Below are 144,179 nucleotides of genomic sequence, written 5' to 3'. Positions count from 1 at the left end.
ACGTCTAACTTTTTTTCTTCACACTATATCTCACTTAAATTTTAAAGACATTAGGGTTTTTTGAAAGGGGAAACAGGAAAATGGGGAATGCTCTCGCCGAGATTCGAACCTGGACCTCTCGAAAATGTGCCGAGTGTGCTACCATTCACCCCGAAGGAATACCTTATAAAAAAATCACGAGAAAATATTCTTATAACGTCTCTTGGCAGTTATGAAAAAGAAAAGACATATTTAAAGCCTGAAGATATTCATGGAGTCTTACGCTTTCAACATATGTCATTAAAGTTTTCTTAGCCACACGCTTTTTTTTTTTTTTTTTTTTTTTTTTTTTTTTTATCATTTCATAACTTGTTTATCTTTACTGTCATTCTAAATCAAAAGAATTATTCTTTTCCATGCGACCGATTGCATGTCTTGAGTTTGTCATTCATGCGTCTTTTCTAAGACGACAGCAAAATACTGTGTCGCATTTTCAATATAATGTTGCAGATGTTCTTTTCTTTTCGATCTTTTCTCCAAAGGAGTTTTAACACTTCTTTCTTTAGTTCTTTATTTCTTCTGTTTTGTGTATTCGGTTGATATAAATTTCGTTAAAGAGAAAAACACTTCCCGGATTTTGGCACCAAAAGTCTCAAATCATTTCGTATGTAAGTTTTCTTCATGCCTTAAAATCGAACCTCTAAGTAAACTCTGTTTGATAACAGTCAATAATCAATTTTCAGGAAATTTTCTTCATATTGTAAATATAATTAGTCTGTTGTAAATCATTTCTTCACGTTGTGAGGATAGCAATAACGTGTCATATTTTGCTATGCAAAGATAATGCAGGCTCAGATATAAACTTTAAATTAATCATGCAAATATAACACAAAATATGTTTAGAATTTCGTAAGGAATTAAATAACATAATTTATACTTTAAAATATCTCTTTTAGACTTTGAACACTAGACCTGCAGAATTTTTTCTTTATCTCTAATTGTGGGAGTAATCATTCTTAACTGCTTCAAGAAACTTTTATTTAGTTTTGTTGCTCAGAGAAGTATAAAAACTATTTATTGTGATTTATTGATTAGAAAATAAAATCTAAGTTAATGAAATTCATTAGATAATTTTATTTATATAGCGTTAATTTATAATGCTGAAAAGCTTTAAATTTATATTATTTGGTTATGTATGGTAAATCTTAAATTTTGAAATTTGTGCATAAAAAATTGAAATTTATGCATACATAAATAAAAAAACAATTATTGAACATCTTTAAATTTTTGGAAATTGCAAATTTTAACTTCTGAGGCTGCTTGAGAAACACGCAGTGTGGTTTAAGTATTAATTTAGCCTTTTTAAGAGGAAAAGGTATTTTTTTATTGTAATAAATTCTTGTTGCACAGAAGGTGTGGTTTTAATTACAAGTATAAAACTTTATCCCAGTGTTTTACGATGTGAACATTTAACGATAAACGAAATGAACTGTGGTTTCAATAACTGCAAACATCTACTACTTCTTTGTTGTAAAAGTTCATGAACAAAGGTAAAAAGGAATCAAAGGTTCAGAGTTTGAGTGACTAGGATGTTTGGTGTGCGTTTCTTTTTGGAAACATAGACCTTATACCTTCACAGACCGGAAGCGAATTGGAGAAGAGTTCTCAAACGCAGTGTGAGATGTTGAGAACGGTTCTGAAAACGTAAGTCGTAGACTATTTTTTGAGAGTGCTTGTAAAGTACTGCTAAAGGCAGCTTTTGCTTTCCTGTCTCAGCTAAACTTGTTTTTATTTTCTCTTTATTAAGTGTTGTAAATGTTCAAGCTGTTATATTTTATCTGTATGGAGAAACATTAGAGACTACCCACCAGATTTCTCTAAAAAATCCATACTCAGGCATGTCATATATGGCTTTTGTAAATTGCTCCTTACAAGACATTAGCATAGCTTATTTATCTCTATTTTAATTTAATTCTCTATTTTAGTTAGTTTAGTCTCTATTTTAGTTATCTCTATTAATAATTTATTTTTCTGAAACTCAGCACCCTACTATACACTGGCTATTATAAAAATTATAAAAAACAACAGCGTTAATATTATTAAAAATTATTATTAAAGAAAAACGATATATTTTCACTGTTACCCAAGGAATGCGAGGAGAGATTAAGAAAATAAAAGGTCAACAACGTCGGAAAATCTTGGGAAGCGTCATTTTGGGGGATTTCGTGATGCTTCTTTCCTAAAGCAATACTTTCCATGATCTGAAAGAATTTTTTTGCAGATATTCAATGACTCCGTGTTTAACCAATTCACGTTTAAATAAAGTGCTCAGTAGCACATTTAAAAAAACTACAGTACTGGAAAGTTTTTAAATAATTTAATTTCGTAGCTTCCATCGCTTTATTATCCAACAACGGTTAAGTGTCTAAAAACATTCATTAGGTGCATTATTCTTGTCTATCGAAGAGCTTTCTACGTAATTTTTTTTTTGTTATTATCTTCTAATACAACGTAAATATACGCCAGTTTCTCTCGGGAAGCCATACATCGTAACATTCTTCTTCATGAGAACACAGCCATGTTGGGCTTTCTCTAAAACAAATCCAAGTTATTTCCTTTCACAATTTTATAATAATACTTTTAAGTGTATAACAGAATTTTGCTTTTAGTATAACAAGCAGCAAAAATAGTTACATGCGAATGAGAGAATTGAATACACACAGAATCGATAATAGCTTTGTAAAAACATTAAGTTATTTCAAAGCAGGAGACGTGAAAAAAGAGCAATGACCTCGCCAGGACAAAATGCCTCATATACTGCCCCTTTCAAAGATGACTGGGGATTACGAGACCCAATCGCCAAATTCTGGTGGTGAAGAATCATCATCCACCGCCTTTTAGTTCAGGCGTCAATGTAGAGTTATTAGGTTATTTTAAAGCATAAAACGTGAAAACTGAGCAGTGTCTTAGCCAGAACTCGAACTTGGACCTCTCAAATACGCTCCGAGTGTGCTATCGTTACACCACGAAGGCATACAGAAAGGAGGGAAAAAATAACTTATAGCTTGATAAAATTTATCTTACCAGAAGAAACACTTTAGAGTTCTGGAATTTTCCGCAGAAATACTGGTACAAATGTTCGCAGTATCACAGAGTACGATCAGTAGTTACACTTCAAACTACTAAGAAAGTTAAACACAATGCAATGGAAAGCGCATCTAAAAGGCGAAGCTAACACGGAGATGTTTCAGTACTTCGTAGTCGAACTATCAAAAGAGATCAGATGTTATCTTCGGTCTTATATAGTTTTCATCCAGCCGCCGAGTAATCTCTATGCATCTCGAACTCACTAGAAGGCATATGAGGGCCAGATGCGGTTACAGCTACATATGGAATCAATGGCAGTTATCCAATTATAATACACATTGCAGTGAGGCAAGGACCGGACCCAAATATCCCCAAATGGTCGCCAAGTTTGGCTACTTTTGGCAATTTCTCGTCAAATTTAACGACAAAAAATGGTCGCCAAAATCAACGTCAGCTTGGCGATATCTCGCCAATTTAGCGAGACAGCCATTTACTCAATGTTAAATAGACTTGTCTTTTACATTTTTACTTTTCCGGCAAAGCATCGCTTCCTTAGATTCTCTTGTTACATTACGCCTAAAAAAATTACTACAATTGCACATATAATTTCACTGAAATCATTTAGATATGTACAAAATTCGTAACAATATGAAAAAAAGGGTTCATATCTCAAAATTAATAATTTGCTTGTGTTCATACTGACAGATAAATTATGACATTTTGGAAAGAAGACAGCATATACAAAACATTTACAGATCAAGGTCTCCATATGAAAAATTCTTTAGTTATTTATGTATATTTTTCTTTAGATGAGAGAATCATATCCTGGAAAAGCTAAAAAACATGTTTTGGTATTTAAGGAACAATAACCAAACAATATTTTCAGTAAATCTGTGCCTACGGTGAATGACATATGACATACAGAAATTAGTTTAGGCGCTTTATGCCAAATGGTACCACAATAAAGCTTTCTTCTTTACGGAACTAGATCATCTGTGTAAGAGAAATAAACTAAGGCACTTTACTGACATCAGGTAAAATAATATATGAAGTACAGCTTGTAAAATAAACTAACTTCTTTGTACAGAATGAAGGTAAAAAAGAGTTGGGAGACATAATATTACGAAGTGAAGAGAATAAAATAAAATTGCTCCATAGAAAAATTGATATTTACTTGCATCTGCACTATGTATTAATAGTTAGCTAAGATGCTGTTTCAATATAAGAATTAATAGAAAGGGGGGAAAACTTGCTATTTTAATTTATACTTTATTTGTATTTATATCTTCTTATGTAAGTTGTATATTTGTTATTGCTAAATGTACTTTTAATAAAATTTAAAGCTTCTGGAGTCCTTTATTTTAAAAGCCTTCAGAAAATTAAAATTTTACTTTTGTAAATGTCTAAGAACTATGACAGATTTTGCGGAAGATTGTGAGAGATTTGACTATGAGAAATTAACAAGTAATAAATAATCAGACTTATCCTTGAATATACGTTTTTATAACCGCTAAGAATCAAAGATCTACAAATGTAGAACAATTCCAGCTATATACCTAGTTTTTCCCCCATATTGTTCATATGTTTTTGGAACTGTACTCTTTATGTCGGTAACATTTAGATCACCAGCATTATATTCACTCATTATTTTAGGTTCCAGCATTATGTTTCAGTGAAATTAAATTTGGAAGAAAAGTTATGTTTTTTAGGAAAATTGTGTAATATAAATAAAAGACAATCAAGAAACAAGTAATCAGTTGGTTTTCACATAATCAGTTATTCGAATGAAAATGGCTACGACAGGAAAGTGAAAACCGTAAGAAGGAGTAAAAGTGTATGATATGGAAGTGATCGAAGTAGAGCCGTTTGATGAGGTGACCTTTTTTCCACTTAAAAGCATTCTGGCACGCAGTACCACACAGAAAAATAAACATCTATTCTCTCTGGATTGTTCTAAAGTACACAAGATGCAGTGATGCAACCTTACTGATCAAAAATTTATTTCAAAATTTATCGGTATATCCAGATAGTATATATCAAGGAAATGTTATCAAAATACATCCTGTTCAGATGGCCAAACATATTTCAACAGAGACATTGTGGTAATCGTTATAGAAGCCCCGGGATTCTAGTTGCCCATATTACATTAAATGTTCTCACTGTATTCATCAAGAACTTTCAACAAACATATTACACAGTAAAAACTGATCTTTATTGTGAGACTTCAAATATGCATGCTTACTCCTCAAACAGCCAATCTCTTCTCTCTCTGCGCTTCTACCTAGGGTTGCGGTATTTATCGGCACATTCGCGGAGGAGAGGGGGCAAGGCGCACTCCCTTATCATTATCACCATAATACACAGAAGATGCTAGCACATTTTAGAGCGTTTCCAGAGCCGTTTAATTGATGTTTAAAATGTAAAGATTTACCATCCTAAATTTTCGATGTGATAATCACTTTTTTTTATCATAAGTCTTGATTTTAAGATATGAGTGTTTTCGTAAAATACTAATTTTCAAAAAGGATACTAATTTTCATTCTTCTTCGGTTACTTTCCAGATTCCATCAACCACAGTATCTAAGGAAGAACTCTTTTCCAGAGAACAAAGGCATAAGAGCCCATTGACGAAACGCTGTATTACAATATTGTATCTAAAGTATTAATAAAAATGTTTTTAATAAAACTACACTTGAAATCAATTAATGAATTCTTCCACATAAACATTCGACTATATTAAAGAAGAAATTAGAAAATTTAATTACATAACTTTTAACAATTTAATTAAAATCAGAGCGTCATCATAAAGCTGAACGTAATGTGCGCAAGAAACTAAATTTTATTAAAAAATTGAATATGAATATAAACGCAACTCAAAAGATGAGTATAAAATTTATAAACAGCTGTAGCTTTTCTTATATTACTAAGCTGGATTTTAACAAATCTGTTTTCTACGAAGTTTCTTGTTTTTCTGTCAAAACGTAAAATTATTTTTAAGTAATTTGATCACACAGTTAAAACTGCAGTTTCATTGACGAAAGCATCTCTCTTGCTATGAATAAAGCGTAATCCTACAATCGTAATCCTGCAAAATACTACGTGAATCGAGGCCAAGAAAACAAAGTTATTAAACTGTAAGCTCGTAGAGACATTAGGTATTTTGAAAGCAGAAGTGATGAAGAATGAGCAACGCCTTCGGGAATCGAACCACGTACCTCTGGAATACGCGCCCAGCGTGCAGACCACTACACCCCGAAGGCCTGCTAGGAAGGCGGGAGAAATACCTTTATATGTACTTCCCCTTTTAAAGGGCGACTGGGGTTTTTAGGGGACTCAATCCCAAATCCTGAGTGTGGAGAATCGTCATACGCCACCCTTTTAGTTCGGGCGCCACTGTAGAGACATTTGGTTTTTTTTTTTTTTTTTTTGGAAGCAGGAGTGATGGAAAAGGAGCAACGCCTTCGCCGGGAATCGAACCACGGACCTCTGGAATACGCGCCCAGCGTGCAGATCACTACACCACGAAGGCACGCTAAGAAGGCCGTAGAAATACCTTATAAGCTTGATAGCTGTTATCTTTTTTACATCTTATCTTTTAAAAACGTATGTTCTGAACAAATGTAGTTACAGAACATTTGCAAAGAATAACAGAAAACACACATATCTGTAAACCAAATTTTATTCATAGCTTGTTTTATATTTTTAGTGGTATTACGAAAATACGTTTCATTAATATAATCTCTTTTTCAACTAGAATTTAAATTTATTAAAATTTTTAGATGTTTTCTGGAGCAGAAAATACAGGAAAACAGTTATTCAAGCAAAATTTAACTATGCGCTTAATTGATACTAATATTACATTTTTTTCCATCTTTGTTAATACAGAAACAAATTTTACACCTATACTATATTTGTTTTTTTACTTTCTGTCGCCAAACGATGATCCATTGTTTCTGCATAAAGGCAGCAGCACTTAGCAGCCATCAATTTAAATGAATCAGCCTAAATAATAATGCTTTGTTTACCTTTTCGTCATCTTTTCACTTGTATCACTTTATCTCCTTTGAAACAAACGACTAGCTTTTCCGTCATCGCTCAGTGCGTCAAAAAATTGTTTTATACACTTACGATCCCAAGGACATTTCCTAGTACATCAGAGAAAAATGGATGAAAGCTCATCACTTTGTTGTATTCATAAAAATAATTCAAAAATCAAAATGATCGATAAAATCGATTTACGCAACTGATTATAAGTAAAATAGTAACAATAGTGGAGTTGAATATACCTCATTATGCGTTGTGCCAATCGAATCATACTTCTTCTGTGGAAGTAAAAAATAAGACTGTTTATTTATCACGACAGTTTTCTTCTTTCTAAAATGATGTGTTAATAAACTACACTGGCCTGCAGATATTTAGATGCGATATAGGCCATCAACTACAGCCGTCCGTTAAAGGGTAAATTTAGCATATTGTATAAGGTTTATTGAAAAAAACTCGTAAGTATAGTGAATATTTGTTAGGTTAAAGGTGCTTATTTACTGAAAGATTACCAGAAACTAATAGATCTCCTTTGCTATAATTCGATATCCAATGGATGATGGAAAGGCCATGAACTTGAAAGCACTTTCTTGACTTTCAGAAAAAAGTAAAAATTAATTAGATAATCATATAAGTGAAAATCGATATCTTTCTTGTATGAAGTAAAATTGCCTATCAAAAGAAAAATTTGAAATATATAACATAAGAAAACTCATATTATGAAGACATCTTCAAGTAATTTTAAATGTTTAAAAATGTGCTGTTGAAAAAGAAGGAAAACTTTTAAATTGGTATCTGTTTTTCGAGAAAGGCATTGTTATTGAAATATGATGAAAAATATGCAAAAACAACAGCAAAAAAATAAAACTCTAATTCTTTTCTTTTTTCTCTTACCTTTTTTATCGGAGATTGATCTACAGTGAAAAACAGCGAGGACGTTTCACGTATGATTACTTTCATGTGTATCGGAAATTAGAATGTGCCAGAGGATAAGTTCTTCCCAGCGTAAGAGGCGAAATGATTTTTTAAAGCTTGTTACTCTTATTCTCGAATGAAACATAAGGAGCATCATCTTTTGGTAAACCATACAGTAGGTAAAGAACAGTATTTCTCATCGATTTCAAAGAGGGGTTCAAAGAAGGGTGATATTGATTTGAGCTTATAAATTGTAATTTTCAAAATGGGAAAAGTAAGAATTTCCTAGAACTTCAGTTTCTGCTGATTAAATCTTAATGAAGCCATACATCTTCATATCATTTATCTAGAGAAGTAAATGCAAATTTTTGGCCAAAAAACGACTGGGAAAAATAAAAATAAGCATATTGTGCTTTTCGCACCAGATAAAGTAGACCTTCGTTCTGCAGAGAAAAAGGGTTATTTTTAACACTATTTACAGCAAGGTTTCCCAACGGAGTCTATATCGATCCTCTGAGAGTCGACGAAGCCAAATATACACCAACAACTGATCGGCATAATTAAGGTCCTCTTGATTATAAATAAATTATTAATATAAATTATAATTAATTGTTCATTGATATAAAGTTACATCCTGCAGTAAAGAAGAATGCATATAAAATAAATATAAGAAGGAAATACACTGAAACTACTTAATATATTTTTTAAATCAATAATGTTTCTTAAAAGCATTTATATTTTTTGTGAGTAAGTGTCATATAGGAAGTGAAACGCAGGTACACAAGAAAACACAATCAGTTTAAACCTTATGGTGACATAATTAATTAAATTCATGAAGAACAAAAATCTATTTTACTGGTATATATATTAATTATTATATTCACTGGTATATATATTACCTGACGACACAGAAAACAAATTGAAACCAAAAGACATCAGTGCCATTCGTTAGTACGATTATCCTCGGTTTTCGCTCTCAACCTGACTTAATTTATATCGATACTAAATTGAAAAGAATTTCATTACTTTCATAATTTTAAGCGATAATATGTTATTGAAATGGGCAGTATTTCCTCAGAAGATATATTGATGTATACAAGAAACTTAAATTTAAAAGAAGATTTTAATGCTCGCTTGCAAGATATTGAAAATTTGAATGTGCCATATGCTTTCACATTTAAATTTTCCATATCTTGAATAAAACCGTTGAACTGCGGAATATCTGTTATTGATATTATGAAGCAAGGAGTGTTGATTGCATTAAAAGAGGATATTCATGCACAAGTCTTATTCAAAACACGTATATATACTTAGTTTTTTTAATTTAAATGTCATCCGAGAAAAATATTCTCAAATAAAAATTGTTATTGAATCACCATTCTTTTCTCTTTTCTTACCTAATAGAAACAGGCTTTAGTCAAGTCAATAATTTACTGCGGAAAACAAGAAGCAGGTTCAATATTTTTAGCAAAGCGATTTAAATTACGCAACTTTATGATAAATATTTAAAACATTGCACTAATACGTCAAGCACAGTCAAGCAATAATTAAATTCGAACATTTGCGCTATTAGAATCTGATATCTTGTTTATGGAACCTTGTTTTTATTGATAAAATTAAAAGTGATAATAATACTGTTACGAAATATAAAGGCGCGGTAAGATAGCTTCCCCGCAAAGCAGTTTTAGGATTGCCATAAAATGGCAAGGGAAAGCAGGGTTGTCTCATTTGGCGAGAAATCGCTTATTTGGCGACAAAATTGCCGATGGACCATGGACGGTTGGAAAACCTTCTGGAACGAATTCTTACCGGTTTAGCCCAGAATGTTCTCGAACACCAGTCAAAAGCTATATAAACCTTGCTGGTTCGCGGAGAGTTAGTTACGAGTTAGTGTGTATCTCGCCTAGCGAATCAATCCCTGCGGAGTCGATCGAGTTGACAGCCGCGCAGCGAGTGCCGAGTGGGTCGTCGAGTTCACCGAAGGAGTCTCTTAGTGTATCGCGGTTAGTGCATCGTCAAGAGAGCGTATTGAGCTCCAGGAACGACTGAACCGAAGAGCCGGGAGACGTGCTCTGTGTGTCGTCGAGTGCATCGCGAGTTGTAGTGTGGAGAGTCTCGAGAGTACGTGGAGTTCCGAGAACGACCAAGCAGAGTCGAGAGCTGTCCTCAAGTGCTTTGTCGTGAAGCCGTCTCCACCGTGATAGCCTAATAACCTGGAGACAGCGTCGCTGATCGTGTCAGTGTGTTTATAGTAGATCTTCGACGATTCTAAAAACGCGTTTTGGAGCTGTCCTGACAATACTGGCTAAATAAAGTGTGTTTCGATACTTAATCCAGTATCGTCGTAATTCCCTCCATATCCACACGAACCCCGTACGAACGTGAAGGAAGGAAAAAAAACCGTAACAACTGGTGTCAGGAGTGGGGTAAAATGCAACAACTTGTGCCAGAAGTAAGAAATAACGTATCAATTGGTGTCAGAAGAAAAGAAAAACGCAACAATACAAAAAATAATAAAACATAAATCTAGTAAACAATTTTTTCCAAAATTTCTATTCGTATTTTTAGTATAATTGTTATCATCAAGTCTTTTTACATGCAATTATCTGTGTCATGATTATTTTGTACTTTGTGTGCTCTTTATGATACAAAAATGTAAGGGGTCAATGAAGAACGCCATTCTCTTAAAAAGCATCGATATAAAAAGAGTTGGGACTTACAGTTTAACGTTTCTGAAGAATCTTATTTATATCTAAATCTACTGAAAATTTCTCGCCCCCCTCCCTTTTGCCAAGACTGGAAAACATTTAATTGTAAAATTTCATAACATCAATTTGGCGTCCCTTGATGCTGCGCCCGGGAACAGATATCCCCCCTTTGGTCCCCTCTAGCTACACCACTGTAAACAGCATTTGTTTAGGGACAACATCTGGATCACCTGTTGATAAAAAATTTATCTGGTGCCTATCCTACTTTTACCTATACTTATAGCTAAGAGCAGTAAAAGGAAATGTCATAAACTTGAATAATGCATAATATGCATATTTTTTCAAGATAGTGAGATATCAGAGAACAAAATTAGAATCATTGGCAGAGCTTAAACAGGCTGATAAGCACCGTCTCCAAGTGGACCAGCTTTTTCTGTCGGTGGAGTAAAGTAAAGTAGTCTTCCCAAGCTACAGTTGAATTACTCCACAACATTTTTACTGGTAGTAACTAAATTCAGCTTGAGCGATATAAAGAGATTTATTCTGTAGTCAATTAACATTTGAAAGCTCGATCATTTAATAAATACTTCATTAATATGTTTTCTCTCGATAATAATCAATAATTACTATTTATATAAAATTTTCAACTTTTTTCTGTATTCAACAAAGTTTCCAGTTTTTATGATCCTTTTACGTATTTGATACTACACCGCCTGACAAACAAAATTCAGCTTTGAGAAAATACGAATAGAATGTAATGGAAGTTTGCAGACAGGTACAGAATACATTCACAACTAACTCCTCCATGAAACATCTTTTTTCATTTCAAAAAAGCAGTACTAACAGCGATCGAATATGCAGTCTAATCAGCAAAAGGTTGGACCATTTCTTGCATACGAAATCAGCTTATAGATACTATCCTCAGAGATGAATGACCGCATGCTTTCAACCATTCTTCACATCTTGTACTCCACTGAGCAAACAACACCTAATCATGTTCTAAAAACGCTTCGATCGGTGTACATCCGAAGACATGGATAGGCAAGAAAACATGGGTACCTTATAGGCTTATCTGCTGATAACAGTCATTTGGCGTATTATACTTCAAAAAGTGTTTTCCAACCATTTAAGTTAGAACAGTCCAACTGGCTGCAACACTTTTTCCACGAATCGTTGTGCTATCATTGAGCCTCTGATGCGAACCAGCGATGGCCGGCTATCCATGGTGATGACGCCCCATACGATGACTCAGCGTTGTCGAGGAATATGGTCTCTAACAGTCACAACATGATTAGGCTTCTCCCCACGTTGCCTTCAGGATTTTACATTAAGACTATCATTGGTGAAATAGAAGTAAGACTTATCATTGCATCCAATCCTGTGCAATGCAGTCGTTCAAGAGGCTTTGTTAAAGCACCATTGCAGTCGTTGGTGTCAGTTGCTTTGTGTCACTGACATGCTTCGTAAAGGACGGCATGACTTTAGCGACTTTCGACAATCGGCCAAAAATTGCTTTTACTGACATTAAACTATCCAAATCTCTCTACACATGCTGCATAGTGTCGACAGTCGGGCTTTGTAATGCGCAAACTTATGTCTTCGGATGTGTCGATCGAAATATACTGCTGCTTGTCTGAATGCACCATTACTCTTGGCCTGATTCATATTCCCTTCTTCAGTCCATTTCCAAATCCTTTGCAAGGTGTGATTTAACTATGATACGACGAAAGGACCAGACAATAGTTAGTAGACCTAAAATGAAGCTCCTCCAAGAAACGTCTGATTACTGAAACTGACTTCAACATCATCATCCAGGCATCATTCCAACTACAGTCTCTTCTGAGGCAATGGCTCATTTTTTATACTCCGAGGTTAAGCCCCAGTAAGATATTGATCAAACGTTATCGAAATTTTTTTAAATGCACAAATTTATAATTAGGCAAAATATTAACCGTATTTGGCATAGTTAAAAAAAACTTTTTTAAGAGATTTTAATAAGAAATCAGATACAGGTGTTTCAAAAGAAAACCAAAACCTCTAAAATTGGCTTAGAGATGTATAAATATTTCAGTCTAAGTATCAACACTAATTAATCATCCATGAGCCTCTCAACAAATTTCCTTGTAATAGTTTTCTCATACAAAATAGAGCATCAGAAGTGTGAATTAACTAAGATCACATACTTTTCAGACAAATGCTTTTTTGTTATTTGCACTTTACTTCAACGATGTTTATGAAGTATGAGTTTTATTTCCACAAAGCAAAATAAAAATCACTCTCTTCAGGAAGCTTAAACAAAAAAAATTATTATTTTTCTTAATATAAATTAAAAATTCCTTGAACGAAAATTAAATCTATATTTCCTCGTTAAATATAGTGTTTAAAAATAAAATATTTCCAATTGTGATTTTTCGAAAGGGATTTAACTCAAATTTTTAATGCTAACAGAATATTACTGTACATGCTTTTCCTTGAACATAAAAGAAAAACCGAAACATTTAACATTAATTTTTTTTGGCAACAAAAAGATAACACCTTTTTCTTTACACAATTCACTGGAATAAAGAATTTATTCAGCATGTTATTTAAAAAATCACGCTACTGTAACTTTTACCCCAATTTAAAAACATTAGAATTAATGTGTCAAAATATTATGGTTCCTTTTAATCATGCGACAGGATTAAAGAAACCATATGCTTATAAAATATGTTCAAACTCAAAAATTTTAGAAATCAATGTAAATGAAGAAAGCATTTGAATTTTTATTTTCTTACGAAATTGGAATTTGTAAATTGTTTTCATTTTTAAATTAATTACAAAAATAAAATTTAAAATTATATAATATATTTTTATCTGATTTCCCTCCTTTCTTTTAAGTAGCGATATAACTTTGTAATAATAGTTTCTGTTCCTCTCATGAGGGTTAAATTTCACTCCTATTTGGTGAGATTCCTACAAAAAATCTTGCATCATAAGAATAACAGCTTTCACTTCTTTCACTGTAAGCCCTAATTACCATTACAAAACCAGTAAGATTTCCATCTGCATCATCTTTGGTCTATGTTTCCAAAATCTTTCTCTGAAAATTGTTAATCAAGAAGCTTGTATATGTCGAGAACTGCATTTGCTTCTGTTTTCTCTATTGCCCATATCACGCTCTCGTACATTAAGAGTTAGTCCGAATCTAGTATGCAGTCAAATAACAAGATAGACTAAAATATACATAGAAAAACCGAGTAACTAGGGCGGAAGAAACACCTATTGAAGCGATTGGAGAGAAGAAGTGGTCTTTCTGTTAGAATAAGCACGCCAAGAAAATAGCATTTCTTTTTTCTATTAGTTTAGATACAACAGCATATTTTCACTTCCATTTTTGCGTTTTTAATAAACTTCCACTTTTATTCATTGGATTTTAATATTCCTGTTTTAAAATTATTCAACCTTTGAACCATCTAATTTTAATTTTAAAACGAAAGAAAGACTATTCAGACAAGCAGAATAATGATATTTAATGTCCTCTCTATCACAGTCATCAAAGTTGAATAGCAGGGTGATAACAGAGGGTGCCAAGTTTCAAGTACATAGCAGAATTCTAAAGTGAGTTTTTATTCGAAATTCTTACAAGTTATTTTAATCTTGATAAATAGACCTTTCTTTTTCAACTTCATTCATAAGTAAATCGTGTTTGAATCTAAGGTTAACATAACAATGCATAACAATGAAGAATCTGCAGGTTCTTCATTGTTATGCAGAATATATGCAACAGAAGCAAATGCAAAAGTTCTCGACGTATACAAGGTTCTTGATGAGTAGTTAAAAGCTTTTAGAAAAAGAATTTGAAAAACCTATCCCAAAAACTATGCAGAAGGACGAGAAATTAGTTCTGTAATGACAATTAGGGCTATTACCAGCGAAATAAATCGAAGTTGTTATCCTTATGATTCGAGATTTTCTGTAGGAATTGCATCAAATAGGAGTGAAGGAGGAAATGAAACTATTAGAGCAAAGTTGTGTCGTAATTTATAAGAAACAGGAGAAAATCAGACTGAACATTTCTTCCATTATTTTACATTTTCTTTTTCTTTCTTCCTTTCCTTATTTTATTTTATTTTATTTTTATTGAATGTAATTACTTTACAGAGGATCCAGATATAAATTTCATAATATAAAGCATTTCTGAAATGCTTTGTTTTCATATCTGAAGTTTTTTAAATTGAACATATTGTTACGAATTTTGTATGGATGTAAATAATTTTAGTGAAATTATACGTGAAGCTGTAATATTTTGTGTATAATGTAACATGAAATGCTTGAAAGAAAGGAAGGAAGCTTTTCCGGAAAAATAAGATTACAGGGGCACGTCTATTTAACATTGACGTAAACAAACGACTATCTCGCTAAACTGGTGACATGTTATCGTTTTTACTTCCTTGTACGAAGTAAAAAGGAAGTATTGTAATCGCGAAAAGTTTCAGGCAGCATATTTCAACGAAACTATCCATTTTGATCGCTATCGAATGCAATTTAACGATGTTTTTGCGTGATATCCGTACGTAAGGACAGAATAAAAGACTCGTTTCCTCCAAAAAAATTATAAAACTGCTTTAAAATAAAGTCTGAAGAGAATTTTTCGTGGCGTCAGTACGAACGTATGTACGTCGTGCGTACGTACGTATCTCGCATAACTCAAAAACAAATAGCCTCAGAACGTTCAAATTTTGTGTATAGGACTGCCATAACATGTAGATGTGCACCTCGTATTTTGGTTGCAATCGGCCGCACCAAACGTATATAAATATATTTATATATATATCCACTCTGTTACCCGGCTCAGTGATCTCAGTATCTTTAATCTTATATGTTTGTAAATTGTACATTTTTTGCTTTAAAAATGATTGAATTATGTTGTTCTTATCTTACGGTTTAGGTTTTTATGCCTATAGTAAATCTGCGAAGAATATTTATACAATTATCAACAATTTAAAAGCTGTTTAAGTGCGGTTAAGCCTAATTTTAAATAACATGGCGGACATATTTGTTTACATTTGAAACAGGAGAATAATAGATTGGTTGCCAATCTAGACAGACTAAGCTTCGCAACAACAAAGATAACGCCTTCATTTATTATTGCGAATTAAATCATCCCTAACTCTTTTTGGAATTTTTTCGAGGAAAGAAATGTTTAGGATTTACTTCGTGATTTTTAATATAGATACTTTGAGTTTTTATATATTTTTGCCTTCTCACGAAGCGAGAACTTAATTAATTGAATGAGAAATACTAAATCGTCTGTAAAAAACTGTTTCTTTTTGGGTTTGTTTGCTTAATTTCTTTTATACATCGTTCTAGATTTAATATAGTATTTGAATAGAACATGTGGCAACGATTAGATAATTCTTTAAATGATATAAATATTGTGCATTCTGAGTTATAATATGAATGAAATATAACGCTGTTAAATCAACCTAGCGCCAGAGTGTCGCTGTGGTAAATAAATATAGTTAATTTTAAAGAGTTCATTTATTCTCTTGTGATTTATGCGCTATCGACAAAATATATTTAATTCAATCCAATAAGTTTAAATGAAAAGCAAGAAAAAATGCGTATGATTTAATATTCCGTACAAGGAAGTCATGTGGTGTACACATCAGATTTTTATTTCCTTGTACGAAGTAAAAAGGAAGTATTGTAATCGCGAAAAGTTTCAGGCAGCATATTTCAACGAAAATATCCATTTTGACCGCTATCGAATGCAATTTAACGATGTTTTTGCGTGATATCTGTGCGTAAGGACAGAATAAAAGACACCTTTCCTCCAAAAAAATTATAAAACTGCTGTAAAATTAATTCTGAAGAGAATTTTTCGTGGCGTATCTCGCATAACTCAAAAAGGAGTAGCCTCAGAACGTTGAAATTTTGTATATAGGACTGCTATAACATGTAGATGTGCACCTCGTATTTTGGTTGCAATTGGCCGCACCAAACGTATATAAATATATTTATATATATATCCACTCTGTTACCCGGCTCAGTGATCTCAGTATCTTTACTCCTATATGTTTGTAAATTGTATATTTTTTGCTTTAAAATTGATTGAATTATGTTGTTTTTATCTTCCGGTTAAGGTTTTTATGCCTTTCGTAATTCTGGAAGCAATATTTGTACAATTATCAACAATTTAAAAGCTGTTTAAGTGCGGTTTATGTTTTAAATAACATGGCGGACATATTTGTTTACGTTTGAAACAGCAGAATTGTAGCTTTGTTGCCAATCTAGAGAGACTAAACTTCGGAACACAAAAATAACGCCCTCATTTATTATTGCGAATTAAATCATGCTTAATCCTTTCTGGAATTTTTTCGAGGAAATAAGTGTTTAAGATTTACTTGGTAATTTTTAATGTATTTTGAGTTTTTATGTATTTTTGCCTTGTCGCAAAGTGAGAGCTGAGTTAATTAAATGAGAAATACTCAATAGTCTGTGAAAAACTGTTTCTTTCCTGTTTTGTTTAATTTCTTTCATACATCGTTTTAGTTTTATTATAGTATTTGAATAGAACACGTTGCAACGATAATTCTTCAAATGATATAAATTTTGTGCATTCAGAGTGTCGCTATAGTAAAAAATTATAGTGAATTTTAAAGAGTGCATTTATTCTATTGTGGTTTATGCGCTGTCGATGAAGTAGATTTAATTCAATCCAATCAATTTAAATGAAATTCAAGAAAAAATGCGTATAATTTAATATTACGTATAATGAAGTCATGTGGTGTACACAGCAGATTTTTTGGTTACATTGTGCAGTGGAAATGCTTCGATTTGATAAATTGTAAATTAATTTAATTACCTGTTTTTCTCAAAAATCATTGACTTCCAAATCACGTTTTTTTCATGGAATTCTGCAGTGGTTTTTGTATGTCCCTAACTCGTCAAGTCTTGTTTTTTGGCAGTTCTGTACACTTTAAAAAAATTAGAAATTAAGTTTTTGGGCTTTCCTAAAGCGCATTTTTGCCTCAAACCTTTTTTTTTTGGGGGGGGGGGAAACGATTGAATGGACTATCCTTTTCTTTAAAGACGTGCTTCAGCTGTAGAATGGATTGCTTTAAGGTTTTCTGAAAATACCGAGGAGGTTTTGCAATTATTCGCACGGCTTTCATTTTCATTCTGATAGTGCCCTACAGGATAGTTTTCGAAGTGTCTTCTGCCTTTTCTAAATTTTTCATTCGGCTGTTAAACAACTCATTGTCAAGTTTAGCTGAATTTTTCAAAGAGAGATAGTTTCATCTGAAGAGGAGGAGGTCGCTGGAGATGATTTCTTAATAAAAAGATAAGGCTCATTGCCTTCACCATAAATTGATGGTGCATTCCTAAGTCGGCAAATTCTGCTTTTAGGTGAATTTTCGTCTTTTACTATGTCATATATTCAGTCATCGGCTTTAGTGTATTGTTCTTCTATGTCTGTTCTGTTCCTTCTGCGTCCATTCTTAAACCATGTTTACGCAAGCCAGCTATTTATGTTACTATTTAATACAACAAGATCCATCGATTAGTCTGTCCATTTTCTTAGCTTTCAGTCTACCTTAAACTTGCCTCTCTTCTGAGTGGGAAGATAAGATCATAGTATTTCATTTGATTTTACTTAATTTGCCGTCCTCTTTATTCAAATTTTCTAAAATCCAAAGAATTATGAAAAGAAAACAAAAGATAATGTCTTAATTTTTAAAGGATCTGAATTTCTGAGTGATTAAATAACATGGTACTTTTGCATAAAAAAGTAGTATCATGATTTCTAAAGGTTAAAAGCATCTTAGGAAGTTTGTTTTGTATTATTATTCAGTAATTCTTCCAGGAGCGCAAAACTAAAATAATGTTATTTGTATCCCTTAACTTCTTTTGATTTATGAGGGTTTTTTAGTGTATATGTGCATATATATGTATTTTTGCCATCTACAACATAACTTTTATGGATCAAGCAATAAAAAGGATCTTGAAAGACTAAAACTAGACTTCAATTCTGGGAATCTAAAATTGAATTTCAGTGGAATTTTCGGTAATATATTACAGTAATACATTAGTGCAAAATGTATTACAATACTGATAAAAGTTTTAAAAGATAATGTTGTATAGTTAATTTAACTCCAATCATTCCAAATTCCTGGGATTTTATTGGTTTTTAAATTAATTCACTTAAAACATCAATTTAAATAACAAGTTAAAAGCCTTTTGTTTAATTTAATATCAAATATAATTTTCAAAGCACCTGAACTTTGTTCCCTCCTTCAGGACCCATATTTTAAGGTTAAAGAGTTTTATGTAAAAACTCCCATCCAATCCATAAGCAAATTTAAAGACTGTTTGACCCAAGGAACCATTTCCAGTTATTTTGAGGAAGCGAATTTGTGACCCCACATTCCCGTAAGTGCTACTTTTGGCATCGGAGTATCGATGGATACACTTGTAATGTTGTCAGCGTAGAACCAGTGTGGAATACCACAGTCTGATTATGTTTGTGGTATTTAACTATGAGCATTACTTCTGAAAAGAAATAAATGATGAACATGTCCCGGTATGGAGACCCCTTAGTCAATGGTACAATCAAACCCCGTTGTGATTCGCTCGCTACTACCCTTACTGCAGACATTAAATTCCAGGTAGCCTTAATCTACGAAAATCAATCTGTTCTAGCAATGGTATGGGAAACTTGAACATGTGTAAGACAAATGGAGACATCAGCTGAAGTTTCTGTGCTTTCGAACATCCCGTCAGCCAAAATAGACCGTTTGCTCAAATATCATTGTATCTTTTCGATTCCGTGCTGGAAAAAGCAGTGTAACTTAGGAACACAAGATGAGTACCACCAGATAGTTCTATAATTGTTGTGTTGCTCTCTTTTTATGAACATAAGTATCACAAACACAGAATGGTATCATAACTGTACAAAGAACGAGCAATACAGCATTAGAAGGCTGTTTGCAAGCTACAGATTTCAAAATTTCAATCGATAATAGCATTCAGCACCAGTTTCTTTGATGTAATACAAGTGACACACAATTTGCTAAAAGCATTTATAGGTTATTATAGAGAACAGGATGCATATGCAAAGATGAGACAAAATAGTGTCATTAATGTTATAAGGTTGAAAAAAGATTAATGTGCTTCATAGCTAACCCTAATGCAACTTCGCCCAAACTTGGGCCACGTGATTTTGCCCCTTTCTTTTCGCGTAGTGGTGTAACTAGAGATATACAAAGAAGGTATATCACTGCCTACCTGTATTTACTACTTGAACACTTGAATTTTTCTTCTTTTTCCCTTTTTTACTCGGAATCATGATGATTGTAAATCAGAGGCATCAAGAAAATATTCAAATACGAGCCCAAGATTTCTTATTATGCTACTAGGTAGTTCTTATTTACTCCATTAAATTCGTTAAAAATCTCATTTTCTCACCGCCTTATGATAAAACTATACCAGCTGAAAAACTACAGTAGAATCCTTTTTACCCGGCAGCAACGGAACCTCGCCTATTCCGGATAAGAAATGTTTTCCGGATAATTGAATATATACATTTCTAAAAATTGCTTATTCATGTTTTTGATTCCATCCATAGATATTACAGCATTCGAAGTCCGTCTATATTATTTTAATCTGTCGATCGCAGTTAAATAAAAAGTACCGAAAATCACATTAATTGTTTAAGATTAAAAATGCATAAACATGATTTTTATATTCCAGAAAAACAAAAATTAAAAACATTTAAAAATTACATACTTATTATCACATGAAAGCAGTGTAGAATTTACGTATACGCTATACAAGCTACAGCTTAGGGCCCCCACTTTATTGGGGGAACCCCAATAATTAAAATAAAATATAAATACAGTATTAAAATATAGTACAGACTTATAAAGAGCCCCCATATCTCAGATAGTTTAAGGCGTTACCAAGTCTAAATCCGGCTCTGCATCAAAGTTAGGAATTCTTAGTGTGATGGCATACAACATCGAATGTCTACAGAGTTGTGGCCGTGTATTTAAAGATTGCTGTGTATGCAATGAAGCTTCATAGCATTACGTACTGATATAGATGAATATGCCTCGTCAAATCTTATGAAAGTCCGCAGTTCTTTTTCAGCTTCCTTCCACCTAAACTAACTTGTTTGCATACTGACTTCAGCTTCATCCCCCCTCCCATTTTTTAATACTTCTCCTTTCCCAGTACATGTTCAATTATTTCGCCTTCGACTTGGGAGAGTGCGACGGAAACGGAATTGTTTACTTTCACCCAAACATGCTTCTCCTCTTCATTAATACTAATTTTTTCGAATATGTAACTGAATCCAAAAGATGTCGACCACGGGTGCCCGATGTATTTTAAAACCAAGAGAACCTTCGTCACTCGAATCGCCACCTACGAAAATGATCATAGGCCACAACTTACACCAACAGCGACGTAAAGTAACGTTGGTTACATATTTCCAAGCAAGGTACAAAGAAAATCTGTCATCTTTCAATATGTATTGCTCTTGAAATTCATAGATTCTGCTTTCGAGTTTACACATCGATGCATAAAAAGGGTTCCGTAGTTCATCTTTATATTCGAAGGAACTCCTTCGTCCACTGGTTAAGGCTTGCTACATTAAATGTAAAAAACATAATATAAATGTTTTCCACTTTCAAATTTCCAAATCGTTTTTGAGTTATATACATATTTACCACATAGGCTAAATTTCGAATTTAAGTTTAGACTTATCAAAAATGCCTTTTTTTATATACTGGCGGTTAACGGAGTGCCGGTTACAAGTATTTTAATGTACATTGCTACTGCAATGGAGATAGTAACAGAAGATTAGCAGGAGCAACTATGAGATGAATTTTCTTATTTTCTTATTCATGTTAATAAAAGATGGCTTACAGTACTCTTATAAGTAAAACATTAATAGTTTTTCGTTCCGTTCATTACTTCTCTCTTTGCGTTTCTTTTCTCTCCCTCTTTTTTTTTTTTTTTTTTTTTTTTTTTTTTTTTTGAGTGGGAGAGAAAATTATATGAAATTGGTTTGATCACTTTGAATATGCTATTTTGTATAGTTCGTTGATTCAATACTGTAAAGTAAATTTTCAAAATATTAGGATTTTTTTAACGATATTAGAATTAATTTTCACCATCCATAGTAGTAGTAACGGAGGACGTGGGCACCATCCCTCTACCATTATGATTAATCGGTTCTGCCCACGTCTGTCCTTGTCTAGTATTTATTAATAATTCTTAAATTTTTAAATTGTCATATATTGTGGCTGATTTACAAATGAAGTCGCTACAATAATTGTATTCACATTATTAACATAACTTATTATTTAAATTTTGGTTGGAGAACTTTCTCTAATGAACTTCTTTCTTTCGCAATTTCTCTTTATTTTTAAGCAGTCTATACATTATTTCTTTACAGCGAAGCTTCTCTTTTATTATTTGCATCATTTCAACTAGAATGCTTTCTAAGCCCTCTTGCAAAATTCCTTTCATTTTGCTGCAGTTCTTTCATGAGTTTCTCAGTTTCACGGTTTCTTATTTTATTCCTCGTGTTATACCTTATATATTGTGCTAATGTCTTCCAGAATAGAACCTTTTCTTTCCAAAGTTTTTCGCCTTTTCCTTTCGCATGTCGCTGAATCCGATCTCTCTTTGATCACACCGAATCAACATTAGTATTTCTTGTAACTTGATTTTCAAGTTTATAATATCTTTATGACAAGTTAACTACTAATGTGTCATGTCTTCATACTCGCGAAAGGTCAGTATTTATTTTTTCGTAATTTGAATGTATGTACATTTCAAATGTAATATGTATGATACTTTTTGGCGGTAATTAATCACTTTTTCAAATTATGTAACGTGATGTCATTTGCTTTACTTTATTACGAGTATAGATTGCATTTATTTCAAATATAATTAAATACTTTAAACAGAATACGCATTTTCCTAAATATTCTACAAAAATGAATGTTATTTTATCGCAATAGGTGGCAGCACATACCGGCTTATGAAAAGTTGGTAGACGTACATCATGTGATCAAATTTTAATACCTATCAAATCTCCAGCAAGAGAAAAGATTTAGAACTCGCTTAAATAAACATTAAATTTAAATTTAAAAAATCGGATTTGAACACCAATGACTTTCTTGCACGCCTGTTAAAATTATACACATTTTTTGCTGCACTTCATACTTACTTCATCGAATTATTCTAACTTAAATACCCGATTCCTCACGAAAAATTGAAGATGACAACAAAAATTGCAAATTTTGAAATTAAATATCCCAATAATTTTTTTTTTGTACGGTATGTCAAACTTCTTCTTTTTTTTTTTTTTTTTTTTTTTTTTTTTTCCAAAACGAGTATAAAACTTCTCGAAATGTAAGTATAGGAGCTGAAAGACCGCATTAAAATTTAAATTTCATTATTTGTCAAATATTTTTTTTTTTAATTTGACATTTGCTAAAACATGAATACTTTTGTCGCTTAAGGGGACAGTGAACGATGGTTTTAGCAAAAGTCGACCAAAAATTGGTAAATAAAAATTTCATATGATAATATTCTACGGTTTTAACTCTATTGTCTACAAAAAACCGCTTGTGTGTAAAATTATTTTTAAAATGTTATAGGCATTTGAATACGCTTGCTTACCTTTTCTGGGACATTTAAATGTCAGTAAAAAGGTAAACAAACATTTGATAATTGTTATTTTAATTTCCACCCCTAATACTTTTTACTATTAGTAAGATATAAATGTGTAAGAAATCAAGACCGCAATTTATCCAAGTTTGTTTCACTGTTGTTCCACGGATGACTCACCCAGACATTATAAATGCCTAATAGGTATCATATCATGTTTTGATTTCCCCCAAGTAGCATTGCGAGAAATAAGAAACTTCTATCTCATTCAATGATTAAAAAAAAAAAAAAAAAAAAAAAAAATTAAAAGTAGATGTTTTATCCAAAATACTGCCAGTGTATCAAAGACTAGCCAGTAATGAACTTTTAGGGAGATGCATATCTGGAGAAACATTAAAGAGAGTTTACATAGTATCATTTGAAATAACTGCCCCAGAGAAACATTTGTATCGAAAACAGACTCGAAATAGCTCTTACAGCAATTAGTAACTTCAATTTTGAGTGTTTAAATACTTTAGATACGGAACAGGAATATATAAATTCATGTTCAATATCTATTGGGCAAATGCAAGATACATATCGTATGGATCATTGCAAAAAGAGGTGTTCGTCTGGATAAAAAGAAAAGAAGAATTACCAAAAAAAACTGTGCAAAGTAGCTAAACATAATGAAAATGTAAGTAAGGAAGAGGAAACATGGTGCAGGAAGTTTTTAAAGTGATTCTTAGTTTTTAAAAAAAAGTATTTAGTTAAATTTACTGAAAGTGTTCGAGAAAATTTCTAAAATAATATTAAGTATTTCTTACCGTTCTACGATTTTATTAGTATAAAAATTATTTACGCATACGTAAAAAAATGTTAAAATAATTTATATTAAATAAAATCATATATTAGGACATACTGGGAAGTAAATATTAAAAGTAAGCGTAAAATATTAATATTATAAATGCTTAATTTAATATCTGTTATTATTTTCATTAGAAAAGAATCATTCCTTGTAGTTTTGGCGGTTAATGTGTTTAATTTTTTGGAATAATATATTTTTTCATTGTTTTAGATACGTGCAATTAATTTACATATAATCTTAGGATTTAAATGATATTGTAAATTAGTTCGCAGCAATAATCATTATTTTTATTTCTTTGCAATTTAAATTTCTTAATTAAATCTTAATTTTATATTTGCCTTATACGAATAGAGAATATTTGTTAAATTCAAAAATAAAATCTGCATATTTTATATAATCTGAAATAAACTCTTGGTGAAACAAGGAAATCTAATTTACCGGTTTCATCATCATCTTCTTCAAAACCTTATGACATGATGCGTTGTGATTTATTTCAGAAAGCGACTGGCAGATATCTGCTTCTGTCACTGATGTCCTCACAATTTACGTTATTTCAAGTAAAGAACATTGCTCTTTCAGAAGCCTCTCCTATCGCGAATAGTTTGAAAAATTGCCTAAAAAGGTGTAAGTATACGTGGGGCAAGATACGCAAGCCTATTAGCCAGCGTGTTAAAGACAAGCTTAGTAACTTTGATCTAGATTTTCAATAAGTGTATTACTTTTAGCAATGGGCAAGATTTTTCTGAAGATGTAAAGTTTTGTTTTAAAATGAATGAGTACAAGTTTCATAACAAAAAAACAAAAAACAAAAAAAAAACTCTCAGAAGCGGAGACACAACAATATTCCCGTATCATGATTAATGATTACTTGAATCAATGATATACGATTTACGCTACAGACGCTTCCAAGTCTCATACAGGAGTTGGTATTGCGGCTGCAGACGGTACCGCGGTGATAGTCAGCCAGTGTACTGATAGCAGAAGCTCAGTTTTCTCTGCTGAGGCTTGGGCCCCCTGTAAACTTCTTGAGAAACTGAATCCTGATGAAAAACTTGCTATTCTAAAGGATAGCAAGTCAGTAATCAGCGCTATGAGCAGTTTTCACAGAAGATCCACCTGCCTTATTCTCAAGCTTTCCATCACTGTCATCTGGGTTCCTGGCCATAAGGGTATAGGGTTAAATGAAAGAGCGAGCAAAGTAGCCAGAAGAAGAAATATGAGTAACTCGGGTGATATTTCAGCAGAAGATGCGTGCAGTTCCATCGAAAAATCTATTAAGGATGAGCAGGTCGACTGTTGGCGTACTTCCTATACCAGCCGCAGTTTCAGCTATTGTATTGTATACAATGAGTGGAGTAAAGGTTTAAGCATTGATTAGAAAAATGGAAGTATAATTGTTCGAGATTTGAAGGAACTAACCGTTTTCCTTTCTCTTAATAAACTTAAAATAAAACAGCTCTACACCTAATATCCCAAAGCGTCATGTTTATTTTCAAAATCCGTAAAACAACAACATACAACAAAGATCAGATGGTTGCCACTATTAAAATGACAAACTATGAGAGAAAGATAACAACTGAGGCTTGGTGGTTCTAACAATACTCCCACCTTTTGATTGATTACATACACTTAATCAATCAAAAATAATCAATCAAAAATATAACAAATACCGTTCATACAAAGCTAAATAGTAAACAAAAAGGAAAGTTAAGTTCTTAAATTTCTACAGTAAAATCACTCAAATAGTGTTCTAGAAATTAGGTTAGAAATTTAGATGGAATTTTAATTTGTCCTACACTTCTAGTCACGACAGTCTTAATGTCCTTCGATAAATCTGGAGCGAAATTATTCTTTGTTAATTTATTTTGAAAATAAATTGGCTTCACACTGCACCTCTGTTTCATTTGCCTCATCTGACTCCAAAGATGAAGGTATTTCGAGAGGGAATATTCTCCGGATTGGTCGAACTAATTCTCCAGACATGGTTTTGACACGAACTACTCGAATGTTGCTGTCTTTTTCTGGATATATTGGTGAAATAGCTCAATCACTTTTATATAGGCCACAGCACCTTGCATTTGTCATCACACTCTACGAGAACTACAAGTATATCCCCGATTTTTATCTGTTGAGAAATCGGCACTGTAGAGGGGCGTTGCACTAGTAGGCCGAGATATTCACTTCTAAATCTCTTTCTCGAGAGCTCTCGTAAATTCTGTAGGTGTTTCAGTCTCTTGTTGAAATCAATTTTATCAAGTTGATCCAAGTCTGACTTGATTCAGTCTTTGGAACTCCAAAGGCTGTAATTTCACCTAAAAATAAGAACGGCGTCAAAGGAATGAGTTCTCTGACACATAAGTGAGTGGTCTGGCATTCACAGTTGCTTCGCAGTCTCACAGCGCATTCATCAATTCTTGATAATTCAGACACGACTGGCCTAGGACTTGACGCAAAAGCTTCCTAATCATTTGAACAAGTCGTTCCCAAAAGCCAGACCACTATGGTGCTGTGGGTGGACTGAACTTCCAGCCAATCTTGTTTGTAACGGCTTCTATCTCGATTGTATTCCAATTAATTGATCTCAAAAGGTTAATTGAAAACGACAAAATTACCTCCCTTGTCGCTATAAATTATCAATTGCCCTCTACGGGCAATAAATATCCTCCATATCTCCAAAAAGTGCATAAACTAAAGATTTATGCCCTGAAGAATAATGGCCTGGGAATAAATTATTCTCTTTCGTGACCCCCTATATCTACAGCAGTCTCCTTTAATATGTATGAACGCTGCGATCCTGTATCGCCCTTACTCTCTTCTACTTTCTGTTTGTGTCGATAGTAATTAATAGTGTTTGAAGGAACACTTCATCTAGGAAATCAATGCTTGCAAGTGATACATTTTGTGTTTGCTCCTCTTTATTCTTTTCAACATCATTGCTCTTGATTGGTGTGTAAATCCGGACACATGACAGCCCAATATCTTTTCGAGCATATCAATCATCGTACATTTGTCTTGCATTGCTTGGCCCTGTGTCCAATTTTGAGGTAGAAGAAGCAACCCTTCTTTTTCTTAATTTCATCATTCTTTTGACTCAGAGTCATCTTCTCAGCAACAAAGCAATCTCGACTTGATTTTTCTCACAAAATATGCAAGAATTCTTTTCACCATAATTGGTTCCTTTATTATAGCCTGAGAATAAATTATTCGCCTGGTACTTTTTACCTCTTCTACTTTCTTTCTTTGCACCCGAATCAAATAATTTAAATCCAGCTTTCGCCAAAGAAATTATTTGCTCTCCTTCAAATTCATTCTTTTAAAACAATAATTATTGTTTCAATTTCTCAGAGTGAGAATTTTCTGCTGTAATTATTGGTGCATGATTTCTAAGCCAAATTCGTAAAATTTCCTCGGAAATGCAAGATTCCACGACCGGAAGAAACACTGCAGCGTATTTCTCGCTTGTCATTCCTATTGACTCCAACGAATGTAAATACCACTCTAACTTGTCATACATTTCTGTTAAACAGCATTTTCCTTTTTGATTAGTAACATTTTTAATCATCAGATCTAATAATTCTCGAATATAGAATTCCACCAACAATTCTTCATTATCGAACCTGTTTCTTAAGCTTTCTATAACTTTTTCATAATTTTCGGCATTTGCAGGGAAGCTGTTTAATTCCAATAATTTCCAATAATTCTTGGGTAATTACCAATAACAACACTCATCTTTAAAACGGACATATCCATTCCATTTGAAATCTGAGGAATTCGAAGAGATGAATAATATAATTTTAAAATGGCGCGGTAATGCACAAATATTCAGTAACCAATCAGGGAGCTGATTACATCAGACATAGAATTAAAATTATTTAAATAATCATTCATAATAAAATCATATTTAAAAAATGCAAGATTAAATTGTATTTTAATATTTACCAGCCATAAATAATGTTTAAAACATTAGATTAAATTTATAGACATTAAAGCAATTACTTTTAAAATAATGTGACGTCATTCATTACATCATTCACAACATAAAATTCCATAAAATATCATAAACAATAAAATTTTTATTTAAAAAAATGCTAAATTTTTAAAAATCAATCTCAATTTCAAAAATAAAAATATATAGAAATTCTAATTTGTGAAATGAGGTGCTACAACCAGCTTTTTCTTATAAGGTCCATGCATGGACCTTATAAGAAATAGATTAACCCAAACGGGTTTTCTCCCTCGTCTGAGGCGTTCCAGGCTGTCACCTTGATCACATCCGGAGGAGTAGGGACGACTTGCAGAAATTTAACATTGGTTGCCTATTGCAGCGTGTATAATTGTCAAGAAAAAGCTGGTTGTAGCGCCTCATTTCACAAATTATAATTTCTACATATTTTTATTTTTGAAATTGAGATTGATTTTTAAAAATTTAGCATATTTATCAAGCATAATTAACGTTCTAAATAATTATAAAGCTGTTGCATGCTTTCAGGACTAGATATTTTTTTAGCTTTTCCTATGCTGTAAGGAAATTTGTAACTACTTCTTTTAGAAAATAATATTTTAAATCTGAACTAATAGAAAATTTCAAACAAGAAATTTTCTCTTGCAATTTTTATGCTTTTTATTGGCGTAAATATGTAAAAAATACTAAAATATTTAAAATCGAATTTTTGAAAGTTTTGTTTAAAATTCTAAATTGTGCTGCTTTTTTAAAATTATAGATGAGTATTATAGCACAATTTCTATAAAGGAATTTTATTTCAATTATATTTCATAATACATCATAGTGATAAACACTTTTGACTCCTTAAAAATTTTTATGCATTTAATTCTAATATTAAAATTATATTTAACTGTAATAATTAATTTTGCTTGTATTTTATACTGATTTTTTTAAATTTATTTTTTGTTCTGCATAATATTTTTTTAATTTACTGTTAATTTAATTTATTAGACAAAAAGGGCGGTATCTTAGAAAGGCTGTTAGTTTCGAAGCGGCATTTTGTGCTGTTTTACTATAAATGTCCGTGTCTTCTGCAAATTGTTGTTACCAAATATTATCGACCTGTATTATATGTAAAGAAATTAAATAATGAAGAATCTGCATGAATACATGTATGTTTCTCGCACTGTGACAAAAACGACAGTATCTAGAGCCATCAAATTTTGAATAATGTAATCCTCCACCCGAATATGGGCATCTGGACGGCCGAATTTCGAATTTGTTTTAATCTATTTCCTATTTTGTAAAACTTTAACGAATTTTTCATTAACAAACTCAACGTGTTCAGAGCGAGCACTGTACGGAAAATAACAGTTTTATCTCCAGTGCGGAAATTCTAAACATATACTGTTTTCAAATGTATGTGATTTACGGGCGAAGAACATGATATTCAATAAATATAACACACAAAACTTAAAAAAAAAGGTTCCTTTTCGGCGTAATATAAAATCTGAGTGCTTCTAGATTTTATTTTATCTTTTTTTTCCTTCATTACATACAGAAAATTTTATGCTCCGAATTTTATGAATTACTAAAATAACTAATCCACTTTAATGTTAATAATTTATTGATCATGTAATCAAATAAATATGATCGTTTTGTAATGTTATTTTAATTTGGAAAATCACTGCCTGAAAATGTTCATTAAATTAAAAACAAATTATCAGATCTCGTTTAATTTTACCTTATTTATTTCAAAGCATCGCGTACTATCAATTTTATTTAATTTTACTTTATTTTTACGCAAAATTAAGTTCATAAATTTTGTGCTTAGAGTTTTTACCGTTTTACCAAAGTAAAGATGTTTGTACAAGAATTATGCGTAAAAAATGCGCGAAATGCAGTAAAAAGTGCTTTAATGAGATATATTAAATCCTATTTGGAAAAAATTAGGGCTTTCATAATTTCATCACTATACAACTTATCACATTTAATAATTAAAAAGAGTTATGGGATACAAACGCCATAGGTTTCAAAGTTATAAAAGTAAACCAGATCTTCCCTACTCTTTCTTGCCGACATGTCGGTGACGCGCGCCTCGCCGACTGGGTTAATCTGTCTCTTATAAGGTCCATGGTATTCTCCATGCTACGCATAATTTCTACTTTCTATTAAAAAAGAACAATAATGAATTGTTTATTATTGTAAATTAACATCAAATTCTTTACTTTAAATTTACATTTCTGACATTTAAGCTTAGGCGTAACTGAAAATAAGTAATAAATTGTTTATATTTAAAATTACTATGATACAGTAAGCGAATTCTACCAATTATTAAAACGATAAAGAACGTTGCAGTCTCTCATACTTGTATTTCATACAGCTTCAGTATTTTCAAAGATTTTTAAGCTTCAGCGTTTATACAAATATTTTTTAATTTAAATTAATACTCTGGAACATATCAATTTTATCATATTTACAAATTAACGTCTTGCTACATAACGACATAATTCCTTACATACCAGTAACTAGACAATTTTCACTATTTTCTAAAAATTTTAAACTTCACATTAATGAAAAACAGATTCTTAAATTCCTAAATCACATCATATTCTCTGTAGGCAAGCATACTAGAATTCTACACATTAATAAATAAAAAAATCTAATTTCTCACAATGAAAGAAAATATTATAAGAAAATAAATACTACAAATTTGGAACACTAAGCAATGCTTCACATACATACACACATATTATCAAAGAACTCATATTATCAAGTGCAATTACGATAGCAAACACTACGTATTATAATAATGAGGTAAAAGTTACTTATAGGGTCAAAGTTTACAGCTTTGCTACTGTTGAGTAGATCGTTGGGCTATCGATATATATCGTAAGTCGGAAAGCATTATAAACATATCAAAACCAAAAAATTAAAAATACAATTTAAATGAAAAATGATGTCTTTAATATAATTCACAATTAAAACAACAATACAAATTTAAAATACACAAACAATATGTTAAACATTGCATATAAATTACGTTACATTACAGCTCGGCATCACACATTATCTCGTTTTCCCTTGTACACTACGATCCGTATTCGCTCGAAAAACATCAAAGGATTGCACAAACTCGGTTTCCATGTACACAACCATCTATTTTCACCTTTAAAATATCAGAGAATTGCCTAAACTCGGCATTGCGCACTACATTGGCTCTGCCCATGTTAAAAAAAATCCGAGAATTGCACAAACTAGGCACCACGTACAACCTCGGCATTGCGCACTACATTGGCTTGGACACCCCAATTGTCACAGGAACGGGGCAAACTCAGAAAACTGAGACGGCAAGCTCTATCCACACAGGAGCCAATGGTCCGCAGGACACTCTTCGACCGTTACAAAATACAGCAAGCGCAATATAAGCGACAAATCGCTATAGCCAAGCAAGACTCCTGGCGCGAATACTGCTCTCGCACCGTTGAGAAATACGACAAGGTTTTCAAGATTGCAACCAACAAGGTCTTTAGACCAACACAAATCCCCCTGTCAGTAGCTCCAACAGCCACTAGTGCAACCAAAGCAATCAGCTACATACTTAAGTCACTCTTCAAAGAAGACACACCGACAGATGACAACCTTGCGCAATCAGAGATAAGAACTTCATTCAATAACTTCATCAGAAGTCAGACTTCTCTGGAACCCCCTCCTACTAGGCTTGAGATAGAGGCTATCGTCAAACACCTAAACGCAAAGAAGGCACCAGGCCCGGACGGGCTAGACAATGCCATAATACGCATGATTTATGCTTTTACGCCTGACCTAGTCGAAGAGTACATCGGTGCCTGTTGGAAGAATAGACACTTCCCGAAGACGACCAAAAATGCAGAGGTAGCACTCTTCCATAAAACGGGCAAAGATCCACAACAACCCACATCCTACAGGCCAATATGTCTCATCCCCTCGTTTGGCAAGCTGCTGGAAAGGGTAGTACTTGGAAGACTAAATTCTTTCCTACAAAGAAACACTTCCATAGACCCCAGGCAATTTGGCTTCCGAGGAGGACTTTCTACAGAACACGCCATCTCCAAGTTAATGAACTTGAGAGAGTGCAACAGAAGCGAGGGACACCACTCCTTGATCATTAGTCTGGACATCCAGGGAGCATCTGACTCCCTGTGGTGGCCAGACGTTATACAGGCTTTATCTCAGATGAACTGCTCGGCAGAACTACAAGAGCTCATTGTAGTAAATACATAATTCAACGTATATATATGTACAGTGGACTCCCATTAGCATTAAGTAATGAACTGACACTCTCATAAGTATGTTTCATAAGCAAATTATCTTAAGAATGTGTTATATTATGTATATTTAAGCATTGCCATAAGTAATGTAAGTAAGATCCTGTATGCGTATCAATAGTTGCCAGTTGTACAAAATCTCATGCTTGTTTAATCATTGTACCATGGTATTCTGCGCTTTGCTTATTGTACTCAGAACTTCATTCTTAGTACTCATTCATCTCAGTATGTTGTCATTTTTATCTTTTATGTTTTTATTGGATATTACCAAGAAGTTTCATATAATTAAAATGCGCACCAAGTCATGTAAGCACTAAAGTCATGTATAGCCACTTCCCTATATTCTTTATTATTTTACTGCTATGTAATTATGCTTTATTGAAAATCGTATAACCTACTAAGCAAGCATATCTAATCTAGAACTTATCATGCGCTTATTTAGTATTAATAGTTATAAGATAGTTGCATCATTTCGATTTCCGCACCAAATTCCTCAAACACAGCTGCATGTTTTGCATTAAATTAAGAAATTTTGACACTTAGAGTACTATTTGCGAACTTTGTTATGCACTTATGAGTTTCAATATTAAATACTATTCTTTAGTATTAGTTACTCACTATTAATCGTTATTAATGTATCTCAGTATCATTCATTTACTTACCTATTCAAATTTGCAATGTTCTGCATTCGAGTATTTAATTATTTATCTTATAATCATTAACGTGTGGCTGTTAGGACCTATTTAATGTTTATAATATTCTGTGCGCACAGCTACTAATGAGTACAATATTTGTGCGGATAGTAAGTTATATAATTTGTTCATTGTACTAAGTTCATTGAGCAAAACAGTAAGCTATACATCTATTAAAAAGTCCATGGTTCAATAGTTTAAAGGCACTATGTAACGCCAAAGTAATTTTGTACTATATAATTGCACTGTGTAACTACACTAGTTATTAGCATTCTGTTGTGTGCACTAAAGTATCTTAATATGCTCTCTATTACACGTTAATTGTGCAACCATATAAACTACATCGTAGGATCTACTTAATGTACTAGTAGTAAAACAGTTTTCGGTATTACTTTATAATTTTAATGCTATGTATGTTAACTGTTTTGCACAGGCACTACACTATAATTCAATAAACTCAGGAACAATGGACTGTATTATATCTCACTTTAATTCTCATTAATTTACATCGTTCATGGCCACTCGAAGCCACGAATTCTCTCTCTTCGCTCACAATCTCATGTCACAAACTCCAAGAGCTCAAGGCGCAAGCGCCGACGCTAGTAATGAAATGCGCGCGCAGGCTCAACATACCGCCCGCCTTGACATGATGTAATCATTCAAAATTAGATCTTACAATAATAAATTACACAGAGTGACAACACGAAATACAGGTAAATAATTGTAAACATCAAATAATAACATCAACAAAATCAAACTACTATAATAAGAAAATACAATAATTAATTACAAACATACTTTTTGTTTAACTTGGCATAGGTAAAAGACAAATTTTATTAATTGATCTTTTAAAAATACCTCTTTTCGTTTTCACTGAAACTACTCTAACCTTATTGTCTTTACCTAAGAATATCTCTATGATTCTACCAAGAGGCCAGTTACATACAAGAACATTATCAGTCTTTAAAATTACCATAGTTCCAACCTTGACATTGTCTTTTTCAAAGAACCATTTAGTTCTTCCTTGCATTGCACTCAAATAGTTATTTCTCCAATACTTCCAAATTTTTTGTACTATTTTAGTCAATTTTTGCCAGCTCTTTAATTTATTATCGTTAACGTTTAAAATATTAGGTTCTGCAAGAGCCGTGATAGGTCTGCCTATCAGGAAGTGGCCTGGTGTTAAGATATCAAAATCCTCTGGTTCGGATGATAAAGGATGCAAGGGTCCAAAATTCAAAATGCCTTCAATTTGAGCAATTACTGTAAGAAACTCCTCATAAGTTAGTTTCAAATTGCCTACTACGCGTTTCAAATGAAACTTAACAGATTTGACACCTGCCTCCCAAAGACCTCCATGACTGGGAGCTCTAGGGGGAATGAACGACCAATCAATACTCTCACTCGATAAATAATTACCTAATTCATCATCTGGTTTGCTGACGAGCATATTCAATTTCTTTAATTCTGCGTTACTACCAACAAAATTGGTTGCGTTATCTGAAAATATGCGTGCACACTTGCCTCTCCTGCTGAAAAAACGCTTTAAGGTTGCAATAAATGCTTGACTAGACAGGTCTGTTACCAACTCAAGATGGCAAACTTTGGTAACAAAACAAATGAAAATGCACACATACACCTTGTTAAGGCGACCTTTTCTCTGATGTGGGTATTTTATAAAATAAGGACAAAAAAAAAAAAAAAATCAACTCCAACACAATTGAATGGAAAATTCGGGCTGACTCTTTCTTGAGGGAGTTGACCCATAAGTTGTTGACAGGGCACTGGTTTTGCTTTGAAACATACGACACACTCATGTACTATTTTTCTACAAATGTTGCGCCCGTTTAAGGGCCAAAACCCTTGTCTAACAAGACAGTAAGCCTTGTGGACCAATATGCATGTATTTCTTATGAAACATCACAATAATTAGATTAGTCAACTTATGATTCTTTGGTAAGATTATAGGAAATTTTCTATCAAAATTCAACTTACAATTAGCTAATCTTCCTCCAACTCGTAAAATTCCATGTTGATCTAAAAATGAAAAAACACTTCTTACCTTGCTATCTGGAGGTACCTTACCCTCCTTTTCAAGGCTTGAGATTTCTTTTTTAAATTCACTATCTTGAATTAGCTTAATCAGTTTAAGTTCAGCTAATTTTAATTCTGAGCTCTGAAGAGGACCTGAAACCTTATCCTTACCCTTGCAGTTGTTAACAAACCTAAAAATAAAACTTAAAACACGAATAATTTTAGTGTAATTGTTACTTAAATTTAAGAAATCCTCAATGAAAGGGTTAGCTTTCACATTAAGAAAAATATTAGAGTCACTAAGGATTTTAAGTTCGTCTGGAAAGTTCTTCACAATGACTTCCACCGGAATCTCTCTATTTGGGTAGTCGTCGTATCTCAGGAACAGAGGTTCTTTCCACCACATATCATTTTGTAGAAGTTTACTGGGATCCAAACCTCGGGATATAAGATCACTCGGATTCTCCTTTGATGACACATGACGCCATTGATGACCATTAGTCAACTCTTGAATTGTTGCCACTCGATTTGCAACAAATGTCTTCAACCGGTAAGGTTCCTTTTGTATCCATGAAAGCACGATCATGGAGTCACTCCACAGATAAACTTTGTTCACAGGAATCTCTAATGCAGATATTACTCTAACCATCAACCTTGCAAGTAGGACTGCCGCACAAAGCTCCAGTCTCGGAATAGTAACTCGTTTAATAGGCGAGACTCTGGATTTACTCGTCACTAGTCTTGTCTTCACTTCTCCATCTCTCGAATGGCACTTGCAGTATATGGTTGCTCCGTATGCTACCTCAGAGGCATCTGCAAATCTATGAAGTTCCACACAGTCTACTTCTGCAATAAGAATAAACCTTTCAATTTCTATTTTACTTAAAACTTCCAGTTCAGTAGAGAACTTCTTCCATTCATCAGCTTCCTTTTTTGGTAGTGATTCATCCCAATTCAGCTTTAACAACCACAACCGTTGCAGGAATATTTTGGCTTTACTTATGATTGGCCCTAGTAAACCAATCGGGTCAAACAATCTTGCAATTGTGGACAATATCTGTCGTTTGGTAACTACAATGTCATTATCGAGTTTCACTCTAAAACAGAAACAGTCTCTCCTAGACCTCCAAGACACTCCAAGTGTTGTAGATTTTGCTTCATTAGGAAAGGAATAGGAGTGATCTTCTTCCGCAAGTTCAGCATGATTACTGCACCACTTGTGCAGTGTCATTGCTGCACTCTTCAGTATTGCAGTTAACTGAGATTTAAGCTCCTTAGCTGTACTCAAAGATTCCGCTCCACTAAGCACATCATCCATATAAAAGTTTTTAAGTAAGACTGGCGCAGCTAATGGAAATTTTGGACCTTCATCAATCGACAATTGTTTAAGAGTTCTCATAGCTAAGTATGGCGCACTAACTGTACCGTAAGTCACAGTATTAAGCTCGTAGATTTTCACAGGTGCATCATTTTCTTTTTTCCACAGGATTCGCTGCAAGCATCTCTGTTCAGGGTTAATTTTAATCATTCTATACATTTTTCTAATATCTGCCGTAAATGGGTACTTTCTAAATCTAAGCATGATTGAAAAGAGATCATCTTGAATAACCCCTCCATTACGTTGTAAACAATTTAGCGAAATTCCATTTGATGTTAAACATGATGCGTTAAACACTGTTCTCAATTTAGTTGTTGTTTTTTGAGGTCGGTATATCCCATGATGTGGCATATAGTACACTACCCTAGGCTCATTTTTCTCTTTAACCTCAGTCATATACCCTAGCTCTTCATACTCCTTTAAAAAATCCTGATACAGACTCAAATATTCAGGGTCTTTAACTAATCTTTTCCATAGGGAATTTAATCTCTCAAGGGCAACATCCTTTAAATTTCCTAAGCAAATAGGATCTTCCTTTAGTGGCATTGTTACAATGTAACTCCCTTCCTCATTCCGCTTATGAATTTGCACATAATGTTCTTCACATATTGCTGTTTCTTTATTTTTTGGAATGGCTATTTCAACATTGTCTATTTCCCAAAATTTTCTCATTGTTTGTTCTAAGTCATTAGATGTTTTCATTAACCCACAATGTACGCGGCTCTGTTCTTCTGATGTAACGCTTCCCGACACTATAAAACCGAACACACTGTTTTGTAAAATAAGACTCGAGTTTTCATATCGAATTTGTTCAGATTTTAATATCTCAAAGAAAACCTCAGCTCCTAAAAGCATCTCTATACGTTCTGGAACATTAAAATTCTCATCAGCTAATTTTATGTTACAAAAATCGTTAACATTACATGTTAATGCCACGTATAATTTTGCTATGTATAATTCTTAATGCTACGCATAATTTTTAATACTATGTATAACTTTCATTGATATGTATAATGTTTGATGCTATGTATAATTTTTAGTACTATGTATAATCTTCATGCTATGTATGTACAGTATGTCCTTATTATGTGACACGGTATGCAGCATAGATTAAGCCAAGTTCACCAATAATGATTTGTGGTGAAGTCCGGACTAACTCAATGTACTAAATTTCATGCAGTGCTCTTAACCCATTACTGCCGATGGAACATTACACAATCAGAGCAATTGTAATTACATGCGGGTATGAATAATACTCAGCTCAGTACAACACTTACATCTTTTCATGTAGCAGACAACGTCTGCAAAGATGCCATTGTAACAACCATTACTGTGCATCGGTAACTTCTGACTTAGACTCAATAAATGCCGCTGGTTTGCGGGGCTTGCCCTGGCAGTAGCGAAAGTAGATAGTAGATAATTTCTACTATTCCAATTGGTTATACCTCAGGCCGGTAGCCTGGTCTGTAGTTCTCTGCCCATGTACACATCGATCTATTTTCACTTAAAAAACGTCCGAAAATTGCACAAACTAGGCACCGCGCACAACCTCAGCATTGCGCACTACATTGGCTTTGCCCATGTTATACATCGATCTATTTTCACTTAAAAATTCCGACAATTGCACAAACTAGGCACCGCGCACAACCTCGGCATTGCGCACTACATTGGTTCTTCCCATGTACACATCGATCTATTTTCACTTAAAAAAAATCCGAGAATTGCGCAAACTAGGCGCCGCGCAACCTCTGCATTGCTATTATACTAAGTAATCTGCTTTCACTTAAAAGAAATCGGAGAATTGCAGAAACTCGCGCATAGACAACTCCATTCATTCGCGTTGTAAAAAAAAAAAAAAAAAAAAAAAAAAAAAAAAAATGTTTCTAGAAAAACTGAGCTTTTTACAGGCGAATCAAGATCCTAGTCTAATTGATTTCTAAGCCCTACACTTCATCTCCAAATACTACCATTCGATGACTTTTTCTGACTAACTAACCAGCATGGTATCATACATTTTTCACAACAAACTTTATCCTTCAATAATCGACAATCCATCAAAAATTCTCTAAAAACGTTCATACTCTCTTGTTAATTCATACATAAAATATCTGTTTCCAAAATTTTTCGCTTGTTTGAAAACTCCCACCTTAAATTTTCCTTTATAATCTCCGGATACTTAATTACATCACTAACAGCAGTTTCAGACCAAGCAATAACTAAACGCAAAAATATCACCTCCAAAGTAACAAAAAAATATATATAAAATAGTATTCACGGTATCTGAGCGTTAAACAATTGCCAATAACATTGTTACGAATTGTGCATTTAGATATTAATTTTAGTAGAATTCTAATTTAAAATTGTATCCTGAGACAAATTTTAAGAGAAATCTATACGGGAAAAGTAAGAATACAGGGCACGTGCATTAAACTTTGAGTAAACTGATATCTCGGTAATTTGTATTGAAATTGAATAAATGTAACTGACTACTATATTAGCTGTAACCGTAATTCCATCCTCTTGTTTACATTGCGCTTGGCGAATAGTATGGGTTACCAGATCATATCATTTATCGCCGCTCTTGGCGATATTTTTTTGTTTAAAATTCCGGGTGGGCTATGCTGAAGCTGTGCCAACAACGTTTTCAACAAAAAATTAATCCATTATTTTTAACGATATTTATTTTTTAAAGTTTCGAATACTTTACTATGCGCAAAATAACGTAAAAACGGCGTTTTTCAAGATGGCTGACGATTAAAAAACCGTGCCACAACTGCGCCAAGGTAAATCGCCAAAAATCCGTGCAACTGTCTACCAAAGTAGCACCTTCACTGCAATTTCATTTCAGTAAATGTAAATTCAATAAAATCAAATTCAATTCAATTCAGTAAAACCAATAAAATTACCTTGAATTGTTTACCGATCACGTCTGTCATCAGCAATTGTTCGAGATTTGCAAGAACTAACCGTTCTCCTAATAAACTTAAAATAAAACAATTTTACATCTAATATTGCAAAGCGTCATGTTTAATTTCAAAATCCGTAGAACAACAAACTACAACAAATATCAGATGGTTACCACTCTAACAATAACAAATTATGAAAGAAAGATACTAACTGAGGCTTGGTTCTAACAGTAATTAGCAGAATAAGATTGTAAAAAATGTTGGATAGGAACCAATTACTGTACAGGTTAAACTGCATAGAGAATTCGCCATTCTGTATATTGCCGACTTATGTTGGTACAGATCATACAATCTTATGAGATGGTACAGATCATACAATTATTCATTGCAGAACATACGATAGCGCTAGAAACATTATGCTCAAGAAGATGAAACTTGGCAATATTCATCTCTTAGCTGATCTTTTGAATCACCGTAATGGAAAATCCTGGAGATACAATTTCCTGAGTAACTTTGTCATTAAATAAAGGATCTACAGTTTTATTAGTGTAAGGAATTTTGGGACTGACGTTCCCCTGAAATGGAGCGAGTGCATCCTGGCGATTTAATATATAAATAATTTTGTATTTCAGTCGGAGCGTAGGGCATCAAAGGGAAGCCAAAGCTTCAAGAAGTAGTGGAAGAAGGAACTTGGGCACGAAATATTTTGTGCACAGATTCTTCAGATAGAAGGCATACTAAATTCTAGACCCATTAGTCTCCTACCAGCAGATTATTGTGATGAAGCCCTAACTCTTGGTCCCTGCTAGTCAATAGCAAAGAATTATCAAAATTGTTCTGGATTTTTGGAAAAATGGAGTAATGATTACTTAAATAACTTGCAACAGAAAAGCACGTGCAATTTTTAAAAGAAAAATGTTAAAATTAATCCTGTCGTTTTAATAAAAGATCATTTGCTCATAAGTCCCTTGGTCATATCGTAGAGGATTTCCCTGGAGCAAACAGCAAGAAAAACATAGTCCTTTTGAACTTGAAATCATTTGTTGAAACAACCAGTAATAAAATTATGTATCTTGTTCTAAATCACTTAACTCTTTCGTATGCTTAAAATTATTCTAACATCTTAATATTGTGTTATTTAACTTGTGTTCAGTGTATTTAGAAAGTTTAAATCTATCGTCATTACAATGAATGTTTGAATAAAATTGTTACTTTTATAATATTTTTAATCAATATGGAATTTTATATACTTTTTTAATATTGTCGTATTTCTCGGCCTATAAGACGCGCTGTTATTTATCAGGTTAAAATTCACAAAAAATACCTGGATCAGACAGAAAAGGTAAAAATTCCTATTTTAACAACACTATACAATGAAAACCGAACTGTTGCCTTAAAAAATTAACAAATACACTACTCAGAACAATTAGGGAATATTATTTATGTATTATTTATGATTTTGGAGATAAACTAAAGATGAGGAATGTTTTGCTGATAGCAATTATGTACTAAATGGTATCAAAATTTACAAAAAAAAAAGCTTAATATTTATTTCTTTACTTTATTAAACATTTCTTTCAATGCAAGTTGTTTAAGCTGCTTTGTTTTTTGTGCTAATACTTTCTCTTTAATTCTATAAACAGACATATTTTCTTGTTCATTTACAAAGTTCCACTGTTCAAATCCAGTAATTGCTGTGTTGAGAATACTGACTAACTTGTCAATCGGAATTTTTTCGTTTTCAGCTATCTCTCTGTCACTTTCTTCACTGTCGGAAGCGGTATTTTCTGGATCTAGAACCATACTACAGATTTCGCCGCCCGTTAATTGATTGATGATTGGGGCATTGTCATCACAATGAAAACTCCTGCTATATCATCTTCATTTATTACTGCTTCTCTACATTTCTTTGCAAAATCCAATAACTGGAAAATTTCACCTTTAGTTTGTGATGTCCGAAAACCTTCAAATTCGCAGCTATCATCTTCATCGTCCTCACCATGAAATATGGTAGCTGGCCATAAAATATGCCAAGCATTTTTTAACGTATCTGGAGACACATCCTCCCACGACCTTGCAATGTTCCACACAGCAGATTTTATGCTAAAAAATTTCAAAAAGTCTTGAATAGTCTTGCCATTGCTCAAGAAATTTAACATGGACATAATCAAGAAATTTAACAAACAATATAGGGCACGTGCATTAAACTTTGAGTAAACTGATATCTCGGTAATTTGTATTGAAATTGAATAAATGTAACTGACTACTATATTAGCTGTGTGCAATGGATTACGTGCATGCGTAAAGCATACAAAAAAAAATGTTTGACGCTTTTGAAGTCTGGATTATAGATTATTCCGGAGAATGGACGCCCGGATTACGGACTTTGTACTGTATAGGTACTGTTAAGATATGAGAAGAGAAAAAGAAGCAATGAATGAGAAACACAGTATAAATTTTATTAACGATATTTGTCGGTAAACAAAAAATGTACAATTTGTGCATATTATACAAATAAACAAAAAATGTAATTTCTCGGATTAGTTTCAATATAGTGTATGGCCGGAAGCAATGGACCCTGACCGAAAGCAATGTCGCACACCTAAGAGGCATAAAATCAATTAGGTTATCAATAAGGACTTGAGAACTTTCACACTACTGAATTGTTTCTGAGGAGCCATAAGGGACTAGCAACCCTTCTCCCAGAATGTTCCAAACATATTCTATCGAGTTCATATCTGGGAACATGCTGGCAATCCATTCAGAGGATTCCTTTGTTGAAAAAAAAAATGTCCACTAGCTGATCACAATGTGGCCTGGCGTTACCATGCATGAGAACGAATTGGTCATCGATTAATGCAGCATAAAGGACCAGAACAGGTTTGAGGATCTCATCTATATACCGTTACATCGTTTGTGCTCCATTCCTGATAATATGCAGGCCATTGATAAAAATAATGGCCCAAACCAGTCATCATTCGGCCTACACCAAGATTTTCATTCATGCTCCGTTCCTGATAATATGCAGGGCACTGATAGAAATACCTGCCCCCAGACCATCAATCATTCCATCTATGCCAAAATTTTCATTTATGCTCTGTTCCTAATAATATGCAGGCCATTGATAGAAATATCAGCCCAGACCATCTATCATTCTGCTTACACCAACTTTTTCATGCACAAATGCAAGCTTATTCAGTGTACCAGATTCTCTTCAGATGAAAATTCTGCCTGTTACGAGTATCAGGTTGTACCCTAATGCGGGATTTGTCTGTGAACAGCACGTTGCTCCACTCATTTCATCCCCATCTGAGATCCTCCTGCGGGCAACATGGTGGTCTTCTATCAATAAAACACAAACCATAGGTGTGCGAGCATACAGACCCACATGGTGGCATCGGTTTCGAACAGTTTGAGTCGAAACTCTAATACCAGTAGCCCTCTGAAGATGGTGTTGCAAGAAAATTGCATTCGTATAATGGTTTCTTCTGGCCGTTAGTGTTAAATTCCATTCCTCATTTTGTGTTCTTGAAAACTTACGACCTTGTCCCAATCTTCGGCGAACATTTCCAGCTTCCGAAAACCAATTCCATAGTCTGAAATGACATTTTCAGAAACTTCTAACTCTTCCGCTACAATGGATTACGTTTGACACTACGCAACCAATGGCGCTCTATGCTACAGATGCATGTTCTTCAAGCTTTGGCCATTTAGGTGTACATGAACATAAATTTCTTTTACTCCTATCTGCATTCACTAAATCCCTTCTGCTTCCTCCATTCTCTTATCTTTTCAGTCAGAGGCAGGCCAAAGTACCTTTCAGCTGCTCTATTTCCATGATGACTTCCAAGTTTAAATGAAATACTGCATGACAATCTTCTCTCTCTAGATCCCATACAGGTTCTCTATTTAACTTTTCATGAAATACCGTTTCTCCATATAAAAGCAGATAGGAACACTACAGAAAAAAGAACGCTGCACATTAAACTACTTAGTCTAATGACTAAGTTTGACTGCCTGTAGATTAGGAGTTTATTGCAAGAGATATTATGATGTCAGTTAGCCCATCGCTAAGACACTTTTTTCTGAGATAGTAGAAATTGGCTTACCAGAAGAAGGCCTTTTATTTTGAAGTGCCAAACACGTTACTTGCATTGTAAAACACAATAATAAAGAATGGATTTTATAGTTTTCTAATGTAAGTTGGGTTAAAGTGAATAATAGTGCAGAAAACTGGAAAAAGTTAGATGGCTTTGAAAGTGAAATTGCTTCCCTCATGATTGGTTGTTGTGGTTTGTAATACATTTTATTATTGGTGCAGCATGATTTCGAGTGAGAAGTAGTGCTATTTATTTTTATTTATGTACATTTAAGGTGAAAATTACTAAACCAGAATTTTATATAATTTTACTCATTTTATAAAAATGATGCATCTGAAATCAGTTCTGCATTGCCTATATATATGTATTATGAGTTATTTTCTAAACTACTTTCAGCATCCTAGCCCATGGTCCAACATGCAAGATGAAATTAAACCACTTTACTCACATACATGCATGCTACACTGCGCATATATAAATATAGGAATATTTTCAGGAAGCTCTGTCAAGGAAATATTAAAACTCTATTGCTTCCTACTGGTCCCAAATAATGTTATTTGTCAGCATTTGTAATAAAGGAAACCATTTTCTATACCTGATATAGAAAAAAAAATTAACAGCATTTTTCCAAGCAAATCTGCTTGCTTCTTAGATGATGAAGTTACACCCTTGGCCCATAAGACACAGGCTGGTTTTAGGACACATTCTGGAGTAAAAAAAATGCATCTTATGGACTGGAAAATATGATAAATATATTATGGTATGATAAAATACTTTGTGATTACTAAAATTGATAATTCCTTCTACAGTATTTTATCGAATGAAATCATTCAGTGAAAGGGGGACATAATATCACTGCCTTTAATAGTATTTGTTTGAAACCTAGCAAACTTATAATCAGAAAAAGATGCCTGGTAGCAGAGTCCCTCTTGGAAAAATCAAGATAGGTTGTTTTCTTGCATCTGGTTGGATTGATCTAAAACATAACCGTCAACAACATTGCTTCCGATAATATATTATTTATTGTTTACTGCTGTGTTAAAAAAAAATTTTTTTTTCATTTCCATGATTAAAAGAATCATTCCATTTAAAAGATTCAAATGAGTTATTTTGATTCAGCGAATACATACATTTATGTACGTATGAAAGAAAAAAACTGACTAAAGTAAACTTTAGTTTCAGTTGTAATATATATTTTATTGTACCTGAAGTGTATACATACACACACTGATTGTAAATTCTATTTGGATGGGACATTACATATTTTATTACAAATTATATACAAAATATTTCAAATGCTGTAATGCAGTAAACTTTCTCATTCCATAAAATATTTATCCAAGTGCAATACCTATTAAAAATTGAAAATTTACTTGCATTCTGATGACAAACTTTCAACAAACACCAATTATAAGACAAATCTGTGAAAAACTACTATACATTCAAACCTCAAAAAAGGCATATGGCAAAGCTCACCAAACCTTTGGCACCATGATTATCAAGTATTTCTCCACTGCAGCATTTGTAAACAAAATCTGTTACCAGCAAATCAAAGTAATGACCTTCAGGTGAATTGTGACAAATAATACTAGTTGCATAAATTTACTTTAGAAGCGAATTCTTTAAAACAAGAATTACTTTGCTAGATATTTTTAAATAATGGCTAATGCAGATCAAGAAAAGCTGCAGCTATGAACTTCATAATACAGGTAGTAAACATTTTAATTTTTATTCACTTAAAACTTAGGTAGGAAGGAGAAGAAAAAAAAAAAAAAAAAAGAGAGAGAGAGAGAGAGAGAAATGCATTACTTGCATTGAATATGTTTTTTTTTTTTTTTTTTTTTTTTTTTTTTTGTATGAATTAAAGCAGCCTTATTGCAATATTGTTTTATCAACAATACTATAAACCTACACAATGGAATATTCTATAAATAGTACTAATACCTATTCTATAGATAATTAAAAAAGATAAATATTATTTAACAGACTAGAAATTTTATCATACAAAGTGTTATGGACAGGTTTCACAAAATATTCTAAATAAAATGGACTGCATTATAAATGTCTGCTTATTGGCCCTACATTCAACAACAAAATTTCTAAAAATAGGAATATGGGATATGGAATTTGTTTTTGTACCCATACTGAAGTTAATATATAGTCATCAATTTATACTTTACACCATAAAGGACTCAAAAGTTACCAAACTCAGAAAAATTGCAAAAACCGTTATGATCAAGTGAAGCTTTTGAATTTAAAAACATATGACCTTCATCATACAAAATAATAAGGAATTATCTTAAGGAGCAACAATTAAATATACTGAAAAATAATCCAGTGTTCTAGATGCTTCACCATGTGTTGAATACATTCAAATACTAAAAAAGAGCTCCCATACAAAATTTTCTTAAACACAAAAAAAATTTCAAAAAATAAATCATATATTACATGCCCCATATCAGGTGCAAATCTCAAAAAAAAAATTAAACTCAAAACTTATTTACATGTTTTTTATATTATACTTTTTAAATAATTACATTAAACAACATAATTATTGAACATAATTCAAGGCTTCATTATAAACATTTTACTTTAATTACTACTCTACTATAGCACCAATAAGCATCCAATAATTTCAGACTTCAGATATGCAATAACTATAAAAGCTATTAATTTTTTTTAAAAAATCAGCTACATAACATTAAAAAAATATCATAGTTTGCTAATGTAATAAATTTCAGAAAATTAATGGAAATTCCATATGCATAATCTAGAGAAGGCATAATAATAAAAATAAATAAATAAATTATTACACTAATAAATGGCTGTTTCCATATGTATTCAATAATGAATAAAAACTGTCCTCGAAGTAATATTAATTTTAGACAACCTCAATGAATCTGAACAGATGGATCTCGTTCAAAGACCAAAATTATTCTGCTGCAGGTAATAAACTCATTTTAAATGTACACAACATTTCTCTAAAATTAATTCCAATAAAATATTGAGTGCTTCGATAGATTTTAAAATTCTAATTAGTATTTTCTCTTACATTTATTATTAAGTATCATTATACATCGCATAGATAAAACAAGCTAATATTTACACACAAGTAATTTACTAATCAAACAGAATCAAAATATTAAGTTCTTTCTTAAATGCAAAATAACTAAGAGTAAACTCCAGAGAGAAATCAATACTTTTCTTTGCCAATATCAGAACATTAGTAAAACATTTTAGACTCTGTGACACTATATATATATATGTGTATGCATGAATGCATTATTCTGAAAAATGATGTGATAAAGACAAGGAATGTTAGAAGGATGAATGTTGAGCTCAAAGGACATTATGCAATGAATAATAATTTAAGTACTGTTGAAACACAGAAAATTACTAAACAATTTTCAACATCAAGGGTACTTTTTTTTTTTTTTTTTTTTTATGAAAAGTACAAAGGAATAAGATGTTATCCTAAAAAAATATATACAGAAACTCATCTTTTTTATTTTTAAGAACTTTTGCATATACTCTTTCAAGAACAGTACTGTAACTAGATTACATTTAATAGACATAATTCTCCACAAAATTATTTCTAATAGCCAGTTTCATCAATAAGAAACATGAAATGTTTTAGCACAAGAATTAGCAAATAATCAGATTCATTCTGAAATCATACAAGTAGAAATATAAAAATTGAAATTTATCAAATCTAGAAAACATATAGAATCTTGATATTATTATTATTAAGTCTAGTATGCAATCACAAAGTCATCTGCATAATACTGCGAAGTTTCAACACCTTCAATCAAGAAATTTAAACTTATCTTTGTGTGACAAGGTTGATGTATTCTGATACAATTGCTATGATGATTTTAAAAAACTGAAAATTATATGTAAATAGTATTTTTGAAAGAAAAAAAAAAGGACAGCCTAAAAAAAATTTCCAGTGAATACTGATATATGTTGAATTTGTACTAAGAAATTAAGTAAAGAGAGTAAGGCTGCAGTATATTTCCACTTTAATTCTTCAATAAGTGCTTAATTTCTGATGAAAGACAAGAAATTTAATTTTATGAGAATCATCAAAGTACTATCTTAAAAGTAATGGTTTATCACCAATGATGATATGACAGAAGAATTATACATACATACTAAATCTGGATTGTATTCCTGAATTATACAGTAAGAAGCATATTGTATTGTAAATCATGAAAATATTTTGATAATAGTTTACTATTCTATGTGATAAGATTTTGAACTGTTGTCTGCAAAACGATTTTGTATTTTCTACACCTTCTTGTAACTGCAGTATGAGCCCTTTTAATTTCAACATTTTAAGACAAAATGGAAGTACATTTTTACAGTAGTTATGTGATCAGTGCACAGACTGGCTATAAAACGAATTATTAATTACAGAAATAACTTCAAATTCTGTTTGTAGTCAATACTGAATTTTATACCATTGTTTGAATTTATGAAATTTTGTCTAAATTACTACAACAGATCTTTTTAACTTCTGAAAAAAACATTTGATTTACAATAGCTATTTTAAGCCTGAAAGTATAGCTTAATGAAATTGTTGTCTCTTTAAAAGAACACTGATTGTCATTATCGAAAATTTTTTCAACTTTAATATTAAAAAAGGTGCTTTCCTCCTATTTATGGCTGTATTTCATTAAATATGCATCAAAGAATAAACATGAATTTAAGCAATAAAAAGCAAACACACATAACCCCAAATCCAAAAATGTCATTTGACTGCTAAAATACAACCTTATACGTCTTCACAAAATTTTACATTGCATCTTGGAATGTAACAATCAAAAGCAGATCTTTAATATGCCAGAAGTTCTTAAGATTTAACAATTTTTTTTTCATAACTTTAGTACAAGATAGATTCATTTTAATATTCTATAAAAAGATCTTATGAAAATGCTCACAGAAGAAGATTTAATATAAACAAATAAAATAACTTTGAAAAGGAGCTTGACTCATAAACACTCTTTAAATAATTAATATTCTGCTATATTTGTTCCCTGGAATTGCAAATATAACAAACCACAAAAAAGTGCTATGTTATCTAGATTTTTCTCAAATGTAATAACTTAATAAAAACGGAATTTATTTCATATTTTTAGGATTCTTAATATCATTGATTTTTAGAGAAAGAATTTCAATTACGCATGCAAAGAAGGTAGAAAGGTATTCATGCAGAAATTAATACATATTATGAGATCAAGGTGCACAATAAAAAGCTATATAACAAGCAAGAACAAAATATATTAATCAAACTATTGAAAACACTTTGTATTATTACATAGTATATGCAATTCATAAACATCACATAAATTATTTTCAGCAACAAAATTTAAAATCTTCTGTAACAAAAACATGTATAAATATAAATTATATAACAAGAATAAATATCTGTTCGATGTATTAAATCTATAGCTATGAGTTTATATAATATATTAATATAAGTTATTAATTACATTACAGCACTTGTAATGAAATGAATACTGGAATTAAATTTTGTGCATTATGATTTTGAGAGTTAATTTATACCTATTACATATGTGAAATGTAAATTGCACAATACTGAACTCTTATTGAGCAAAACCTTGCTGTCACTTTAAAGAGAAATACTGCATGCATTATTATAATGCATGTAATTTTACTGTTACTTTAATGAGAAATATTGCATTTATTATTATAATGCATATAATTTTTCTCATTAAAGTAACAGCCAAAATGAACAATTAACATGAATCACAGATACCAAATAAAAGGGAAAAGAATTTGCTAAAAATATCCCACCACAGAACAATAACAGATCAAGAAGTGTTCATTCTAGATCTTTAGAAGATGTTAGAGTTTTATGATACTATGCTAAAGCTATACTTCAAGACACAAATGCGCAGCAATTTAAAATTTCCAATACCAATTTTTGAATGTCATGCTTCAGATCACTTTTCCAGATAATAAGTATCTCGTAAAAACTGAAAATTCTACTAAATTTTAGGAAAATGATAATAGCATATAAAATTATCGGTATTCCATTGATATTTGCAATAATTTTTAAATACAAGTTTTATGTCAAATACCTCTTCTGAGATATACCCTATGTAAAAATGTGTTACAAGTTATTATAATTAAGTTTATAAAAAAAACTATGAATAAGTTATGTGTTGTTTTGTATACAGATGTAGTTCCTTTTTAAATCATCATCATAATTTTAAAAATCTAGAAATGAACACCAAAACCAAATACACCAAAAATATTAAATCTGAAGAAACTTGTAACATAATGCAATAATAGAGAATTTTATAGTAATCAGCTTCAGAAAAAATTATAAAACTTTAGACAATATTGTATTTTAAAAAGGTCTTTCTACATTGCTTAATATAACATTCAAGCATCACAAAACATACAAAATTATGCTATACTTATTTATAAAAATTCATAATCCAAGTCACTGAAAAATATCTTTGACAATTTCAACTCAGTTTTTTGAATACAACTTGTATACAAACTTTAATCACACCAAATTTTCTCAGATGCATTTCAGTAAAGATTGACTTAACATTCAGTTACAGAAAGTCTCAAATAATTTAAATTTTAAATTTTCATAAATTGAAATTGGATGCCATAAATTTTCAGCAATAAGAAAATTTTGCACCTTAACATGTATATCACAGAAAAACAAATTCATTATGGTTTTAAGTAAATGAAAAACCATTAGTTAAATAAAAGAAATACAAAACTGATGTGATAAATCCTGTGCAAAAATACCTGATATAGAACAAAGATGAGGTTAAGCGCTCAACAGGTGGAACACTTTCTTCAAACTTCTAAAAATTGTATATGCAAAATGGCATCTCTCTGTTTTCGAATAATTGACTACTGAGACTTAGCTTTTTCTTCTACTTTTGCCTTAGGAATGAAAAGTTTGATAATTGGACCAACCAAAGGCCAGCCCAAATAAATCACATGACCAATATAATAAACAGAACCATAAACCTGAAAATTAAAAACAGAGATCAGATTTATCAGTCTTTTCTGCTTCATAAATGATACAAAATTAAAGCATGTAAGAAAAATATATTTATACCTAAATGTTAGTAGATAAGCATTTTTTATATAATTAAAGTACTTAAATTCTAAAAACTTCAACAAAAACAAGAGGCATGAATAAGAATCCAGTTAATCCAGTCCAGTTAACAGAGTTATTTTTTCTCCATTTACAGAGAGTAATTTTCAAAAAAAAAAAAAAAAAAAAAAAAAAAAATTCTATTTTTCAAATTTCTTTTAATTTATGCATTTCATTTTATACAACTGATTTAAATTAACCACATCAAAATTGAACAGCAACAAAAACTGCATTTTCATGCATCACAATTTGCTTCCGATCTAATCTAAAATGTATACAGAGGCCATCATAGCCAGCTGGCTGATCTTTTAAATGTATACAGAGTACATCATAGCCAACTGCTATTGCAAACACTTTGTTTCAGTTTCTACAGCTATTATTTTGTTATATTTTGATTGACATCTGTTAGGAAAAGGATCTGATTAATGAATATGAGTATTAAAAAAAATCGGTCAAAAGAAGGATTAATTTCTCTACAATCTGATTTTACATTTCATTTTTTTAAAATTGATTTGTTTACATTTGTTTCCATGTGTTGTTCTGGCCATCTGCTTCTTTCAAATTAATTATTATTTATTTTTGAAACTATTTTGAATATATTTTTCAAAATCCATACATCAATCTAACCTTTATCATATGAAGAAAGGTTAAATTTTCTAATAATTCTATGCACTATTTTTGTTCAACACCATCTAACATACTCACTCCTATTTAAACAGAAAACTTCAGTTACTGATAATTCCAAACATACCAACATCTCTTTACCTATGAAAATGCTAGAAAATACATATTTGCCGAACTAGCATCTTGTGCTTTACTTAAAAACTGCTTTGAGGTCAAACTCACATGCTAACAAATACTTCAATTTCCCTTTTTAAAGTACTTCCCCAAGGTTTTTTAGATGTTCCAAAAGTACTGTATATACTGCAAGTGTTGTGATCAAAGATGATTAATTATGATAATGTACAGCTATTAAACAAAAACTTATTAAATAAAATAGTTACTATCATAAGAATTCAGATTTCAAAATAAAATCTGCACACTTAAAATTAGTCAAAATTGAAACAATATTCCATATTACATGCTTACTGGACATACAGAAAGACAGGGAAAAAGTTGTAACATTTTGGCAAGAAGAAAGTTCACTTTGTGAAGCTGGTTCATTTTAACTGCCATGTGTATTGATTTATAATGCTCAAACATAATTTTACTCCCCCCCCCCCAATTTTCAAATTTTATGTATGTAAACTAATAGATGCAGAAGCACTAAATTTGAGATTTATAAATTCTCTAAACTTAAACAATCACAATTTATCAGTTTTAAAAATGTTTCTAAAAATATTAGTAGATCCCCTTCACTAGTGCAGAATTAAATAACTTTAATTTAGCAAGAAAAAAAGGTTTTTGATAAATGTTTGTTAAAATAATCTTGCAAACGATAAACTCAACTATTTATTTTTTTTATTTTGAGTCATGAATTTAAACTCAACTACTTATTTTTAGTTATGAATTACCGCCCACCAGCGGCCGAGTGGTAAAGTCGCTGAACACTGGTAGTTCGGTCCGAGGTTCGAATCCCGTGAATGGGCTGGCTGCATGGGTGTTTTCGTGGTTTTCCCCATGTGTAACGTGTATACGAGCCAGTTTCCCTTAGAAAGTCCTCCACGAAAGGCATCCCTCCCCTTAGGCAGATAGCCCTCGTGTGCTTTGCCATAATTAAATACATACATACATAGTTATGAAATACCTTCAAATTTATATTCTTAAAAAATATTCCAATACAAAAAAGTAAAAAAAAATTCCTCCTTTACAAACTATTATTTGTCTTTAAGTACAATAAATTATATGATAAACAATGCCAATTGAAGGATTAAATTAATTTTTTTTGTTAAATCCTAGTATATAAGATTAGAATAAAAATGTTGATGAACAAATCTGCATAAAATTGAATTTTAAATACATTTAAATTGCAGATAAAAACTGAAATCATAAAAAATTAACAAACCTTCATATAACGATCCCATGACAGCAATACGAAGGACACAAGGCAGTATCCCATAAATATATCAACATATAACTTCAGGATTATCAAGACAGGAATTCTCAAGGCACTTTGGGTGAAGAATTCTTTAACTTTAGGCAAACGATTATTCAAAATTGCCTCCACCTGTATCATGAATTAATGATTACTTTTCTTCATAAGGGAATATTTAAAATGGAATAAAACTCTTCAGAAACATATATATATATATTCACAAACAAGATTAATTTCTCATTTTTTGGCATTTGTCAGTTCAGAAAATCTTTTTTCTTTTACTTTTCTCAATGAACCAACCCTCGAATGATGAAGAAAAAATCTTTTTGCCTTCATTTATTACTTTTTTTTACTTCCTTGTATGAAGTAAAAGAAGCATTGTAATCACAAAAAATTCCAGGTATCGTATTTCAAAGATAATACCCATTTTGACCACTACCGAATGCAATTTAACAATGTTTTCAGATGACATCTGTAAATAAGAATAAAAGACAGAATAAAAGATTCTATTTCCCCTAACGAATTATAAAACTGATTTAATATGGATTTAGAAGACATTTTTTCATGACATCTGTGCATCTTGCATATAACTCAAAAACAAGTAGCCTCAGAACATTGAAATTTTGTATGTATGACTGCTATAATGTGCAGATGTGCACCTCCCTTTTTTATTGCAATCAGCCGCACCAAAAGTATGGAAAGTTTTATTATGAATTATTATTTTATTACTTTGCAGCAAAAAAAAAAGTTTTTTCAGGAACAGGTATCATTTAGCACAAGTTATAGGTTTTTAATTTATTTTTATTATTTTATTTTGAATTTATATATATTTATTCGTATACATTGGCAAACTGGACATTTTTTGCTTTAAAAAATGATTGAATTATTTTTTTTTTATCTCCCAGTTGAGGTTTTTATGCCTTAGTTAATCTGCATTCGTGGAATTATCAACAATTTAAAAATTGTTTAAGTAAGGCTAAGCCTTTTTTTTTTTTTTTTTTTTTTTTTTTTTTTTTTTTACCACAGCAGCCATATTTGTTTACATTTGAAACTTTGCAGAATAGCAAATTAATTCTTTCTACATCTTTACTGTCTTTCTACCGAGTGGAACCAGAAGGAAACAATTTTATGCACCGAAAAATCTGCTTTCTTTCCTGCTGGCCCAATTGCTTGTTTTTGCATAGAAACTGTAATTTTAAAGATTTTTTTAAAAATTTTTTTAACTGTATTTGGTGTTTTTCTATATTTTTAAGTTTTTAATGAGAATATTTTGAGTTTTTATGCATTTTTGCCTTGCTACAAAATAAGAACTGAATTAATTGAATAAGAAATACTATACCCCCATTTTTTCTCGGATATAGGAGAATGTTTACGAGTAGTGCAAGCACATTAGGTCACCTGAAGAAATTGTTTCTTTTCTATTCCTTTAATTTCTTTTATACATCATATTAAATTTATTATAGTATTTTAGTAGAACATGTGGCAACAATTAGATAATTATTCAGATGGTATATAATTTTTGTGCACCTTGAGTTATAAAATGAATGAGATGTAACGCTCTTAAGTGAACCTAGCACTAGAGTGTCTTTCTTTAACATCTGGGGATTTTGAAACAGGTATCATTTACTAACAAAACAACTTAAACAAATCACTTTAAAAGAAACCTTTAAAGAAAAAATAATTAAATCAGAAAGGATTCAGATCTTAAGGATAACCCCAAAATATTTCTACCAGTCTGCTGTTACACTCACTCCTACCAACCAATTTCATTTTGTCATTTAGTTTTACTAGTAAAAATCATTTTCTTTGCACATATGCCACACACAATTCAACAGCAAAATTACAAATATTTTAAAAGTAGCATATGTTTAGTGCAGTGTTAAGTGTTGGCATACATTTTTCTAATTTTTTTTTTTTTTTTTTTTTTTTTTTTTCAGTCTTTTCTCAGTCCGTTGTATCAATGTTTAGTTTTCTTACTTAAAACTTTATAATTTTTTTTTCTTTTTATTAACATTTTGTGCTTTTATTTTATTTATTAAATATCATGTTCTCTGCACTTAAGCCACATAAAATTCAATTCAAGAGCAAAATCACAAAATAATTAAAAACAGCATACCTTTAAAATTTCTGACACACAGTCTCACATGCAGGAGATGAAAATGTTTTATTCTATACAGTGTCAGCACTGCTCGTTTTCAAATCTTTGAATTTGTTACAGAAAAATTCATTAAAGTTTTACAAAATACGAAATTTAGGCACCCAAGTACACATGTTCGAGTGAGGACTATATTATTCAAAATTTTATCGCTCTTGGTACTGTCGTTATTTCATGATGCAAGGAGCATGCATACACAGATGCACATTCTTCATCATTTCATTTCTTTGAGACCAATACAGGGCGATATTTGGCGGCAACAATTTTAAAAGTGATACAGCCGTCTATAATGGACAACACAAAATCCTGTTTCAAGACTAATAGCCCTTTCAGACTGACACCCTTTTGGGCGAATTAAATGAAAGAATTTTTTTTTAAATTTATTTTCTTAAGATTGTGAATGTTTCATTATTTTATAAATAACTGTTTCAAGTTTTTAATTTTATATATTCTCTACATGTCATCTTACTAGATTTAAACTGAAAATCTGGAACTGATAACCCTGCACTGCTCGCGCGGCATCCAGTAGACGCCAGGGATGCTTCTTTTTCAATTGCTTTATAAACGGATGCACGAGCAAACTTATGCTGCTGTCAACTATACACAAACATGTAGAAATCATCGAAACAACGCTTTTTTTCATTTTAGTGCTGAGAGGAAGAGGTTATAAGCCTATGAGCACTGCTGGAGTCTAGGAGACGCCACGCGACAGTTTTTGATTCTAAAGGTAAAAATTTTAAAATTTATATATTCTAGTATTTTTAATTTATATTATCAACAGCTGTCTCTAGTAGTGTTTTTTTCCCATTTTATTGATAAATGAAAGAAACTGTATATTTAATTTTAAATATAAAATATTTCTTTTGGTATTTATAATTTTTATGGATAACATTTGTTTTTATTATTTATTTCTTACCTTTAGAGGACTTCTCAGAAAAATTGAATATGGCATATGAACGTGACAGAGAAATAGTACTACGTATGCTGATGGAAGAATATGAATCAGGTGATGAGTTTGATGATTATAGTGATGCACAAGAAGATAGAGTCGAAACAAGAGAAGAAAAACAAAGACACCGAGCAAGAAAGACTCCAATGATAGCAATAGGGATGATTATATTGCCGATAATTATTTCCTATGCCGGAATAAATCATCAGAGTGATCAAAAGTTTGCCCACCTAAAAATAAAAAATATACGCACTCGGCGACATAATATTATCATTCATTTGCCAGAGGTGAAAGGTGTCGCAAAAAATGCTCGAAAGCTGGAGCAATGCTGGGCATGATTTTTTGACAGTGGCATGCTATCTAATATAGTTAAGTTCACAAATGAAAAGATGTCCACAGTACAGGAAAATTATTCTCGGGAAAGGGCTGCCCATTTGACTGACATAATTGAAATAAAAGCGCTTCTAGGCGTATTACTCATTTGTGCTTCCAGAAAGGACAATCATGGAAATAACAAGGACATATGGTCCTCTGGTAAAATGGGTATTAAGTTATGCCATCTAATAATGTCTGAAAAATGATTTAGGTTCCTTTCATATTGTTAAAGGTTCAACAATAGCAATTGTTTGCTTCAAAACAATCTTACTTTGGTTGGGACTATACATAACTAAGGAAAACACAGTGGTTCTGATTCTCTCCACTATGCATCATAATGGTGTAATTGATGAATCATGTGAAAAAAACAAGCCACAGATGATAACCTTTTATAATGCAACTAAATCAGGAGTTGATACTGTTGACCAGTTGTGTAGCACTTACAATATCGCCAGGAAAATGAACAGATGCCCTATGGTCATATTTTATAGCATGATGAATGTAGCAGCTTTAAATGCTCAAATAATATATCATGCAAATAACTTATCAATCAGCACCAGCCGCAGTGAGTTTTTAAAACTTTTGGTTAGCTTATGATTCCTTGCGTAGACATTCTCAAAGTTTATCATTACCTAGAAACCTCAAGGAGGATATTCAGAGCATTTTCCCAGATGAGGATATTGTTCAACTTACAGTAGAGGCTTGAACTACTAAAAGGCAGAGATGTCATGAATGTAGTCTCTCCAAGAACAGGTACACCAAGTACAAATACTGCAGTTGTAAACATTTTTATGTTTAGAAAACACTCGGCAAATATGTGTTGATTGCTAGTTTGTGCAACTAACTAAATGAGACAATTTCACTTGTATTTTTCATTTGTATTTGAGTTAAGTTGAATAAAATTAAGTCTCACTGTAAACTGAAGTTTTGTTATTTGTGTTTGTAATAGGATACCACAAATATATGTATGTTATTTCAATAATCCCTTTGCATCCATAAATTTGAGTTGAATAACCTAAATATATATTAGTACAGCAAAAATATACCTGGCATCTGTGAGACGCCGCGCGACCTTTAACGTAACAATATGCCACGCGAGCACTGCAGGGTTAAAATCCTGACAATTCCAGAGCTTAAATTTTGTACTGTTTATGTACTTGTACATTGGCCATTTTTGGATAGCAAATAGAAATAACCTATAGCAAGACAAATATAGAAAAACTCAGAATGCAGAGAAGGGATATTCATTTCATCATTTATTATTCTGCGTTTTTGGCTATGGTTCTTTTTTCTCTCTTCAGATTATGTAATTGAAAATTTTTAAGCATTTTGGACTCTGAACATTATGATTATGTATATGCTTTCAAAGTCAGATTGCTTTGAAAAAACCCTATACATTATGTTAAAAACATTTTTCTTAATAAAGCCCCCACATGTGAAGCATTCTTCTCACAGGAAATCAGCATATACTTGTTCAACAAACAGGGAGAGGTCAGCAGCAAGCATAGGTACACTGCGCAAAAATGAGGGGGGACAATTCTATATCTCCCGTTCTACTAGATCGATTGATGAAATTCAAATTGCATTTTCCCCATCTCAAAAGTGTGACATAGGATATGTATTAGATTTATATATAGCATTGTTCAAATAAACGTATTTTGACAAAAAATCGTACTTTTTCTGAAATGACATGCCAATTTTTTTTCCATATTTCGATTCTACGACTCAAATTATGCCAAACTCCCAAGTTTTGTAAAAAAGCGCATGAGTAGTTTTTAAAAAATTAGCTCTCAAAATTTTAGCTCCTCAATCTTAATTCAATTTGGTATGTATTTATTAAAATTTCTTTTTTATGAAACTTAAATTCTTTCTTACACAGTTTAAAATTTAGGTTCATTCCAAATAAAATTCACCCATATTTTATAATTTATTTTTTAAATTTATATTTTTAAATCATCTTTATAAATTTTTCGAAAAAAAATTTGAATCATAATCTATAAAATCATCTTAAAGTAGATGTATTTCTAAGCATACCTGCAAAAAATTAGAGCTTTTTATTCAAAATTTCTGAAAATATACGTGAATTTATATATTGGCACATTTTGAAATTTGGCATATTTGTTGAAAGTGATAATAATGAAAATGTGGTTTACACACTTTGTTAAAATTATTTGAAAGTAGGAATGAAGTGGCTTTTTTCCTGCTCCTGCACAATGGAAGGGAAAGGAAAATAGGTTGCCATATTTTAAAAAGTTCGCCAAGTGAATTATTCTTGGCTCAAACTGAAAAAAATGTGGCAAGTTAAATTTTCGAATTTCTCCATAAATTTCGCTCCAAATTTTTCAAAATTTAATATTTGGGCATAATTTGAGTTGTAGAACCGAAATATGGAAAAAAAATTGGCCCATCATTTCAGAAAAAGTCTGATTTTGTGTCAAAATACCTATGTTAGAATGATGCTTTATATAAATCTAATATATATTCTAAGTCACGCTTTCGAGACATGAAAAACACAATTTGAATTTTGTCTATCGGCCCAGTAGAAAGGGAGATATAGAACTGTCCCCCCTTTTTTTTGTGCAGTGTACATTTATGTTCTTGCTTATAGTCGACAGGTCAACCCAAAAAAAACTATAAAAAATGGTACTAGATGGATTAGTGAAGAATGACCTTCATGAATATGATTCTGATACTCTGCAAACTGATTCAACAGTCTATGTTTGGCAATCAATCATATTAAATCATTTTACTATCCCAATCTATTATAAGCATATTTTCATTATAAGCATTTCATTTTTTTTGACAAATGCTTATAAATTTTTCTTTATTTGACAGCCTTCCACCTTAAAGAATTAAATAGCTAGTTTTTCTAGCCTACTTGAAACAAAATTTAAAGACAATGCTACATTCTGAAAATAAATTGTTAATCATTCCATTTTATGACATCAGTATTATCTTTACAGAAGAACCAAGTATTGTAGCAAAAATACCAGATTAATGTTACAATAATAGTTCTGTAAAATAATGCATCAAATTTTTTCTCATCCAATATTGTAGAGGGAGAATAATAATTTTTCTGCAATGCTTAACTCTCCTTTAAAAGCAATGCTGATGTCAGAAAATGGAATACTTATTAAGAATATAACTGAAAAATACTTCATTTTATTATAAATATTGTTCAATCATCATTTAAAGGCTTTTTGGCACTTTCTGATTATCTGCACCCCCTGAAAAGTATTCACAAGGCAATGCACTAATACCACAACAGGCAACCTTTGACATTTCCCAAATGTATTTATATGACAACCCAACTACAGCTGTGCATGTATGAGACGAGCGCTAACTTTCACTGAAGGTTTACCTTAACCTTTGAATTCCAAAAAGTGTTTGTCCGATTGTATTTTTTTCTTTTTTCCTTTCTTGAATGAATAATAATGGGACAGTGAAGTTTGCTGGCTGATGAAGAGAAAGTGCTGCATTTCTTAAGAGATATGGCACCTTGCCTAACAGTAGAGAATGCATAATAGATGGCATTCCATAAAGCTGGACTTTATAAACAATTGAATTTCATGCATCAAAATTTTTAAGCCAATGCAAATTTATCCAACTCTCTGGTATTTTTTAAAGCAAACACAGATTGCCATGCATGTGGAAAGAATTGACAATGCATGCAATGCCAAGTTTCTGAAATATTCTGATTTTTTTAAAGCTAAAACTGATTGTTGTGCACATGGGAAGAACAGTGGGAAAAAAAAAAGGTAAATGTTTTATTATGAATGTTTCTTGCAGTCTTAATTTTGTTAATTGATAGTTGTTTTATGCAATTCTTAGTGCACAGCAATTTCTAAAAATGGCTGTTATCTTCTGCAGCTTAGCTTGCCAAAAAATTGGTTCCTAACAGATGAAAACTTTTTGGGAAAGAGACACATATAATCACACAGTACTAAAGTTTATATTACAATATAGAATTATACTGATAAATGCATTTTAAAAATCTTCAATTTAAAACACTGAGTTTAAAACAAAAGTATATTTCACTTACATCTTTCTCAAGATACATAACAATGAATTCACTGAAGAAACAAACATAGTAACCAGAATGTAAACCATGCCAAACTGCCAAGAACAAAAGAGCTGCACCTTGTGAAATATATCGATTACCAAGAAACTTCAAACGCTTAAACACATACCTAAGAAGAATATTGAAAATTATATTACATCATTATTTACACTCTACAGAATAAGAAATTAGCCAGAAATTATGAAGATTAGTTAACAGCATTAAACACAAAAACCACAACCATTACCATACGCACTTAAAATAAATAAAAATATATAGCTAAAATTTTGTACAAATTAAGACAATGAAACAAAAATAGACCTTACACTTTTAATTTCACCCTAAAATTCATATAGTATACTGGAATTAAACACTGCATTCATTAGCAAATAAGCAGGAAAAGTTGAATAGTTTAACACAAGTACATCAAATGAAGTTTAAAGTAAATTTGCTACAGAAATGCACCAAAATATTTATACATAATTTATTTGTAGTAAAATTTAATGAAAATGAAACAATACCAAAATTATTAAAGATAACATTATCCAAAATTAAAATATGTTTTTGCATATTTTGACAAAAAAAAAAAAAAAAAAAAAAAAAAAAAAAAAAAAGACTGTAAAATAAAAGACTGGAAAGACACAGGCAAAGAAGAATGCCAAGCAGTTAAAAGCTAATAAATATGTAGGCCAATCTTAAAGTTTTGATAATCTAGTATATGAAATGCCTGCCTTTTTAAAACACTACTTAATACAATAAAAATATTTGATAGTAGTATGTGTAAGTAAGGTCTGAGAAAAGCAATATACCTAATTACATTTAATTCTGAAACAAGGGGATCAATTCTTGCCCCCCTTTTTTTAAACAGCTTTGAAGTTGGATGAAAGAATGTGAATGTTTTAAATGCTTATACAGTACTTTTTAGAAATCATCTTCGCAACCTGCAGTCTGCTGGCATTTCAAAAGGGGGAAATACTATCAAGATAATCACTTCAGCTTATTGTTTATCTTTCATCTGATCAAACATCATGGCTAAGGAACAAATATTCAAAGATGTTTATCAAAATACTTAATACTTAAAACACAGGGGGACTTCCCAGAAAAAGTATTTCATACCAACGTATGGGGAGGGGAGAATATGTAGTGGAATTTAAAAAAAAAAAAAAAAATATTCCTTGCTTTCATTTTTTTTTACTTAATGCATTTTATGCTTTTATTGTTTTATTATCTTAGATGAACTTAATGGAAAAAAGCAAAATTAAATGATCAACTAACATGAAAAAAAAAAGTGTCAAAACTTATATTTCTATAATTATATATGAACAAGACTGTAATAGCTGCAGGTAAACATTATACCTAACTCTAGCACTTAATCACAATCTTCTCCCAATTGTAACTTTAGCCCTTAATATGTACCGTACAATTTTAGGTTCGGCATTAGAATTTAAAATAAAGTAACATTACACTTATATAAAAAAAGCAATTACTATTTTTATATAAAAAAACTCTCAAAGTATTTATTCTTTCAGCAAATTATGTTAAATTAATTTTTTAAAGGGAGTGAAATCTGTAGCTAATGAATGTTTTAATTTTCTCTTTAGCAAAAGCAGTTCATTCATGAAGGCAGTCTGTAGTCGATTTCTTTTGTTTTCTTTAACATCTTGCCTTTCAAAAAGTAGTCCAAATTTCTGACCTTTTTTTCCTTTGCTTTTCCAGTTCTCAATAGTTGCCATTTTCAACAGCTTTGCATAATTATTTAAGTAACAGCATTTAGAAATTTAAAGCAACATTATAATGCAAAAACATTTGCACATATTGAGATTTAGCATTTCTGAACTCTTTAATGCAGGATCTTTAAAATTTATTTGCTGGTTACTAAACTCAACTAAAAGCAACAAGCACATTGCTATGAAGCATCGTATAACTCTCTGTGGAACTCTTCATTTTTAAATTCATCTTAGATTAATTACTGTCACATGGATTTATTTTTTTAATTGGTTTTTTTCACTGTCATATTCAAATGATCAAAATTTAATACTATCTCGTTATCATTTCTATTTACCTCTAATTACTGAAATTTGAGGACGAGATGAAAATTATATTCATTATCTCGGTAATTTATTTTAAGTTGACTACTGTTGGAAGATGAATGCTAAGAGAAAATGTCCCTAAACTCAGATTTTTATGGTGCAATTAAAACAGTACTGTTGCAAAAATGAATGCTAAGATAAAATATCTATGAATTTAAAGATTTTATAATGCTGTTAAAACAAGATTTTTGTGCTCAATAAATCTCCTGCAAGTCATGTCTTATTCATATACACTCATGTCCAAAATTATGTTTACATGCATAAATTCACGGATTTCTCAGAGACTATGACTTATAATTTAATGAATTTTCGTAGAATCATACATAACATGATGACACATAAATGCAAAAGAAAAAATTGAAGATCACCTCATATGATATAAAATCGTAGCATGAAACAATAAAAATGGTAATAAAGTGTGACAAAGAGAGTTAAGAAAAAAAGGAATGATTCAGAAAAAGAATTAAGTCTTACGAATTTAATATGGAATATGATCTCCCCTGACTTGGACACACATATCACAACGTGTTTTAAGGCTGGAAATAACGTTGTTAACCACAGTTTGGGGAATTAATCTCCACTCTTCCAGCAATGCCGTCTTCAGAGCATTTGCATCTCTAGGAGGAGGATGTATACGTGCAATTGCTCTTCCAAGGTAGTCCCATAAGTTCTCTATCGGGTTAAGGTCAGGAGAGTTTGGTGGCCAAGGTATTCGCTTAATGTCTTCACTTTCAAGGAATTCATCAACGAGGTTTGCTCGATGTGGACGGGCATTATCATCCATAAATAAAAAGTCAGGTCCATACGCACCCCTGAAAAGTCTTACATAAGGATCTAAGACCTCATCTCGATACATCTGGCCTGTCACAGATCCGCTACTGAACACGTGTAGGGGCGTACGTCCATCGATCATTATTCCACCCCATACCATCACACCTCCTACCGATACGGTCACGTTCCACAATGTTCGAGGGATCATTTCGTGTTCCTGACTCCCTCCAGATGTAAACACGTTTAGAATCGCCAGTTAAACTAAACCGCGACTCACAGTAAAGAGAACATGGAACCATTGATGTTCAGTCCAGTTTTGATGTTCTTTACACCAATTAAAGCGATCCCTCTTTTTCTGTGAAGACAGTAAAACACATACCCTTGGCTTTCTGGCATAAAGGCCTTTTTCATTAAGCCTTCTGTATATTGTTTGCCGTGATGCAACAGTTCCAGTGGCGGCTGCAAGCTCTGAACTTAACTGGCGAGCAGTAGCCTTTCTGTTACGACGGGCAGTTAATGCCAGATACCGATCTTCAGAAGCAGTTGTCATTCGTTTCCGACCTTGTCCAGGCCTCCTTACAACACTTCCATCATTTTGAAACTGTTTTCATAGCTTAGAGACTGTCTGTCTTGAAATATTCAGACATGTGGCTGTTTCTATGATTGACTGCCCTGCTTCTAAACGGCCGATAATTCGCCACTTTACAGATTCTTCCAAATGATACTTCGAAGCCATAACAAACCGCTTTGAGTCCCTACACACTGAAATCAAACGCTATGTTGCAGAAATTCACTGAAATATTCAGTTTGCGCAAAGCGCTTGATTCACCCTTGGATGACGTAACGCCCAGATTTGCATATCACAAACCGTTTGATTACTTTTGATTGGATAATGCTAATTAGGCTTGGTTTTCACACATTCCCTGCAAATACGGATCACATTGATTCGATATTTCATTGAATATCATCATTTTTGGGTATGTAAAGATAATTTTGGACATGAGTGTAGATTACATTGTTTTTTAGAAGGAAGAAAGTATTAGAGTTGTTAATATATTACAATACTAAGAATTTCTAAAAAATTAGAAAAATTAAAAACTGGATTGTGTGGAAACTTATTGTCTCGTGATAATGCAATAGTTCATGTTCCTAAAAGTACATTTTAATTACTCTAAGTTCTCAGTCTTCCTTATAGTCTACATACAGAAATTCCAAATAACAGTTCCATGTAATTTTCTGTTCCCCTAAAGTAAGGAAAATGGATGGAGATTTGACTCACAAAAACATACTGCACCCATACAAAATTGGAAGATAAAGAAAAACAGCAATATGAAATATTTCATATAATATATTTGAAAGAATAAGAAGTTACATTTAACACAAAAGGAAGCATTTCAAGAAAATAATAAGAATTACTTATTTATGTATTTTAATATAACTTCTCAAAATTTTCACAGTGATCCTCTTAACACAAATTGAGTATGCTTTATAATTTATGGATGTAACCAAAATTTATATTTTTGTGAGAAGCCATGTTCTGAGCTGAGTCATTATGATGCTGGAATCATCTAAAATTAATTGCAATTACAGCAATGTACATCATTTTCAATAATTATACAGCAAAGAAATTTAATGAAGCAGTAAAGTTATAATATTAGTAATGACAAAAATTTCATTAGATCTTTATATATCTGTTGCTCAAAAAGTAAGCAACAGATACTAACAAGAAAAGGTATGAATGTAAAAAGGGGAATTAAAACTTACAATTTACACATCAGGTAAAGGCTGCATCGCCAAATGCAAATAGGTAACCAAAATTAGCATAAAATGCAAATCTGCAGTAACACAACAAACACCTTAAAAATAGGCATGCTAGATCTATGCACCAGTTCACAAGCAGTGATAGTTCGGTGTAATCCAAGAAAGCCAACGTAGAAAACGTGAAATGAAGATACCATTTGCATGATGAAATGCACTGGAGGGCAGTCAGGATGTTACAAGCTGGTGCAACACAATCTGCTGCATCGCCAAATGCAAATATCACAGTAGAACACCAGAGCAGTGGAGCCATGTACTCTTTACGGACAAGTTGTGATTTAACATCCGGATAGATTCCCAAAGGGCAATGATATGGTAAAAGCAGAGACACACTACTGGATGCTAAACATCATCAAAAGAGACCATTACAAAGGGGAAGCTTACTTGTAAGGACTGGGATAGCGACAAATGGCCGCACCGACCTCTACATGATTCCGTCATAGGCATTCGATATTGCAATGAAATTCTACATCCTCTTGTGTGGCCTATTGATGCAATATTTATGGATAATAATACCTGCTCACATAGAGCTCACGTGGTAAGCTCTATGTGAGCAGGTATTATTGTTAGTTACCAGGAGATTAATTATTATTAATAATAATTATTATTAAGTTACCAGGAGAGTGAAATCAGCCCATACCTGCCATGGCCTGCTAGATCACCAGAACTGAATCCCATACAGCATGTGTAGGACATATTGGGACGATGGATAGCAGGTCTCGATGTGCCACCAGGCACCCTCCATCAGCTGTGGCATGCATTACTACAGGAATAGGTGCTACTGCCACAAACAATCAACACCACTATTGCCAGCTTGCATCACCATTGTCAAGCATGCATTTAAACTAGAATGGTATCATACACATTATTAGCGTGATGCACGTTCTTCCAACCCATTCAGTATTCATGTGGTTTGGTAATGCCACACCAACTTCTTAGATCAATTTCACACATATCCATTAAAGTATTTAAGTTTTATTCTGTTTTGCCTTTGTTGCTTATTTTTTTAACTGGAGTACATTTCAAAATCATGAAATTACAGGCAGCATTTACTTGAAATTTGAGGGAAAGTTACTTTTCACAGAAGATATAAAAATTCCATAATTAGTTAGAAATGCTATTATTAAAAAAATATTACATATACTCACTGTGCAACCCAAAGATTTGTGTTGATATTGAAAGACTTAATAATGCCTTCAAATGTTGTAGTTTTTGTAAAATCCCATAATTTTACATTAGCACATCCATCCCATAGATCATTTCCATTTTTATCTTTGCCATTGTAGGTCATGCCAGTCAATATACAAGTTCCTTCCTATGAAATAGCATTAAAATACATACAAGCTAAATATATAGATTCCAAAAAATTTTAAAGATACGAAAACATTCTAAATTAAGAATGCAAACCAAGAAAGATACTTTCTTGCTTGTATTGGGTCGCATCTTTATGTGTCATTCAAATAAAAAGAAATACAAACCTAATAACATACTTTGATTTTAATTACACTCCATGTTATAAATTTCTTTGATGGTGCATAAACATTTTTAGTTCATTTCATTATAATTAATGATAAATTCTGTCCATTTTTTAGTGATTAACTTGATGTTTAAAAACATGCATTTTTATACACATTATTATTTTATATGCATTTTTATACACATTATTATTTTATATGCATTTTTATACGTGGAAAAAATTTTTCTCTCCATGGGAAAGCTACATGTACATGTGAAAAAGTGTTAAAGACGTCGATTTCCGTTCTTCAAATTACATATGTATACCCATCCATATAACACACAGGTTTGAAACGCAGCATATAATTTGGCAATACAAGTGTTGTAAAATTAATAAATTTCGGTACTTTTCCGTTTCGCCGGCGCAAATCTCGCCAAGCAGACCTTATTGGCGACAACACACAGTATACACATAAAAAAATGTTAAGAAATGTTAATTCTAAGAATTAAAAAAATTTTTTTTTTTTTTTTTATTTTGGAGGCATAAATATTTTAATATCGTTTAGAATTTTTTAAAATGGGTCTTTTGTGTCCTTTCGCCACATAAATTCGGCGAGGTAACTTTCTAGATGATGCCGAGCAGTTCCTCTGTGTTTTTTATTCCACCATTTAGCGCTTCCCCATAGTCTTTCAATTTTTTGTGTGTGCGTTCCAGTTTCCGGATCTACAAAATTGTATTTATGGTTCACTTTGAAATGTTCGAAACTTTCCTCTTCCAGTTTTTCAGCGCAATATGATTTCCATGAATCAGAATATATTGTAGTTCCTTTTTCGATGTTTTCATTTATTGCCTCTAATATAATACTCATGGATCGGTTTGGCACCATCACAAGGAAACATTCATTTGTTTCACGACAAACTCCACCAAAGATCCACTGTTGTGGTAAAATCCGTCCCGCGTTGTTTTTGCGCTTCGTGAACATACTTTCATCCACTTCAACGATCATACCAGGGCCTCCTATTTTGCGTTGTTGACGTTTAAGTAAAGAATCCACACAAACCTCTCGCATGTAGTTATTCCAATCCACAACTGTTCCGTGACTGATTTCCAACTGCTTTTCACACCATTTAACTGAAGTTAATTCTTCACTCCAACCATAAATGAATCTTAAACACTTCAAGAAACTCAATCTCGATGATTCAAACCATGTGCCTTTCCGTATACTTCTTTTACTGCGGCAAGTTGAAAGGTTGCAACGCCATTGAATTTTGTCTCCGAAATATAATTTCATTTCATGATTATTTTCACAAATAGCAATGTTAGGCAAAACGCCTTTCGCTTGAAAGAATCTGACGGATTCTTCCTCTGTCCTGGGCAAATCCCAAATTTTCATTGGTTTTTCAGCCATTTTTGACATATTTGTAAAAGACGTTAATTTAAGAATTTAAAGACGTTAAATTAAAGATTTACTATGCTTTCATGGTATAACCTCTTGATTCGCAGGTTAATATCACGTGATCCCAAACGATCTCATCTCACGTAAAATACGCTACAAAAATCTGATTCTCTCAGGAATTATCTACATTAATTTCAAGTTAAATCTCAGTATGGAATACGAGTTTAAATGCAAGAATTATTTCAATATTATAATTAAAAAAATTCTATGTAACTGTATGCCAATATTGAAAAGAAAAAAGGTAAATCTGATAATAAATCTCAACGACTTGTTTTGAAAAAGTGCCGTGAAAGGTTATCAGCGAAGATATTCGCTTTGGCATCAATTCTACCATTTTCGGCGACTTTATCGCTTGCGCCGGCGAAATGGGAAATTGCGCCGGCCAAACGGAAAAGTACCTAAATTTCTTTTACAAAATAACAAAAATTACTAAAAATATGTTAAATTATATAGATATTACAATATAATAAATCTTTTATACAGTTATGACTTGAGATTATTTTTGATTGTCAATGTTTATTCAAGCATGCAAGTTACGATAACATTAAATGTGACACAGCTTGAATTAACTCGAGTATGCACATTTCTCATAATACCCACACATGGTTTGAATCATCGAGCAGTGCAATCTTTAAGGATTTAACAACAAATCTTACATTATACTCATAATAAAAAGTAACTACTTACAAAAGCTGGTACTTATGTGTTAAACCAACCACACTTGTGCAATCTGGCATTTTTAACAGATGAAAAGGTAGAAGTTACAGGGTGCAAGTTGTTGGTTTTCCCAACTTTTTTTAAAAAAGATTCCCAAACTATTGATAGTTATAAGTTTGCTTGGTTTCGTTTATGTGATTACGGCAAAACCTCGAGGGCTATCTGCTTAAGGGAAGGAATGCCTTTGGGAGGACTTTCTAAGGGGAACTGGCTCGTATACATGTTACACATGGGAAAAACCACAAAAACGGCCATTCAGCCCATTCATGGGATTCGAACGCTGGACGAAACTACCAGTGTTCAGCAACTTTACAGCCCAATCACTGGTGGACGATAGTAAGTCTGTATGAACATAGGAAAAGAAAACATACTTTAGCAATTTAAAATACAAATTTTAATTATTATATAAGGATGACAAGATACATTTAAAAAATAAAACACTTTCTTGCTCAAATCTTTCTCCAATTTTTTTTGCACTATTCTTCTCTTGAAGCACACAGTGATCTGTCTTCAATTAAAAAACATAAGAGAATTGCAGATGCTCGGCTTTCTTCAAGCCTCAGCAATAGTGGCTATCTACGAAGCACATTTTCTCATTGTTCCTTTTAGAAAATTTTCAGCAAAATTCTGTATTCCTGCAGAAATTTTATCATACTTTTTTCCATTGCTGGCAAATTTCACGAACTCATATTTTAAAAGTAAGTTTAAAAAAATGTTAGAACTTAAAATGCAACAATAAGGAATGCATATGAAAATGGCGGCTTCCGCAACTTCTACTATGGCAGTCGTGTTAATATGCAAGTATTTAAAAGCAATTTTAAATTCCATCAAAGACCTTACATTACAAACACTGTTCATAAGGGTCTCAACTTGTAGTCTTGCACCTCTAAAAAAAAATTACGTCATAGCATTATGTATCATAATCTCAAACTTTTCAGATGCACTCTTTCAGAATTTCCCTATTTAGCACATAAATTCCCATAATGCACCAAAATATGAATTCTACATCTATTCTTCCCCTTCTAAATGAATTTATTTTTACAACTTTTTTTTTTACTGTTTACATGACGACTATCAAACACAGTTTAATTTTCAGCTTAAATTAAAATTTAAACCATTTGACTCATCAACAGTTGTATAAACATAAAAGTTTTGTGCTAAGTATGCAGTGTTGGTTTGCATAAGTAATTTTGAATATTTCACTTCTAATACATATTACATGCAGTAAAATCTGCATGGCTGTAAGTTATTTTTATTATTTTTTTCACGAAATGTGAAAAATGGATTAGTAGATAAAAAGGCTCAATAATAACAATGATGGCCCGATAATACCATTAAATAGGATATTTGTGAACATGAGAATGCAATGATCTGATTTCACCACATATTTCATAGCAACAAATTGCCAAAACAAAGCTTTGAAAACATCACTGGGATGCTAGTGATTTGTAACCAGCTATTTAAGAAACAAAACATATGCACTTTTGATCTTAGCTTTTACCAATATTACTTCAACAATTATATATTGTAATTTTGCAATACATTTTTCAAGAAGCAATACAAGATACAATTTTGCAATACATTTGAGAAAGTACATTCAGCACACACCATTATTGTCCTACATAAGTTCATACGAGGGACAAATTTTAGCCCAGTGTTTGTTGTTCAGTTTTCTCCCAAATGTACACTGAAGTGACAAAAGTCATGGGATAGCAATATGCAAATATACAGGTGGCAGTAGTATCGCATAGAAAATGTATAAATTTGAAGTGCTTTCATTTGTGTTCAAGTTATTCATGTGAAGAGGCTTTGACGTGATTATGGCGGCACGATGAGAATTAACAGACTTTGAACGCGGAATGGTAGTTGGAGCTAGACGCATGGGTCATTCCATTTCGGATATTGTTAGGGAATTCAACATTCCGAGATCCACAGTGTCAAGAGTGTACCGAGAGTATCTAATTTCAGGCATAACATCCCACCATGGACAGCGCGGTGGCCGACCACCTGCACTTAACGACCAAGACCAGCGACGTCTGCGTAGAGTTGTCAGTGTTCACAGACAAGCAACACTGCGTCAAATAACCGCAGAAATCAATGTGGGACGTACGAGGGACGTGTCCGATAGGACAGTGCGACGAAATTTGTCTTCCTTGGGCTATGCCAGCAGAAGACCGACTCGAGTGCCTTTACTGACAGCACGACATCGCCTGCAGCAACTCTCATGGGCTCCTCATGAGTATATCGGTTGGTCCCTAAACGAATGGAAAACTGCGGCTTGGTCAGATACGACTTCAGTTGGTAAGAGCTGATGGTAGGGTTCGAGTGTGGCGCAGACCCCACGAAGTCATAGACCCAAGTTGTCAACAAGGCACTGTTCAAGCTGGTGGTGGTTCCATAATGGTCTGGGCTGTTTTTACATGGCATGGACTCAGTCCTCTGGTGCAACCAAACTGATCATTGACTGGAAATGGATACCTTCAGCTTCTTGAAGATCACTTACAGCCATTCATGGACTTCACATACTCAAACAACGATGGGATTTTTATAGATGACAATGCGCCATGTCACCGGGCCACAATTGTTTGCGATTGGTTAGAAAAACATTCTGGACAATTCCAGTGAATGATCTGGCCAACTAGATCGCCCGACATGAATCCCATCGAACATTTATGGGACATCACCGAAAGGTCAGTTCGTGCCCAAAACCCTGCACCGTCAACACTTTCACAATTATGGACGTCTATAGAGGCAGCATGGCTCAATATTCCTGCAGGGGACTTCCAACGACTTGTTGAGTCCATGCCACATCAAGTTGCTGCACTTCGCTGGGCAAAAGGAGGACGGACAAAATATTAAGAGGTATCCCATGACTTTTGTCACTTCAGTGTATAAATAAGTGAACTTTCTTTTTTTAATGAATGTAAGAATGAGTAATAGCAATATGAATTATGTTGAGACTTTTTTCCAGTTTCAATACGAGATAATCTTACTTTAACCTCTTCGTCGTTCGTAACGCGTCTAGCGCGCTCAAGTGAAACTTCCGCAGGGTGGCCATAAAGCACTTGAAGCGTTCTTCTACATTTTAAAGCTTTTAAACGTTTAAAACGCTTTCTAAATGTTTACTTGTTTGAGTTTTTATTTCTGTTTGTTCTGATACCTCCTAGAGGGCAGCACTAATCAGGCATTCTATTTCTAATTGAATTTGCCCCGGGTTTTATGAATATTCGTGCCATTTTACATAAGATACAAGACGGTGAGAGATGGCTTCAACGTCTACTCAGCAGAAAAAGAGAAAAAATGAGGTTGTGAATTGGAAAGACAAGCAGGATATAAATTTGATGAGCTCAGTCCATAAGAACTTGATGATTGATGTTGGAACACGGAAAAGAACTGTAAAAAAAAACAATAATTGTAAAAGATTACAACAACAAAATGGGAGGAGTGGACCGCCTGGATCAGGTGTTATCAAATCATAATTCCATTATGCTTTATTTCCTTATAATTTTACTTAATATTCATTGACATTCATTCACTATGAAAATCATGCATGGAAAGTTATGAAGTACAGAGAAAACAACATTACACGATACGAAAAACAGATGGCCGCTGGGGACGGGATTTTTGCGGACAGGAGAGGACTGCGAAAGGGTTAAATTACACACGTATTTCCATATTGCTTATCTAAAGTAAGCCATAAAATTCGAAATTTATGCAAAATTACTGACTTACTTAACCGTATGACTGCTACGTGGCGCAAAAGCGCTACCTGCGTTCATTTGTCTCAAAAACCACAATGCAGCACTAGTGTGTCTTTGTTGCTCTGTAAGTGTGAATGTAGTTTAACCTAACGCGTACTTTGTAACACGAGTGCATTCTAAAATAACTAATTGCGTCACAAGTGCATTCTAAAATAACTAACTGCATCACGAGTGCATTCTAAAATAACTAACCACGGTTTTCGAGACAAATGAATGCAGCACTTTTGCGCCACGTAGCAGTCAAACAGTTAAAAAAGATATATATATGATTTCTTATATTAGAAAAAACAATTTTCATATGCACATATCTTTTAAACTTAAGTGTTTATTATAAACAGTAATTTATTACAAAGAGTGGTTTGATGAAGTGCTAGAGGCATATTTAAAAGGCAAAATTCTTACTATCTTTTTTCCTTAAAACCCAACATGTCATATAATTATTCACATCAAAGAATGGATTCTAAATACGAGTAATAAATAAAACATATGTTTTTACCATCTTATCTGAGTTTAATTATTCAAAATATCTCGTTCTGAACAATCCTCACTCAGTGTTACACAACATGTATTTTACAAATCAATTTGCTGCAGTTTGTAGAAGATAAAGAGTTTTTGCGATTGTCTCTTCTTGGGCATATATCCCAGCAACCTGAAGCCCTTCTTTGAAATTTCTTAGGTTGAAGGTCTGCTGCATATTCTGTTTTGCCAACAATTTTACACTAGTTTTTAGTTCTTTTGAGAGAAATGGAATTGCAGCCCTTTTTAGGAGATTTTCTTTTACAAGCTCTAATCCTAAATATTTGAGAAAAGCTCTTTGGCTCATAATCACTTGGTCATTATTTGTTCGATGAATAATAAAAGTATTTTTACCTGCTATGTTCATTAGTTCGAAAAATACCATTAGAGGTGGCATTTTCATGAAACAGAGTAAGTTCCACATAATTCATCTACAATATCAACACCAGTGGTAGAGCTGTAAAAAGTTATCATTTCGGGCTTGACCTGCTCTTTTGACAATGGATTGATTTGATTATCCTCACGCATAGATGATAGAACACGAACAGATTTACAAAGATATAATGATTAATTCTTTAGCTCTAAACCCCAAAAGTGAAGAGTACGCAGGCCTGTTTTTATTTGGCATAAATTACCTTGTGGAATTTCACGTTTCATTGGCCAAACAAATGCTTATTTATCAATTGTCCATAGTTATGTTTCTTCCTGTGCCACTTATGGGTGCAATACGTCTTTGTACAACATCTGCATTTGATTTTCTACATGGTCCGACAGACTGCCGACCTGCATAAATTTCTAGGTTGTATATGTAAATTGTACGAGAATCGCACAAAGCCAAAAAAAAAAAAAAAATTAAGGGCTTCCTTTTTGTATATTGTCTGAATTGACACCTTCCTCAAAAGGGCTCTGATTTGTTACGTAGCACAATATTCAGATAAAGAATATATTTTTAGTATGTTTTTGATAAACATTTCAAAACATTTCTAATAAGTGCCAGTCTAACCGTCATCTTTTGCTTTGCTCATAAATTTATGTCATCAGACCTAGCACACCTAAACAGGAAACAGAATCAGTTGACAAATATTGTTATTTGAGAAATAGTCATTCCAATTCCCTCAGTTGACCACAAATCTTTTACGTTGAGATGCGCTGCTCTCAGCACTCAAGCATAATATAATAGTCCAAACAATGCCTTCAGTTCAGCTTTCTCTCTTGTGCATCAAGTTCTCTAGAGAATTTGCTTCTTATTGATGAAATCTAAATATTTGTTGATTTCACCAAACTTTCCATTATTTCATCAACACAAATTTGCAATAAACACTCAGCTGGCATTTTCAAATTTCTAAAGCTTTTCTTGACACCAGGTAATATATATGTCACTATATTGTATGGCCATGTCTGAATATTTCTCAGGGATAATTTTTTACTTCACTTTGTTCGGTCTTTTCCCACGTAAAAATAATCTGATGTCAAAGACGATATGCTCCCTAAATCAAGTAAATCATCAGATTCCTGGTCAGAATTAGTTTCCTGAGCATTTTCAGAAATATTATCGCACTCAGAATAGGAATCTTCAGTTTCAACGCTAGCGAGATCTTGCAGTCGTTGCTGTTCTCGCTCGTACGACTCATCTCAATGAAAGTCTCTCTAGAAGTAAAACATTAGAACACACGTGGAGTAGCTACAATCCCATTTCACATTCCTTCTGAGAAAACACAATATCCCAAGAACATGGGAAACATTCCTCTGGATGACCCCTTCCTAACCTTGGTCTGAAAGGTACAAGATGTACTAGAAAAATCACTACCTTCCATTATTTTCTAAGAAAAAACTATATGTGGGTTGGATTTTATCCCAGCATGTGTGCTGACAGGCTAAAAGGTCGACTCTGACTGAAGGCACACCGAGGAAAAATTACATCAAGTAATTACAAGATATTTTCAAAACTATCATTTCTATGAAACATGCTTCTCCCACACATTTCTCCATACATACTACTCGAATCTAATGTTATATGAAAAAACTATACCTTAAAAACATTATTAGGAAAGGAACATCAGATCTCTGTTACTGTAATAATGACTTAAACCAAACCTTTGTTGCCAGTAAGAATAACTTATGCCGAGCCTATGCAATTAAAAAGGTACAAAGTGGAAGGAAACAAATGTACATACTTTAATGCAATGTTTTGCTAACTATATACGAAGATATGCCAAGATGGAATAGAAAATAATACAGCACAGCTTCTATTCCCACATATGATCAATTACCACATGCAGTAATGGCCGATAAAAACTTCATGTTACACATTAAATATTATACATTAAATTAACTACATTAAGTGGTAATTCAAAGTGTTCTGTAGCTGCAAGGCATTTTTGCTAGGTACATTTTCAAACATATTGATAGCTAAATATTAATATTACAGACTGATATTTATTTAATATGTTTAGTTAATCATTATAACTTGCTTTATTTTAAACTAAAAATAATCACATTATTAAAACTAAGTTTTCAGAGAAAACTTTTCAAGTGGGACAAAATTTGACATTAAATACGGACAACCTAATCTCTTACTTATTTTAAACACATAAATTAAAATACATATATTTGTATATTCATACTTATATATTGTAAACAAATTTGTTTTCATAGTGCCTGTTTCCTGCAGAAAAGTTATATGCATCACATATTACAGATGCTCATTAATTGGGTTCTTTTCTTATTAATTTTCAACTGAGAGAAACAGCTGTTCACATGCAAATGTATTCGCAAACAAAGCAGTTATTCTAACTGCAAAAATTCGTAACTAAGCACACTTTTCTCTTGACAAATATGAATGAAGTTCATTAAATCTATATATTCAAATCTTTGGATAGGATTTATATCACACTGTAAATTAATTAGCTCAATTTATAGATTTTCAGGTGCAGTATTCATTGTTTTTAACAGCAATGAAAATAATGTAAACTCAGACTTAAAAATGGTTAAAATCTTTTGCAGCACCCTACAAATACGTAATTGAAATGCATTCACAAGCTGCATAAAACTGCTTTAGTTTCAGATCACTGCCCTTTAGTATGCATGATTACAAACAGGTCATGACGCATTTTTTTTAAACTGATAATGACAAATTTTGAATTTTTTAGCACCATAAGGCACAGCATAATTTTAGAAATCTTGATTCATTTTTAATACAGAAACCAAAAATTAAGACAGAATCATATAAAAACACCAAATTTACAACAACAAACCTGCCAATCAGATATATTTAAAATACAACTTGGTACTCATATTCAATACTTCTATAGTAGCCATTATTTGCTGATACATTACTTAAAAATACCACCTGACCAATTCCTCTAAGCATACGGCAACCTAGAAACTGTTTTGAAATTTTCTAGAAAATATGAAATTTATACTTCTTTTCCTTTTCTTATTGATGTTCTCCTTTTCTTGATTAAGGAATAATGCTTATTTCAACTTCTTTCTTATTTCACCTTCAAACCAATTATTATAAGCACGTATCGACACAGTAACTTTTCCCTGCAAAAATTTATCAGGGCAATATTTGTTCCTCTCAATAATTTTTATTATATTTTGCTTCAAACATTTATTAGATTTATTAAGAAATGAAGAAAAAACAATCCATTATTTCCTGGCTAGTCAAACAATCATGAATGTACAAATGCATATGCTATGAAACTACACAGAAGATATAAGATGGAAATGAAATGAGAACAACCAACAAAATATTAGAAAACATGTTTGAAACGATTCTAGAAAAGCTACTTGCTTTTTTATTTCGCAGAATTCCCACAGAGACAGAGATAAGCTGAAGAGAAAAACATTTTGATGTAATTTTGAATGTGACTGCCAAACAATAAATCCTGGAAATTTAAAACCCTATTTCATTAATCTGCTAATGTTGAATATACATTTCATATTAAAAGGCACCAGTAAACTGTTGGAAATGTGTCACCAAGTGCTGGTTAATGCATAAGTAACGAAAAGTTATTAATTATATTACACCTAAATTACATACTCATTTTGACATAAGGTAGTCATAAAAACAACTTGCCTCATATACAAACCCCTAGCGGCACATCTGCTCAACCAACTCTTATGAAATTTCAGATATTGTTATTTCAAAGTATGCATGCACAAGACAATTATGATTTAAAACAATACAGCTCTCACAGTTAAAATTACAGTAAGACATTTTGAAATTTTCAAGTGTCAACACCAACTTTTTTTCTACCAACTTTCTTTTTTTTCTGTATTTTAAATTGATCAGTGCACTGAAAAATCATAAATGGCGTTGGAATGATAACACATATAATGAAAATTTCCACCATAAAATATTTGCAGAGAAGAGCACTGTAAAGGATAAATGACAACTCAAGCGAGAAAACAGGGGAAATTTTTTGATAGAATTGCAAGTTCTCAACATGCTTGTCATCGTGGACAATAACGCATTCCATGCTGGAGATTGATGACAACAATGTTGAATGTAATATCACAGGAAGAATCTGCATTACTTCATATTTTATGACATCCTTGAGTTCTGACAAATCTCATGAATGTATATATCAGATTTCAGACGGATCCGTGACACTTAGCCGACGGGACACTTAACCGACACCAGTTAGCCGACAAGGACACTTAGCCGACAGGTCATTTAGCTGACACGTACAGTTAGACGACAAATCATTTAGCCAACAAGGACACTTAGCCGACAGGACATTTAGCCGAAAAGGACACTTAGCCGACAGAACATTTAGCCAACAGGGACAATTCGCCGTCAGGACATTTAGCTACGGCTAAGGTTAACTGTCAAGACATTTAGTCAACGGGACACTAAGCTGACAGTGACGTTTAGCTGACGCGTGCCCAATGATTATTTAAATTTACTATCAATTACAAAATTTCTCGACTTCTCCATAAATTCAATATTTAAGTTATTTTTTTCGCTTATCAGTAAAATTCAGTTTTCGATTCTTGAAGATCTCATATCTGCTTTTAATTATTATGTGGTGTATATTGGCCCAATTGGAAAAGCGCCGAAATTTCTCGTCAGGGAATATGAATTAAATATCGAAAAGAAAAAAGAATTTTTTTAGCTATGTATGGTGGTTACTGAATTACATTTTAATATGGGATCTTCAAAAATTACCCGTAATGCTTCTTCATTTAATCAACTTTCACATCATTAATAATTTTTCTTGTTTACATAATGATATTAATTTTCCAATCTCGCTCTTCCAAATGCTTTCAAATTTCTAATATCTGTACATTTCATTATTATTTTGCTCATCACATCATGTTAACATTCCTTCCCTTAAAAAATCGTTTGGCTCCTCCCACTAATGAAATTTCCTTTACCTGTCATGAAAAATCTGAATAATGCAATAAAAATTTTTGTTATTCTTGAATTATACTTTTTTTATAGAAACATATGGCGATGAGGGTTAGTTCAGCAAATATATTTTATTTTGTTATTAAAACTAATTAAAAAAGTGAATTTTTAAGACCAGCAAAGGTATAAATTATTTGTGACCTCAATAATTTGCAGTTCATGTCACCATCCTTGAGATAAAAATTCTGTAACATTTTATTGACCACGCCTCTCGTTTAAAATACTTACGTAGGTTAATGTTTATAGCCCTAAACTAGTGCATAATGTTTAATTTAGAAGTAAAATATTTTTTAAGGTTTTGTTTTATTCATAACTGAAGCTGCAGAAGAAGGCGGCTACAAACCAAGTAGGGCGGAGCAAAGTGTCAGATCGTGAAAAGTCACCGTAATATGGTGCTATCTATCGATGCTAGATTTAACTACAGCAGTCATGTAAATAGATAATATTATGCACTATGTTTTGAAAGTCGGAAAGTGTAATTTTCAATATAATATGTTATATTAATGTTTTTCTTATAAAATATAATTCTCAATATCTGTTAAAAATGTATAAATTTTCATTTCATTTTTCATTCATTTTTTTTTTCCTCTCTTTCATTCCTTCTCTTTCTTGTTTTTGGGTTAGCTACATGGTACTGCAGCCACCTAACAGAAGTAGGTTTGGTTTATTTAATTGCGACAAAGCCAGAAGGCTATCTGCCTAAGGGGAGGGATGCCTTCGTGGAGGACGTTCTAAGGAAAACTGGCTCGTATACACGTTACATATGGGGAAAACTAAGGAAACACCCAAACTAAGGGCACTCTGTTCTCGGGATTCAAATTTCGGGCCGAACTACCAGTGCTCTGCGACTTTACCGCTCAGACGCTACTGGGCCTATCAGAAATAGAGTGACCATTTTCCTTAATATAGAACCAGTCTCTTCCAATGAAAATTGCTTTTTTAGGCTAAACCTTTATAAATGCATTGCTCGAAAATGTCACAAACCTGAATACCAAAGTAAGTATTATTTTTGAATTATGTTTTTAAAGGAAATATTGGCGGTTTAGTGTTAGATTAGCATCTCTATTTTATTTTGCTATTAAAAAAATAATAAAGAGAACTTTCGAGGTTGTGGTGACCGAAAAGAGATTTTTAAAAATCATTGTCACCTCATCATCAACCAGCAGTTATTTACCATTCTTAAGATAAAAATAAGCAACTCTATTAAAATGTCGGAATCAGGCAAACTCATTTTTACCTACTAACTATAGCCGTTATGATAAAACTTCAAAAGTTAGTACTGAGAGAGCTGAATTATAGCATAATTTTTGTTTAGGGAAGAAAAATTATTGTATATATATATATATATATATATAAAGAGAGAAGAACTGCGATACTGCGATATACGGTGTTTATCCTGGGGTTCTATTGCCTGATGAGAGAAGAAAGATGATTGTGTGTGTAATATTATGATTATGAGTACATAATATTATATACAAATTAGTTAGGAAAAGAGAAATCTATTTATATTTATACAGTGTACTAAAACATGCACTATCCAATTCCGATAAATCATATTCAAAAGGCTTCCGCATGATCTTAACACGATACAAACCATTTAGTAGGCGCGGTTAAAAAATAAGAGTTGCATATCAGCAGCGTTTTCGATATATGAAGCGTGAAAAATGTAGTTTTTGCGGAAATATATTCAGTTCTGAATAAAACAAAACCTTAAAGAATACTTTAATTCTAAATTAAACATTATGCAACAGTTTAGTGTTATAAACATTAACCTAAGTAAGTATTTTAAGTGAGAGGGGTGGTCAATAAAATGCTACAGAATTGCGCTTTTAATTTCCTACAAATTTGAAAGCATTAAGAAGAGCCAGATTGGAAAATTAATATCATTAAGTAAACAAGAAAAATTATTAATGATGTGAGTGTTCAAAAGAACCCAGTTGATTAATGAAGAAGCTTTATGGATATTTTTTGAAAATCCCATATTAAAATGTAATTAAGTGACCGCCGTACTTAGGTAAAAAAAATATTTTTTCCTTTCGATATTTAATTCATATTCCCTGACAAGAAATTTCAGCGCTTTTTCAATTTGGCCAATATACATCACACAATAATTAAAAGCACATATGAAATCTTTAAGAATAGAAAAATGAGTTTTGCTGATAAGTGAAGAAAATGATTTAAATATTGAACTTATGGAGAGAAGTCGAGAAATTTTGTAATTGACAGTAAATTTGAACAATTATTGGGTATGTGTCAGCTAAACGCCACTGACGGCTAAGTGACCTGTTGACTAAATGACTTGACAGTTAAGTGTCCCGTAGCTAAATGTTCTGACGGCTAACTTTCTGTGTTGCCAAATGTCCTGCTGGCTAACCGTCCGTGTCGGCTAAATGTCCTGTCAGCTAACTGTCCATGTCGGCTAAATGTCTTGTCGGCTAAGTGTCTTTGTCGGCTAAGTGTCTTGTCAGCTAACTGTCCGTGTCAGTTAAATGTCCGTGTCGGCTAAATGTCCTGTCGCCTAAGTGCCCGTGTCGGTTAAATGTCCTGTCGGCTAAGTGTCCGTATCGGCTAAATGTACTGTCGGCTAAGTATCCATGTCGGCTAAGTGTCCGAGTCAGCTAAATGTCTTGTCGGCTAACTGGTGTCAGTTAAGTGTCCCGTCGGCTAAGTGTCCGAGGCCAATTTCAGACAACCTCAGACTCGAAATCAAGGGGATTATGGTGGCCCCAAAACTGAAAAGTTATGGGAGATGATTATCTTGAAACGTTGCACATATTGAAAATTTGTAATTCCAATACAATTTTTTTTTCTCTGCTTTCTTGGTAAATATTTTATGCCGGCAAATTTGTCATACCTATATCGTTTCAATGCCGTATGCGTTTTTTCAATGTCTTGATCAAGGTCACTCAGGAAAATAGTGGGTGTTGCCATTCGAAAATTTTTAAATATTTTCACTGTAACAGTAACCAAGAGAGCTCTATTGTTTTAAATCATCATGATCTTGAGCACATACCTTCAGATACTGATATCTGAATTTTCATTTTGATTGATCAAGCAGATAGGCTGCTAGAGGTTCCTATAGCAAGGAATTTTTTTTTATGACTACCTTGTATTGTCATGCACCTTTTCTTCCTTAAATGGCTATACTTTATACATAAAGTTCTGGGTCCCAATGATCACACTCTTTCATATACTGAAACTTAGATCATACTATTTATAAAAAGTTGACAAAAAAAAAACACTTTCCAGATTTTAAAAACATAAATTAACCATACTGAACTTAAAATTTCTAACACTTATACTTACAGAAATTAACCAGCAAGCAATGTATTTATATAAAGCAATTTTTCCCCATATTCCAATAATTATGAGTTTCCTCCACAGAGGATAAGCCTGCAACAGAAAGAACGCTTGTGAGCAATATAAATTGCTGTATTAAAGATTTAAACAAAGTATAGCAATATAATTTTAAGATAAAGGCTTACAATAAAAAACATCTTTATAAGTATCTAATTTAAATACCTAAAATATTAATTGCACACACTCTCTGATCAACATAAAAACAAAGAAATCTACATAAAAATTTGTTACAAATTCAATAGCTCATTCCTGCAACTTTTCCTCACAAAAAGATAGCTATTCATTTTCAAATAGATTTGTGGCAGCCGACAAGATTTAGCATTCCGACAAGAATATTTGCATTTTTGACATTTGCATGCAGTATCCACATTTGCTATGTTGTACCCAAGTGCACTCATTACAGCGCGAGTACAAAGACTTGAACATTTTGCAAAGAGACTCACTTTTGCACTTGTACTTCACTGTTCCTGCTTGGCATTTGACATCGACTTATTTAGTTTTGCGTTTTACCTTTTAGTTTTAAATGAAGTTAATTTTACAGTTTACTAAAGTGTTTGGCTTTATGTTTAATGAACCTTCCAACAAGTTTTGAGTATTGTGGCGTAAGCCATTGCCACATTTGGTGACCCCAAGAAGAACGCTGCAGTTATGCATGGCCACAATGAACTGCTTGAGGAAGCTGAGTATTGAGATTCCAATACTCAGCATGATATTGAGATTCCAATACTATGCATGGCCACAATGAACTGCTTGAGGAAGCTGAGTATTGAGATTCCATGGCAGCAGTATTTGTGCAGATAATTCTATTAGAGAGCTGAAAATCAGGAATACAGTCAAAAGTCGTTAATCCGGACTCATCGGGACTTCGGCGATTCCGGATTATCGATTTTTCCGGATTATAGATCATCAGTTTAAATCTGGTAAGATGGCATGCAGAAATTATAAAATTAAAAATATGAAACCTTAATTTATGAAATAAAGAACAATTATGATCTACTAAAGGGTATCAAAATTTACAAAAAAAAAAAGCTTAATATTTATTTAAAAAAAAAAAAAAAGCTTAATATTTATTTTTTCGTTTTCAATAACCTCTGTGTCACTTTCTTCACTATTGGAAGCGAATTATAATGACAAGGAGTTTGGTTTAAATCATATCAAAGACGGAGTACATCGAGATGAAATACTACATTTAGTAAGGAATTATAAGGCAAATAAAATAAAAACATCTGCCCTGAAGATAAGGATAGTGCTGACAGATCAACTTCCAATTCATTGCACGCCGCTTCATTTTGTAAATCAATTGTTTTTGATTAACAAAATTTAATCATGTTGTTACTGCTGTAGACTCTGATATACTTGATTCTGCCAGTGATATCATTTTAAAACCTCTGCTACAGGTAAATATGATGCCCTAAAACAAAGACTGATTTCAGTGCATTTCGAAAGCAAAGCACTGAAAATTCCTACCTTGTTGCAAGGTTTAGAGCTTGATGACCAATGCTCTTATTTCAGTTATTGACTCATATGCACACTCTGGCAGGTGATACCATAAGTGAACTTTTGCGAAGGTCTTTGTGGCTTGCAAGGCTAATATATTTTAAATGCTCTTGGTGAAGATGATTTTGAATAAATTGGCTACAGTTGCTGATAAGATTACTGAGCTTGAATCTCATGCTTAGGTGAATATGGCTATTCTGATACCTGAGCCAAATGAATCTGCTACTGCTCACTTGGAACTCAAGTTTGGTTTATTTAATTCTAACAAAGTCTCGAGGGCTATCTGCCTAAAGGAAAGGTTGCCTTCGTGGAGGTCTTTCTAAGGGAAATTGGCAAAACTGTACCAAATTGGGTAAGATATGCCTACCCAAATAAGCAACTTGTTATCTATTGAAAGTACACTGTTTCATGAAATTAAGGGGTGAAGTGTAGCTTTACTAACTCAAAACTTTTTAAGGATAGATATGTGTGGGTACCATGAGAGAATTTTACTGAAAATCATCCCAACATAAAGGACATGCTGGCCCATGGGATATCTTCTCCATACAGTTGCAGGTTTTTATTGAATTTGTGCTTCTTGGTAAAAAGAATTGCTTGAGTCAAGTATGTTTATGTAGTCTTGTAATCATTGTATTGCTGGGCTAGTGAATGCACTTTGTGAGAGGATCGCGGTGTCATCTGCATACATTGCACGTGTTGTGTTTTGTGTGGTATCAGTAAAAACCTTCTGACCTACCTCAGTAGGTTTTTCCCTGCTGCTACTACTACTACTAATAGTTGCATTTTTAACACTATAATCCAACAATTTATTGTATACAGTAGCAGACTTTCCACTAATTGCATTAGCATAGCTAACACCTGATATTACATTACTTCTATTAACATTATTTCCTTCATTTGACATATTAACTTCACTTATTTCATTACTTTGTGCTATTTTGACATTCCTAGCAGTGGGAAATAAAGCTAATGGTGACTGGTGCCCTTGCAGTGATTATCGCCGCCTGAATGCTATGATTATACCTGACTGATACCTGTACCACATATTCAAGATATTTTTTGGAAAAAAATATTTTTTTAACACTCGATTTGGCTAGGGTGTACCATCAAATTCCTGTTAATCCAAAGAACATGCCTAAAACAGTTGTGACCACCCCATTAGGATTACTCGAGTTTCTTAATATGCTGTTTGGTTTACGAAATGCAGATCAAACATTCCAAAGATTTAGTCATAGAGTATTTTCTGGCTTACTTCAAAGGGAAAGTTTGTTTCTAGATACAAGAAATTTGCTATACGAGGTCAATGCTGGAACGAATTAAACTCGTATCTTGAGGTTCCACTGTAACATAAAAATGCTGATGCCTGCAGAAATGCAGTCTAGCCTAGACGCAAACAAATTACCATTGTCCTGATAGACGGCTCGCCAGATTCAGGGTATCATGCAATAGATCAGGCATTTTGTGATGGCTGAAGTGGCAGCTGGCCATATTCCATATGTGTTCAATGAGAGGGCTGCAATATTGTTGAAAAAAATCCATAATAACATGTGCTGCAGGTAGATGAGCATCACCATGTTGAAAAATAGCACAGGCAGACTCACATACATGAATGCTACAACAGGCCAAAGGATAACATCGAGATAATACTGGTCATTGGAGAAGGGCAGGATGACTAAAGCACAGTGGATTATCATATACAATAGCACCACATACTAAAGCCAAGCAAGGTGGTAACAAATGGAGTCACTACGACATGGCTTAAATAGCACTGCCCAAACCACCTAAAAGCCATGTATGCAGTATTAGTTTCAACCATGCAAGAACTTGTATTCATCATTGAAAATAATATAACTTCAGTCCATTCCATTCCACCCAACATGATGCAACATCACAACAAATGACAGACTTCATAAGGGGTGCCAACAATGCAGTCCACTCTCTGCCAGTCACTGTGCAATGGTTCTATGCAACAGCAAACATACCAGTAGGTTCGTTAACTGGTGAAAAGTGTAGCCATCAATATAGTCATGGCAGATCAAATGGTCGCTCAATCAACGAGTAGTCCTCCATGGTCTACTACTGTCCTCCACCTGCTGATGAACGGCATACTGGAATCACGACTCACAACATATATCACAGCTTCATTGCTCCAACCATCATGCCTAGCAATTCAGTGGCATGGGGACACTGCTTCCTGCAAGGTTCTGGCATCTTCTCAGAAACTCACTCAATTGTGCATGACCTCAATAGATAGGTCTCTGAGACATTCTTCTTGGCTACAAATTAACAGCATTACTATGGAAACCAGTTTGAATTTATGACATAGGTGAACACTGCCCTTTTTTTGTCTGTCAATTCCCTTCATTCCAGTGTCCTGTAACCAGCTCTGTGCAATGACATACATTGATGGGTTTGGGATATTTGCATGTCAAGTATCATTAAGTTCTACTGTGATTTTGTGGGCCATCCTGACTCATACTACTATTAGCAATATTGACTGCCATACCGCCAGACTGGGTTAAAATCCCAGAAAAGACTAGGATGTTTGCAAGTGTATAGTATCTGGAAGGAAGGCGGCACTTAAAGTGCTAGACACTTTAAGTCTTCTCGAGAGGTTTAGTAATAAGTAAAAAGCACCTCCATCAAAACTGAATACAGCAGTGTGGTAGGGACTATATCTTTAAAACCATTGGTAAAATTCAGGTGTTCTGCTAACTTCTTTTAGTCCTGTTCCATATTTTAGCAACAAGAGTGTATATTTTATTATATAAGCACATACAAGACTACTTTTTAACATGAATAAATATTTCCAAAACGAATCGTTAATCTTACAATTCATGGGACTGAACTGAAGAGCTCCATAAAATTTATTATTATTTAGTATTCTAACAAGGTACCACAGTCTTTTGATACTGAAATTATGCATCTAAAATCATATACTTAGAAACAGCAGTTTTGAAAAGTATGCATACAACCACAGCTTCCATTTGCCAAAACAAGGGGAACTTTATTTGCAAAAGTTTCCAACAATATAACAAGAACTGCCGCCCAGACAGAAAACTGGTTAGTAATTCTGACTTGCCATATCGAAGGACCCTGGGTTTGAATCCCGGAGAAGGTATGAGTGTATGTCCCTTCATAGGAGGCAACAGTGATTCATCTATCAGGTGCCTCCATAATAAACTGATCGCTATTTCTAGCCTTAGTAAAGGCCAACACCTATAATGGCTAGTGCCTGCCGTTGGCAAAAAAAAAATATCATAAGAACTCGGGAAAAATTTTTTGTTGGTGAACTACTCTGATCAAATAATTTTATAGAGGAAAAAATTGTAAACAGTAAAAATTTGTTATAATCCTAATTCTTTTACACATTAACTCAAACACTACTCAAAGTTATAATATCATTACAGCTAAACTCAGTTTGTTCAGCTATATTAGTTTAAAAATTAATCTGTACAATCTTTTGACCATCCCCTGTATTCTCATTGCGTTTCGTTATCCTATGTGGGTGCATTCGAGTCCACACATTAGTGAATGATAAAGATTATAAACTTTTGTAATGCAATGTCTTGGTTTAATAAAACACTATAACTTTCAATGTCCTCATCTTTTTTTATCCACAATTGTATGTTTTTCCATTTACATTAGAAAATGTAATTAAACAGAAACGATTTTAACATGTTCACTACTGCTTTCTCTTCATCAATAGTCTTGCTTCTTTACAGTATAAAAGACTTTTTCCACAGCATAATGTTAAGCAGTTTTTAACTTCATTTTAAATTTTAGCAATGTGATTTACTACAAATTTCCAAAAAGTCATACTTTTTTAAAATCTTTAAATTTCAAATTAAGAACTTTAATACAAATGATCTAAATATTCAAATACACAGACTAATAAATGGCTTTCTTAACATGATATGCAGGTTTTAAAAAAAATTATGCTACATTTGGTTTTACTTCATAAAATAGGTAAATCATACACTAATATTTTTTATATACATAAGAAATTTATGTAGGACATATTTCTGAGCTACAACCCATTTTATTTTATCTTATCTAACAATGATATATCAAAATCTAAAATGTGAAAATATACTACATGATTCACCTTTAAAATTCAATAACATTAAAAAAATAAATATCAATAAATAGTTCTCACCATAAATGCATCTGAAAGAATAGCTCTTTCAGGAACAAATATACAGCCTACTTGATAAATGCTTAAAATTAATATCCCAAGACCTAAACGTTTTATAGCAGCTTCAACACTGGAAAGGAAATTAAAATTGCTTTTTATGGAAAACAAAGAAATTTCACATGAAATTTCATGTCATACATTACTACAATGATTTTATGAAAAATAATATATAGCTTAATTATATTATAAAATTCAAAAATGAAATGAATTTATTTCAAAATTACTTTATCAAATGCTGATGAATTTTTACATATCAGTACTTGTTTGAAAAACTTCCATAAAAAAATGAATATAAGAGCTTTTCAAAATAACAGCAAAAAAAATTAAGGCAACTTTTTATGACACAGATCATTATCAGCGTACTGTATGAAAATAAGAATTATTAATGCATTACACTATGGATTGAGAACATGTACAAATCATATGTGCACATTATTAATTATATTACTCATAACATACAGACATCAACTAATTTTAGCAGCAGATTAGACTGAGGAATAACTATGACAAAGTTTGAATATTTACTACACATATGATGATGATTTCATCAAGAGTAGTGTTGCGAATTTTATATTTAGATAGGTAATTTTAATAGAATTATAACTAAAATTGTTGTATTTTTCTGTATAATGCAGTGTGAGACAAATTTTTTAGAGGAAGCTATGCCAGAAAAGTAAGAATACAGGAGAATGTGCATTTAACATTGAGTAAATGGGTATCTCAGTAATTTGTATTGAAACTGAATATATGTGATTGACTATTACATTAGCTGTAACTGTTGTAATACCACCCTCGTATTACTTTCCAGTAATTTCTAGGAGCAAAAAGTACTAGAAATAGTTTCTTACAGCTGGTTGAAAACTATTTAAGGCTGAAGAGAGAACATCTGCTCTCAGTTGTTTAGTTAGCTGCTGTTGTTATTACAGGACAAAGTCCGAAATCCGTACTGGTCAGGACTCCGGCGATTCCGCATTTGTGATTTTTCCGGATAATAGATCATCAATTTAAATCTGGTAAGATGGCACGCAGAAATTATACAATGAAAAACATGAAATGAAAAATATGAAATCCTAATTTATGAAATAAAGAACAATTATGATCTAAAGGGTATCTTTTTGATATAATCAAAAGTTCAAGCTTAGTTTTAATAAAATTGCTGTAATAACAGTCTGCAAAAAAATAATAAGCTGGATCAAATTTGAAGATCAGGGAGCAGCGCAGTCTGCTACATTAATTGAAATGCTTAGAATCGGTAAAGATAATTTTAGCCTAACTTAATAGTGTCCGTTATACATTACTGGCTGTATATCACAAGACTTGCAATGAAAGCCAAGTTGTTTCGATAAATTTTGTCTTGCTCCTATTGCATACTGAATTAAGCCTAAATTGTATTAGTGTAGTTATTTACTATGCCTACCTTTATTTCTTGTACACCGCTCAAAAAAAAAAAAAAAAAAGAGAGAGAGAGAGAGACAGTTCTATATCTCCCTTTCTACTGGGCCGATTCACGAAATTCAAATTGCGTTCTTCATGTCTCAAAAGCGCGACTTAATACGTAATATCAGATTTATATATAGCACTATTCTAACATAGGTATTTCGACACAAAATCGGACTATTTCTGAAATAACATACCAATTTTTTTACATATTTCGATCCTACGACTCAAATTATGCCTAAATATTAGACTTTGTAAAATTTGGTGCAAAATTTAGGGAGAAATTCAACAATTTATGTTTGTGCTTTTTATTCAGTTTGCGCAAAAATTAGTTCACTTGGCAAACTTCTTAATATGTGGCAACCTATTTTCATTTCCATTTTTACATAGCGCATGAGAGGAAAAAAGACCCGATTGTTCCTACTTTCAAATAATGTTCTTTATATTATATTTTTAATTATAAGTGTTATTATTTTTAAGCAATTTTTTTCTTTTTTGAATTTCATTTTAATTGTTTAAGTTGGATGGTTTCTCTCGAATAACTGTTTTAAAAATTTCTATTTACTCATTCGAACTGCGTAGTTTAAATCAAAGGTGCATCGTTTATTTATTTATTTTTTTTTTCAAATAGATTCCTTTATGCTATATTTTTAGTCATAGTTACTATTTTAGGTAATTTTTAAATTTTTAGACATTTATTTTAATTGTTAGTGTTGAATTGTCTGTTCAGATAATTATATTAAAATTTTCTATTTATTCATTCAAATATATTTTAAATATATTTTTTAATAATATAAATTTTTCAGAATTTGATTTTATTTATTTAAATTGAGTTTCTTTTGGAAGAATACTTTGTAACCCAGACTACGATGCGTTTGAAAACTGCCTATATTAAAGGAGAAAATACAGCAAAGCACACTTAACACGCCTTTCAATGTTCCGTTCAGAAAAGATATATAAATAAGAGAGATGTATAACCGACATTTTAACTTAGGATGGCTTGCATACACTGCTTTAAACAGTTTTTCTTCAGGCATTCTGCTTTATTCTTCAGGGTTGCCACTCAAACAGGAGAATGAAATTCCCTGACTTTTCCAGGCTTTCCAGGTGTGTTTCAAGAAAATTCCAGTCTATCCGCATAATGTACGTTGGCTGTGCTAATAGGTAAATTAATTATGGTATTACTTGTATTGTGTAGCAAATTCACTTAATTATTCAATAAATCCCAGAGGACATTTATTCTTAATTATTCTTGGTATACTTTGATAATTTTGTTTAGTTTTCCACTTAAGAAACTTAAATTTAAGATATATACATTGGATAACAAATGTATGTTTTATTTAATTAATACTCATGATCATCACCAGTTCAACACGAGGCTAATCCGGTCCTTATAAATCACAACGCAATGCTAAATAGTTAGGTTAGATTTTAGGTAAATTTAATTTGCGTGAGGTATGTTCTTAAAAGGCACCTTAACACTTGAAAACACAAATATAATTATAATAGTTTTTGTTTTCTCCACTGAAGATTGAGATTAGAATCTTCCCAATCTGGAATAAAATAAGGCTTTTTTTGCAGACATTCTGCAGCTAAACAAAAGAAAGAAATCTATTTTAATAAATTGAGGTATTTTATATTAATTTCGCAGCATACATAAGGAAAAAATATGTGCATTAAATTTCGTGATGGTATGTCATCATACTGTTATAATTAATTTCAGGATTATGCCAGGGAAAATTTCCTGAAATTTGGAAATATTATTTACTAATAATAAATAAATTTAGAGGGAAGAAGCAACATTAAATTATATGAATAACATAAAAATAATTACTTAAAAATTGAATTATAATAATTAACGATATTTTAGCGAATATAGTTATATTACATGGCTAGCCTAGATGACTGATTACTATTTTTTTATTTTACTGCAAAATGGCAAGGTATTTATTAAAAAGAAAAAAAAAAAAAGTTTAAAAAGATTTTGCAGTAAAATTCTAGTATACGGTAAGGCTTTGGCACGATTTTGAAAATTGTAGCCAAGACCAAAATGACCCGTTTACTGCGCATCATTATGTCGCCAAATCTTATTATTATTCTAACCAAAGAACGTCTATGTAAAGAAGAAAAGGTTCCATACAAGTAAAATGCTATTACGCCACTAGAATGCGGAGGGAAAATTTGCCAAGGGATTTGGCGATGGAACCTGGCGGCCAGAATTTCCCTCTCCGCGATGTGTACAGGAAATTGAGAAACACGTGTTAAGAAGAAACGCTCTTTGACAAAAAGAAAACTACGAAAATCCGTTTTTAAATTATTGCGAAAAATCCAAGAAGAAACGTTTTATCAAAGGGCGTTTCTTCTTGGATTTTTCGCAATAATTTTAAAAACGGATTTTTGTAGTTTTTTTTTTTTTTTTTTTTTCCCTGAAAATAACTAATCCATGAATTAATTTACTTGCACCAAAAAATATTTTCTTTTCCTTTAGTGTGTATTTAATTATGGCAAAGCACACTAGGGCTATCTGCCTAAGAGGAGGGATGCCTTTCGTGGAGGACTTTCTAAGGGAAACTGTCTCGTATACACGTTACACATGGGGAAAACCACGAAAACACCCATGCAGCCAGCCCGTTCGCGGGATTCGAACCACGGACCGAACTACCAGTGTTCAGCGACTTTACCGCTCGGCCGCTGGTGGGCACTCTTTTCCTTTTCCTTTAGAGTTTAACCACTTGCGCTAAGACTAAACTTCACGGTTGCGGTGCCATGCCCTACAATATAACAAGCGGTAAAGTGTCTCATTTACGCCGCTCCGCATCTGCGAGTGCAATCCAGAGCTGTAACTCGAGAAATAAATAATCTTGTTGTTAGGCGACGTGTGCACCATGTTATTTTCATTTTTGCGATAAATGCTTATCGACGTGGTGTTCACATCGCTCGCGGTTTGAGACAAAAGCATCTCGACGTGCGTGGCACGTCTTTTTAGCGCAAGTGGTTAAAGAAATTTTAAACGATATTCATTTTATGAACTCTTGATAATGTGACCTTCGAACTTCGACACCGGTTTCGAGCTTTGGCGACAGATATATCAGATATGCACAGCTGTTTCCCTCTATGATGGAACGGAGCCACAGCCACGTCTGTTGCAGAGAGGCTTTCCTTCTTTACAATACATATTCTTTGATTCTAACCTCCGTGGTACCGTATACTAGGATTAAACCCATTTTGTTTTATACGAGAACAGGTACTTTCTTTAATTCATACCGTATACTAGGATTAAACCCATTTTGTTTTATACGAGAACAGGTACTTTCTTTAATTCATGCACTGCACATGCGATTCTCGAGAATACTGGAAACCAAAACTTGTGGGAAAGTTGCTTTGCCTTTCTACAAGACAATCAAATTGGAGCTGCGAAAATTGGCTCTATGCCAGCTACCCGAATGACACTCACGTGATACATAATTCGCCAAAAAAGTTATCTCTTCCGACGTCGGCGCAAAAATCGCTTTTTTTCGCGGGATCGTTGTATGAACTTCCCTGACTTTTCCAGATTTTGACAAAAATACTTAAATTCCCTGACTTTTCCCTGAATATTTTGGTCAATTTTCGAATTCCCTGACTTTTCCCGGTTTTCCAGGTAGCGTGGCAACCCTGATTCTTGCTCTTTTTCTTCAGGCATTCTGCAAGTATATTAAAAAGCATCCAAGTTTTCGAAGCATCTTTGCATTTCTGACAAACATTTTAAATAAAGTTATTGCCGTCCATTTCATAAAGACCCAAAAATGGCCAAGAGGTACTGTTGCCGAACATTGGTAGTTCACTCCTGGGTTCGAAGCCCGGTAAACGGGCTGGTTGCATGGGCATTTTTGTGGATTTTCTCATGTGTAGCATGCATGCCAGCTGGTTTCCCTTAGAAAGTTCTTCACGAAGGCATCCTTCCTTTTAGGCAGATAGCCCTGCTTTGCCGTAACTTAATAATCCAATTCAATCCATTTCATCAGTACTTAAGTCAGAGCCTTTATCAATCTTTAGAGGTTAGCATTTTGAAGGTATGAGATGGAAGGAAAGGCTGCTTTCATCAAGAGGTTTTGGTTTATTTAATTATGGCAAAGCACACTAGGGCTATCTGCCTAAGGGGAGGGATGCCTTTGTGGAGGACATTCTAAGGGAAACTGGTTTGTATACTCGTAACACATGGGAAAAACCACCAAAGCGCTCATGCAGCCAGCCCATTCGCAGGATTCGAACCGATGCATATAGTCTAAAACCAGTCGCTCTTCACTTTAATCTGCAATGATATTGTTTTTGTCTTTTCTGTTAGCCCAAGCTGAATTGATGGTATTTGCTGGTGTACATGTCCAAATGTTTTCTCTTTGAACACCTAATGAATTTTATTTGAAGTTCAGATTTTGAGCGTAATGTGCATTTGCCCCTCGCTCCCTATTTTAACTTCGCTAATATTTCTTTATGCTTGATCAGACAGCCTGGCTCAGTAAAAGTAGGCGGCCAGTGCAACTCTGATTAAAAATCTAATTATAACCACGTGCAGTGCTGATAAGCACCACGTGTTTCTGTGATTCCTATTTTCTTCTTTCTATGTATTTCTTTCTCCTGATGAGGAGGGACCTTTAGCTGCCCTCGAAATCGATTGAGTGTTTCATTATACCTACGCTAAATATAAGGTTGTTTTTCACGGTTTTGATTGTCACATTAGCGTGTTTCTCTTCTAGTCCAGTCCAGCAGTATTTATTCTGTACCACCGAGTGACCAGATTTTTATATCGGATGAATCAATCTAAATTACATTAAAGATCATGTTTTTTTATACAATATATAACAAGAGAGAAAAAGTAGGTTCTTAAAACATTCCTTCCAAGAGGATTAATATAAAAAATTATATTTATATATATTTTTTTTAATGCTGGGGCTTGAACCAAGCTGTCAAACTTTTAAAGTTTAATTTACATGGTGGTTATAATTAAAGTTCCATTTTGAAATGGTCATAAAAGGAAAGCTACTGGAACCAAATGGTTATCAAACTTGAAAATCGTGTAACGGAGGTTATGGGAATTTATTTTCCGTGCGGGGGGGGGGGAGTTCAAAAACTCACCACCAGGGAGAAAATGGCACTGTATGCGATATATTGTTAAATGAAATAAGACATGAAAACATCGGTTTAAAATGTGTTTAATCGTTTCTGAAACGTATTACAAAGCATGTTCAATGTAGAGTCCAGCATTTTCCAAAAACAAGTTAAATCCTGTTACTGCATTCTCAACAGCAGCTCTTAGCATATCAGGAGGAATGTTACGGACATGCCGGTGTATCAAATTTTTCATTTCTGCCAAATTTTTTATATTATCACCATAAACAGTGCTTTTGAGATAACCCCATAGCCAAAAATCATAGAGGTTGAGATCTGGTAGGAAGTGGGGGAAGTGTCGGCCTATAAGACGATCATTCGTGAAATGTTGCCTAAGTAACCGTGCGACACATGTGAGGTGGGGCCCAGGCCTGCGTACAACTCCTAGTATCTAAAATGCCACGTTACTGCAGCTCATGTATCACGAAACATTTTAACATTGGTGGTACAGCTGTCGACCGCTCTTCAGATTTCTCTGAAGTTATGAAACTAGCTGTCATTTCACTCCAAACAGTGTGGAATGACTGCTACACAATGGAATGCAGTAGGAGAATGCAATGGAACTAACATGAGGGATTTCTTTGGCCCAAATCAATTAAAAGCGTTTTGAATCAGTATCTTCATTAGGGCCAAATCCAGGCTTCAAATATTACAAATTAGCGATCTGTAAGAAAATGATTTCCAGATTGTAGGCACTTGTGCGAGTGATTTGCGATCGCACATTTTCTAATCGCTAATTCGTGGTTTTCATAGACGAATTTCTCCCTTACACGGATGGCATACTCGACTTTTATCGACTTAAACGCCTTTAAATGATCATTTGCTTACTTCAAAGTTTCTTAAGGGTATACAACATATTAAACCCATGTAACAAAAGTTAGATTCCGACCCATATTTTGTTTAAAAATATTGCATACAGCGCCATTTCCTGGTGGTGAGGTTTCAAACTTTCTTTTTTTCACGGAAAATAAAACTCCCATGACCTCCTTTACACGGTTACCAAGTTTGATAACATTTGATCCAGTAGTTTTAAATTTTATGACCATTTCAAAGTGAAACTTTAATTATTACCACCCTGTATATTATTATTAAATTTTCATTTGAAGCTATGCATATACCATGGGTAAGATCTTTTCATTTATGGAAAAAATAAAGAATCAAAGCAAACATACTTAGGATAATGGACCAAAACTGAAAAAAGTTTCCCCTCCCACTGAAAATAAAATATTGAAAATTCGACCTTGAATTTATTGGATTATCAAAATATTCAATTTGACTTATCTTCCAAGTCCTAGTTCCGATAACAATTCCGTCAAAAATTCCGAATTACTGGAGCTGAAGTAAAAGGTTTAGTATATATTCACTGTATGTTAATAAAGTAATCAGAGTGTAATAAAAATAGATTATAGACCTTATGCTGATGCAACTTTTTGTCTGAATGCACAACATGTAATGGAAAAGAAGGCTTGTGGAGATCTGTTTTTGACATGCCTCTAAAAGCAGATGTCATACTCCTTTTGTCTCTTCAATGTCAAAAAATTTTCTTTGAGAAGCAACTTTAGTTTTTGGGAAAGAAAAAAATCACACGAAGAATTTGAAGAACATGCAGGACTATTGAGTACACATACTTATTTTCAGAACACAAGCGGTTCTCCGATTGGTTATTGAATAATGAAAAGATGCATTGTCATGCAATACAAAATATTTGGAATATGTTTTCTGACTGAATAACGTAAGATTAAAAGTCATCTGCTTAATTCACAGCCATTTACAAGTCAACTACTCGGGCAACTACAGAATCGTTTTGATAACTGAGCTTGTAAGACAAACCTAATATCATTGGATTTAAACACTTCAGAGAACATTCCTTCTTTAGCTCATATTCCAAGAATATTAAGTGAATACAATTATTGCAAAAGAAATGGAATATTCATTTGCACTACGGCTTGGTAGTTTACTAACGAGTTAACAAAGCTTAAATTCTGTTTTTTGTGTCTAAGAATACAACAATATTTTAAATATTTACAAATAAAAACTTAAATTGGAGATTTAATTGGAGCCTTACCAGTTGAAGATTGTTAAATACTAATTGTTTGTTGCAAAGTCTAACCCAGGCTGCATGGTTGGTTTTTGCAGTTTTCTAGGTTCTCTTTACAAAGGTCCTCTATGAAAACATCTTAACCAAATAGCTCCCATGTTCTTTCTACGTTCAAATAACCAACTAACCTAGTTTAAGCACGATTTCCAAGTGAAGTTACTAGCAAACCCAAATACTCATTAAAAATCATCTAGCTTGCCAGTCAGGAGTAACACGAAAGATACGGCGTCAATAATTGAATTGCTGTTACGGTACACTGTTTCTAAACTTAGATGGTCATCACTTAATTAAATGTAATTAATTTGTAACTTCTACTAGAGCTGATGGTAAGAATTGAAGTGTGAATAAATAATATCTTGTGCAATCTTGATTAATATAAAATTAGAAACATTTGCATAGAAAAATATTCGCATTCAGACAGAAGGTTTTTTGAAATATTTGCAATTACTTTATAAGAAGGATTTATTAATAACCTTTATAAGAAGGATTAAAAGAAAGATTTATTAATAACTTTTATAACAAGGATTACTTTATAAGAAGGATTTATTAATAAACATCGTACCCTCGTTGGTAATTGAACCCAGAATGTTGGGTGTTGTTTATATAATTATTCTTACTTGTCCATAGAACCTGCTGACTTATCGAGCCATTAAATAGCTGCATATCATTTCTACATAACCACTGAACTTCCATTAATTCAGTCTCTAGAAGGTTGTATGTTTATATCATATCATAATTTGACTTTCATAAGATTGATTATTCTAAATCTTATGTTTCTATAAAAATATACTGTGCTCTAAAAATATGGATGATAGTATCAGCCACTTCATAAGCAACAGTTTGTTTAGAAATAAATTATGCAGTTAATGTCATAAAATATTTTCATAAAATTCAAATAAATATCAAACGAAAGTTCTCAGTTTTAGACAATTCGATTTAAACAAAGCAGACAATAAAACGTCAAAGATAAAAATTTACTCTTACAAATATTTTTTAAAAAAAGGGAAGAAAGCAAGAAACTTTTTTTAAAAAGTTAAAAATTTGAATAATATCATCTATAATTTTAAAAATAATAATTTTTCACATAGTATTAATAAATATTTATTATGTATCATTGAGGGAAAAAATTTCATATAATTAATTCTCCGTAAAAATTTATTTGAAATTTCAGATTAAAAATAGCTGTGGCAATTCAGTGTAACAAAAATCCATAAACCACATTTGGCGCTATTATTGCTCAAAAAAAAGATGCCAGATTTCAAAATGCAAAAATATGTAAATTCATGTATATCTTAGAAAATTTTGAATAAAAAAGTTTAATTTTTTGCAGGTATGCTTAGAAATACACCTACTTTAAGATGATGGTCAAAATTTTATAGGTTATAATTCAAAATTTTTTTCGAAAAATTTATAAAAATTATTTAAAAATAGAAATTTAAAAAAAAAAAAAAAAAGGGGGTAAACTTTATTTGGAATGAACCTAAATTTCGAAATGTGAAAGGAAAAATCAAAAAAGTTTTTAAAAGGAGATACAGTAAGACCCCGCTTAACGCGGGGGATACGTTCCATCAAAGTAGAGTGTAATGCGAAACAGTACTAAACGAGGCTATCTTTACATGTAAATATTGGGGTTAGGGGAAGATGGCTAGGTAATTGGTTAGGTATTAAATTTAAAGAGTATGTTTTTTTAATAAAAATAAAACCAAACATTTATTTCTTAAAGCCCAAATTAATACCACATTATTATTTCTTGCAAAAATAAAAACAAAATATAAATAACAAAACGAGTATTCTTAAAAAAAAACAAATAAAATTCTAAGTCAGTCATATTTAGTTAGCCTTCCGCGTTTTCAGTGTTCTGCCTTTTTGTGACAAAAGCATCTAATGTTGTTTGCCTTTTTCTTTTGTGTTGTTCTCTTAAAAGTTCTTCATAAACGGATAGAGCATCTCTAACACCACACCTTACTTTTGAGCTCCTGTCAAAATTCGGATCATTTTCAATGAATTGATCCATTATTTCAGTTATGGTAGACAAACTCCTTTTGTTCTTTTTGCTCTTCTTCTGAATCACTGCTGTCAACATTTTTGTTTCCTTCTTGTTCAGTTAATTCCTTGAGCTCATCATTAGAAAGACTAGCCGCTGCTTCTTGAATTATTTCTTCGACATCTTCCACATTTACCCCTTCAAAATATGTCTGTACAATACCGCACCAAACAAGAAATACAAGTACACTCTTTCGGATATGTATTTGAAACCTATCGCTGCATAATATTTCGGGGAATCCCCATATGCTGCGAGCGATTTCGTGGAATCCCCGGGTTGAAACAAAAGAGTGCTAAACCGAAACAGCGCTAAACGAAACAGCGTTAAGCAGGGTCTTACTGTATTAATAATATTTGACAAATGCAATTAACATTGAGGAGCTAAAATTTTGAGAGCTAATACTTTAAAAACTACTCGTACGATTTTTACAAACTTGGCATTCTGGCATAATTTGAGGTGTAGAATCGAAATATAGAAAAAAATTGGTATGTTATTTCAGAAAAAAGTTTGATTTTGTGTCAAAATACTCATGTTAGAATAGTGCTATATATAAATCTAATATATCCTAAGTTGCGCTTTCGAGATATGAAAAACGCAACTTGAATTCTGTCAATCGGCCCAGTAGAACGAGAGATATAGAACTGTTCTTTTTTCTTTTCTTTTTTTTATTAAGCAGTGTACATGCTTCAAACTAATCCAAGTCCGAGTCCTGAATAAATAAACTCGCTTTATCTAGGGCCAGTGCTCGATACCGCTTGGTGCTAATTTTCACTTAAGTTCTAAATTTTCAACGTGCCTAAACTTTGGATCCCAGTGCTTTCCCTATATCATAAATACTTCTCCTCCCTTAATTTTGCCACTGGGTACTTTCCCAAATTCCAAAAATTTCGTCTTCCCTAAATTCTGGCGCTGCTTCGGGTTTATGGGGAATAACATATCAGTTACTCTTAATTAAAATAGCAGTAAATATAATCTTTTGGCCTATGAGTTTCATTAACAAAATCTATTTTTAGCATATGAAAAGAAATTGTTGAATTTTTCCTCATCAACATTTCTTAGAACATTTAAAAATCTATAATTTGGTTTGAATAAGAAATTAAGCATAATACCTAGGCATATTACCAAAGAATGAAATTTCTTGTTACCATTAAAAATACACTACTAACACACCTCCAATAAAAAAATATTTCAGCTCTTTAAAGATCTTTCAAAATTATAAAACATGCTCTTTATATAAGAAAATCTCTTTATATAAGAAAAAATAACATTCCTAATTAAAAAATTAGTTAATCCTATTCACATTAAATGGAGATAAAACATTACCAGGATGGTTTTCCAGACTGAGTTTTGGCAGGACAGGAACCGTCAATAAAGTCAATATACCTCTTCATAGGAAACTGTAAAATAAAGTTAACAGCAATGGGTAAATTAATATTTGACACTGAACTAAAAATGAAAATATTACTACTTCACAAAAATCTTTTGACAGATTTTAAGAGAAATTTTGCACAAACAGAAAGCTGATAACATTTCTAGAATTTAGTAATTACACAAAGTCATATTCTGATAGCACATCCCATCTGGCACTGATTCAAAAGGGAAGCACCAACTTTTAAAATACAGTTTAAAAAATTTTAAACTGATCTTCATTAAAGTTAGAGTAAAAATATTTTATTTACGCAGTTTATTTTAAAATAACTCTCAGATAAACAATCATGATTTAATAATCATGGTGCTATAATTTTAACACATTAAATGTTACATCAGACCCCATGCACTAGTCTTAGACCAAGTAAAATAGGCTTGAAGTTTACTGTGTTAACTACTCTGTCACTTGTATCATCTTCAATGGTTTTTTAATTACTCCTATTTTACAATTATTTTATTAAATATTATTAATGTGATATGCATTAAATCATTATTCATTTGATATACATTAAATTAATATACTATCGTACAATTTCTTTTAAAAGATAAATCGCTAAGTCTTTACTATTGTTAGTCTTAAATATTATTAAGAACTTTGTATTTAGTTAGGCATTTTTAGTAGAATTATAATTAAAATTGTTGTGTTTTCCTGTGCAATGAAGCATGAGATAAATTTTAAGAGAAAGCTATGCAGCAAAAGTAAAAATATAGGAGCATGTGCATTTAACATTGAATAAATGGATATTTCTTTAATTTGTATCGAAATTTAATACATGTAATTGACTACTGTGTTAGCTGTAACAGCAGATTCTTGTAGGTGTCCAAAAATTCCGAGAAGCAAAGAAATTACCAGAAATTTTTCGCAACCGATTGAAAGCTATAAAACGCCAGACAGACAGCATGTCAGCTCAATCATTTAGTTAGCTGCTGTTGTTACTGTGGTAATTTCAGCATGAGATCGAATTAGCTTTCTCTTTAAATGTGCTGTGAATTGCATTCTATTTAACATATTTATGTTCTACTGATTACATTATGTGATACTGTGAACACTTGTACAAATATCTCAGAGGAATATTCCTGCATTCTATTATATTTGTTTTGATAACAATAAATTTTATTAACCTTTTATTGGACTTGTGCATTCAATCTATTAAGAACCCGCATGAATGAAACAATATCTTGTCTTTTCAAGGTGAAAAAATCTGAAGCGGACACCATGACCTCCTTGTACGGAATACAGAGTCGTAGCTAGGGTTTCAGCGCCCAGGGACAACTGAAGATTTCGCGCCCCCTACTGCTTGCCAAGATAGAAAACATTTAATTCTAAAATGTTGTAACATCAGTTTGGCACCCCTTGGATTCTGCGTCCGAGGGACAGATGCCCCCCTCTAGTTACGCCCCTGATGGAATATTGAATTATACACATTTTTTTTCCTGCATTTCATTCAAATTTATTTCCTCAAATTTCATTAAAGATAGATTTCTCATTCAATTACTTCAGTTCTCACTTCGCAGCAAGGCAAAAATACATAAAAATCTCAAAATATCATCATTAAAAATTTAAAGATATAGAAAAATATAAAACAACAAATACAGTTAAAACAAAACAAAAAAATTAAATTTCTATGCCCAAACAAGCAATTTAACTAGCAAGCAAGAAAGGAGATTTTGCTGTGCACAAAACTAAAAGTTTCATTTTGGTCCCACGTTGAAAAAAGACAATGAAGGTGCAGAAACTGACTTAATTCACTATCTTGGTAAGTTTCAATGCAAACAAATATGTGTATTTAATTATGGTAAAGCACACTACAGCTATCTGCCTAAGAGGAGGGATGCCTTCGTGGAAGACCTTCTAAGGGAAACTGGCTCCTATACACATTACACATGGGGAAACCCACGAAAACACCCATGCAGCCACTCTGTTCGCGCGATTCGAACCTTGGACCAACTACCAGTGTTCAGCGACTTTACCGCTCAGTCACTAGTGGGCCGCAAACAAATATGACTGCTTTAGTAAAAAAATATTAGGCTTAGCCACACTTAAACAACTTTTAAATTGTTGTTAATTCTACAAGTATTACATGCAGATTAACTAAAGGTATAAAAACCTGAATTGGAAGATAAGAACAACACAATTCAATCATTTTAAAGCAAAACATGCACAATTTACCAACATATAAGAATTTAAAAAAAAAAAAAAAAAAAAAACCTGAGCTCACTAAGCTGAGCAACAGAGTGGGCATATATCTGTGGAGTTAGTAGGAAAAATAACAGACTCCTGGAATTTTAATGACTTTGACTCCCTCATATATATATATATATATACAGTCAAAAGTCGTTAATTCGGACACCCATAATCCGGAATGATTTATAATCCGGACCTCAAAACTAAAACCTTTCTGCGCATGCGCCGCGTTGACACATGCGCATAGGCGTTTACGCGTGTGCGTAAGACTTCTTACGACTGTGCATATGTGTGTGCGCAAGCGCAGAATACATTTTCACGTGCGCGTTTTATGGATAACGGACGGTATAAGCTAAAATTATGTAATTATCTATTTCAGTTAATGTTGATGATTGCGTTGTTCCTTAATTTTCAAATTGGATCCGGCTTATTATTTTTTGCAGACTGTAAGAGCAATACTATAAAAGTAAAGTTGAACTTTCGATTATGTCAAATAGAATTTCCGATTCTGGAGCTACCAAAGGATCTTACAAACAAAAAATTATGTCTGTTTATAGAATTAAAGAGAAAGTATTATCACATAAAACGAAGCAACTTAAACAATTTACATTGAAAGAAATGTTTAATAAAGTAAACAAATAAATATTAAGCTTTTTTTTTTTTGTAAATTTTGATACCCTTTAGATCATAATTTTCTTTATTTCATAAATTACGGTTTCATATTTTTAATTTTAGAATTTCTGCATGCCATCTTACGCGATTTTAACTGATGATCTAAAATCCGGAAAAATCAATAATCCGGAATCGCCGAAGTCCCGACGAGTCCGAATTAATTTTTTTAACAAAAAAGAAGTAATAGATGACACAGAAAAAAATTGATGGCATAGCAAATTATTTATATTAATTAGCATTTATCATGAAATGGACAAACCGCCATTATTTATTTCTAAGAACCAGCTTCGGCAAGATTTTCTTTGTTGGAGGGCCATAGATCCGTTTTGATAAGCTTGAGACCTGAGAAGAGTCTTTCCACACTAACTTGAATAGGAGGAAGAGCTGTTACTGTTATGGCTTCTACTTTTAACTTTTCAGGATAGATTTTTATAAGTTCTAAAAGAGGTGTCTTGCAAGCACAATCATATTTCTCTACTTCTTCAAACGCAGTGTAGAAATCTTGTTTGTATTTTTTTCATTTTTTTATATCTGAAAGCTCTTGTTTTTTTACTTTCATTCGCTCTGCCTTAGGCTTTTCAACATTATCCAAAAATATTTCTCAAAATCTAATTCATCAATGGAAAAGGATGAGACTCAATTGCAATGTCTGCAAATTGACTGTCCAGATTCAAATTCTCCAATTGTTCTGAGAATAATTTCATTCTTAATGAAAGTTCATAGATGACTTTCTTTGCCTTTTTAATTTGTTCGTCATCCAAGAAAATTTGGTGTTTCGGTTTTCCATATATTAAACCTAGCAAGATCTCATTGTCTAGCAGACTAGTTTTTCTTTCCTTCATTGAAGAAATGATTCCTTCTGCAATAAACCCTCCATTTCAGAAAGAACAAACATCCCATTCTTGCCTCCTGTCAATTCTTCAGATTGCAGCTTTCTTGTGGCCGTATATGGTTTAGAAAGAAGAGTTTCCAATTCTGCAAGATCATTCCACAGTCTTTCTGTTAGTGAAACATTAGGGTTATCTACATCTCCTAAAAAAGTTCTTAATTCTAAAAACCTCTTTATCATCAAATATGTACTTCCTTATCGCATTGCTTGATCAATAATTGCTCCTTTTCCTGCTCGCTTCCTAAGAATAGCATCAAATTTTAGGAGTTCTTGCTACTATTGCTGCTTACCTAAATTTACCGGCGAGATTTGTAACTAAATGAATCAGTTTAATCACTAATGGCAAATATCACATCCCTCCTCCTCCCTTATATTTGTTTATTAATAGGTCAATAAAATAGAAAATAACTATTTATTAATGTATACTGTTCATAAATAAAAATAATAATTTAGCTTGTCATTAATTTTTTTTCAATTCATTTTAATTTCATTTCAAATTCAAAGTGTCCAACAAAAACTGAAGTTGGAGTCAGAGTCGACCTGTTTTTAGCGACTCCAGCTACGACTCCTTTCACCCCAAAATCTGTTTGATTCCGACTCCATGACTCCAACTCCACAGCCCTGATATAGATAGACTTGAAGAAGAAGTTAAAAGTAAACTGGAGTTAAAACAAGGTTATTGCTCCACAATATTAATATTAGCAATTGTGTAAGAGAAGTTTAACACAAAATCCAAACATATCAAAATTTAAATAAGAATTCATAGTAGTACAAACTCTAAAAATAAAAAGGAAAACGCAAAAAGGAAAAAATATATAAAAATAATAATCTCTTTTCACTGAAACACCAATTCAGAACTCATCAGGAGATTCAAAAATATATATATAAAAAAGAGAAATAAATTTTCTAAACAAAAAAATCCATCATTTAACCTGTATTGCGCACTAATCGATGAAGTCTGAACACACCTCTACATTAAACTGCCATGTGATCTGAAATGGAATTCGGTATAAAAAGGTCAACTGTGTCGCCACTCTCTCTCTTCCCTTCTGCTTCCAGATGCTTCTGTAGCCTTGCTGCAAAGTTTACTAATTTTCATTCTCTAAGAAGAGATAATCTGTATAAAATTGGGAGGTGCATAGCACACCCACAATTATAATGTGCATTAATTATCAAAGAATTATTTGTGGAATTTAGGCCATGTTAATAAGTTTTTTGGTTTATGTGCTTATCGTTCTAACTACGCAACAAAGTCTTCAAGTTATGATGCAATTATCTCTGAGGCCAATCTGTTGCAACTCTCACCAAGTCATCTTATTTCAATAATAGAGCAGTTTTATTACAATAATGCAGCAGTTTTATTACATATAATTTTGTTGCAGCCGATTGCAACCAAAAAGGGAGGTGCACAATTACATGTTATAGCAGTCTCATATATAAAATTTCAACTTTCTGAGGCTACTCCTTTTTTGAGTAATGAGAGATACATATGTACGTACATACAAAAGCTATGAAAAAATCTCTTCTGAATTCATTTTAAATCAGCTTTATAATTTAGTTAAGGTAAAAGAGTCCTTTATTCTGTCCTCACTTTCAGATGTCATGCAAAAACATTGTGAAATTGCATTTGATAGCAGTCAAAATGGACATGATAACCAGAATTTTTCGTGATTACAATACATCCTTTACTTCATACAAGGAAGTAATTACTGAAATAAACTGAATAAAATACAGAATTTGTATATTAGCTGGCCACAAAATGACTTTGCAATGATAGGTATGAAGTTTGATACAATGTAAAATATAAAACTTTTTCTTAGTTAAAAAAAAGTTACAGCATACTTGATGATTGCTTTATAAAACTGTATTTACAGTTGACTATGAAGCCCTCAAATACAATACTTGAATTCCAATGTCCAGACTTTTAAGAACTTGAATATAATTAAGACTTTAAAAGAGAAAGCATTAGCCTCGTAGCACATACACCCCCCTTTTTGATTAACAACAGTTGGCATACAAATTTTCATTAAATTTGATGAAAAAATTTAAAGCTTTCGAATGCTTTTCTGGCAGAACTTGTACTTCATGACTGTAACTATTCCAGACTATTATCATACAATTTAAGATTTTAAGCTGTTTTTTTCTCGTTGTTTCTGATAAGAATTATTATTAAATTGGTGACTTTGATAGTAACAGTAGGCACCAGCAGAAAAATCACTTGTACCTGGCTAACATTCAACCAGTAAGAGTAGTTAAAACATTATGGCATTAATAAGAAATAATTGCCATAAAATATTTTCCATTATTTTTCTCAACTTACCTGCGGACCAACCATGAAACCACCGAAAAAATAAGTATGACCTGCAACTTCCAATAATGTGGGACACTTTTTTAAGGCAGTCTTTTTTTGATCATGAGGCAGTTTCTCCTGTTTAAAAAGGATACTTTACTGAGAACCTTAGCAATAAACAATAAATCATAATTTAAATTTCTCAATATATATACATCAGAGATAAAAGTAAAGAATTCTTACTGGATCTTTCTGTCCATCATACACATCAAAAGCCAGCCCTTAAACCAATAAATTATGAGTTAAAATATAATTAATTACAACAGTTCAAAAATTTTTAATACTTCATATACAAAATACTGAAAACTCATACCAATTAATCGCAATGTTAATACACATTGAGGCATGCTCCATTTGATATCGTAATCATCAGTTCCAGTAATATAATAACCGAATATTAAATATCCCTAAAATGATCATTTAAAAAACAATGAGCAACATATAATTTGATAGAAAGTCAACATGTAATACGAATACATGAATATAACTTTTCTTAAAAGATTTATTTCATATACATTATGATTCATCTTACAACAATTTTTGTATGTGTCTTACAGTATTACTTACAAATGACTTATGCGCATACACGCATAAGAGACAAAAATAGAGCATTCACTATTTTTTTTTTATTTTAATTTGGAACAAGAATAGCAAATATATATAAATACACTGATGAGCCTAAACATTATGACTATCCCCACATTTTTCAATGAACTCGGCTTAATAATGTGAAGGGCACGATTGAGTGGGAATGGTATTTAACTACTGCTTAAAAAGGTAAGGCATCATTCTTGCACTTATTTTAGTGAGTGATGGGAAAGGCTACTGTTCTAAGTGAACTTGATAGAAGGCAGATTGTAATGGCCCGAAGACTCAGAACGAGAATCTCCGAACAGCATGACTGGTAGGTTGTTCACAATCTGCTGTTGTTAGTATTTATGCAAAATGGATAAATAATGATAAAACCAGCAGTAAAAGCTAACGTGTTGGCCATCCACGTCATCAAAGAACATCGGAAACTGTCCCGCTTGCAAAATCGGCACCAGACTGTGGCTCAGTTGACAGCCCAATACAATGCAGGTCCAAGAGCAAGCATTTCGGAACACACAGTTCAGCAGACACTGTTAGATATGAGACTGCATAACAGACATCTCACTCGTGTGCTTCTGTTGACCAAGCATCACTGTCAACCAACTAAGCCTGCAGTGGACGCTGGACTATGAATCAACACTGGACCATGAATAAGTGGAAGACAGTTACCTGGTTGGAAGAATCAGGATTTCTCATTCATCACGTCAATGGTCGTGTCAAAGTACGCTGTCCTCCAGGCGAACAGTTACTCCTCCCTGGTACAGCAGACTGGTGGTGGCAGTATTGTGCTTTGTGGGTTATTCTCATGGGCAGCTTTGGGGCTCTTAGTTGTAGTAGAACAGACCATAAATGCTGGGGATTATCTGAACATAACTGTGGATCAGTAGCACCCTTACAAGGTTACTGTCTTCCCAACTGGAAATGGAGTTTTCTAATAGGACAATGCCCCATGTCACAAGGTTCAAATTATGTTGGAGTGGTTCGAGGAACATAAGGATGAATTCCAGGTAATGCCCTAACTTGCCAGATCTTAACCTGATAGAGCACGTTTGGGATATCAAAGAGCGGCAGCTTGGAGTTCAAATGCCACCATGTTGGAATATCTCAACTTTGCATGAACGTTGCTTAGACATTTGATACAACCTATCTCCCTCATCTACCAAGAACTTGTGGTATCCATGCCAAAGTAAGTTGCAGCTATTTTGCAGGCCTAAGGTGTCATGCAATTTAGTTTAATATACAATAGTCCGTTTTAAATTTATCAGTATCCCTTCTACAGGGTGATCAAAAAGTATGCACGTAAAGTTTGTTGGTTAAATGCACCAAATATAAGACATATAATACCGTATATATCTATAAACACTGTATATATTTATAATTATTAATGTAGATATATAATTATCTAAAAATCATATAGACATATAATATTATATATATCTATAAATATTTTAAATATTTTTATCGCATTTTTCTAATCTTATGCAATGATTTATTTTATTTATTTTGCATTTGTAGCTGCAAGTTTCCTTATATAAGTGTTTATTTTTTACATGAAACTATTGATCTTTCAATTTTGAGTATGGCAATAGTTAAAAACTATAAAAATAGTTTATTCATTCCGGTGAAGTACTGTCTGGTTCACCCGGGTACCTGAGCATAAGCCCTACTCCATGTAGAATACTTTGAAAATTTCGAATGTTAATAAGCGCAACCTAAGATTTCATTTTTTCTTAATTTTTTTCATTTTTTATAATTTTTTTTAATTAATTAATAGTTTGATATAGACTACTACTATTTAAGCCAGAAAGCCGTCGAGCTGGTGAATGAGTCATGGAATGCAATTGTTAATGCATGTGAAGCAAGTGCGAAATCAATGGTGCCAAATATTAAGATATTATAAGTTACAAGTAGAAGGAATTCAAGATATATGAATAATCAATAAGAATATACAACATACAGAGCCATTGAGTAAAATTATACAAGGTCACATAATCCATACATTAAGGATGGCAAGAGACCTGTCCTTGTTGCTTAGATCATTATAATCATAGTCTGGAATTTTAATTGCCGGATTGCAGAGCCTTTCGTGAAATTTTTTCACAATTTGATAGTAATATGATCTTAATGCACAAATACCCAGTTCCTCATGTATCTTATTGTTTCTGATATACCACTCAGCATTGACAATCTGTCTGAGGGTGGAGTTCTGAGCAACTTGTAGCTTTCCTCTGTACTTGTTGCAAGAGTAGCCCACACGGGACAAGCATAACAAAGTAGTGGATGCAGAATAGATTTACAAATGAGTAATTTGTTGTCTATAGATAAAAATAGTTTATACAAAATGCAAGATATATACAAAAATGCCCCCCATGGGCCTAGCTAACCGATTCTCCCTGAAGCTGCACTACACCAGATGTGCCTACATTAGACTATCAAATACAGCTTAAAGAGCTCAAACAAAATGCTGCTATTATTAGTTGCTATTCAGGTGTAAGATTTAGTGTTAACTGAACTGTGATTTAGAATTTAATCTACACGTGATTCTAGTAAAACATATTTTTTGTGTGCCATCAAGGTTAGGTTATTTAATTACGGCAAAGCCTCGAGGGCTATCTGCCTAAGAGGAGGGGTGCCTTCGTGGAGGACTTTCTAAGGGAAACTGGCTCGTATACACGTTACACATGAGGAAAACCACGAAAACACTCATGCAGCCAGCCCGTTCGCGGGATTCGAACCTCGGACCGAACTACCAGTGTTCAGCGACTTTACCGCTCGGCCGCTGGTGGGCGTGTGCCATCAAGGAACTGTTTGATATATGTGTTCAACTCGAACCATTTTTTTTTTTTGTTATTTATTGCACCTTGTATGGTTAATTTTATAATAAATTGCTAATTTCTACTTGTTTATCTAAAACAGGAATAAGCAAATACTTTTAACCCCATGCCAAAAGGCCTTTTTTTGCACTGCATCATGCAGGCAAGGCTGCAACTATCTTTTGCACTGCTCCTATTTATTTGCAAATCGCGATGGAGGGGAGAACACCCTCTTTGATCGAAAGATTTTTTTAAAAAAATACAAATACACCAAAAACGAAATCTCTAAATTAAAGCTTGTAAAAATGAAAAGATTACAATGATATATACACAGATATGTAACGGATGCATATGCTTCAAGCATATGTAATGTTCTCAGCTTGATTAATTGCTAATTTAGTTATGTGTGTATATGCATATATTCACTTAATATATGTGCACTTGTGCTGCTGATTTCAGTAGTTTGTGCAGAAAATCGGGTAGGAAAGAAATGAAAATGTTGCTGCGTAGGATTTCATAATGGGCTATATTAGCAAAGAAAAGGTGCATTCAGACCACAGGCCAGCTTTTGCTCGCCCCTGATCTAGAGTAATCATTTAGAGAAATATCAACAAATCAGTAGCTTACAACAGTACTTATTCTAATGTTTATTGCCTTACATCAAATCATGTCTTTACAACATATGCTCAAAATAACAGCTCTGTCCAGTAATGCATACGCATGCTCTTTTTATCACATTTGAAACCACTTTTTAAAGCACCTTTTCACTGATGTTAACTGCAATTATAATGTTCCTTAAATTCTCCAATATATGTGATTACATCTATAGACCTTCCCTTTAAGATACAACCCTGACACACAAATACATACACACACACACAAAAAAAAAAAAAAAAAAAAAAAAAAAAAAAAAAAAAAAACACCATGGATTTAAAAAAACAAAAACAAATCCAGTAAATGCAAGGGCCACATTCCAGTAATTTTGTAGTATGTGATCAACACTGTTGGTTATTTACCTCAATCTAACTTTTGGTTAGATTGTGCAACTAAAATGCTATTTTTAAATTCGAACATGCAATAAGAGGATGAGAAAAAGGAATGGCTAAAATAACAAGCAATTTTAGAACTACCATCTTAGAAATGGCTAACTAAGTAAAAGTGGCAAATCATATATTACCCATAACCCTTTTGAAATGGCACAGATGACAAAAATCTTGTGCAAGAAATACATGGTTTCAATATATGCGAGACAAGTGACATCACCTTGCTCCACTTAAGTTCATTAACTTAGAGAAGCACAATAAACTGTGTAATGTCTTTATACATTGCATTGTTCACCATAATTTCAAATACTATTCAACGATGAAAATTCTTTTTATTTTTGAGGAAAAGGCATGTCTGCCTAGCAACAAAAAGAGCTCTCACCACAGGTGGCATATATGCTCAATGTTAGTGCTTCTATAATGCCAGCTACTTTTGTAATAATAATAGTTATAACTGCAATTCACTTTGTAATAAGATATTTATTTGATGTGCAAAACCTTTTAATCATTCTGCATAATTTCTTCAAGTTTATAAGAGATATACCAATCACAAAATGAAATATTGCTGTAGTCGTACAGATGGAAACAAAGATTATTATATTATCTGTAGCAAGGGATTCATTTCCATCAAGCATGTTACTGTTAATTGATGCATATACTTTTTTTATTGTTTGTTTAACAATAAACTTTAATGAGAAAACAATTCTTGATTATTATAAATTATAGGCACAATCATGGATAGGTAAGTCCGGCATTCTCTCCGCCGGATGAGAAAAACAATCTCTGCATAACAAAAAAATGGCGACGGCCCTTCAGCCAACAAAATCGGACCGTCCCATCTGACATTCAGGGTCAGAAGTCCCCTTCTGCCCTCGCTGTCCTTTCTCTCCACTTTCTTTCTTGCTTTTGTAATTACTTCAGTCCAACAAATCACCCAGCGCTCGCCAATGATCGTCCGTCCTGTTGGACTAACAATTTTTTCCAGCCAGGCTTTTCCTTCTAATGGGGCTATGAGCATTACACCCATATAAATGCCAATACTTCAAAAATTCAAATACAAGAAAAGGGTTAATAAGAATGAATTTTCAAGTATTTTAATGAATAAATAAATTTCAATATTAAATTATTTGTATTATGAAAGCAAAATTCTTTTTTAAACTTGCCCAACTCGGATCATTCAAATTTGGAAAAAAGAATAAGAGCAATTTTGGTTAAGCTATATTTAAGATTGCCCCCTTGGATTATCGTGAAGTTGTTGTTTCATTTATAGTAACTCGAATAGTTGAATGTTATGGAAACCCTATTATGACGTGATTGGTTGCGTGACTGCGGTGATGGGAAAATATTTGTTGGATATCAGCTACGAAGTACGTCGCATATTGTGTGCTGTGTATCATAAAACGGCTGCTGGTAGTAAAGTAGGTGTTTAGTGTATAGAACGAGAGAGCAGAAGTTTTCTTTTTGAAGTGGTTGAGGATAGAAGAAATGAAACTTTGTTGGATATAATTCAATGGAATTATAAGTGCTGAAGACACGGAAATTTCTAAATAAGGTAAGTGAATATTTCCTTTGTGTAGTGCTTAGGTTATATAAGATGAATTTACTTTTTTATGTAATTTCATTTTTTGATTTAAAATGCAGTTTATCGAGATTATACATTTTTTTTTTTTTTTTTATTTGACTCTAGTGTAGAATTGAGTGCCTCAACTTTTTAAGTGAAAACAGATCGAAAACAGGGAGTGTGCAATGCCCAGTTTGTGCTGTTTGTGCTATTTTTTTAGTGAAAATAGGTCGATGTGTAACATGGGTACCGAATTTGCAGCTCTTTGACCTAATAACAAGAAGAATTGCACAAACTCAGTGTCCATGTACTGCTAAAAATCACCAAGAGGCACCTGTAAATATATTTTTACTGCAATTTTTGTTTTTTAATCTTAGAAACAGCAAATGCAAAGTAACTATCTTCACACAAATACCAATACTTATAGATGAGGCCCACAGAAGGTAAACCATCATCTAATAAATCTAATAATAATTAATCTAATAAAAAAACTGCAATAGAAACTGTACATGGAATTTCATAAACTGCTGCAAGAATTTTACACTTCATTAATCTTGATATTCTTTACCTTTCTCTTTAAATCTAAAAATTCAAAACAATATTTATAAAAAAAATGTTTTAAGTATACATATAATTATACTACTTTATAAATAAATTTTTATGTATAAATGTATTACTAATTAAAATGATCATAAAAGAAACAAAATATTCTACAAATAATATAAATGTTTTTTATATAAAAATACAAAGATAGATGGGGTAAAACTAGGGTTCCAACCTACCATGAGAAAAGCAAATGAAATGACAACTGATTTAAATGTACCACCAATGGTAACAAGAAGTACATATATAATGATGACACATGCAACAGAATGAAGGATATCAGTTCCTGTAAAAAAATGAAAAAGTCAGGTATTTAAAAAACTAAATGCAGAATTGTACATGAAAGCAAATACAGATCAGATAACTGCAAATGAATACACTAAAAGGGAGGCTTTTTAAGTTGGCTTTCAATTTATTATCAAATTCCATTTTCACTTTTAATAATTCATCTAATTTTCAGATAAATTAAGAAAGTTTTTATAATTTCAATACAGCAAAATTTTCACAAAACAGATTTTTTCAATAAAAATGTTCTCCATTAAAATATTGAAACATTAGTGAATCTGAAGAAAATATCTCATGATACATAAATTGATAACAATCCAATTTATAATCTAATAACTGAAAATTATGAATTTAAAATTTGAATTTTATTGCTTTAATAACTAATAATTCCTCTTAAACTATTATTTCTACTGAAGATAACAAACAACAAAGAGTTAAACCTGAAACAAAACTTTGCTCTTTACCTTAAACTGAGACATTTCATCAGATAATACAATAAATGGCTGATTGTTTGAAATGTTTTTATTCACAAAATTCTCTCTTTGTGTCTTGTGTTGTTTGGTCTAACCATATGACTCTTCGAATTATCCCCCAATGAAAATGATTTGATAGAATATTTTCAGCAATGTGAAGTTCCTCGCAAGAAATCGAAAATGTTCAAATCTTCATGATATGAATCTTGATATCGCGACAAACAGTTTCCACCTGAAATAAACACTATTTGACATGAGCTACGCCCCTTTTATAATTAAATTTATACTTCTCATGCTATGTTATATTATTTGTTCTTATGATTTTACAGTATTGCAAACAGGTAAAGGAAAAGTACCCTCCAAAATATATACATTTCAAAGTTTAAAATTTATAAGTATGCCATTTAAAGGCTAAAGTGAAGCATAAAGTGCACACTAAATTTAGTAATTTCATTGTTAGGTAATAATTTTGATCTGGTAATTTCGTTTCTTACATGATGATTATACATGAGAATTCTAGGTACTTGCATGCTATTGCATCCACCTTATTAGAAGTCACCAAATGTTCAGTATGTGCCAGACTTTGGCAACCATGTCAGACATTGCCATTTTCGAACATATTCTTTTTGTTGTATTCTAAATGCTTTTATTACCAATGCATGGAATTTTATGCCTTAATTTTAACATATGCACTTGTGGAAACAGCGCTTCTTCAAGAATACAGAATTTTGAAGCAAAATCTCTAAAGAGAACGAGCAGATGCGTTTGATTAGCTTGTGCTGCCAAGGTTTCACAGCAATCTCACAGGTCACTGCAATTCTCCTCCTTTTTTTTTTTTTTTTTTTTTTTTTCAAGTGAAAACAGATCACTGAATACTTGAAAAGAAGAATAGTGCAAAAAACTTAACGAATGTAAGTTATTTTTTTAATATATTACATAATCCTTATTTAAAAATTAAAATTTTTATTTTAAATTCCTGAAGAATGTTGATCTTTCATATGTTGATAATGTTTGCCAGCTTACAATAATTGTCAATACTTCAGGAATCTTTCTGAAAATAATTGTGAGAACCAACTTGCACTTGATATGTAACTTTCACTTTTTCATCTGTAAAAAATGCCAGATTGTACCAAGGTGGTTACATTAATATGCAAGTACCCAATTCTAGTCTGTCGAGCCTTTTTTTTTTTTTTTTTTTTTTTTTTTTTTTTGGTAACTGGAATGGATGTGATTGTAAGATATTATTTTGTTTATTTGTTACCTTCTATTTGTTATTTTTTAAATTGCAATTTTTAAACAGTGAAAATAAAACCATTTTATTACCATGATGTCGGTGCGCTAAATAACCAAAAGATATAGTTTAATTTTTTATTTTACGATTTGGAATAAAATGACAAAATGCGCTGTAGTGCTGCATGGGGATTTCTGAAGGAGTTTGAATATTCTATATGGAATGATAATATGCCTTTCCATAAAAGAAAGAATCGAGTGATGGTTTTGAAATTGCAAGTATAATGATGGAATTCACAAGTGTAATGATCAATTTCATTTTTATCTTGTCAAGCACATGTGGCACAAGATGCAAAGAAATAATCCTGTAGAAGAATTTTCACCATTTATAAAAGCCGTAAAGACAGTTTATCCTCCATACGATAAATTTCTGGAAAAAGGTAGGTATTTTATAATTATTATCTGTCATATAATCCTTACTGAATAATTTATAACCGATCATAGCAGGTGTGTGTGTGCAGCTGACGATATACAATTCTGATTTATTTAAACCAAAACAAATTGCCATGAACGTTGGAAGAAAAACAGTAATGCATCATAGAATATATTGATAATGCTTAATAAGCACAATCTGTGCAATTCTATTTCTCGAGCAAAATGATTGCTGTGTATGTCGTACCTGAGAAGAGTAGTATCAATTTATCATATAGTATGTATAATACTTAATGTATCATATTATCCTTATCTTAGAATTAAAATTTGCATTTTAAATTGCTAAAGTGTGTTTTCTTTTATCACATTAACAATGTTTACCAACTTACAATGAATACTGATAGCTTAGCAATTCTTTTTGATAAAAATTGCTAGTCTTCAACTCGCAGCCTCCAAGTAACTTTCGGCCATTTTAACATACTTATTATTTTTTTAAGTGATTAATTTATCAGCTCAAAAAAAAATTTTTTTTTATATCTGATAATAAATAATTATTCAATCACTGAAATTTATGAATTATATTATTTTATACACTTATGCATAGATTATTAGTGTGTATGCACTCAAAATATTTTTTTATTTCTTTATTAAACCCACAGAAATTGAAATTAAATAACTAAGGATTATCCTAAAAATCTTCAAGATAACTTTGGCATCTTTCAACTGTTGTCATCTTTTGGCCACTTTTCCCAAATGGCAATAATTTTTTTTTTTTTTTTTTTAAAGGTTTCATTAATGAGAAAATTAATTCTTGCTTAAGGTGCTACAAATAAAAAAAATTAATTTTATAATTTACATTTTCAATGAATGAAATTCTCAGTAAAAGATAGTACAAAGAGAATGGATATATAATCCTTAAAATAGCTTTGTGCCATTTCAGATATTTTTATTAAAATACATTTTTCAGTAGATTAAAAATGGCCTCAATAATTCACCAAAGTCATGAAAGATTTCTACAATTTGCTGTCTTAGAAAAGCTGCTAAAATGTGCTGTTTTAGATCTTAATTAGACATTTTAAAATTAGGCCTAAGCAGTAAATACAAAAAAGATTGAGAATCACTGCATTAGTGCTTAAATTAACTAATGTATTCTAATAATGGTGATATGTGTTTAATTATTTTCTACAACTGCAGAAGTGTGGGAAAAATTAAGTTTATTGCAAAACTTTTGTGGAATACTGTATGTTACCATACAATAAACCCTATTTGATATTTTTTTTAATTTAGTTTTTGTTTAAGAATATGTAATTTATTTTTAAAAGGTACTTTTTCATTTTTTAATGTCCAATAAGTGAGATTGTTGATAGAGTTTTTATTCAAACAAAAGATAACAGAAAACTGAGGGGAACAGCTCATGAGAAGCCTCATCTACATAAAAGCATTACAAATGAAGGTAGTTTAAGAAACTTCGACACGGCGAATACGAGATTTCTCCCTTATACTGAAGCATAAAATAATGTATGGCATTTTATAATAATTTACAAAACATGCATAAAATATATACATACCATAATTGAAATAACCTAGAGATAATCCACAAAAAACGAAGAATATATGCTGTACAGTGGAAGACTTTCCAAATAAAAAATTACGATGTAAAAGTGCCAAAGGATAACCTAAGGGAGAAAAATAACTTATTATAAAATAATTATGAAAAATCATTAATCATTTTAGACAAAACATAAGTACTGCTCACTTGGTTCACAACTAATAAAATAATGAACGCAGCATCAATTAACCTTCTCAGTTGCATTACCATCTTTAACTTATTATAAGATTTGTTGAACTTAGGCACAAATCCTGGATATTAATGCAGTAAGAAAATTTGAAAAATATGGCTAATTTAAAAGCTGCCAACCTTAAGACCTCTAAACAAGTTGATGAGAGGAAAAGTAGGGCATAAAATTTCACAATTCTATTGCCTGAAGTGTTTTTGATTAAAACTGGAACAAAGCTATGTAAATTTAAGTGATTCTTCACTGGTTCCCAAAGCCTTTTATTCACAACTGCAGCATATATCCCCTAAAATAGTTTTAAAAATTTGAAAATAAAACTCCAGAAATTAACCCGTAATTAAACAAGCAACCATACAATGATAATATTTATGATTATTGAAATTAAAGTTATTCATATTAGCTCTTATTAAAATTTGTTATAAAATAATATGCTGACTGGCTTTTTTTACCTAAATTCTTCTACATCTGCTTTAAAAATTCTTTCTTTAAATTTTAATTATAATACATCACAACTTTTTTGTTTGTTTTGTCACACATTATAAGCTTTTCATCAAAAACATATTCTGATTTTTTATACAATTGACAAAAGAATTCAATAATAGCTTATGCTCTGAAAAATAAAATTAAATATTTAAAGATAAAGCAAATCTATATTAACAAAATTAGGCTAGCTAAAATTATCTTCACAGCATTCTCCATAATGTTTAGTTATTAAAATTACCTCCACACACACACTGAAGTTAGCTTTGCAAAAGTGTGCTATGAAATGCTAAATATTCATTATGAGGATATTAAATTTCAAAATTTATACAATTATATTAATATTTTATATGAAATACATACAGCAAGTTCCAAATTATAGTTTATTTCGACAAGTAACATATAATTTCAGCATTATTTCCCCCAAGTCATCAATTGTGTAAATTAACTAATCTTATTTTCAATAAACATACATATATGGAACTGGGACAAAACTTCAAAAATTAAACCATTGCAACAAATACCCTCATTTGGGCAAAAAATAACAAATATATTCTTATCACATAGTGACCTTTGAATTATACAGTTTGAATTGCATTTATACATAGTTCTCCTTCCCCAAATTGAATATTAGATCTTTTGCAGATTGAGAGCATTGCAAAAAAAAAAAAAAAGTAGTTAAACTATAAAGCCTACAAACATATACAAAAATTTTTAAGTTAGGAATATTAACATGTTTTATCATTTTGTTACCATAAAACAAATATAATTCTGTTAAAAAAATTTCACCAACACACTAGCACAAAATGACTTGAAGACTTCGTATCTTGTGCCACCCACAGAAAGTGAAATGTACACAAATGCAAATTTTAAAAAATTTAAGAGCTGTTAAAAAAATTTCACCAACACACTAGCACAAAAAGACTTGAAGACTTCATATCTTGTTCCACTCACAGAAAGTGAAATGTACACAAATACAAATTTTAAAAAATTTAAGAGCATACTAAAATATTTACACTAATACCCTCTTCTATTAGAATTTCTACTAAGATCAATCACTGTGAATATGTGCTCAAAATATGCCATGTGACCTGCAAATTGTTCAGTCATGTTCTCCTGAACAATTTGTTAATTCAATAAACTGAATTATTACAATTAAACATGATCATATGAAGTTTTCTATATGTTTAATACATACTTTAACACGACTCAAATTATGCTTGCATTGCTTTCCAGAAGCAAAGAAAAATCACATTTATTTGGAGATAACTTTCAATTGCTTGATGAACCTCTAAATATTTTATTATAAAAATTTATACTTTTCCCATTTACTACTGATAATAAATTTAACATGTATAATATATTGCAACAGACAAAAGAACTTTAATATACATGCTATATTAGATCCATTAATCTCGGAGGCAAACTATCTAAACTTACGATATGCAAAAATGAAGTGCAGCATTATGTATACATTTCCTAATTTTTACAGTATGCTCTATCAGAATCCTCCCTTCCTCCTTTACCTTTCTTTAAATGAAAGATGAAGCATATAATGCAGACAAATATACAAAATATATAAGTTAATCAGCTCTTTTGTGAAACCAGTAATAGCAACCTTACTAGCCCTATTTACACAAAGCCTAATTAAACTTTTTGAAAAACACATTCCTTCCATAACTGGTTTCTTTAGATGGAGAAAATGGATTCAGAATCTGTTTCATGTACATTGTGCAAAAAAAGGGGGGGCAGTTCTATATCTCCCATTCTACTGACGAAATTCAAATTGTGTTTTTTATGTCTCGAAAGCGCAACTTAGGATATATATTAGATTTACATATAACACTATTCTAACATATGTATTTTGACACAAAATGCCAACTTTTTTACATTTCGATTCTATGACTCAAATTATGCCAGACTGCCAAGTTTTGTAAAAATCATACGAGTAGTTTTCAAAAATTAGGGAACTACTCTGATATGCGCCCTCAAGTCGCCAAACATTTTTGGCGAGAAACTTCACGCTGCCATATTACTATCTAAATTTTTTGTCTATATTTTGAACTTTAAGCCTAAAATGTCTCCAAAATCGTGGTTTTCGCACATGCAAAAATTACGTTTTGAACACACGATTTAAGCTACAAATCCGAAACAAAAATAAAAAATTTAGATAGCAAAAACGTAAAGTTTCTAACCAAAAATATTTGACAAGAATCCATGCACACAGCGACATGTTTTAACTTTAAAAAAGTCTACGAATGGCACAATGTAGGCAACGAACGAATTTACAAACTACGCACACCTCGCTTTAATAAATTAGCATAACAACAATAAATTTCAAAGAATACCATGTACACAGCATCCTGTTTAAACTTAAAAAAACATCTACGAATTGCACAATTTAGGCAAGGAATGAATCTACAAACTACGCACACCTCGCTTTAATAAATTAACATAACAATAAATTTCAAAGAATACTGTGTACACAGCATCCTGTTTAAACTTAAAAAAACATCTACAAATTGCACAATTTAGGCAAGGAACGAATCTACAATCTACGCACACCTCGCTTTAGTAAAATAACATAATAACAATAAATTTCAAATAATACCATGTACACAGCGTTTTGTTTCAAAAACAACAACGACAGAAATTCATGCTAAATAACCAATGAACATAACATTCTACAAAATAAGAACAAGAATAAAATAAAATGCACTTACCATGAATTAATGCTTTTTTGAGCAGCAGAAATGCCAATTTCATACCGCCTTTAACATGCCGCCACGTAATCACTATCGTATTTACATGACAGCCAGACACACTCCAGAAAATTCATACTATGGTTCACAAATAAATAAAATCACAAATCCCTACTTCTATCATACACAGGCATTAAAAATAATCTCCCAGACCCTCTTTCCACACCTCCAAATACCCATTACCCCCCAACAGGGTGGCCACAATGATATTTCCTTTTGCCGAACTTCAATTCAACAACTTCTTTATCTTTCCCTCCCATCTTCTCAGACACAGACGCGAATCAACGAGCTCCAGCTAAAGATTGTTCAACGTCAACAGGGTTGCCGTAGAACATGCAATCGCACCAAAAACCAGCGCAGAACACATATCGCCACATTTGGTGAAATTAGGGCGTATATCAGAGTTGTACCAAAATTAGCTCTCAAAATTTCAGCTCCTCCACATCAATTGAATTTGGCAAATATTTTTTAATATCTCTTTGTTTAATAAACTTTTTTGATTTTTCCTTTCACACTTTAAAATTTAGATTCATTCACCCCTTTTTGTGTTTTATTTTTTTAATTTAAATTTTAAAATAATTTTCATAATTTTTTTGAAAAAATTTTGAATTATAACCTATAAAATTTTTACCATCATCTTAAAGTAGGTATAGTTCTAAACATACCTGCAAAAAATTAAGTGTTTTTATTCAAAATTTTCTAAGACACAGTCAAAAGTCTTTAGTCCGGACTTGTCGGGACTTTGGCGATTCCAGATTATCGTTTTTTCCGGATTATAGATTATCAGTTTAAATCTGGTAAGATGGCATGCAGAAATTATAAAATTTAAAATATGAAACCGTAATTTCTGAAATAAAGAGCAATTATGATCTGAAGGGTATCAAAATTTGCAAAAAAAACTTTATATTTATTTGTTTACTTTATTAAACATTTCTTTCAACGCGCGCATGCATAAAGCATACATTACGCATAGTCGAAATTAGAAAATTGCAACCAAAAAACTATTTCATATGTATTCGTGATATTTATAATGACGAAGAATCCGATTTAAATCATATCAAAGACAGAGTACATCGAGCTGAAATACTACATTTAGTAAGGAATTATAAGCCGAATAAAATAAAAACATCTGCCCTGAAGATAAGGATAGTGCTGACAGATCAACTTCCAGTTCATTGCGCGCCGTGACATATAATCAAAATTTAAAGGGGAGTCTATTTCAAGGTAATTGCGTATTCAAAGAGAAAACACTAGGACGTGTACACCAGCAAATTAGCAGTAATTGAGTTTGTGCTAACGGAAAAGACAAAAAGATATCATTGCAAGTTAAAGTGATGAGCGACTATTTCTCGACTGTATGGTTGTATAAATTTAAATTACTTCGTAGAACATCATATCATAAACAGAGCATCCCATGGTTTCTCAGTCAAATTATTTGAAGATTTAGGAATTTATCCAGTGGCATACATGGATATTATCTAAAGACGAACTCTCTTGATGAAACCAGTCTTTCCTTTCATCTCATACCTTCAAAATGTCTAGCCTCTAAAGACTGATAAAGGCTCTGACCAAATACTGATAAAATGAATTGAATTCGATTATTAAGTTACTGCAAAGCACGGATATCTGCCCAAAAAAAACGATAACTTCGTGAAGAACTTTCGAAGTGAAAGCAATACGCATTACACATGAGAAAAACCACGAAAATACTCTGCTACCAGCTCATTCACCGGGATTTGAACCCCAGAACGAACTACCAGTGTTCAGCAATTTTATCAATCGGCTTATTTGTGAGCCCTTTTAAAATGGAAGGCGATTTTATTTAAAATTAATACCAGATCCAGATATATCAAGATGTTTCGAAAAGTTGGGTGCTTTTAATATACTTGCAGAATGCCTGATAAAAAAAGAGCAAGCCATTAACAAGAAAAAATATAAAATAAAGTATTTTTTTAATTTTATTATATTTGATTCTTGCGATTTCAAAAATAAAATATTTGACTAAAATATGAATAACACATTAAGAAATTAAATGTAAGATGATAAAATTGTGTAAAGCGTTGGGCACAGTGTTAAAACAGTTTTAAAGCAATGTATGCAACTCGTCCTAAATGAAAATATTGGATATAATTGTACAACTCTCTTATTTATATATCTTTTCTGAACGGAAGGCGTGTTAACTGTGCTTCTGAAAGGAAGGCGTGAAATGAGAAAGGAGGAACAAGAAGACGAGTGGGGCGAAGGAAACTTTGCACCCTGGTTGTTGGACAGGAAGGTTCGATCTTGTTTTGGCAGAAGGGCAGTCGCCATTTCTTTTGTTATGCAGAGATTGTTTTTTTCATCCAGCGGAGACAATGCTGGACTTACCTATTCATACTTGCACCTATAATGTATAATAATCAAGAATTGTTTACTTATTAAAGTTTATTGTTAAACAAACAATAAATGGGTGTAATCATGAAGCAAATGAACCCCATGCTACGGTATAATACAATGATTCTCATCTCCCTTAGCACGACTATGGCAGTCAACTACAACGGCGTAATTGGTTGCGGTGAATTTGAATCATGAGAAAAAATTTCGAAAGTGTGTGTCGGATTTTGGGTAAGGGCTTGTGTGTGATGGATAAGTATGTTGTTATTTGTGGTTTATACGGTAAATCGGCCGAATGTGGTAAGATTAATTTGAAGTTTCTGTAGGATTTAGAATGAAAGGGCAAAAAGCATTAATTGACTGGTATGTAAATGAAAGTTTACTTAGCCATTATTAAGTGTCCTGTTTGGAAAAAGGAAATACGTATGGTCAAACATCGGATAGTTTTTACTTATTTTTTTAATTTATATGGTGACACCAGTATACAAATTCTAGTTCAGATAATTTTAGAAGTGTTTGGATGTTGTTAATAAATTTTGTTTGACTGAAGACACGTAAATTCAGTAAGTGGGTGGGTGTTTCCTTCGTGTAGTGCTAAGATGAATTTCCTTTTTTATATAATTTCATTGTCTGATTTAAAATGTAGTTTATTCAGATTATACATTTTTTCTTTGACTTTTTTAGTGAATATAGTTCGATGTGTACATAGACAAAGTCAAGGGAGTGCATAAAGCCTAGTTTGTACAATTCTCTGATGTTTAAGTAAAAATAGGTCGATTAGTACATGGATAAAGGGAATGCACAATGCCATTTTTGTGCAATTCTGGGATGTATTTAAAGTGAAAATAGGTCGATGTGTACAGCCTAAATACCGAGTTTGTGCAATTCTTTGTCTTGTTATTTTGGCTTTGTGTAGCGCAAGCCAAAATAACAAGTCAAAGAAATGCACAAACTCTTTACCCATGTACCACCCAGTTTCGCCAAGGGGTTCCCTAAAATAAACTTTTACCGTCCGATTTTGTGTCGATATACCTATGTTAGAATAGTGCTATATATAAATCTAATATATATCTAAGTCGCACTTTTGAGACATGAAAAATACAATTTGAATTTCATAAATCTGCCCAGTAAAACAGAAGATATAGAACTGCCCCTTTTTTTTCCCTCATTGTGTAGATATGCACAACATTACAATTCTAGAGAAAAATTTTTGCTGGGTTACCTAAACTGAGAAATTTTCTGCTTCTGCATGACATATATCTAAGAATTCTTCCTTTATACTTCTAGAAGGAAAACATTTGGAAAAGCTTGTGTTTCACATCTGTTACTCTGATGACAGACTATAATGCTTCTATCACCAGTAAATTATTGACTGCAAAGCTTCAGAAATCAAAAACTGAATGTGGAGATTCTGCGAACATATTTTTTCCACTCAATTTTATACTCTAGTTCTATAGTTTTGTTATGTGCTTTTCATGACGTGAAAAATGCTAAGACATAAATAAAGTAAGAAAAATACAATATTAGAACTCTAATCATCTACCAGAGCTGCTTTTACAATATGAAGTAAGCTAGATGGGAAAAATGACCCTGAACTGCCTATCCTAAATTAACAATTAAAAAATGCATCTCAAGATATCTTAATGAATAATATTTACTTGATTTTATCTAACTTTTTTTACATCCTCTTTATATTTTTAAACAGAGCTTAAATTGCACCGACTTCTTAGTTTCTGGGATAAATCATAATTCTAACCGTTGCACACCACAGCCTAAATAAGAAGGCTGTGTCACTTCTCCATATAAGTGAACAACAATTTCAGCAGAAATTTGATCTCTAAAGTTTTATTTTTAATAATAAAATTATATTAAAAATCAGTTCTCACTTTTAAATGCATGTCTCTTTTCCCTTGGAAGACAAACCCTTGGATGAAGGTCCTGACTTTTAAGGAAAGAGAACCTCCCCCCATGTCAAAGGTTTATTTCTCTAGAAAGTACAGTGAATTTATGACAGTGAGAAAATTTTTCATTCCAATGCTAGTGTCTTTACGCAGAAAAGAGCAACTACAGAGTTTTTGGAACTATGTAACCAAGAGAGGGAGAAAAAATGATCACTTGTTTTTTTTTTTTTTTTAGCTAACCTTGGATTCAAGGAAAATTTGTTTCTTTATCACGTTCTGCTTAACAGAATTACATTGAAAAAAGGTTATTGTCACAAAACGTAGGACTCTTCTCTCTTCTTTTTCATACCTATACATCCTCTCTTAAAATTTTCTCTGTTACTGTTTATAGCATTCTCCTTAGTCTTATTAGTGATGCTTCAACCATTTTAATATTTTTCATTGGCATCTCTAAAAAAAAAAGTCTTTATTTCTATCATCCCTTAAAGCAGTACATTATAATCAGAGATTAAATTCAACCACAGACCAGGTGAGCTATTTCTTAGTTTTTGTGTGAAATTGTAATTCTAACCTGAAGTCAAGTTCCAGTACTTTATTTTATTATTTAATTAGTATTATTTAATAATTTATTAATTTTTTTTACATTTTGTTAATTTTATTATATAATTATTCTAATCATTCATAATATAATTATTCTAATAACAATTCTTTTAATAACAAAGTACTGAATTTTTTAATTATTAATTATTTTATTTATTTATTTTTCTTCCTCTTTTTTTATTATCTTCCATACGGCTCTGGCACTTCTACTGTGAAAATTAAGCCGTTTTTAAGTTTTATAACAATTAAATCTAAAAAAAAAATGTTGCAAATTATGAGAATCATGTTTCCTTTATACAAATCAGGTTTCACAAGAAAATGGTGTGCAAAATAATTTTGTGAAAGCAGATCTAAATGTATATACTATATGATAACTACTTTAATTTGGTGATGGAAAAGTGATAGCAAAAATAATAGTGTGTTACATATGACCTAAAAGTATTATTAATTTCAATTATTACCAATACATATTTTCACAGTTTGAAGTTTTCTCATTAAACAAAATGTTCTAGTAAAAATTTAGGACTAAATTTCACTGATAAAAAGTGGCCTACGGATTCTGTTTGAAAGATGTTTAGTTTAGTGATTATGGCAAAGCCTTGAGGGCTATCTGACTAAGGGGAGAGATGCCTTCATGGAGGACTTTCTAAGGGAAACTGGCTTGTATACACAAAGATGTTTAGTTAAAACTGTATCATTTACAATTAGGTACAGAATAGAGTTATTTCGAAATGAGTTCAAAGAGTGTCAATTCTGCATAAACCACGTTTTGCAAAATTTAAGAACACTATAAAAACGATTTCAATACTAACTATATTTCAGAGTGCTTATTACACTCAAAAGTAACATTATGTTTTCCTGAAATTTTTAGAAGTGCATAAACAATGTTAAAAAAGGCATTAGAAACAATTCAAAAGTGTACATGCTATAAACTTTCAAGAGTCTACATACTTATATAGTAAACTTTCAATGAACGACATCGAAACAGTCCGCTTTAAAGAATTAAAAAAAAAAAAAAAAAACCTACGTAACATACTAATATGAAACAGTGAAAATAATGAGTTTATGAACAATTATAATGTACAATTTTTAATTTTGATTAATATACACACAGTATTAAAAATACACATTTAAGTATAAAAATTGCTCTTTTGATCTGGTAAAGATTCTACCTGATAATTAAGCAATACACATGTCTTTCGATTACGAATGTTGCACTTTGCATTCTTACCCAATAATATAGTAAACAGTAACCTAAGTGCAGGCTCAGAGGCCCCAACTATTTCTGCTACATATCCAATTGGACCAACACCGCCGCCTCTGGATGCAGCCATATTCCACGAACTTCTGATATTCAGCAACCAGTCAGCTAACGAGAAAATACTGTGGACCTTACAACATTGCTGCCAGATTTCAACATGCACTTTCCGTAGCGACGTTACCTTGAAATGAATATGTTACACAATTACAAGTTTAGCAAAGATCCCAATCTGTTCTAGCAACAATGAAAGGATTATTCATTGATGCAGAAACATAGCTAGCATATTTTAAACTACTGAACAAATAAGTGAAATAAAAATGCAGAAGTAACATTTGATGCTACATAAAAGATATGATTTTATTTTGTAGGTATTAAGAAGCTTTGATTGTCAAGATTAATTGTTACAAAAACGATTGCGAAACGAAGTAAGCATATGTTTGCAGTTCTATGTCCTGGATCATGATTCGTTTAAAAAATGCTCAGCAAAACCCCGAATTTCTATTATAGTGACTAATGGCGATGAGTTCTATTCGAAGGTGCGTTCAGAATCACAGACCTGGACGAAAAATATGACATACTAAAACGAGAGCAGAACACTAGTTCACTGTATAATTTCCTAACTGATAAATAATATTAATTCAGAAGTCAAACAACAAAAATCAGCGTTATACCTACAAAATTTTCACAGGACTAGTTTCGATGGTTTTACCGAACCATCATCTTCAGTTTGCTCTTCAAGTTTGCTCCTCCAAACTAGCCCTTGATGAAGAACTAAATTATTTAAAAGCAATAGCTATTGACAGGGGTTTTTCACCCAACATTATTAATCAAGCAGTTAAAAAATTCTCATCTGAACACACTAAAAGCCACACTCTTATTTTAGGAGATTATAAAAATTCTGTTGTCATTCCCTTCTTTCCATCAATTAGCTATAAAGTTGCACATATTTTGCAGAAATTTAACTTTCGGGTTGTTTATTCTCCCATCAATAAAATTCCAACTTCTATACTCAAGGACCCCATTCCGGATATGAATTCCTGGGGTATTTATAGGATTCCTTGCCAGTGTGGTTTAATTTACATTGGCCAAACTAAGAGAGCCTTAAAATTTCGCGTCAAAGAACATGAGGCATATGTTAGAAAAAAGGAAACACAGAAGTCTTCTGTTGCTCAACATTGCTGGTCCGAAAATCACACTTTCAATTTTTCTGCTGCCAAAATTATTCAAAAAACATCTTCCATTGGAGAACTGGATTTTCTAGAGGCATTTCACATTCATAAAAATCTTTGTGTTCTAGTTAACGATCCTAATTCCAATCCAAATTAGCCTTCGGCTTTTAGAGAAATTATGTTTTAGTTCTGGTTTCGCCAACAGATGGCGCCACTTGCTTATTCTTGTTCAGGCTTTCTTTTCTTATCTAATCATTATTTCCTATCTTGTTCATTTGCGGTTTTGCAGCTGAAGATGATGGTTCGGTAAAACCATCGAAACTAGTCCTGTGAAAATTTTGTAGGTATAACGCTGATTTTTGTTGTTTGACTTCTGAATTAGTATTTATTCGGCGTGTTATTGTGTCTTAATTATAGAAGCCCCAAACAGGCTTACATTTTGCTTTCTTTTTTGCACGTGGTGTGGCCACCATTTTGTGATTGTAGGAGTTTCGGTGAGTACATTTTTGCAATTTTCAAGTTATGTTTATGTTTTGTACATTTGGATATTGTGCTTTGCTTGTCTGATTTCATGCATTTTGCTTACAAACGTTTTGTTTTCTATTCATTTCACTGAGGGATTTTTCTGCTGTTTTGTGTGTACTTTATTATTGCTCAGTTAATTTAGTTTGATTTTCTGCATTGTTTATCATGCCTTCATCCGTTAATCGTTTCACTAAATTACGCCTGAAACGGCAAAAATTCCTGAATCATCTTGACTTTTTACTTAAATGTAAATGTAAAAAATTGATCCCCAATTTTATTCAAATCAAATCTAATCAAAAACCTTCGAGTCGCGTTTCAAGAATTCTGTTAAATTGCAAGCTTGCCTTACTTCGGTCCGTGATAAGGGATACACGTCAACAATTGTCCAAAATTGAACATGAACTCTATAAGCTTCATATGGAACTCGCTAAATCATATCCAAAATTCACTGCCCTTGAACAAAAGTCTTGGTCTAGAACGGAGAATGCAGTTAACCGTCATAAAAACACCCTTGCAGTTAAATTCGAAAAACTTCTTTTACAGTCTTCCAGTTCAAGTAGTTCAAAAAATCTTCCCATTGTAAACATCAAGCCAATAGTTAATATTTCTAATGTTAGTCTTTCAGAAGAACAAGAGAGAATTCTAAAATATAATTTTAACTTCTCACAAACCTGTAAACCCTCGATTCCAAAGATTTTGGCTCCTATCGAAAAAGCTTTCAAGTTCAGTAAAGTTTCAGATTCACAGAAAGAAATGATTAGGCATCTTATCGCTCATAATGTGAAATTCAATAATAAACCTTTGAAACCAAATCTAACTGCGAGAGAAAGAGCTACAATGCGCGAAATTCATTCTAACCCGGATATTATCATTTCAAAGGCCGACAAAGGTGGCCAGATAGTCGTCATGGATAAGAACACTTACATCGATGGTGTCACTAAACTCTTAAACGAAGGACCATACAATCCGATCCCTAAAGATCCTTCACCTTCGGACTTATCCAAAATAAAAACTGCGATCAAATCTTCGCAAATCATTTCAAGCAACTTAAAACATTCGCTTATCCCATCTGTTGCGAATTGTGCCAGATTATATGCTCTTCCTAAAATTCATAAAAGTGGTATTCCTTTCCGCCCTATTGTATCAAATTTAGGTACTGCCTCGTATCCTTTAGCTAAAAATTTAGTTTCTAGATTTTCCACTCTATTAGACAATAACATTTACACCATAAAAAATTCAATAGAGTTTGTAAAAAAGGTTAAAAACATTTCTCCTAGTAATTTACTCATGGTTTCTTTTGATGTAAAATCATTATTCACCAATGTCCCAGTGGAGGGTGCATTAAGATGTCTAGAAACCAGACTTCGCGAATTTCATTTCTCTTGCATCGAAATTGATGAGCTAATTTCACTCACTCAACTCTGTTTGAAACAAACACATTTTGTTTTCCAAAATAAATATTACAAGCAAACTGAGGGATTAGCCATGGGAAGCCCCCTCAGTCCCATCCTGGCTGATATCTACATTCATTATTATGAATCAAAATTGTTTGAAACTTTAAACTTCCCGCCATGGTTCTGCTACGTAGACGATACTTTTACCCTGTTTGAAGGTAATAAAGATGATTTAAATAAAGTTCTTTCAACAATGAATTCTATTGATCCTGCTATTCAGTTCACTTTTGAACTTGAGACTTGCAATTCTCTTCCGTTTCTCGACATTCTGGTCACACGTAACACATCCAACTTCAGTACTACAGTTTACCGTAAACCTTCATCGGTTTGCTTTCCACCACACTTTAAATCATGTCATCCAACTAAACAAAAGTTAGCTTCATTTTATTTCTATGTTTTCGTGCTCTTCAAGTTTGCTCCTCCAAACTAGCCCTTGATGAAGAACTAAATTATTTAAAAGCAATAGCTATTGACAGGGGCTTTTCACCCAACATTATTAATCAAGCAGTTAAAAAATTCTCATCTGAACACACTAAAAGCCACACTCTTATTTTAGGAGATTATAAAAATTCTGTTGTCATTCCCTTCTTTCCATCAATTAGCTATAAAGTTGCACATATTTTGCAGAAATTTAACTTTCGGGTTGTTTATTCTCCCATCAATAGAATTCCAACTTCTATACTCAAGGACCCCATTCCGGATATGAATTCCTGGGGTATTTATAGGATTCCTTGCCAGTGTGGTTTAATTTACATTGGCCAAACTAAGAGAGCCTTAAAATTTCGCGTCAAAGAACATGAGGCATATGTTCGAACCTGTTCGAACTCCGACATCAGCTTTGGAACTTTGGAACTTTGCGGTTATACTGGCTTTCAGCAGGAAATTAAAGTCCTGCTCTTGCCAGTTCCTGATGTGATCCCATGTGGGGCCTGACAGAGTAGAAACCTGAAAGAAATTTTCTCTCGTGGAGGTAGAAGTGTGCTGGAGAGAGAAAAAGAGAAAAAGAAGCACTTTGCTCCTGTACTGCTACATCTTGGATGGAATCCGCCAAGCAGGGGCCGGAGAAAGAAACTTCGGATGACCTGTGTAGGATAGCCCGAATACTAACTGTTTATTCGTCGGAGCCAGTCACGTGGGAGGTCACCCTCCCAGAAACTGACCCCGATTGATGCTGCTTGAAAACCAGAAAACTGGAACTTAGAATTCTGAACTCAAGAGATGGGCGGCAAATGGGCGGAGGTTTTTGTCTTCAGCCAGGATTTCGTAGATAAGAATGTCCGTGAAATTAGCGGGATTCACATTGATAATATTATTAAAAAAGTTGTTGTTTATTCTGCTGAGGTAGTCCTGAATAGTATCTATTTTCAAGTCGGAGTGGAGAGTCCTATTCCGAACATAGTAAGGAGCTTTTGTGATGATTCTTAGCACCTTATTTTGAAGCACTTGGAGTTTGCTAATTTCGTTTGCTTTGTAGTTTGCCCAGGCTGGGGAAGCATACGTGAGAATGGGTCGGATGACAGTTTCATAAATCCTCTTTTTCAGTCTGAGGGTGAGGTTTTCATTCTTTAGGAGAGGAAAAAGCCTGAAAATGATCCCGTGTGCTTTTCCGCTTACTCTAAGCATATGATCCTTCCAATTGTAGTTCTTGTTAAGGGTAACTCCCAGGTAATTAGCTTTATCAACTGTAGGGATGATTTTGCCAAAACGTTTAACCTCAGTTCTGACCCGTTTCCTCTGTCTGCGATTTCGAATGAGTAGAATCTTGGACTTTTCTGGCTGAATGCACGTTTTCCAGCGACTGCACCACCCCTCAATAGCAGGGATTTTCGCCTGAATTCTTGACAAGGCATACTCTGGGTTTAGAGACTTGGTGGCTATCGCTGTATCATCAGCGTAGCTGGCTGCGAGAACATTTGTATCCTCGGAAAAGCAAGGGAAATCGTTGGTATAGATGATGTAGAAAAGCGGGCCTAAAATTGATCCTTGAGGAATACCGACATCAGCTTCGAGCTTTGGCACTTTTTAACGACAGATATTTTACGCATGCGCAGCTATTTCCCTTTTCTTTCGAAGGAAGCCACTCTTGCTGCTGCGAAGCTTTCCTTCTTAACAATACATATTCTTTGATAGCAGGTGCTCTTCGGTCGTGACCTTTATCTGCCTTGAGATCTTTTGTTTGGTCACCCTTCGGATGTACCTTCATTGCCTGAGGAAAACATCCAAGATCTCCAAACACAGGCTCACCAGCGGCCGAGCGGTAAAATCGCTGAACACTTGTAGCCTGGTTCGAATCCAGGCGAACGGGCTGGATGCATGGGAGTTTTTGTGATTTTCCCCATGCGTAATGTGTGTACGAGCCAGTTTCCCTTAGAAAATCATCCACGAAGGCACCCCTTTCTCTTAGGGAGATAGCCCTAGTACGCTTTGCCGTAACAAATTAAACCAAATCTCTAGGCACGGCTTGAAGTGATGCACAGTTTAGCATCACTGAGGAGTACATACATCCAGGAATTTAGCTCGATGGATAGGATGAAATGGAATCAGTGATCAGAGGTTTTTGAAGTGGCCCCCACGATCACCGGACTTAATAATGTGGGACATTTAGCTTTCGAGCTTTGTGAAGGTCACGGTCTACAATTCTGAATGATCTTTAAGACTGCATGCATGCAGTTGTCAATTGCAACATTAGACACTTTACAAATATTTTATGTTTGCTATTGATATATGCCAAAAATTTCCGACACATTTCTGTTGTTGTTGTTGTCTTGTCCATATTACATGGAATAATGTTTGCCAGAGCCTACTCCGAAGAGAGGACACATTTCTGTTAATTTCAGTTTATGAATTCTTTCAATATTTAAATATATTTACAGATAGTTTACATTGGCTGTTATAGATTTTCTTGATTGTTTGGAAAAATAAGCATTTATTTTATTCATGCGAATGAAACTGATCTTTTCTTTACATTTTATTATTCAGAGTATTAATCAGTATATAACAAATGCAAGATTTGTTTTCACCTTTCAACATTCATGTGGATTTCAGTATTCCAAATCTTTTACGTAGTTTTAATTAGAAGAGAGTGGAGTTAACGCAGGATACACAGATATGAAGTAAACATTTTGAAGTAAAATAATAAAAGTTCTTCAGATCCAGGAAAATGAAGTTATTTATAAGGATGTGTAAATATTCTTCAGATTCGGAACTTTTTCCAAATGGCATGTAACAAGTAAACTTACAAGTAGGGAAATATCCGGTTACGTTTTAGCAATATCCGGACGGTGATCATACAAAATTTATTATATTGCAATTCTTTATGAAGAATGGATCTAGAAAAGGTAATATGTTAGCAAACTCCTTCAAACTAAATGAAACCTGATCAGGGGCGTAGCTAGAGGGAGGCAAGGGGCGACATCTGTCCCCGGGTGCAACATCCAAGGGGCGCCAAATTGCTATTACGAAATTTTAGAATTAAGTGTTTTCCATCTTTGGCAAGCAGAAGGGGCGCGAAATCTTCAGTTGTCCCTGGGCGCTGAAAACCCTAGCTACGACTCTGAACCTGATTTTAATTTTTACAAAGGTCTTAGCAGAGTTATGAACTCTACGGAAAAGCGAAATGACTGAAAAACTGTTTGGCAAATTGAAAGAAATTATAATAAAGTTATATTTTCCCACACTAGTTTCTAAAATGTTTGCGTATAGAAAGGAGTCTTCCCAAATAAAATATATTATTTTTTTTTCTTTATTTGTAGTTTAAAAATTACATATACAACAGAGATAAATTTAGCTTTTCAACCTTATTCATAAAAATATCAAAATTTAACGAATCTTACTAACGGAAAGATCAGATTTTAAAAATGCCTTTATTCTAAACGATCGAAATTGCATTAACTGACTTCATGATTTCAAATGCTTATATACTTTGATTTTAAAACGATTTGTGAAAAATATTTTACAGGAAGTTTCTAATTCCGTAAAATTACTAAGTATCACGTCCATACAGAACTTGAGACATTTGATAAACGTATTCAAGGTCGCGAATGATGTTTTTTTGTGCAAAACTAAAATAAATATACTTTCTGCGAAATGCTTCCTGATCAGCAACCTGCGCAAACTGCTTAATATTTTCTAGAAAAAACCGGTTGATCAGAAATGCAAACATCGTACTCCACGCATATTTCTATTACAAAGATAAGAGCAGTATGCATTTCTATTAAGGTTTATATGTGCAAATGTTCGGCTTCTCTACTTCTATTAATGAAAATAGAAAGGATAAGTAAAATGAAGAACATTCTTGAAACTTAGTGTATCTAAATAATGATTTAAGGCTATTTGTAATGAATGGTATATACAGTACGATACCAAAAGGGTTCTTCTCATCATGTTCTCGTCATCTCCATCATCATCGCTTTTTTTAATATTCTTTTTCATCAAGGTTTCCAAGTCCTTGTTCTATTGTCTTTCTTTCCTGAATATTTTTTATCTGGTGTTTATAGGTAGGTTCTTTCATAGATCAAGGGTAAAAAGAAATCAGGTTTTGGAAATTTACCTGAAAAGTTTATTGAATTCTCCTATACTTGTAAAAAATTACTTTTATGTGAATAATTCCTGCAAGGAAAATAGTTTTACTGTTTAGATTTCGTTTGTGATGCTAAATATCTATAGCAGATTTAGAATTTCAAGCGAAGTCTGTCCTTAAAACGAGAAGGCCTTTCTGAAATGACATATATAATAAAATTTAAGTATTAAATGCGATATTAAACAAATTCTTAAACTGACAATGATAATCAGCTTAAGTAGTATGAAAATCAAATGTAATTTATATATATTGTTGCATGTGTAAACGTCCGTAATAGATTGAATTCACACAGAATAGATGATAACGTGATAAAATTTATTTTACAAAAAAAAAAAAAAAAAAAAAAAAAAAAAAAAAAAAAAAACTTCCCAGTTCTGGAACTTTGCACAAAAATACTCATACAGTTTTCACAGTATCACATAGTACAATCAGCAGTTATACTTCAAACTATTAAGAAGGTTAAACACAACGCAGTGCAAAACGCATTTAAAGAGCCAAACTAACATGAATATCTCAGTACTCCGAATTCAACTTTGAACTAACGACAACTCAGAAAATGATGATCTCCCTGGTCTTTGTAGTTCTTTACCATGGCCGCTGAGAAATCACTAGTACCTTCCATTTTTCGAAATTACTGGAAGGCATATGAGGGCCGGATACGGTTACAGTTACATTGTAGGGTTTATATTTATTTTAACTAACATTTATTTTAAGTTTAAACTATCTTTCCTGTCAAGCCTTACTTTCCCCTGGAACTGCCAATGCCAGAATATGTAAATTTTAGTAGAACACGCAAGGATTCAAATTATCAGCGGAAGTATTATGATTTAAATAGGAAGGAAACGAGTTCGGTGTGTGATATTCTTACTTCACGAGCGCGGAGGTAGTTAGCGAGAAATTGAAGAACCCCGCGTTTCGGCCTATGTGCTTGGCGGGAAGTAGTGTTAATCGTTCAAGTGAGCTTCAAGTCTGCTGAATTAGCAGCGGTATTGTAAAACGCGGTGAGTTAGTTATTTTAGAGAGCCTCGTAGTTAGAGTCTTGTCTTTAGTTTCTTTTCAGGTTATTATTTTTATTTGACCGCCGAGTTGGCGCAGTCTGTGAGCGTCAAGAGCACGCAATTGTAATTTTTACGTTGAATAAAAAGGGACTTAAACCCTTCACAAGACTCTGTGTTTTATCCAGTTTTCACAGTCACCTCTTGGTTGCGTGCAAGTTGGAGGCGCGCAACACTACATTGGCGCCCGAACACTTATCGAACTGAAATGGCCGAAAATTGGATGGAAGCCGCTGGACAACACCAAGAAATGACAAGCCATTTAGAAGGATTTGGATACCTGGTCCAGACTTTGAGAGCGTCAATCAAGCCAAACGTCCATTTCGACGGAAAAAATTCGGTGGCGGTATTTCTAGAAGCTCTAGAAAACCACTTTCAGCTCTACCCTGTTCCTGAAAGACAAAAAGTTGCCATCGCCACATCAGCACAAAGAGGACAGGCCGCGCTATGGTGGAAAATATAGGCAAATTTTTATTAGGGGAATTTGGAAGCCAGACATATACATTTGAAAATTTCAAAAAATCGTTAGTAAAGGCCTTCCCCATAGTGAAAGATCGCGCACGACTGGAAACCGAACTATATAGTTTCTATCAACGGGATATAGCAGAATTGACGGACTTTATTCTACGAAAAATTAAGCTAACGGATATGCTGTATGGGAAGAAACCCGATGCGGAGATTATTGAAATAATATTACCAAGATTGTTACCCGCTGTTCAAGACTACTTTGAAATTAGAAACCCAAGCACATTGCAGGAACTCTTCGAATTGGCGGTGAAGTTTCAAAATCGCAGAATAGCGGAAAAAGCGAGAGGGGCAACGTATTCTCAAAGTACCCGAAGGAAATCTTCAAATGAGGAAACCAGAAATGGAAAACGCTCTTATGGGGGAAAGAGCTATCAAGCTAACTCATCAAAACTCGAGGGTCAAGGCCCAAAAAGAAAATTTGAAAATAAACATCCGCGTACCCAGAAGGCACAGATTGAAAGGAAAGCTTTGAACGAGTAGAGGGGCCTATGAAAGGGAGGGTCCAGACCCCGGAAGTTTTAAAAAAACCCTCAAATAGACATTTAAATACGGTCATCGTAAAAAACTCACAGCTACCAATTATACAAGTCCTGGTTGGCGATGTACCAGCAGAAGCCCTCATCGATACAGGAGCAGAAGGAAATTTTATGAGTGAACATTTCTTCAAAAAGAATTTTTATAGGGTACGATTATTTAAAACCAAAAATATGGAAATTATAGCGGCGCAAGGAAAAACATGTCACTGCATCGGGAAATTATCATTAAACTTACAGGTAAAAGAGGAAAGTCTCAAAGTATTAATTTTTGTGGTGAAACACCTGCAACACTCTCTTATTTTAGGTATGGACTTTTTAAGGGCCGCGAGGGCCAAATTGAATTTTCAAGATAGTTCCGTGGTGCTGGAGATGGACCAGAGGGTGGTGGAACCTGTGGAGACACCTGAATTGGACCTTAGCCATTTGAATGACCAGGAAAGTAAAGCAATACAGCAAGTGATGAGTAATTTTTCTCATTTGTTTTCAGAAAAACCAGGAAACTGTCAAATCGTGACTCACAAGATTCAATTAAATGCCGAAAAACCTTGTAGGACTAAACCGTATCGCTATGATAAACAAAAAGACTTAATCATCGAAGAACATATTCAGGAGATGTTAAAGAATAAAATGATAACGCCCATAAATAGTGAGTACGCGAGTCCAGTCGTACTATGTAGGAAAAGGAACGAGTTTCCTCCTTCGGATGAAAGGGCTTGGAGGTTTGCTATTGATTACAGAAAACTAAATAGTATTACCAAATTTACAGTTTACCCTTTGCCGGTTATAGACGTGATCATTAGACAGATCAAATCGACAAGATATATATCTACTTTGGACTTAACGTCTGGCTACTATCAAATAGCTATGAGACCCGAAGATGTACATAAAACCGCGTTTATAACAAAATCGGGCACTTATGCATTTTTACGCATGCCTTTTGGGTTGTGTGGGGCCCCATCAACATTCCAGAGAGCTATGGACATTGTTCTAAAGCCTGTCCTAGGAAAATCAACTTTAATTTATCTAGATGATATAATTATAACGAGTAGTACGTTGGAACAACACATTAACGATCTAGAACAAGTTTTTAAATTATTAAAAGAGGCCGGTCTTACAATTAACGCCTCAAAATGCAAGTTCGCAACTAAAGAACTTAAATATCTCGGTTATAAAATTTCGCAAAAGGGTATAGAAACGCAAGATTCAAAAATAAAAGCTATTAAGAATTTCCCACCGCCCAACACCGCCAAGAAACTTTCTTCTTTCCTTGGGTTATGTTCTTACTATCGATCTTTCATAAAAGATTTCGCTAATATTGTTGAACCACTCTTAGTAATCAAAAGAAAGAGGGGTAAATTTACGTGGACAGCGGAAGCTAACACAGCTTTTGAAAGATTAAAAGAAGCGCTTATTAATGCCCATGTTTTAAAATTCCCGGAGGGGGACGAAAACCTGGAAATTGCAGCAGATGCGTCAGACTATGCGGTGGGTGCGGTTCTTATGCAAAATAACCATCCTCTCGCATTTTTTAGTAAAACTTTGAATCAGACACAAAGGAATTATACAGCTACAGAAAGAGAAACATTAGCCGTATTAATGGCTGTACACAAATTTCGAGTTTATTTCGGCAAATCGCCAGTAACAGTCTTTTCGGATCATGCGGCTGTTGGTAGACTTTACTCGGGGAAAAACCTAACGCTCAGGTTAATAAGATGGGCTTTAAAACTCCAAGAATATAATATCACAATAAAATATAAACCGGGTAAGGAAAACAATGTAGCTGACGCACTTTCTCGTATAAAACTGGGCGATGAAGGAAATGAACTTAAATGCGCTGTGTTGACTTCAAAAATTTTAGATTCTAGAGATACGGTTATTACTGAACTGAAAGCTGATCCTGAATTTGGAAATATCTATGCTTATTTGAAAGACCCCGAAAGCTTTGAGCATACAGATATCGATGCGATAAGAAATAGAGCAAAAAACTATGAAATAATAGATAATTTATTATTCTATACGAAAACAACAAACGAAAATCTTGAGTATAAACCAGTCATCCCAGCCTCGCTTCGATTAAGCATTTTGAAGGAGTTGCACGAAGCAAAAACAGCGGGCCATTTAGGGGTCAGAAAAACTTTAAAAAGGGTACGCGAGGCGGTATATTTCCCGCAATTATACAAAATAGTAACGGCGTATGTCAGGTCCTGCAATCAATGTCAGTTAATAAATGATATTAATTACAGCCCGGCCGGGTACTTAAATAGCATTCGCGCTACATTTCCAAATGAAATTTTAGGCATAGATCTTCTTGGTCCCTTCCCCCAGAGCGAGTTAAATAAAAATCGTTTTCTTTTAGTAATAGTAGATCATTTTTCAAAATGGACAGAAATTGTTCTACTCAAACGCGCGTCAGCCAAAACAGTCGCAGATGCATTCTTACACAGATACATTTTAAAATACGGTGCACCGATAAAAGTCATTAGCGATAACGGAAAACAATTCATTAGCCAAATATTTGATAACATATGCAATGGACTTGGCATACGCCATATCAAAATGGTTCCGTATAGACCACAGGCTAACATAGCAGAAAGGGTTAATAAAAATATAGTAAAAATAATTCGCAGTTACGTGAGCACACATCACAAGCGCTGGGATGGCTACATAAATGAATTAGCTTATGCTTTAAGAACGGCAAATCATGATACTACGGGAAAAACTCCAGCAGAATTATTTTTAGGCAGAAAGTTAATTACGCCTTTAGATAAATTATTCTTTGTGCAACAAAGAGAGCAGGAGTTTAAACAAAAAGATGTGCAAAAGCTGATTGATCAGGCGCTTAAAAGCTCGGATACGGCAAGAAATAGACAGAAAATATATTATGATAGAAAACGCCGTGAAACAGATTTTAAAGTTGGGGATAAAGTATTGAAGCGGAAATTTTCTTTATCAAGTGCCCCAGACAATTTTACGGCAAAGCTAGCTCCAAAGTTTGAAGGCCCCTATGTAATTCAGGAAATCAAAGGAGTAGTATTATATCTTAAGAACGAGAGAGGGGAAATCTGTAAAGCAAGTCCCGACCAGGTGAAAAAATACTATAATCCAAATGATTTTGAAATCCTTAAAAGTTTCTTGCAGGACTCAAGTCTAAACGAAATAGAAGGTCCAGAGATAACAACTATTCCACCACCCAAGAAACAGAGAACTGAAGAGAGACCTAGCCCTTCTACAACCCGGACGTCGGTATCAAAAAGAAAAAATAATTTTCAAACTCCAGCGTTTAAGAAAAACAAGAATACAGATGAACCGGGTAAAGAAACCGGGTAAAGTAAAGAGAAAAACACCACCTACAAAGGATAGCAGGAGAAATTACACATCAAGGAGAACGCGCACACGGCCACAGAGTCAGGTGCCAGCAAGGCCGCCGTTCCGGAAACTGAAACGGCAACAGGAGGCACAAAATTACGACGAACAGAAGAAATTCAAGAAGGACTCCAGACCGGAGGACGTCAAGACCAGCCGTCCCAGGGAAAAACGGAAATGCCAACAACCAGACGATTACTCCGCCAAGAGGCCAGCATGTAGAGGACGCAAAAGAAAAAGTAATGTGGACGACACTCGGAGGGCAGTAAGGAGAAGATTAACATCCATGAAACCTCTAACTTGGGACCAATTTTGCCAAAAACGAATGACGGAGTTTCAAGCATCGAAAACTCAAAGATAAGTTAAAACCTTCTATAATTTTTTTTTCTCTTTTGTTCCGAAATGTTATGCATCAGTACGAAGTTCTATGTTTTGACGAAAGTCAATATGTCTCGGTTGAGACTTAGTTTTGTTTTACTTTATTTAGCTAAGGCAAAAGTATCATTTTCTTTAAGTGTAAAAGCTAAAAACAAGCATTTTCTGTTGGTCGGAAGACTAATTCTGTTATGTTAAAGCCAAAATTTGGCCGAAGATAAAAATAACTTCGTATTCTTGTATTAATAAGAATTTTAGTTTCAGTGCCGCCAGCTTGGCGATGAATGAGTAAAGTAAAAATTTATTTTCTCTTATTCATTTTATGGTAAATTGTAAAAATCATATGTATTAAAATTTTGTAAATGTACGTAAATACTTGAATGTTATGTAAAAGTAGAATTTAGTCTAGAAGCATAAAATTGTAGATGCTAAAAGTGAATGCTTAAAAGCAATGAAGTCAAAATTTAAGTATTAAATTGTAGATAAAGTCATGCTTTAGAGCGAAAGCCTAAAGATGAATGAGGGGGAAGTTAGAATGAATGTGTTTTGTAGGGTTCTCCACCTACATTTGAATTTTTAAGAATATTAAAGTAGCTCATTGAGTTGTAGAATGTCGAGTAAGGTGTGTCTATTTGGTCGTTGAATTCTAACAAATCATGGTGGTTAGGGGAAGTGTTGTAAGACTAAAACACGAATATTCCCGTTTGACACCACACACGGTGGAGAGCCAGGGTAAAGTTAAATTAATGTTTGAAAAATTGAATGAATGTGAAGTAAGCAATAACTAAGAAAAACGAATCGTTAAAAACAAAAATTTATTATGTCAAGAAAGTGTAAATTATAATGTATGTAGAAAGATACTGATACTTATTCCTTCCAGATGCTGGAAGGAAAGACCAAGATTGATTGATGAAGTCCAGGAAAAGTTGCTGTAAGAAGAGAGCTTTATAACGATCAACAGAATTTTAGTATACAATTTGTTACATAAGATTTTTTTTTTTTGTGTAAACGAGGTTCTCGCCAGTTAGTTCAGAATTAGAGAAACTTACAACAGGTCGTTTGTAGGACCTGCTTCCAAGTTTTCCAAATTCTGGCAGCGGCAAATGTAGGGTTTATATTTATTTTAACTAACATTTATTTTAAGTTTAAACTATCTTTCCTGTCAAGCCTTACTTTCCCCTGGAACTGCCAATGCCAGAATATGTAAATTTTAGTAGAACGCGCAAGGATTCAAATTATCAGCGGAAGTATTATGATTTAAATAGGAAGGAAACGAGTTCGGTGTGTGATATTCTTACTTCACGAGCGCGGAGGTAGTTAGCGAGAAATTGAAGAACCCCGCGTTTCGGCCTATGTGCTTGGCGGGAAGTAGTGTTAATCGTTCAAGTGAGCTTCAAGTCTGCTGAATTAGCAGCGGTATTGTAAAACGCGGTGAGTTAGTTATTTTAGAGAGCCTCATAGTTAGAGTCTTGTCTTTAGTTTCTTTTCAGGTTATTATTTTTATTTGACCGCCGAGTTGGCGCAGTCTGTGAGCGTCAAGAGCACGCAATTGTAATTTTTACGTTGAATAAAAAGGGACTTAAACCCTTCACAAGACTCTGTGTTTTATCCAGTTTTCACAGTCACCTCTTGGTTGCGTGCAAGTTGGAGGCGCGCAACGCTACAACATAAAGGATCAATTATAGTTATTCAATTACAATATATCTATTATAGTTATACAGTGACCGGACCGAAATGATGGCAAACGCTTGCCAAGTTTGGCGACTTTTGGCAATTTCTCGTCAAATATGGCAACAAAAATTAGTCGCCAAAACCATCGCCAGCTTGGTAATATCTTACCAATTTAGAGAGACAGCCATTTATTCAGAATTAAATAGTCTTGCCTCTGTATTCCCTTTTTTTCCCTGCAAAGCGTCGCTTCTTTAGATTTTTCATGTTACATTAGGCAATTTCACACATAATTTCACTAAAATCATTTACATATGTACAAAATTAGTAAAAATGTATCTAATGCTTTAATTTCTATTAATACATTTTCATAAATAAACAGAACAAAAATTAACAATTCGTTTTGTAAGGAATTCAAAGCGAGTTATATTAACAATAAAACCACCTGATACTTATGGCAGATTTTTATCCAACTACCGGCAGGGAGATCTCGAACTCTCAGTTCAGTTTTTGTAACCATGAAGTTTCAAAGATAAAAAACGACACAGATGATTTTTCCACATTCCCTACTCACAAAAATTCTGATGACCACAGTGGTACCAGAATTAAATTGTTGTATATGATAATCTTTCACTAACTTGATTTCGCTGACTGGGATCTTGCTTTCATCTTCTCCATCATTCATGAAATCGGGAGATATACGAAATTTAAGTACAGTCAAATAGCGAAAATCCGCCGACTTGAAATTCGCTAACTCCTGAAATCCGTACGACCTCTCAAAATGTAAACATTCAGTTCATAGTTTCAAATAATGACGTCATAACGAAAATACTTACCAAACCAGTAGGCTAGGGCATACACAGTAAATGCCACTACAAATCGTAAAATATTTTTTCAAGAAAATATTCTATATTTCACCTTATGATTATATATGTATAAATCATCATCAAAAACTGCATCTAGTTGTCAGCAGAATCATGGAATTCTGTTTCTGTTTCCCAAAGAACATTATTATGGCCATCTTCTCTGCTTATTGAAACTGAGAACGACGACTGTGGATTTCCTGTTTTCTGTGTCGGTGCAGCAAAGGTTAAAGGAAAAGAACTGCTTTTGTATTCGAAAAACAAAGAGGAGGAGACTTTGCAAGAAAAAGATATCGTTGAATGGATGATGTGTCCAGATGATCCAACACTGGCATATCAGATGACCGATGATGAAATTATTGGCTGTGTTTTGACATAGCAAGAGAACGATTTTGTCTCCGAAATAAATAATGAATTTGAAAGGCGTGAGAAACTATCTTTTAATGAAGATTTGGAACATAGTGAAAAATTGCCTAAAACTTTTAGAACAACAGAGCTGTGTTGAGTTGTGCTGTCACAGGGCAAGAGATTATGACTGTATAGAATTTATGAAAAAAAAAAAAAAAAAAAAAAAAAAAAAAAAAAAAACCCTATTCTGGAGCATCCTAAAGTTTTAAAGCAAACCCTTAACCTTAACAAACCTTAAGCTAAACGTTTGAAACATGTAAAAAAGTATGCTTTATTAATATCCCCTATTTGCATCTGTCTTTATGTCCTTAATATCCTTATTTATTTTGCACTTTTAGTCTAAATGTTATGATTTAGCTTTTCTGTCCTGAAATCCACAAAATACTAAATCTGCACAACCTTTGGTCCCAAGCATTGCGAATTTCTGGTCTTCTACTATATTCCTGGGTGTATTTTTAGTGTAACAGTCGGTAAATTCAGTACCAGTTGGAAAGTCTCGGTTTCGATTCTCGATTTCAACTTTTACTGAACTGTTTTACACTTTGTGAATTTCTCCGCTTCTTCCGCGGTAGAATCAAAGTAATAAATAACTCGGGATAGATGTTTTACGGCATCCTGCTTCTTAGTAGAGTATTTTCTAACACACAATAAGTATTTTGAATATGGTGCCAACGAAATGTTCTTCAAAGTAAAATGACGCAATTTGTTAAAACTCTTTCATTCTCCACTTCAAAACACATCGAACTTATTATGGCTTTATTTCGAAAGCTAGTTGCCACTAAATTAAAAATATTCAGAAATCGATACTATTTAATGACATGGAACAAAATCAGAATTTTAAAAAGTCTTCCAGACCTTCAAAAGATAAATGTTTATTAATACTCAATTTAAGCTGTCATATTATTTAAATTTTATTTTGTTACAGAAATTAAAAGTAGTTTTACCGTTCTATTACTGAAATGAGCAATGCTTATTTACTTTAAAAAGATGAAACAATAGCAGGAAAGTTGAATATTTGCTCAATTTAAAGAAAGATTTAAAGAGTTGAAGGTCTTTAAGAAGTCATAAGCTGATTTTTAGATTATTATTGCTTTCTGCAATATAAAATTCTTCCTGCTTCTCCAGAATAAGTAAGCAAGCAAGGTCAACGTATGTTTGTTCTAAGGAAGTTTTCCGCATTTATTCTATTGGAACATATTAATCTAGCAATGTATATATTTTTCAAGACTATGGTTTTCCTATCGGAAAAAATAATTTTCAGTCACTTAAAAGCAAAACTAAATTCATAAAATGAAATGAGTAGAACGTCAATAAAATGGTCTTATGATTAATTGAGTATAAAATCTGTAATAGTGTGAAAAATATAGGACAGCGCATTTCATTTTGCATGATAAGTGAAAACATAAGATGCGATTATCTTTGTCAAAATAACAAAACAAAAATATCCTTGGCTAAGGAAGAAGGAAGACAAATGTCATATAGGTCACAAATACGAGTAGAGATGACGGCTTTTGAACTCCAGATTACATCGTAAATTAACGATGGCCGAGTTCACCCCACTGTGTGGTGACAAAATAATCCAAATAACAACCACGTAATGTTTTACATGAGAAAGATCTAGTCTCACCAGTCTGACAATAACATCAAAACAAGAACAGAAATTTTTAGGTGCGTCCGTCAGTGGATTTGGTCTTGGACACTTTATGGGTGACAGGAGAACTTTACTCAGTTCCGTCCTAATTTTGAAAGAACAAGGAAGAACGGCTTCACGGGTTCCCCACCTCTCTTCCCCTCCCATCAAACATTTGAAAG

The 144,179-nt window shown here is 32.7% G+C and overlaps 1 protein-coding gene across 1 annotated transcript; it reads right to left on the bottom strand.

Moving 5' to 3' along the window:
• Window positions 1-44,777: 44,777 nt before the first annotated feature.
• Window positions 44,778-125,969, bottom strand: nes (lysophosphatidylcholine acyltransferase 3 protein nessy). The gene is made up of 13 exons (XM_085825590.1): window positions 125,815-125,969; window positions 116,240-116,347; window positions 112,431-112,537; window positions 105,954-106,047; window positions 105,824-105,861; window positions 105,611-105,718; window positions 99,440-99,513; window positions 87,354-87,462; window positions 81,644-81,730; window positions 66,161-66,327; window positions 60,316-60,463; window positions 52,765-52,926; window positions 44,778-50,629 (listed from the first exon to the last, which is right to left on the bottom strand). The coding sequence occupies exons 1-13, from the start codon at window positions 125,915-125,917 to the stop codon at window positions 50,510-50,512; spliced, it is 1,425 nt and encodes a 474-aa protein (XP_085681716.1). The 5' UTR covers window positions 125,918-125,969; the 3' UTR covers window positions 44,778-50,509.
• Window positions 125,970-144,179: the final 18,210 nt, after the last annotated feature.

The sequence above is a fragment of the Stegodyphus dumicola genome, chromosome 10 (assembly GCF_044657685.1).
Source record: "Stegodyphus dumicola isolate Sdum_Otavi_A_Nest chromosome 10, ASM4465768v1".
Classification (NCBI taxonomy): Eukaryota; Metazoa; Arthropoda; class Arachnida; order Araneae; family Eresidae; genus Stegodyphus; species Stegodyphus dumicola.
This window is presented reverse-complemented; position numbering and strand designations above follow the sequence as displayed.

Bases quoted from the DNA above. Each gene is read 5' to 3' on its own strand.
- nes (XM_085825590.1), bottom strand. From the start codon at position 125,917: ATGGCTGCATCCAGAGGCGGCGGTGTTGGTCCAATTGGATATGTAGCA. The intron at 106,048-112,430 runs GTAGGTTGGAAC...TGATCATTTTAG, and splicing joins TTTCATTTGCTTTTCTCATG to GGATATTTAATATTCGGTTA. The intron at 66,328-81,643 runs GTAAGTATAAGT...GCTATTTCATAG, and splicing joins TTGCTTGCTGGTTAATTTCT to GAAGGAACTTGTATATTGAC.